The following is a 125,178-nucleotide window of genomic DNA, read 5'->3' on the forward strand; positions in this document are numbered from 1 at the left end:
AAGAAGAAACCAAAGCAACTGAAGCAACCAAGACAAGCAAAGAAACCAAAGCAATTGAAGTAACAAGCAAAGAAGAAACCAAAGCAACTGAAGTAACCAAGACAAGCAAAGAAACCAAAGCAATTGAAGTAACAAGCAAAGAAGAAACCAAAGCAACTGAAGTAACCAAGACAAGCAAAAAACCAAAGCAATTGAAGTAACAAGCAAAGAAGAAACCAAAGCAACTGAAGTAACCAAGACAAGCAAAGAAACCAAAGCAATTGAAGTAACAAGCACAGAAGAAACCAAAGCAACTGAAGCAACCAAGACAAGCAAAGAAACCAAAGCAATTGAAGTAACAAGCAAAGAAGAAACCAAAGCAACTGAAGCAACCAAGACAAGCAAAGAAACCAAAGCAATTGAAGTAACAAGCAAAGAAGAAACCAAAGCAACTGAAGTAACCAAGACAAGCAAAGAAACCAAAACAATTGAAGTAACAAGCAAAGAAGAAACCAAAGCAACTGAAGCAACCAAGACAAGCAAAGAAACCAAAGCAATTGAAGTAACAAGCAAAGAAGAAACCAAAGCAACTGAAGCAACCAAGACAAGCAAAAGAACCAAAGCAATTGAAGTAACAAGCAAAGAAGAAACCAAAGCAACTGAAGTAACCAAGACAAGCAAAGAAACCAAAACAATTGAAGTAACAAGCAAAGAAGAAACCAAAGCAACTGAAGTAACCAAAACAATCAATGAGGAAACTGAAGTAACTGAAGTAACCAAGACAAACCAAACTGAAACCAAAGCAACCAAGAAAAGTGAAGACTCCGGTGTTATGAGCCGTACTTGACTCAAGGCCAAAATCACCTTTTTCCCGAACTCACACGAATGCACAACACAAATACACTGTTTGTTTAAGCTAACAAAATCTAAGTCTTTAATTGAAAACAGAGTATGATTGGTACATATAATAACACTATCGCATATACAATAAAATCACACAATGACAGTTTTACTATATCAGTACTTAACCAGCTGTCTTCTTGTTGGTGATCCTAGAGTTCTTGCAATGTTCTGGACGACTGATGTAATATATCCTTATTCTCTTGTTCTGCGAAAAATCAGCGAAGTCCATCGTACACTTGCATTTATAAATCCTTGCACATAAAATCCTCATACGAAAATGATGATGCTTCCTCCAATCTCCTTTGCGCTGCTATCTCCACAAATATATCTCCTTGCACTGCTTTCTCCACAATATCTCTTTGCGCTGCCTTCTCCAAAAATGGCGTTTCTTTCACCAATCACTCTTTTTCCAGGGAACAGGTTTCTTTAACACAGCTCCGCTGTTTTTGACAGATGCGTGGCCTTCACAAACTCAGCAAACTCCAGCAATTCGACAGAAGAACTTTTAATCCTTTGATGAGGAAGAGCACTTTTGTGTGCTCGCTGTCTTCTTCGTTGCTGTATTAAAATTAGCTCAATTATTGGCTATATAAACTGGTTAAAATGTACTTCTTTTTTGAAGCACGAAGACCATCACACACATGTGGAGTTTTCAATCTCACATGACATTCTGTAAAGTCCCAACAAAAGCCTTCAACTTTTTATATCAGTACTCATGCAAAAAACCCATCATCTATTAATAAACCATTACTTCAATCACATTTTCACAACATTGCTGCAATCTTGGGATTTCCCAAGATTAATTATACACATTCACATTACATCACTTCCTGGGGGTTTTCCTGATGGTGCAATAATGAACTGGGGCTTTCCAAGTTCCAAACATAGATCTGACTTTGTTTACAATAATTTGGGGGAATTCCAAAACGACTTTCCACATCATTATCTTGCACGTACAAGGGGTTTCCCATCTCATGAAATACTTTCAGCTTGTAAACAAAGTTAAATAATTAAATTAAATCAAATTACTCAGGGCACATCACACCTCCCCTTAAAGAAGAAAGTTCGAATGTAATGAAAACTTTCTTAAATGTTTTCTTCTTTTACATCAACTTCAACATATTATCAACTTTGAGTATTTAACTCATCATACACAGTGACTACTTGTCACACAGAACTTCCCTTTTAAAGGAAATTTTTGTTTGTCAGGTTTTATGCAATTCTGGACAGGGCATCAGCCATTACATTGTCTTTTCCCTTAATATGTTTGATGTCCAGATTGTACTCTTGCAAGGTCAAACTCCACCTCACCAGTCTTTGGTTTTTGTTCTTCATCCTGTTGATGAAGGTGAGGGGATTGTGATCTGTGAAAACAAGCACAGGGTATACTGTGGTACCCAAATACACATCAAAATGTAGCAATGCTAATAGCAATGCTAGGCACTCCTTCTCAATTGTGGAGTAATTTCTCTGGTGCTTGTTGAATTTCCTTGAAAAGTAACATATAGGGTGGTCAATTTGATCTTCACCCTCTTGCATCACAACACCTCCACAGCCTATGTCACTGGCATCAACAGTCAACTTGAACTGCTTCTGAAAATCAGGTGCAGTAAGTACTGGTGAACTCATGAGTATTGATTTGACTTTGTGAAAAGCATTTTCACACTGTTCTGACCAAATGAATTTTGCATCTTTCTTCAACAAATCAGTCAAAGGACTGCTATCTCTGAAAAGTTTGGACAGAACTTTCTATAATAGCCAACCATTCCTAGAAATCTCATGAGTGCCTTCTTGTTTACAGGTGTGGGGTATTGCTCAATTGCTTCAACTTTGGCTTTGATAGGTTTCACCTGACCTTGACCTACAACATATCCTAAGTATGTGACTGTGGCATGGCAAAACTCACTTTTACCAGATTGACTGTCAACTGTACTTCAGACAGCTTCTCAAACAATTGATGGAGTTGTTCCATGTGTTGTTCCCAAGTTTGACTGTAAACAATCAAATCATCTACATACGCTTCACATCCCTCTATGTCTGCCACAATTTGGTTCACCATTCTCTGAAATGTTGCTGGGGCGTTTTTCAACCCGAATGGCATAACTTTGTATTGGTAAAGACCAAATGGTGTACAAAAAGCAGAAATCTCTTTGGCACGGTCTGTGAGTGGAACCTGCCAGTACCCTTTCAAAAGATCAAATTTGCTAACAAATTTTGCATTCCCAATTTGTCTATGCAATCATCAATTCTTGGAATTGGGTACGAGTCTGTCTTTGAATGAACATTTGCAGCTCTCATGTCTGCGACCAATCGGTATGAACCATCAGGCTTGGGAACAAGAATACATGGTGAACTCCACTCACTACTACTTGGTTCTATGATATCATTGTCTAGCATATAATTAATCTCATTTTTGAGATGTTCCATTTTCAATGGATTGACTCTGTAAGGATGCTGCTTGATTGGTTTTGTATCACCAACATCTACATCATGAAATGCAGCATTTGTTCTACTTGGCGTATCAGGAAATATATTGTCAAATTTGTGAATCAAATTTGCAATTTGACTTTGTTGATCTTGAGAAAGATGACCTAACTTTGAGTCCAAATTAGTGAGCACATCAGAATTGTTCAATTTTACATTATACTCTTTGTGCTCTAGCTCTTTATCCTGGTCATATGTGACATCAGAATTATCATCTTTACTCTTGTCTACATTGGCGATTTTGTCTACATCGGCATGTTTGTCTACATTAGCATGTTTTACTGTACACACAGGTTTAGGAATGCCACTGTCACTTCTTTCAACATACTCTTTGAGCATATTTATGTGGCATAACTGCCTGCTCTTGCGTCTACCAGGAGTCTTGATAATATAATCTACTTCACCCACTTTTGACTCTACTTCACATGGACCATGATATCTGGCTTGTAATGGGTGTCCTGGAATTGGAAACAGTACTAGAACTTTGTCACCTGGTTTGAACACTCTCTCTTTGGCATGTTTATCATACCATTGTTTCATTTTGGCCTGACCCTGTTTCAAGTTTTCTTTGGCGATATCAGTTACTCTGTTAAGCCTATGCTTAAAATTGGAGACATAATCCAACAAATTGATATCTGATTTCTCATTGAGCCACTTTTCTTTCAACAACTTTAAGGGTCCGCGTACTGTGTGTCCAAACACTAACTCAAAAGGACTAAATCCTAAAGTTTCCTGAACAGCTTCCCTAGCAGCAAACAACAACAAGTGTACTCCCTCATCCCAGTCCTCTGAAATTCCAAACAGTATGTTCTGATCATGTTTTTCAAAGTTTGGTGGAACCTTTCTAGTGCACCTTGTGATTCTGGATGGTAAGCACTTGAGGTATACTGTTCTATACCTAATTGATACATGACCTGCTGAAATACTCCAGAAGTAAAGTTTGATCCTTGGTCTGACTGTATGGACTTGGGGAGCCCCACAAATGTGAAGAACTTGGTTAAAGCTTTCACTATTGTCACTGCTTTAATATTTCTCAAGGGTATGGCTTCAGGAAAGCGTGTTGACGCGCACATAATTGTCAGAAGGTATTGATTACCTGACTTAGTCTTTGGTAGGGGCCTACACAATCAATAATAACCCTACTAAATGGTTCATCAAAGGCTGGAATTGGCTTTAATGGAGCAGGAGGTATTTTCTGATTTGGCTTCCCTACTACTTGGCATATGTGACATGTTTTGCAATATTCAGAAACATCTTTTCTGAGAGTGGGCCACCAGAAATGTCTCAGAATTCTTTCATGAGTTTTCTTAACACCCAAATGCCCTGCCATGGGACTATCATGTGCTATGTTAATTACTTCAGTGTGGTAGACTTTTGGTACCACAATTTGGTGCACTACCTTCCACTCTTCATCGGCATGAACATCAAGAGGGCGCCATTTTCTCATTAGCACACCATCTTGTTTGTAAAAACAGACAGAATTTTGTTCTGCTTCTTCTAGGGTCAATGCCCTTTGATTGATCTCTTTGAGTTCTGGGTCATTTTGTTGCTCCAGAATTAGCTTGTCATGACTTAATGGGTCTTTCATGGTTTCCCCAATTTGTTCATGCTCAGAGGCTGTGTCATCTTTAGGGGTATTTTTATCCCCAGGAGAAGGAAGTTTATCTTCTTTCTCATTCAACTGTGACACAAATGTGCCTTCCAAATTGTAGCCTAAGTCATCAATTTGGTTGTCCTCAATTGTTTCTAATGAGGCCTTCTTACTCATTGCCCGTGTCACTGCACATGCAGGAAATATCTCCTCTTCCTCACTATTATCATCCTGTATACAGGGCTTATCTGTGACTATTGGGTCAGGAAAAACCTTCCCCCTGCCAGATCATTTCCTAGCAACATGGACACTCCCTTGACTGGCAATTCATGTCTAACTCCTATGGTTACAGGACCAGAAACCAAGTCAGATGTCAAGTTAATTTTGTGGAGAGGTACACTAATTATTTCCATCCCAATACCCTGGATCAAAGCATTACCTGCTGAACTAGCCTCATTAAAGGGCAAAGTTCCTTCCAGAATCATAGACCGTGCACAACACGTATCTCGCACAATCTTGATGGGCTTTGGACTACCATTCTCACCAAGTGATACTACTCCCTCTAACACAAATGGTGTAAATTCTTCACACACCTTGTCTGTCTCACCTCCCTTTTGTGGGAATTCTTGTTTCTTGATTTGACTGACTTTTTTCTTTGACTCAAGTGACACTGCACATCCCACAGTATTACTAGCAGTTTGCTGCTGTTTTTGTGCGTCTTGTCTGCCTTTTAAGAAATAACACTGGGTCATCGTATGCCCTGGTCTCTTACAATGAGTACAAGTTACTTTGGCTTTAAATTCAGTCCCAAATTTTGCTCTGTTACCTGAACTCCCTGGGGTCCCTCTACCACCAGCACTATGCTGTGAAATAGACTGAGGTTTCACTTCTTGTGTACCACCCTGATTTGTTCTAGGTTGATTATGGCTGAACCTGTTTGAATAACTTCTGTTATGACCAAGTCTACTCCCATTCAATTTGTGAGTTAAGCCATAGTCGTCCGCCATTGTCGCCGCCTCATTTAGCGTCTTAATTTTGCTAGCGCTTTCATCCAAATGGGTTTTAATGTCAACGTGGACACATTTCTTGAACTCTTCTATAAGAACCAATTGCTTAAGTTGGCCGAAATCATCTTTGACTTCTTTTGAACCAAGCCACCTGTCAAACATTTGTTCTTTCACTCTAGCAAATTCTACATGGGTTTGATCTGCTTGCTTTCTTGAATCTCTGAACTTTTGTCTGTATGCTTCAGGCACCAGTTCATAGGCCTTAAGGACTGCCTGTTTGACTTCTTCATAATCATTACACTTCTCTATTGGTAGAGCTGAGTAAGTTTCCTGGCCTTCCCCACAAAACTACTTTGTAACAGTAGGGTCCAATGCTCTGGAGGCCATTTCAAATTTGTAGCTACCTTTTCAAAATGTTGAAAGTACTCGTCAACTTCTTTCTCTTTGAATTTAGGCACAAGCTTTACATACTTTGTAACATCAAAGCCTGACTTTGACTTTGAGGAGAAACTTGATGAGTATTTGTCACCTAGCTTAGCCAACTTCTCTTGTTCAAACTCAATTTCTTTTTCTTTCAAATGTGCTTCCAACGCCATCTTTTCATGGCGCGCTTTGTCTTCCATTGCCATTTTCTGTTTCTCAAGTTCCAATTTTGCCACCTTTTCCTTTTCTTCAATAAACATTTTCTGTTTTTCCATATCTAGCCTTTCTTGTTTTTCTTTATTTTCATTCTCTAACTTGATCATTTCCAGTTTTTCTTTTTGGTCCATTTCTATTTTCCTCAGTTCTAATTGAATTTCCAACTCTTTCAATTTAACTGCAGAGTCCCCACCGATTTCAGTTTCGACCTCTTTTCTCTTGCCCAAAATGGATTCATCAAAATACTCTTCATCAACTAAAACCTCAATCAAGACATTTTTGATTATTTGTCTTCTTGTAGTTTGCTTTACTTTCAAGTCATAATGTTTGGCAAGTGCTAATAAATCAGGCTTCTTCAACTTATCAAATTTCTCCCAATCTATAGTTTCAAGAAACTCTTCAGCTTTGAACTCTGCCATACTGTACTTTCACTTTTAAGACTCAGTAAATTAATGTCAACTTTTTTTTTTCAGTGTATTTCCCGGACGAGCCCCCAATTTTGTTATGAGCCGTACTTGACTCAAGGCCAAAATCACCTTTTTCCCGAACTCACACGAATGCACAACACAAATACACTGTTTGTTTAAGCTAACAAAATCTAAGTCTTTAATTGAAAACAGAGTATGATTGGTACATATAATAACACTATCGCATATACAATAAAATCACACAATGACAGTTTTACTATATCAGTACTTAACCAGCTGTCTTCTTGTTGGTGATCCTAGAGTTCTTGCAATGTTCTGGACGACTGATGTAATATATCCTTATTCTCTTGTTCTGCGAAAATCAGCGAAGTCCATCGTACACTTGCATTTATAAACCCTTGCACATAAAATCCTCATACGAAAATGATGATGCTTCCTCCAATCTCCTTTGCGCTGCTATCTCCACAAATATATCTCCTTGCACTGCTTTCTCCACAATATCTCTTTGCGCTGCCTTCTCCAAAAATGGCGTTTCTTTCACCAATCACTCTTTTCCAGGGAACAGGTTTCTTTAACACAGCTCCGCTGTTTTTGACAGATGCGTGGCCTTCACAAACTCAGCAAACTCCAGCAATTCGACAGAAGAACTTTTAATCCTTTGATGAGGAAGAGCACTTTTGTGTGCTCGCTGTCTTCTTCGTTGCTGTATTAAAATTAGCTCAATTATTGGCTATATAAACTGGTTAAAATGTACTTCTTTTTTGAAGCACGAAGACCATCACACACATGTGGAGTTTTCAATCTCACATGACATTCTGTAAAGTCCCAACAAAAGCCTTCAACTTTTTATATCAGTACTCATGCAAAAAACCCATCATCTATTAATAAACCATTACTTCAATCACATTTTCACAACATTGCTGCAATCTTGGGATTTCCCAAGATTAATTATACACATTCACATTACATCACTTCCTGGGGGGTTTTCCTTATGGTGCAATAATGAACTGGGGCTTTCCAAGTTCCAAACATAGATCTGACTTTGTTTACAATAATTTGGGGGAATTCCAAAACGACTTTCCACATCATTATCTTGCACGTACAAGGGGGTTTCCCATCTCATGAAATACTTTCAGCTTGTAAACAAAGTTAAATAATTAAATTAAATCAAATTACTCAGGGCACATCACACCGGACACAGAACAAACATCTAGCATGTAAGAATCGTGTTTCTCTGACCATGCTGACAATGCAATTCCTCTAAAACCTTTGAAAAGTTGGCGAATATACAGCATCTAGTCTGAGTATGCCGACTCTGCGACTCAACCAAAGAAGAAGAAGAATGTTGTCAAAATTGAGCAAAAACCAAAATTTTATTTAATTTTCGGAAAATCCAAAATAATTTACTATTTTGGTCATTTTGGCTAAATGTTAAAAAAAACGTCATAATTAAAAAAAAAAAGGAAATAAGATTTTTGATTAATTCGTTTTGATATGACAAGTAGTTGCCAAGCTCTTAAGACTGGCCCACCAAATTAAGATTATAAATATGGTACTAAGGGGTTTCTTGAAATATGTAACAAATAATGCAAATACATTAGATCCAATTTTTGAAGATGATCCTAAGAAAGTGCACAACTTGTAAAGGAGCAATCGTACACGAATGTAGTTTTGATAAGACTATTGACTATTACATTTTATTTGTTCCGACAAATTTGTTTCGAGGTAGGCCCCCTCTCATCAAGGAAAGATGAGAGGTAGTCCTCCCTGATGAGAGGTATAAAATATGTAATACAATATTTACGAGGGATATACCGTTTTCAGCCCCACCCTTTTCGCATCAGCCCCGGGCACTTCAATATGAAATGGATATAGGTTTAGGGCTGGCACTTCCGAAGTAAGGGGCATTCGGTGAGAGCAAAATGTAAAAAATATGGGGTCATTGGGTGAGAACATGACCTTTTTTAATGGAACCTTTGGGTGAGAGCCGAAACAGCGTCAAAAACCTCAAAAAGGCTTCAAATTTCTTTGTTTTTTCAAAATAGGTAACAAAATCAGTGATAAAAGAAAGTTGCTGTTCAAATTGAAAAATAAGGGTCTTTGGGCATGTTGGGTGACAGATCAAATGGAAAAATAGGGTGTCTTCGGGTGACAGAACATGTGTTCGTAAAAAACATATGGGGTCTTTGGATATGAGAGCGACGCTGAAAAGGGGGGTCTTAACAGCCCTACATACGCGTCACCTCCAAAGTTGGAGTGCCGCCCCCCCCCCCTTACAAGTGTTTGTGAACAGTCCCTACTTGCAATTGCAAGGACCTGTGAATTTAATATTTTGTAAATTGAGTTTGGGCCCTTTTTTCTGTTTAAAGCATGATTTAAATAGTGTAAAAATCATGCACCAAATGACTTCAATTGGATCTTCATTTTGCAAAATTTTCCACACTTCTGAGGGGGGAATATACCCCCTGAGACGAAAAAAGGCGGTTTGTTTAGTGACGGAGGAACACAAACCGGCTGGGACCGAGACAATTTGTCAAGTTGCGACTATTATGATTGATATAGGCCTGATGATTTTTGTATCCCAGATAGCATGGCGATATTGGTCTAATATTATTTGTATAATTCTTAAGTTAAAATCATTTTTTGTAAATTAAGTTTGGTAGTTTTAAATCTGTAAAGCGCATTGAGGAATCTGAGATTCACAATGCGCTATATAAATGCTGTTTTATTATTATTATTATTATTATTATGGTGGCCCAATGTATGTTCCATAATGGCCCAACATTGGTTGCTGATATCACACCAATATAATTTGCTCATGGGCCCAAGATTGGTCCAGAATTGGGCTTGGGCCAATGTTGGCCCCAGCTTGGCCCAAACCTTGTCACAGACATTGAACCAACATTGGGCCTGTACCTATTTCTTATTGGCAAACAAGTGGCTGCCAATGTTTTAACAATAATGTAATTTTAGTCAGTACCGTAACCAGTGGGGTGGCCGGGGGGGGGCAAGCTGCCCCCCGGACACAAAAAAAAAACTGGGAAGAAGAGCAAAAAAATTGGGAAGGGGGAAGGAGAGAAAAGAGGAAGAAAAAAGGAAGGAGAAGAGAAAAGAGGAAGAAGAGAAAGGAAAAGAAAAAAAAAGAGGGGAAAAAGGGAAGGAGAAGAGAAAAGGGAAGGAGAAGAGAAAAGGGAAAGAAAGAGGGAATTTGAAATTTGTACTCTGAAACACTGATTTTTAGCTTCTAATATGCCAAAAAACCCGGAGCTTCAGGAAACCAAAGCAATTGAAGTAACAAGCAAAGAAGAAACCAAAGCAACTGAAGTAACCAAGACAAGCAAAGAAACCAAAGCAATTGAAGTAACAAGCAAAGAAGAAACCAAAACCAAAGCAACTGAAGCAACCAAGACAAGCAAAGAAACCAAAGCAATTGAAGTAACAAGCAAAGAAGAAACCAAAGCAACTGAAGTAACCAAGACAAGCAAAGAAACCAAAGCAATTGAAGTAACAAGCAAAGAAGAAACCAAAGCAACTGAAGTAACCAAGACAAGCAAAGAAACCAAAGCAATTGAAGTAACAAGCAAAGAAGAAACCAAAGCAACTGAAGCAACCAAGACAAGCAAAGAAACCAAAGCAATTGAAGTAACAAGCAAAGAAGAAACCAAAGCAACTGAAGTAACCAAGACAAGCAAAGAAACCAAAGCAATTGAAGTAACAAGCAAAGAAGAAACCAAAGCAACTGAAGTAACCAAGACAAGCAAAGAAACCAAAGCAATTGAAGTAACAAGCAAAGAAGAAACCAAAGCAACTGAAGCAACCAAGACAAGCAAAGAAACCAAAGCAATTGAAGTAACAAGCAAAGAAGAAACCAAAGCAACTGAAGTAACCAAGACAAGCAAAGAAACCAAAGCAATTGAAGTAACAAGCAAAGAAGAAACCAAAGCAACTGAAGTAACCAAGACAAGCAAAGAAACCAAAGCAATTGAAGTAACAAGCAAAGAAGAAACCAAAGCAACTGAAGTAACCAAGACAAGCAAAGAAACCAAAGCAATTGAAGTAACAAGCACAGAAGAAACCAAAGCAACTGAAGCAACCAAGACAAGCAAAGAAACCAAAGCAATTGAAGTAACAAGCAAAGAAGAAACCAAAGCAACTGAAGTAACCAAGACAAGCAAAGAAACCAAAACAATTGAAGTAACAAGCAAAGAAGAAACCAAAGCAACTGAAGTAACCAAAACAATCAATGAGGAAACTGAAGTAACTGAAGTAACCAAGACAAACCAAACTGAAACCAAAGCAACCAAGAAAAGTGAAGACTCCGGACACAGAACAAACATCTAGCATGTAAGAATCGTGTTTCTCTGACCATGCTGACAATGCAATTCCTCTAAAACCTTTGAAAAGTTGGCGAATATACAGCATCTAGTCTGAGTATGCCGACTCTGCGACTCAACCAAAGAAGAAGAAGAAGAAGAATGTTGTCAAAATTAAGCAAAAACCAAAATTTTATTTAATTTTCGGAAAATCCAAAATAATTTACTATTTTGGTCATTTTGGCTAAATGTTAAAAAAAACTTCATAATTAAAAAAAAAAAAGAAATAAGATTTTTGATTAATTCGTTTTGATATGACAAGTAGTTGCCAAGCTCTTAAGACTGGCCCACCAAATTAAGATTATAAATATGGTACTAAGGGGTTTCTTGAAATATGTAACAAATAATGCAAATACATTAGATCCAATTTTTGAAGATGATCCTTAAGAAAGTGCACAACTTGTAAAGGAGCAATCGTACACGAATGTAGTTTTGATAAGACTATTGACTATTACATTTTATTTGTTCCGACAAATTTGTTTCGAGGTAGGCCCCCTCTCATCAAGGAAAGATGAGAGGTAGTCCTCCTGATGAGAGGTACAAAATATGTAATACAATATTTACGAGGGATATACCGTTTTCAGCCCCACCCTTTTCGCATCAGCCCCGGGCACTTCAATATGAAATGGATATAGGTTTAGGGCTGGCACTTCCGAAGTAAGGGGCATTCGGTGAGAGCAAAATGTAAAAAATATGGGGTCATTGGGTGAGAACATGACCTTTTTTAATGGAACCTTTGGGTGAGAGCCGAAACAGCGTCAAAAAACCTCAAAAAGGCTTCAAATTTCTTTGTTTTTTCAAAAATAGGTAACAAAATCAGTGATAAAAGAAAGTTGCTGTTCAAATTGAAAAATAAGGGTCTTTGGGCATGTTGGGTGACAGATCAAATGGAAAAATAGGGTGTCTTCGGGTGACAGAACATGTGTTCGTAAAAACATATGGGGTCTTTGGATATGAGAGCGACGCTGAAAAGGGGGGTCTTAACAGCCCTACATACGCGTCACCTCCAAAGAGTGCCGCCCCCCCCCCCTTACAAGTGTTTGTGAACAGTCCCTACTTGCAATTGCAAGGACCTGTGAATTTAATATTTTGTAAATTGAGTTTGGGCCCTTTTTTCTGTTTAAAGCATGATTTAAATAGTGTAAAAATCATGCACCAAATGACTTCAATTGGATCTTCATTTTGCAAAATTTTCCACACTTCTGAGGGGGGAATATACCCCCTGAGACGAAAATATACCCCCTCGAACACCCTCTGCGTGTTTAACACAAATTAGGCCTTCAATAATAGGGGAAACTTGTCCACGAAAAGCATCATTCATGGACCGCTCATTTCACAAATGTTCGGCCTTTTCAAACTTAAACTAAAATTTTGCACACTAATAATAGTGCCAAAATGGTCCTCCAAATCGCTTCTTATGTCTTCATTTTGCAAACTGAGTTATTACTTCTGAGGTGGGCACATTTTACAGCAGGGGCCTATACAGGTTTTAACCAGCAAAAACCGAGCCGGGGATGTTTGGTGTACCTGATGAACCCCTTTTTGACATCTGCTAAAGCTAGCCTACATTTTGCGTTTGCGGTACCGGTATCTACAAATAGTGACTGGAGGGCCTATGATCATGATGCCAGTTTTGTGTCAACCGTGACCAATCACGTCCTACAAAGGCCTACATTTGAAAACAGGTTTATTTGGAATCAGCGATCATCATTTCACGGGTTGTCGCGCGACAGGCGGTTTGTTTAGTGACGGAGGAACACAAACAGGCTGGGACCGAGACAATTTGTCAAGTTGCGACTATTATGATTGATATAGGCCTGATTTTTGTATCCCAGATAACATGGCGATATTGGTCTAATGGTGGCCCAATGTATGTTCCATAATGGCCCAACATTGGTTGCTGATATCACACCAATATAATTTGCTCATGGGCCCAAGATTGGTCCAGAATTGGGCTTGGGCCAATGTTGGCCCCAGCTTGGCCCAAACCTTGTCACAGACATTGAACCAACATTGGGCCTGTACCTATTTCTAGTGGCAAACAAGTGGCTGCCAATGTTTTAACAATAATGTAGGCTAATTTTAGTATTGGGCCAATATTGATGCAATGGATTACTGTAATTATTGGACGTTATTGGCCCGGGAAAATCATGTTTCTGTTTGCCTTTTTTTTTTCATAAAAACATAATTGTGTTTGGGAGTGGCCTTCTCTCTTTTCTCTTTTTCCTAGCTATTTTCTTCCATTTCTTGCTTTGTTTTTCAAAGCTATCTAGGCCAGCATTCATATTTATTAGCCTGCACTGGCTATCCAGGCTTGTGCATTTGTATGGGCTTGCCTGGAATGGTCCATGGTTTTCCATGGATTAGCATGTGTCCCTCATGGACCAACCTGTGTAAACAAACAAACAAATGACAACTCCCCCCCCATCCCCAAAAATAAACCGACACGGGGTTTATTTGCTCAATTTTTTTAGCAAAGCGAGGCGAGGGCACTAGAGTGGTGACGAGCTTCAAATAACGGCAGGGGACGGTCATATTGCATTGTTTACCTTCGAAGAATTCAGAAAATGGGTGCATAAATCAACTATTTCGGCGTCCATGAACTACATTTCAACGCTTCCTTTCGATGAACACTGAAAGGTAGGAATTGAGCACAATAGTAGGCCTAGATGATAACAGATAACTTGATATGCATCATGATGATTAGCCTCTCAGTGGCAGTTGAGATTGGATTCAGCACTTCCTTTCTCTTGACCCAAAGGCTGACATGACAGTAAAATTGTTAACTTGATTGTTGGGAGTGGCCTTCTTTTCCTTGTTCTTTGTCTTCAAATCTTTTTCTCACTTCTCTTTACATACAGGCCAGCATGCTTATAATAGCTTTTTAGCCTGGCTTGAGCATTTTGTTTGAGCCTGATCCCATCAGGACCCAAGCGTGTCTCCTCACGGAGCGACTGTTTAAACAAACAAACAAACAAACATATAATGCAACATGCATGTACAGCGGTTGACAGTACAAAAAGTACGATTATAATGCGCACGATTTGAGGTTGACACATATGAGACTCATATGTGTCAACCTCAAACCCAGCCATGACATTTATCGTGCTTGTTAACTTAAGGGCTGGGGTATGAACGTTTGGACAGTATTTATTTTGGGACATTAGAGCACATCAGATATATCGAATTGCATTCTGAATACGAAGAATGTCATTCTGATATCAAATAATTTTGAATTTTTGAAATTGCAATTTAATACACATTTTATGGCAAATCATTAAAATTGATATTTTTGATATTTAACAGTACTTGAAGTAAACTTTATAAATCTGATGATTTATACTTAAAGTGTATGTAGGTGGGTTGAAAAGCCGACGATCAATTGAAAATTTTGACCTTTCGTATTGAAGATATGGATTTTTTTTCCAAAAACACCAAAAAAATTAGGTCTTTTGGGAAAAAATCCATATCTTCAATATGAAAGGTCAAAATTTTCAATTGACCGTCGGCTTTTCCTCCTGCTACATACACTTTAAGAATATATCATTAGATTTATATAATTTACTTTCGAGGACTGTTATATATCAAAAATTCGAAAAATATCAAATTTTTATAATTTGTCATAAAATTTGTATTATATTGTGATTTTCAAAAATGAAAATTATTTGATATCAGAAAGACATGCTTCAGATTCAGAATACAATCGATAGGTCTGAGGTGCTCTCATGTGCCACAAAAAATATATACTATCGAAACGCAATAAACGCTCATTTTAGATCCCTTAATGTTATCCATGTATAATTTAGCTAGACTCGCTACGTACCAGTCCTACAAGGTGTCCCAGAATGATTTATACCGTGTTTGAAAAAATATTTAAAATAGATAGTCAACAGTGTATCCAATTTTAATAAGTGCAATAGGCCTACAATAACAGACATGTCTCCTACTTATTCTGTGACTTTCATATAAATAGCTTGATTCGTTTTGGCGTGACATTGATATTACTGAAAATATATGAAAACGGTGTGTGTAACTTACAGTGCAAAGGCATCATAACACATGGATCCTTTATCACCATTGTCCAGCCGTACTCTGCAATATACTGGAGAAATCCTACATTCTTTTATAGGAAATACATCAAATTTGAATTGACCCAGATACAACGCTGAATAATTCATGAGATTTACATGTATAAATGAAACATTTCAATATATGACTTCAGATATTTAGTTGAAAATCATAGTTTTTATGCGATTTTGACAACAAAATTTACCCAAAAACTTCATTATTACAGAGGATATAACTTCCTCAAGGATCCTTCGCATCAATTTTGAAGCTTCTCCGTTACGTAGCTGTGGGTTTCCTAATATTACTGTGTATATAAATACATGCTGTGACACTAAGGACGAATCTTCTCTATACTTTTATAACAAATCTATCTCTTTCAAATGATGAAACTCACACATCGCAATAATTGTCTTCAAAACCACTGCCAAATAAAGCATAGTATAAGGTCACTCAAGCATAACAAATCCTTTATTCCATACAAGGATTGCTTCGTAACATCATAAATAATCGTTAGATATCAAATTTTTAGTAGAAGTAAGAACAGGATGCAACTAATATACCTGCAAAACATTTTCCAAATAACTTTGCGCTGAACGGTTAGTAATTTTACAGGTTTTCAAAATAGGTTGTTTTGTCAAAACTTGGAATTCACCATTTCTACGCAATATCCTGTAACTTCTATTAGAAACGTCCAATTTCTAAAATCTAAAGTTTCTAAGAAAGTTAAATATATGTAGATCTTAGAAATTAAAACAATACTACCAATAGTGATGCTCTTCATACCTAGAAAAATTCAACTTTCCCGGTATATATCATTCTGGGACATCCTGTATTATAATATATACATGTATGCTACGCCGTACATAATTATACTAGCCTAAATGCATATTATTATTAGGACTGGCTCACAACCCGGGGGGAGAGGGGGGCACATCTAAAAATTTTGGTGGGTATGTTCCCCGAATTTTGAGGTGGTGATGGGTCTTTGGGAGCTAACGGCGTACCGGTAAAAGGGGGGACTTTTGGAGCTGCAAACAGTCAAAATCAAGGGTCTTTCTTGGCATTTTGTTTGAAAATCGCCTAAGAACCAGAAATACAAGGAATGAGCAATTTTGTGGTCTTTTAGAGCTGAGATTATCAAAATCAATGGTCTTTTGGAGCTCTATTTTGGTCAATGTAGGGAGTCTTTCGAAGCTACAAAATCCTAAAAAGGGGGTGGGTCTTTCCGGGAATATAACCGTATGGTCATTTGTGTTAAGTGCCCCCGAGCTCGCAACATTTTCATTTTGTATGTCAATGGGAAATATACAGTCTTAACAATTTGTGCAGGTCAGAGATTTGAACAATTTCTTTAGAATGTTATCAATCATGCAATGTAATATTATAATATAAAATTTGGTACCCACCTCATTTTGCTTGCTAATTAAAGACTCAGTTGAAACAAACTCTTGATCAGAGCCCTCGCAGTACCTTAGAAGATCCATGATCCCTGAGTAAAATAAACCCAAGCAAGTGACTAGTAAACCGGGCTAGTAAAGTAAAGAAAATGTAAGGCCAATCCTTGCCTGGTTTAGACCATTCTGTAAAAAATTAATACCACTCCTAGTACAGAGCTTGCCGAAGGCCGAAGGCAAGCTGCACTACATTGTATAACTTGGCAAGCTACGTAAGTCACCAACCAGCACTTCCCTGTCACCAACAAGTAGGGCCACTATGCAGTATAACTGTCTACCCACACCACAGATACTGGTCTGGGTCTACCCCACCCATCAACCGCTCAAGTCCACTCACCGAGGCGCCAGCCGACCTACAGCTGGTCTTTACTATAGTGTCAGAGGGCATATGGCATGGTTTTTCATTTTTTCTTTCAATTGCATGGAAAATAGGTCGGCTTTGGAGCAAAGCTAACTTAAGGATCGAATGCATTTTAGTGTTCAAAAAGGCTTTATCGACTTTACTGCTACAGTCAAAATTCTGGACTGTCGAATTCTGCAAGGTTTGCAGAATTCGAATCAGGGATAAAAATATACGATCTTTGCGAAATTGCGATCAACTTTGGACGTATGGAAAAGACATTATTGCCAAACACTATACAATAGAATAGAACATTCGATGTCAACTTGTCAAAATTATGAAAATATTGAAGAAAAATAATTCAAACTTTTTAGCTTGACAAATCCATTAAATGAGTACTCACGACTTAAACTTTCGCCATCAGGGCTGATGGCTTCACAAGTGAATTGGTCCACTGCTTTTCCCGTTAAACGGCTTGTTTCCCCAGGTTGCCCCTTCCCATTCTATGATATATTGATATGGTTTTCTTGTGCTATGTAGTCTGTAATGGCTGATTTGTGCTGTTCTGAGGTGGATTCTTTTCTGTTTGCTCTCGTGAATTTTCTTTCTGCAATAGTTTCAGAGTCCTTTTTATGCTCTTTTAGCCTTGTACCAAACTGTCGCCCAGTCTCCCCTACATAAGACTTGTCGCATCCTTTGCAAGGAATATTATACCACCTCACTTGTCTGCTCAATCTCCTTCCTTCGGGTGGACCAGCAGACTTTTCAGAGTGTTGGTGGGTCTCATGGCTGTGGAAATATTATGTTTCCTGAAGATACTTTGTAGTTTCTCCGCCAAGTCTTCAAGTCTTCTTCTTTTTCTGTCTACCTTTCGGTTGTTTGTCATTCATTTGCTGCTTCACTCTAACCAACGACCATTTGGAGTAACCACATTCTCTAAGCGCTGTCCTGATCTTATTCTCTACCTCTTTCTTATCTCTGTAACTATGTTCTCCATTCTATCCATCAATGTCCGGATGACCCCAAGTTTTTGAAGAAAATGTGCTCCCCAAACTTGTGGAAAGTATGCAAAACAATTGCCATTCAAACGTGTGGGAAACTGAAAGAGCATATTCACAGGCTAGTATTTTAGCTGGGGTTGTGCAATATAATTATTAGCCGGGTAAAATGGGGGGGGCAAGCCGACGAGTTAGTCAGACAAGATTTTGCACTAAAGTCAAAGTAACATTACAAAGCAAAAGGAATACAAATTATCTCTTGCTTTAAGGGCTGGGGTATGAACGTTTGGACAGTATTTATTTTGGGACATTAGAGCACATCAGACATATCGAATTGCATTCTGAATACGAAGAATGTCATTCTGATATCAAATAATTTTGATTTTTGAAATTCGCAATTTAATACACATTTTATGGCAAATCATTAAAATTGATATTTTTGATATTTAACAGTACTTGAAGTAAACTTTATAAATCTGATGATTTATAATTAAAGTGTATGTAGGTGGGATGAAAAGCCGACGATCAATTGAAAATTTTGACCTTTCGTATTGAAGATATGGATTTTTTCCCAAAACACCAAAAAAAAATTAGGTCTTTTGGGAAAAAATCCATATCTTCAATATGAAAGGTCAAAATTTTCAATTGATCGTCGGCTTTTCCTCCCTGCTACATACACTTTAAGAATATATCATTAGATTTATATAATTTACTTTAGGACTGTTATATATCAAAAATTTGAAAAATATCAAATTTTTATAATTTGTCATAAAATTTGTATTATATTGTGATTTTTAACAAATGAAAATTATTTGATATCAGAAAGACATGCTTCAGATTCAGAATGCAATTCGATAGGTCTGAGGTGCTCTCATGTCCCACAAAAATATTGTCGATACATACAAACGCCATTTTGGATCCCTTAAGGGATCTAAAATGAGCGTTTATTGCGTTTGTATTCTGAATTGTATTCTGAATACGAAGTATGTCTTTCTGATATCAAATAATTTTCATTTTTTGAAAATCACAATATAATACAAATTTTATGACAAATTATAAAAATTTGATATTTTTCGAATTTTTGATATATAACAGTCCTCGAAGTAAATTATATAAATCTAATGGTATATTCTTAAAGTGCATGTAGCTGGGAGCAAAAGCCGACGGTCAATTGAAAATTTTGACCTTTCATATTGAAGATATGGATTTTTTCCCAAAAGACCTTATTTTTTTTTTGGTGTTTTGGGAAAAAAAATCCATATCTTCAATACGAAAGGTCAAAATGTTCAATTGATCGTCGGCTTTTCAACCCACCTACATACACTTTAAGTATAACTCATCAGATTTATAAAGTTTACTTCAAGTACTGTTAAATATCAAAAATATCAATTTTTAATGATTTGCCATAAAATGTGTATTAAATTGCGAATTTCAAAAATTCAAAATTATTTGATATCAGAATGACATTCTTCGTATTCAGAATGCAATTCGATATATCTGATGTGCTCTAATGTCCCAAAATAAATACTGTCCAAACGTTCATACCCCAGCCCTTAAGGGATCTAGAATGAGCGTTTATGGCGTATTTTTTTGTGGGACATGAGAGCACCTCAGACGTATCGAATCGCATTCTGAATACGAAGCATGTCTTTCTGATTGTGACCAAAACCCGAATTGGAGATCACAATGACCGGATTACTGAAACAAAAGCAAGTTATTGGGATGCGGTAGACACTAGATCTATACAATGAGTACTCCAGACAAAGTATATACGTAATCTATCATAAATAAATGTATCAGATTTATTTTTTTCTTTAACCTGATTCCAACTCCAATACAATTAATTCGAGTACAAAAATATTATAATCTATTTCTATAACACCAGTGGTTATATTAAGTATATGACACAATAGTATTCTATTTGGATTTGAATTTGAAAATCATCCACTCAGATTTGAATTTAATAATAATAATAAGGATCAACAATAAATGTCAATAAAGTCCAAGTGAAAAAAAAAAAAAAAAGTGGTTTCCAAAACGTAACGGTCAATCAATGTTCGCTTCAACCAAGCGCCATGTTGAAAGTGAAATTCCAAAATTTAATATAAATTGATTTGACCGATTTATAATCCAAGTTTCTTGCAATTTAGCTGTGTTTTGAAATATCAAAATTAATATGTATAAACCTGTTAATAATACACAACCTCACAAAAGTATACACAAACCCACGGCCGTTCAATTGAAGCTGATCCGAAGAATTGGTACCGATAATGTATTCGCGATAAGTTCATGCGTAAATGACGATGTAAAAATGCCAAACGCTGATCGCGAAAGTTCATAAACCGGTAGAAAATGATGTTCTATCCAATTGCAGATCGGGTCGTTGTTGTTGACGGAAGTTGTGTGCGAGGTGAAGTTCAAGTGGTGAAAGTGATTCCAGTCGTTGGTAACCAGTAGCAAACGAAAATATGGTGAAAACCCCTTAACCCATCCAGTTCCTCAAATGAAAATATGGACTGGAATATAAACAAACAAACAACCCAAAATTTGAAAATACGTGCGCAAGTTGAATAGATTTTTAATACAAAATATCAAAACAATAAAATACGCACTTTCATTTTAAATTGATGCACACGACCACTTTTAAACCCCATTTAATTAACAAGGGCGTGGCACTGACGTCATCTAATTTGCATACAGGTGCATCTCTTTTGTTTCCTTATTTGCACAACAATACATTTTCTTTCCAAAACAGTTGCTTTCGCAATCCACCGAAATTATATAAATATTTCTCAATGTCGTAAATTCTCATTTCACGATTGTAAATTAGGGCCTACATATATACAAATAATACAAACAATAATATAAACACAGCAACGATATTATAGACTCCCAACATTTTACGGGAAGAACTATTCTCACAAAACCGTTTTTTTCTAATTCATTCAATTACAATTTCTTTAGCTGAATTTTTCTTCCAACCCACATTTTGGACATTCCCAGCCATTCATTTCTTTAAACGTGGGAAATTCTTTCAAGTTCAAGAATTGGTAAATTGATGAATCAAATAATTACCTTTCCAAAAATTGGTTAAAATTTTCCAACACAAACGTTTGAGATCAAACATGCTAAAAGAAACTTTCCAAATTTCCAAATTAAATATTTCGCCATAATTAGGCCCAAATTAATTACATATACAAAACAATATATTTTACTTACGTTGACTTCAGATATAGTTTATGCGGCGTTACATGCATCGCTCTGGTAGTCTCTTGAGAACACCCACGTCCAGGACTGCCATCACAGTCTCAAGTGTCTCTAAATACCCGCGCCGGTCTAACCTCAAAACCAGGAAATTTTACTCATCGTCAAATACATAATTGACCTCAATTGCTCATACTACGCATGCAATTGCCAACTGAGTAATTAATTTCACAGAGGTACTGTGACCGCGCCCATTAATAAAGGTGAACCACCAAGGCGGTGGCGATGAACCCACGACTTTACACCGCAGAAATTATATCGAAAGTAAATGAAAACGCTCTTCCAATGCGCACGTTAAAATCGGGTCACAATACTTCCATTGTGATTTAAAAATCCCGGTATAAATCCAGGTGGTCCGATTAACTTACAAAAGAAATACGAAAATATTGGCCGCGTGTGGCGCTATGCCTGAAAACTTAATGATCAAGTGAATCAGACGGCGCTGGACATTTACAGAAATAATATATTTTTAAAAAAATGCGAGTTCTGACGTGACACTGATATCAAATAATTTTCATTTTTTGAAATTCACGATATAATACAAATTATATGACAAATTATGAAAATTTGATATTTTTCAAATTTTTGATATATAACGGTCCTCGAAATAAATTTTATAAATCTAATGATATATTCTTAAAGTGTATGTATTTCCCAAAAAGACCTATTTTTTTTTTTTTTTTTTTTTTTTTTTTTTTTTTGGAAAAAAAATCCATATCTTCAATACGAAAGTTAAAATTTTCATTTGATCGTCGGCTTTTCATCCCACCTACATACACTTTAAGTATAAATCATCATACCCCTTCCCTTAACACTTTGAGATTTATTAGAAGTAATTCTTAAAACTGCGTGTTTTACAAAAACAAAATACAAAAGATTAATTTGTTGTGTGTATTTTTTTTAATTACTAGTATCGCATATATCTTAAACACAACATGCCACAAAGTTCAAACTGGTCTCATTTCTGATATAGGAGTACGAGTTAATATTAAATAATAATATTTTTTCTTGTTTTTTTTTTTTCAATTTGCTCAATTATTCTTTTGCAGACATACAATGGAGTCATCTATCAAGGACAGCCCGCTGTTGTTTTGCAGAACATGTGGTTTGCAACGAGTCTGTGATGTCGAAAAAGAACTCCAAAAACTCTTTGCAGAAAAATACTTGCAATTGCCAAACATGTGTGGTATTTGTCAGAAGCAAGTGGAACCTAATAATGACACTAAAACTAACATAAAGAAGTGTGAACAATCTGGTAAGAAAGAACAAAGTGATAACAGTGATGGTGAGGATTGTGGTGTATGTGAAGATATCTACGGTGAGAATGACGATTTGAGGCTAGAATCAAATAGACGTGTTGTAAAAAAGAAGAAAATAGAAACAATAAAAGTCACCAAACGTCGTAGAAAAACAACTTCCACAACTGCAAAAAAAACCAGGCAAGAAAAACCTGTAAATATTGTAAACGACAAACGTTCCAGGGTAACAAGGTTAAGAACAGGTGCAATAACAAATAGAAAATATACCAATCCTCAGGATGATGAATTCTCAACCGAAGATGAATCTGATTCGGAGTCAAATTCTGAGGACACTGACAATGAGGTACAAGATGCCATGGAGAGTGAGCTAGATGAGGACATTGACGATGAAGTCAAACAATTGATGCAAATGAAAGAAGATCCTGAATTGATGGCATCATCAACAGTACTGGAAGAAACAGATCAAAGTCTCATCAAGTTTCTTGATCCAGAACTTGTGGAAATGACATTGCCTTCAGATGATCCAAAAAGACCTCTGAAATGCAAGGTTTGCAATGCAACTTTCGTTACTATTGGATCATTTGCTAACCATGTGTCAGACCACACGAATAAAGGGCCAATGGCGAAGCCACTGAAGTGCTCAGATTGTGGGAAGAATTGCGCTACGAAGGGTTTCAAGCAGCATAGAAGTGGCCATATCAAATTTAAGGCTCCTCAGCAGTGTACCTACAAAGGGTGTAATTTCACATTCAAGGAGAGGAACATTTTTCAAAGCCATTTGGATGTACACAAAGGTGTCAAACGTAATTGTTGCAAGGTATGTGGTGCAGGTTATATGAGAAAGACAGATCTGACCGTACATCATCAACGAGACCATGCTAAAGGAGCAAAGCAACTTCTTTGCAGGTATTGTAAGAAGCCCTTCCTAGCAGATTTAAAGCGAGACGACATGAGAGAAGAGTTCATGAGAATCGGGAGCATCTTGAATGTGAGGAGTGTGGCTTTACATGTCTGTCGCAATATAAACTAAAGAGACACAAAGAATCCCACAATACAGAATTGAAAACCGATTTCGTTTGCAGCAAATGTAGAGAATGTTTTACAGATCAAATTACGCTTGACCGGCATGCTGACTTAAACACATGTAGCGCCCCTGTTGACATTGACTGGGAAGATGCAACAAAATTCGTGGATCCACGACTCGTGGCGCTCATGGATAAGCCAAGAACAATGAGCAAACCTTTCAGGTGTAAACAATGTGCAATGAGCGAATTCAACATTGCGTCTGTATTTTTGAAACATGTGAAATATAAGCACCCAGAAATTGAGTGCCATGTGACACATGCATACACTTGTGGTCAGTGTGATGTGAAATTTAAAAAGTATAACACAATGGTAAACCATAACAATACAACACACTTGCTTCTCATGCCATATATGTGCGATTATGATGGCTGTAACAGAGGTTTCAAATGGTCATGTACATTGAAAAAGCACAAAGATACTCACAGATGTGATGGTGACAGACGGACATACATATGCCATATCTGTGGAGCAGGCTTGTTGTCAAGTCCGCAACTTAAATATCACATCGAGGCTGTACATTGTAAAAGTAAACCCCGACCATACAAATGCACGTACTGTGATAAAGGTTTTCTTTTTAAAGGGAAAAGGAACGACCATGAAAGAATAAGACATCTCAATGAAAGACCTCATGTGTGTGAAGTCTGTGGAAAGTCATTTAAAGAAAAGAGTGATCTGGTTACTCATAATTACTCACACACGGGTGAACGCCCTTTCGCTTGTCATCTGTGCGAGTATCGTTGTACTCGTCGCGACTATCTGAAGAAGCATATCCGGATACACACAGGAGAACATCCTTACAGATGTGAACTGTGTAAGAGAACATTTATGCAAAAAAACACCCTTAATAATCACGTGAAGAAAGTTCATTCTACATACTCAACATATAAAGAAAAACCCAAAAAATCATTGGCACCATCGGATGAAACTGTCATGGCTACTTTAAATATTCCCCCGGACACGTCTGATGGAACAGCCGATGGTCCTTCTAAAACTCCTCATCCTCATATTGTGAAAAAACAAGAGGTAGCTTATGAAACAATTATGTTTCCCCTGCAAGTTATGGAATGTATGAATTTACAGACACTGTAATACCGTAAAACCTCGTCTACAAGCATATAGAGTGCTTCTGATGAAAACTAAATTAATCCAGGTGCCAATCTGGAATTTGAGCAAATAAATGGCAGATCCAAGCATATGCGAACAAGTATTATTGAAAGACCGATCTTTTGTATTGGCATATGCACGCTAGTTTTGTATGAACTTAGCTTTCATCAAAAACACTATAATTATATGCTTGTAGACGAGGTTTTACGGTATACGGGTAATATAATAATCATTTATAAAATGTATATTGTTACTATGCAAATTGCAACGTGATCATCATATGAATGATTTACTATCTGACCACTGCTGGTGATCACAGCTCAATTTTATCATTTTTATCAATAAATAAGTTCCCGGTTACAATCGTAATTGTTCATACTGGGTCCTATATACCATGTATACATAGAGGACTTATAGTACCGGTACATAAACATGTATATAGACTGTTAATAATATACCGATTATAATTATATTGTACATTCTTAGACACTTCCTTGAATAGTGTTTGGCTATGATGCCTAAAATTAGTTTTGCTTATCGCAACATGCGTTTGGATTGATGATAATACGTTTTACAGTAGGTGTCGGTTATAGAGCAGTAAATAAATAAGGTTTATGTTTCATTTTTCATTTAAAGAAATAGCGCGCTGGTTGCTCATAATTACACTCACGCGGGTGAGCGAGTAAGATAGGCGTTAAATAACGTATTATGTGAGGGATTTCAATACATTTAGGTTATGGATGATATCGAAAAGTGATTTTAAGGGGTATTCTACATGGTGACTAAAACATCAGAAGCATTGTAAAACATGTTCAACATACGTTCATACGAAATCGTTTCTTGTTTTACTTTGTTTTCTTTATTCATTCTTTTATTCAAGTTCATTCATTCATCAACATTGAATAAAATGATATTAACACCATACAAACGACAATTTACTAAAAGCTACTAAATTCCAGTATACTTCCCCTCCCCTCTACATTATAAAACTGTAGGCGGCAGTTGTAGGCCTATATATACCCGTACGGCACTAGGGGACACGTCCAGATTGCTGGGAAGGCCGCCCCTCTCCCACCCCACCATCCTGTAACCCTCAGTGCGCCTCTACTAATGCAACTAAATCGGGGTTTTCCCTGATTTTCCTCCTTCAGAATATCGCTTTAAAGCCATTTTATAACATTTGCTGAGGAGGACGCCCTCACTGAATTTTCAAATTCTTTTTTTACAAGATTAAATTGTACTTTATTAAACCAATATGCCCTGCAAAAATCAAGACTCTAAAATCTCTTTATTATTACGATGGAATTATTAGTCGAACGCATACACGATGTTCATAACACACAGTACGTACACGGTGTGCGGGACGGTGATATACACAACAAAGGGTCGTACCATAACATGACCGAAGGGGTGGTACGTACTGGCGACATGTGCGCTGGTAGTAAATTCCAATTTTCTTTGCTTTGCCGTAGTTCGGCTCAAAAATAAAATGGGATATATCTGACAGTAAAAGCTAACATTTTATGGCAAAGAAATGCTAATCTTCAATATGAAAGGTCAAAATTTTCAATTGATCGTCGGCTTTTCCTCCCAGCTACATACACTTTAAGAATATGTCATTCGATTTATAAAATTTACTTCGAGGACTGTTATTTATCAAAAATGTGAAAAATATCAAATTTGAATAATCGTGAATTTCAAAAAATGAAAAATATTTGATATCAGAAAGACATTCTTCGTATTCAGAATGCAATTCGATATGTCTGATGAGCTCTCATGTCCCACAAAAAATACTGCCGCATGCCGAAACGCTCATTCCAGATCCCTTAAACGTTGATTAAGAAAATAACCCGACGTTACAAAATAATTCGAACTTGTTGATATGCCCCCAGCTGTCGAAATTGAATTCTGAAACCCGTCAGAATTCTAGAATCCCGGCAATTACAAAGATCTGTTGCACCACTATCCAATCATTCGCTAGACTATGCCATAGCGATTTTTGGTAAAATATATCATGAACACATTCAGTTGAACTCGAAATTAGTATTGATATTTATTACATCAAAATGCTAAATGGTTTGCACTTCCCTGGTGACAGTAACAGTAAAGGCGTATAATAATATTATTGAATGCAATATAATACAATGACACTTCACTATGATACCGTATAGCCTATAGTAGCAGCTAGTAGCACTCACGGAATTGGAAAGAGGCTTTCACCGAAGGAACTTACCAGCAGTCCCAGATCCTCGGAGCTAGCCGGGCAACCTTGGTAAATAATATTTACCCTTTTTATTATTATTATTATTATGTGCAATATGGCGATGTATTTTAAACCATTGATGAAGTCTAAAATTAAATAATGTTCGCAATTAATCAGGCTGCAAATGACATCAGCTATGAACTGACCCCGCTGGCTTGTGCAAAGCGAGGGCACTAGAATGGTGACGAGCTTGAAATAGCCGATGTTGATGTCAATTTGGACAGAATCTCTGAAAATTGGTCCATAAGATCATCGCTTTTGTCATCTCAGTGATACTTTTAACACTCAAAGAGCATAAAATCCTTTTAAAGAATATTTGAAGGTAAGAAATGAGTACAAGAATATGTGAAATGTGTGGAAAGAAAGTAATGTCATGAATGTAAACAAACATTATTATTTGTGTGATTTACTAACAATTACCATGATTGTTTAGTACTTAACTTAGCACTACACAAATATACCATACTATGCATATTCTCTTGGTCGGGGTTGTTCCCCGAGGGGGTCACTCCCATTGTGGCCTGTACACCATCCGCGATAATAAAACGTGTAAAAGGGTAGTTTTTCGTGGGTAGACACGATACGCGCGTATCGTGTTTGGGTGTCAAAATGATGAAAAATTGGAAAAAAAAGGGTAGCAAAATTTCAATTGCTAATACGTTGAAATGAAATTTGATGCCAGGAATAAAAGCCCTGTTTAGGGTGTGAAAACAGGCACGTGTTACCTGTTTAGGGTATCGCCAACTTTTAGCCAAGGGTTAAATCCTCGTTTAGGGTGGTTTTCAAAAGTTGATTATCGCAGATATATGGTGTACAGCACAGGTCACAATGAAGTGAGGCCCTGGGGGTTGTTCCATCAAGTGCACTTACCCATTTCTCACGTCTGTCAAAGGGGACACCCTCGCTAAATTGCTAGTATTGGTTTATACTTTTAGTTCCAGTCAATTTTCTCTGCATAGAAAAACGCCAATTTGTTTTGTATTTCTTTCACCAGACATACCAGAGGTATACCGTATTTATTTTATTATGACATGTTTTGTGATTCCCACATTGAGTACGGTAAGTTTCCCCTTTATATCCGAGGGGCCACTGTAAAAATTCATGTAAAAAGGGTATTTTTTTTCAGACTAGAGCACGTAACATGCGCAATTTGAATGAATAGTATCAAAGTCAGGTAATATTGGTGTAAAAGAAAAAAGGGAGTGGTTTTTGAGCTCTTACGTACTTAGGTAAGTTTTCATCGTGACATATTTTTTATGTTATTTGACACAAAAGAGTGGTTTGCGAGTGACTAAACCCAAGCCCTAAACTCCGTAAACGAGGACTGAATTCAAGTCTAGCAAGTTCCACCCTATTCGGTAATTGTACCGATATATTTTTTAATTTGGGTTTCTAAAAGGTAAACTGGGCAAAAGAAGCACAAACATTTCACAGCTTTTTAATCCCCTATCATGCAACGTGAATCATTCGATTGTGGACTATCCTTCTGATACTTGAGTGTTTGGTAACTGCAACAGTTTTGATACTTCTACTTCTACTTCAGTAATTGGCAGAGTCCATAAGTCTGGATTTCATGCCAATAGATGCGCATGTGCAGTGCCAGACGTGTTGGTGCATAATACAGAGTGCAAGTAAAAACATGGACCACCAATTAAGGGCGAGATGTAACAACAGCTCCCTTGAAAGCCTCAAAGGTACATGTAGGTGAGGCTATCACATCCACTGCACTGGGAGGGCGTTCCACCAGATTACTGTCCGGGAAAAGTACCGAGTTTTTGTAGAGAAGGATCTTGTGCTGCTAGGTGGCATTGGGGTCAGGTAGTGCTGTGCGTTGATGGCAATCTGCTGGTTTTGAATCTTGTACAGCAGAAGTAGACTGGAGATGTGTCTTCTTCTCTCAAGGGAGTCCCATTTCAGTTTGCTGATCATTGATGTTACACTGTCCCTTTGCTGGTAGTTGCTCAAAACAAACCTCGCTGCACGGCGCTGGATGTTTTCAATTGAGGTGGTTTCTTTCTTGATGTAAGGATTCCAATACTCCAAGTGAGGGCGTACTAGGGAGATGTAAGCTTGTTGTTTTAGCTTCTGGGAGCTGCCTCTTAGGTTCCGCTGGATAAGACCTAGCATCCTGTGGGCCCGAGCGGTAATGCAGTTGATGTGCGACTTTCAGGACAGATTGGTGGACAGGGTTACACCTAAGTACGGGTACTCCGTGACTGCAGATAGTGTACTTCCTTCATAGATGGTAATCAGCGCTGATGATATTGCGACGGAGGGTGAATCTTAGGATGTGACACTTATCGGTGTTGAACTTCATTAGCCAACGTGTAGACCATTGATGGAGCAGGGGCAAGTCCTCTTGTAGGGCAGCAGTGTCATCTGTATTAGAGATGTTCTATACACCAGACATTTGTCTGCGAAAAGACTTAGCTTAGATGTTATCCCTTCTGGCAGGTCATTGATGAAGGAAATGAAGAGCAGTGGGCCCAGGACGGTGCCTTGTGGGACTCTAGAGGTGACAGGGACCCATTCAGATGACTTTCCATCCACTACAACTGGCTGGGACCGGCATGTAAGAAAATTAGGTCTGTTATGTACCATACTTCTCCGTTTGTAAACAGACAAGGAGGAACCCACTAGTTCTTTTTCATGTTTTCACCCGATGCAGTAGGCCAGCATGTGAGAATGGCCAGTGCGATAGGTCTTTGCCAAACTTCACTTGGCAGTTTGCACTGTACCCATGACCCATGATGTACCACTGTACCCATGACCTTGCAATGATGCATGCTACTGCTAGTAGTGCTGTAATCGATTGTCGTAAGTATCGATAGTCGGAAAATACATAGACTTCCGACATGTCGAAACACTCAATGTCAGTATCGATACACAAACGACATGGCACACATGCTTAGATTATCTCAAATCAGGTCTCAAATTACCGTCAAATACTCAAATTACCGCTCCCAATTTAGTTTTAGCTGTTAGGCTTCAATACACTTGTTGTTAACTTGTTTCTGGAACTTACTGATAATAAAATTGGTAAACTCAAATCCGTGTTTCAAACTGCGTGAGTATCGATAATAGTATCGACATGTCGGATGTTTGCCTCCCGACATATCGATACCCAGAAAGCTTATCGATTACAGCACTAACTGCTAGTACTATACATTGGCAAAAATGACTGGTTCGCCTCAAGTTCGGTGTTGACGTAGCTGCGTATTTCGCTGGCTGCTGTGCACAGCATACATGAACAAGGGCAGTTTGTCAGCGAAAAAGCATTGACGTCACTGCCGAACTTGAGGTGAACCAACAATAGGTACAGAAATCATCAAATATTCTGTCTGAAAAATGCCAGGTGTATTTCACAAGCTGAGCCTATTCTAAAGGGCCAGAGCCAAAATTCCCGTTTGTGGCGGGACGGAATTTTGATAGACCATTTAAATTGTAGCTCTGTGACTGTTTATTTTATGCGTTCTTCATGTTCTTAATATAAACAAGTAAGTTCTAGACTACATTCACACGCAAGAAAAATAGTCCAAAGAATCAACATGTTGCCACAGTAACATAAATTCATCGATGTGGCAGGACGGAATGATAAACTTCATGTATTTTATTAAAAGTACTGGGATAAAACATTTGTTTCTAACATTGGTATTAACTTCAACTATCCTTCTTTTGTTATGGAAGGAATTATAAAATTCACCCCCTCTTTATAGTACGCTCATTAATTTTTAAAAATCATGTCATTGTGGCGGGACGGAATTTTGTCCACCATGTCAAAATCAAGAAAAAAAGCAATTGATTCACTTTAAAACTGACAAAATTGTCTTTCTTTCACTTCCAATGAAAAATTACTGCAAAATATAAACTGAGAAAGAAAATTTTCATCCCTTCCTGAACTTAAAAAAATCATCTCAAAATGTGGCAGGGCGATGTTTTACACCGCAGACACTGAAATTAGCCTTATTGCTGGCATCCTACCACAAAAGGCCTGAAAAAGAAGAAGTTAAAATGCCTCCGAGTCTAGCAAAGTTGATGAATTCAATTTTTGTGTACTCAGGAATGTTTATTACCATAATAGTTGATTTTTTTTTTTCGTCCCTTCCGAACGTAAAAAATCACCTCAAAATGTGGCGGGACGGAATTTTACACATATTTTAATTTATTTCTTTATTTTTGCAAAGTCCACTGACATTTTTTTAGTGCTGAAATTGTCTATACAGAAGACCTTTATAATACCGGTACCATAAACAAAAAAAATCCTATCTTTTTAAATATGTAGTAACATCAAATTTAACAATTCCGTCCCGCCACACCGAGAGGGCGCTACATGTGTATTTAATTGCTTGCAGTCCGAAATTGACGGGCAAATTTTACTTTTTTTTTGCCAATTCATAATCTTTGGTTAGTAGTCTATTAAACCAGAGGAGAAATTCACTCCTGTGACAATTTCTAAATTTTAGGTTGAGTGATGACCATTTTTGGCTCTGGCCCTAAAGACAGTCTGACCGAGTTATGCACTTTTGCCCCGCCCCCCTCGAATTTTTGTCCAGTACGCCATTGCTCAAATTGTATATACATGTATATCAGTGTTGTAGTCGAGGACCTCATGTCCGAGGCCAAGGCCAAGGACTTAGTGTCCGAGACCAAGGCCAAGGACTTGGTGTCCGAGGCCAAGGACAACCCACCGAGGCCAAGGACTTTTGTCTCCGAGGCCAAGGCCAAGGACCAAGGACTTATAATAATTTCAAACCATACTAAACCACGCCCGATCGGGCAATTTTATGTGCACATTTTAAAAATAACTCTGCACGGCAATGCTGGTTTCATACTTTCCTGCCGTTTGCCGCTTTGCTGCTCTGAAGATGATTTTGCTTCACTGCGCAGTGGCACCTGACAGAAACGCTAGCGGTGACCAGCGGCAAGCCGATATATCGACACTCCAGCTACCGCTTTGCCCAAGCGGCAGCATCGCTGGAAGTTGAATTCAAGTCAACCTGGTGCGGTGCCGCTCTGACGTATGAGAACCAAATACGATTTTGGAGCAGTGCAGAGCGGCAACATTGGCTTTCAGAGTCATGCCGCTGCATCTCGGCCGTGTACTGCTCCACTTGTAGAAAAATTCAAGCGTCACGATGAAGCGCAGCAAGCGGCAGAAAGTATGAAACCAGCATAAGCCTATTTATAGAACATAAACATGCCTAAAATAGGCTCTTTATCCTAGTTTCAACCAACAAAACATAAGTATGTTGTATTTTCAAACTTGTTCATTATATCGGTTTGTTTCTTATGCTTATCTAGACCAGATGCATCCATATAAGTAGTGAAGATTACAATATAACACGCTTATGTGTTTGATCCGCATATCTACCATTTTGATGTCAAAAAGCTAGACAGTTATACGGACAATGCGGTATATATGTGCGACAATGCAGCCTAAAATGGGCATCTATCTTATTTAAAGATCAAATGCAGCAAAATGTAGCTGATGAGATTAACCAAAATATATCAAATTAATTTGATCACAGTTAATACATAGAAACGGGTCCAACATTAGCTTCCAATGAGTTTCTTAAAATATCTAAAATATTTATTTGTGTCTATTCGATATTCCTATTCTAGGAATAATATTGGCCGAGTGGAGAAATAATAAACCACATATTTGGCATCCATGTGCATGTTTAGCAAAAAGCAAAGATGATAGTTAAGAGTGCACCAAAATATTGATATACTTTTTTGTATTTCAATCAGGTACAATAAAAAGCTATCCTTGTCATCTTTCTCTAAAAAGTTATAATTGATAAACAGCAGATTATGTAAAACTCTATCACTCTTTAAACATTTGCCTGCATTTTTGATGATTTTGCCTGTCCTTGTTGTGTCCTTGTTGTCGAGGACCAAGGACTTTAAGGTCCAAGGCCCAGGACTACACATCCGAGGCCAAGGACTACATGTCCGAGGACCAAGGACTTCAAAACCTGTCCTCGAGGAGTCCTCGAGGCCAAAGACAGTACTCGAGGACTACAACACTGATATATATGTCTATAAATACCATACTATATTTTTGCATTTATGATATTTACAAATTGTGTCTATTTGATTTTCTGTTGCAGACAATTGAACAAAGAACCACAATGGATGATCTCACAGAAAAAGCAGAGACTGAAGAGTTGGTATTTTGTGAAACCTGTGGGTGCAGACGGGTACGAGATGTGAAAGGAGACCTCCAGCGGTTATTCACTGAAAAAAGTTTAAAGCCAGGCATATGTGGTATCTGCTGCAGGCCATTGGATTGGATTGAAGAACAAAAACTTACTGATTCCAGCCGGAGTCATAGGAGACCTCGGTCGAAAAGTTTAATGAAACAGAAAAATATTGTTGCTATGCCGTCAACTAAATCACAGAGGAAACAATCTGTGTCTGTTAGTATTAAGTCAAAAGCTGTTTTGAAAAACACTATAGATAGCGATAATACTAAGGTAGTTGAGATTAAGAAAGAACCGCAGCCAGATGACGATGATGTTTATGAAGATGTCGATTTCAGTACCTACGATGATGATGATGATGATAGTGATGATGATGATAGTGATGATAATAGTGAGGAGGATGAACGAATGAAAAAAGAGAAAGAAGTTCCAAAGCTAGTCATCAGATTTTCTCCTCGCAAATCAACTTCAAATGCAGTTGCACCAACAGTTGGACAAAAGGAACAAGGAGAGTCGAGTATTTCCGCTTCCGTAATTTCTGAAAGTAACAGAGACTCAGATGAAGACATTGATGATGAAGTCAAGGAGCTGATGCAAATGGAAGAAGATCCTCAAGCTGTAGAATCAGAAATCATAGAAGAAGTTGATGAAAAAGAAGATGAAAAAGACACAAGTGACCATCTTAAATTTGTTGACCCAAGACTTCTGGAATTTTTGAACACCACAGATAATCAGAAGCAATCCTATAAGTGCAATCTTTGCAAGGTACGAAATGCAGAATTCCAACATCTTGCAACTTTTGCTGCTCATGTATCAAAACACACAGGTATGCCCGCTATTGATAAACCGTACAGATGTTTTGAATGTGCCGAGAACTTCACAGCAAAAGGTTACTATGTACATCAAATTAGTCACAAAAATGCGAGTAAGAAATACAAGTGTCTGTACATGAAGTGCAAATATGTTTTTCAGAAAAGAAGCACTCTGAGGAGTCATTTAGAACTGCATAGGGGGTTAAGGCGTCAACTTTGTAAGACTTGCGGAGGCGGGTTTCAAAATAAAAAAGAACTCAAGGTCCATTCATTGATTCACTCTGATGAAAAAACATTCTTTTGCAAATACTGTGATAGGGGCTTCAGTCTCGAAACCAGTAGACGTACACATGAGATGCACAGTCATGAAAAGAAAGACCGGTATAAATGTGATGAATGCCACGATTTTACATGCCCGACACCGAGCCGTTTACTAGCTCATAAGAAAATCCACCGGCTGAATTTTGATTGTGAAAGATGTGGACAAGTTTTCCGCGAAAAAGCAAAACTAGACCACCATGTGCAGTTAGACATGTGTGAAGATTCGGAAGAGCCGGATATCAAAGACTTTACGCAGGGAGTGGATGAACGACTTGTAGCACTCATGGATAAACCAAGAAGAAAGGACAAGCCATTTAAATGTAAATATTGTGTATTAAATGAATTCAGATCCCCTAATAAATTCTTAGAACATATGAAGGAGAAACATCCAGATGTTGAATGTCCAGTCACACTTCCATACAAGTGTAACCTGTGTGATGCAGCATTTGCTAAAAGACAATACATAGACACTCATAGCTACTCTCATGTACACCTCAGACCACATACCTGCGACTATGAAGGCTGTGACAAAACCTTCAAGAGCAAACATGGCCTTCATGTGCATAAATTAATACATGAGGGTAGAATCAAACCCAAGCCGAAAGATAAACAACTTATGTGCACCATATGTGGTTCTCGAATGTCGACAATGTCACAACTGAAAGAACATGAACAATGCGTCCATTTTGATATAAAGCCATTTAAATGTCCGCATTGTGGTCTGCGTTCTGGAACTTTATCCAAACAAAATAAGCACATCAACACTGTTCATCTGAACATGAGACCATGGGTGTGTGACACTTGTGGTAAGTCGTTCAAAAATAAATACGAGCTGACCGCTCATACGTACACGCACACAGGAGAAAAGCCATACGGATGTGATCGTTGTGAATATCGCTGTGTCCGACGCGATTATCTGAGAAAGCATAAAAGAATTCACTCGGGAGAAAAACCTTATCGATGTAAAGATTGCGGCAAAATGTTCACACAACGTCAAACAATGGTTGGTCATATGAGGAAAGAACATGGCTATTACGAGGCTCTTCCAAGTGGAGGCCGGCCCAGGGAAGCACGGACGTTGCCTCTTGAGGCAAACGAGAGCACTCTTTCAAGCCACACCTCATTTTCAATGGAGAGCAACTTTCTTACTGAGAGCAATGTTTCTCATTCCAGTAGTTTGCTTTGAGACAAGTCAGTTGATATACCTGTTTTTAAAACATTTTTAGATATTTTGCACTTGTGTGTACAAAAATGCATGTACAAGTTCATGTACAATATATACATAATAATGTACAATATATATGTACATAGGTAACATGTACATTTGTAAGTCATATAAGCCAAATCCAAGAAACAAGAAAATGCATTAATTTACACCAAGGAATTTTAAGATTCCACCCTTGAATATTTCATCTGCAAGAGTATTGACCTGTATCTTTTCTAACCTGATCAGAGACTTGTAGACCCCTGTAAGTGTGGACCAGCCCCAGTGTCCCTGTTTAGTGGCATGCACAGGTTTCCAAAAGTGGGGGGAATTGGACTCGATTCCCCACCTGTTCACACGCCCCCACCCCCACCCCCCTCCTCCTTACGCACGCCACTGTCGCTGTTCTCAACAAGGATGGGAGAAAGATTCAAAGTTTCACTTGTAGAAATAAGCAAACTTATTCATGCAATGTAGGCTCTGGAAGATTTTAAATATGGGTGAGGGGCGCAATGGGGCCTGACCCAAGTTTAATTGAGGGGTCCCCTATGGGGTACTTTTTAGGGAACATATATATATTAAAACTGCCCATTAGAAGGTACAAAAAAGGACCAAATTTTGATGTTAAATCATTCAATTTATTTTGGAAAAAGGTGCACAAATACCGCAATTGTTATATGTCATTTTGTAGTCAGTCAACTAAAAGAAACTACTATAACTGCACAATTCAACTTTGTCACAGGAATTTATTTCAATCAAAATAGGTAGCTTATACTTATAAAGCACTTTCACAGATTTTCTTGATGCACCCACCAACATTGCATACAAAATATTTCTTGTTTATAATTATGCTCTTTTAATATAATCTTTATTTTCTATAACTATGTACAAAAATATTGCATTGAGTAGACGATAGTACATTTAATAAAGCAAGGATTAATAAATTATAGCAATAATAGTGCAATGTTATTCTTCGTGTACTGCCAAAGCCAACCCATTTTAAAATAGTATAAAAAATACCTAGTTCAGTTCAGACAAATTATGTCATTTTCAAGCTTATTTTCTAATATAGTCAATCAAAATTTCAACTAAAAATTTGCCACATTCCTGGTTTTGTGATAATGGAATGGGCAGTATACACATACTACATGGTTACAGGGGGAAAGGGGCAAACTATTTTCACAAGGTACATGATGTATTGGCTACCAAACCATCACCCCAGACCCATAAGGTTAAGGGGGGTAGGCACATAGCCATTACGTACTTCCAGAAAAATAATTGACATATTCCCCCTCCCCCACATGTAGTAATTTGTTTTATTACACCAAACTTCATCTACATGTATGGGGATGATCCAGGGTCAGAAATTCACAACCAAGTGCAAGAATCCTTTTGGATTCTCCTAGTGGAGTTTTGCAAGAATCCATGGATTCTCGCTATTATAACTTTGTATGATAAATTGAAATATTTATGAGAATCCATTTAGATTCTTGCAAAGAGAATCTTTGCGAGAATGGATTCTCGCCGAATTTCTGACCCTGGGATCGCACGGTGAAATAGGTTGTGTTGTTTGCAACTGACCAATAAATTGGCATATTTATGAAGTGTATAGTAATATTTATGAAGTGTAATAACATACCATACATGTATATGGCCTAGCCAGTCACAGATAAGGCTGTTTCAAAATTATTGTTACTATTAGATGTGACAAAAAGCCTGCTGCTTTTAAATGAAACATTGGATCCAGGTGCATAGCAAGGTGACAAAAAATATGCCCACCAAAAATTACAATCCCGGAAAGCAGAGTGAATTGTATTCCCATGCCTGTAAGCAAAGGATTGTTTCACTTGGCAAAACAGGATAATTTTTTTTTTAATCCAAAAAATTAGTGCTGTATTTTTCTGGAATAAGGGAGTAATTTCGCTGGTTGCCATATCAAATTGCCAACTTAACCAGCCCAGTATTATTAGTGAATCAGTATACATGCATACATGTCACGGTTGTTTGATGTGATCATTTATTAGTTTTTCAAACAAGACATAATGTACAACACAATTTTTAGGCTAAACGGCTTAAAGCCGTATGTACATGTATACAGATGCTTTTGAGTCATTTTCAACTTAACTTTGCCCTTATTTAAAACATTATTCACTTTCACAGCATTTTTAAAGCTTTTTCGGATATAAAATGTATCTATTTATGACAAAATTGCTGGCGCTATTTAGATACTGGAAATTACTCTTTCAGGCTTTTAATAAAAATAATTACTTTTATTTTTTTGATGAAATATGTTTATAAAATTTCTTTGTTGCTTGTTTCACCTATTCCATCTGTTTAAATGGCAGTATTGATTACCTATTGCTTGCAAATTAAGAAATATGATTTATGATAAATAGCGCCATCTATAGTTTCCATTTTCTTAATAATGAAGCCAATTCTATATACATCGAACAACCGTGATGTACAAGACGAGGATAGCACACTTCAGGTGCATTCACATACAAGTACTATTTTCACTTCCAAACAGGTGAAATTCATGGCTCCTACAATGTAGGCATAACATGTGCCTGAGGTACATGTAAAAAAAAAAAATCGCAGTGATTTATAGTGCGCTACGCTGGCACAACGCCTAGACGTTGATCCACAAGCCTCAGCACACTTTACAATGTAGAAGGGGATTCTTAGTAGAAATCTCTTGATAACACAGGAAATGTGATAAGAATAGCTTTGATCATTCTCCACCAGTGAGGATGAGGTTTGTTTACAATATTAATTTAAATTATAATGCTCTCAATAAAAAAGAAATACAAAATAATGTCCCTGAAAATTTCAACTACAAAATGTACATAGTAATTCACAAGCCTCTTTACAAATCACTCTATGAAAGAAAACTGCGCATATAGATATGTACATGTATATGAATCTGTTTCATGTTGGATTGTCATTCATTAAGAACAAAATACTGAACTGAACTTCATCTTGAACGTTAGCCCACATGTCGCCTAGCAAACATATTAGGACAACACATTACTTCATTACTTGCAGGATGCCTGCAAAGACTCACTTTACAATGAAGTTTGCCAGGCACGTGGGGAAATAAAACTGAATGCTCTTTTGCTACTCATCCCCAAAATGCTGCCCCCATGACATTTTACATGTCATGTACCATATTCGTTCCATTAACCGCCCGTGCCCCTATAAGCGCCCACCCAGCGACTTTTGGTTATCCCCAAAATATACATATGTCATGTTTTTGAGTGCAAAGAATCCAAATAGTGGTTGTCCAGGGGATAAGTACATAGCTCGAGATGGTTGTCCCCAGTGATTTTTGGACAAGAGGATAAATAGTGCTTATTTCAAACACTGCACAGAATCCATACATGCAACTACTCGTGTATCAAACACAGGGCCTCCACACACAAAGTCCATATTCTGGGCCATTTTTACATGTCTGTAATTGTGTAAACAATATAAAAAATAAGTGCCCACCTAAAATGACTTAATTAAATGCCCTGGGTGGTAAATGGAATGAATACGGTATATATTGACGTAAAAAAAAAGTAACTACACAATTGCGCAAACCTAGAATGCATATTTGCATACATTGAGCAATAATGTACAATCTTTTTTTATGATTGAATTTGGTAACAAATTTCCAAAAATTTTTGGCATATTAGTAATACTGTTATCCTAACTTGTCCAAATTTGTTGGGAAGTAAACACAAGTGGTAAACAATCACGCTGATTGGCTGATCAACAGTCTTGACAACAAGACGGTTAACCAATTGGTCATCGGTGCGTAGAAGGGGAGGAGACCTTGCCACTTCTACACTAAAACCAATCAATAGCGCGTACTCAGACCATGTAAGTAATAAAAAATTTACTGTAGTACAACAGCAAAACTTACAGAGGACTGCAAAGGAGACAACAAGTTATTCCACATAGCAGCACCTGTGCAAGAATGGATTTTTGCCAAATATCTGATCCTACTCAACAAATTTCACACATTGATTGCTTACAACAAAGCCTAATCGCCATTAGCTACCCTGGGTAATATTATTCAAAAGTGTGAACTGCATTTATACACAATATTAATATTTCCCACCGGAGGTAATGAAGATGAGACTTAGTTGGACTGAACCTCAACATGATTTATACAGACACAATTAAGCAAACCAATCATATTTTTATACCATCTAACTTTAACTTTTTTCAACACTTATAGTGGTGGGGTGCACCGCTCATTTCGACATGGCGCTAGTCCGACATGCCTCTAGTCTGACTACACAAATTCCCGTAATAGGGGTGTGTCAGTCTGAAAATGAAAAACACTGCGCTAATCCGAAAAAAAGCATGCGCAAGTCCGAAAATGAAAACCACTGCAACAGTCCGACACGCCACTAGTCCGAATCCAAAATACACTGTGTTAGTCCCAATCCGGAAAACACTTCTGCAGTCCAGGGGCTATTTTAACTTGCCTCCCTGTCACGTACGTGCCGAGATAAAATATTCGTACAGTGACAATTAACAATCCGTGTAGATATGCTTTAATAGTAGACAATGGTAGAGCCTTTCTTACGGTCACATTCAGGTAAAAATGTCAATTTTTTTAATTTTTGAAATGCATTCTACTTCATCAACACTTTTATCTCATTGCACGAACGTGACAGTGAGGCACGTTAAAATAGCCCCTGAGTCCGACACTGCACTAGTCCGAAACTGAAAACCAAAGCGCTAGTCTGAAACTGAAAACCACAACACTAGTGCGAATCTGAAAAACACTGCACTAGTCCGAAATGGAAAACACTGCACTAGTCCGAATAGCGCAGTGTTTGAGTTTCCCAAATTCAGATTCGGACTAGCGCAGTGGTTTTCATTTTCGAACTAGCGCAGTGTTTTTCATTTTCGGAATAGCGGAGTGTCGGACTGGCAGAGTGTATTTTTGATTCGGACTAGCGGCGTGTCGGACTGTTACAGTGCATTTCAGATTCGAATTAGCGGCGTGTCAGACTAGTGGAGTGTCGGACTAATGCCCTGTACCAGGGGTAAGGGTGGTCAATTGAACGAAACCGGTACATACGCAACAGATTGGTTAAGTGTTAGAATAGCCTCATCACAGCTCGTATGGTTCGCATAATCAGCGCACGCATCTTCGTAGTACCCTTCAAATAAGTATGCAATATTGACCAATGGGAACATGATGACAGCACCGACCAGTGATCCAAGCTGAGTGACGCCCCCAAACCATATAAGTAGAACACGGTTGTCAGGTTGGTTCCTCAAAATCCATCCAATGGTAGCTTTGGTATAAGAGAATATTCCGGATACACAGATCCAGGCTAGTACCTGTGAAAGAAAGAAACAAACCGTTTTAAATCCAGATGTTTATGAGATCAAGATCAAGGTTTGCAGGTTTTTGCCGTAGGTGGAAAAAACCCATGGTTTTAACAGATTTTTTTCCCCTGGCAAAATCTAAAGTGATAAACATTTCACTTTTTTCATCTCAAATCTAATTATAAGTAACTAAAGTCATTTCCTGAGTATTATAAGGCCAGTTTTTGTTATTACAAGTAACATATTTTAAAAGAAATTAAAGGCATGGGCTTTCATTGCGAACTATTGTGCACTTAACTGAAACGTGTCATATCAGATTCAAACGTGGCCTTTTTAAGGACTTCATGAGACCAAAAATATATTGAATGATTCATGAAAAGTTGTGTGTTACTGTTATGAGCTTTCTGTGTTACTTTTTAATATCTGACTGCACTACAGTGTATGTGAGTTTTTGCAAGTTCTGCCATTATTGAAGCAGACAAAAACTGACAAAAACAGATTTTTGCCACTTTGCCGGCAGAAACCAGACAGGGTCTAATTCTGCATAAAACCGGGCAACGTTATTTCTATAGATCTGCTGCGCATTCAAATTGCATTGTATTGCATCGTAATTTCATTTGTGTCTATGCTAATTATGTTTACACAACATGAACTCACGTGTTTTCAAGCAAATTCGCCGATAATAGGTGATCAAAAGCGATCGGAATGTTACAAAAGTACAGATCGCATTCAGCTTACTTCATATGAGATGATCTTTGGAAAAATACGGCATAATTTGTCTTGGTGTTTGCGGAATGCCATGCAGTAAAATATTAATACGCTTGCAATTCATGATTGACAACTAACAATCGGCGTGGCCGTCGTATCCTCCACTGTCAATTTCTTATCCACTCACTAATCCTCACAAAAGCTTTGTGTTGATTACGTAATGTGTGGAGACAAATTGCAATAAGTACAATGAAATAATGAGTAGGGCGGGCTTTCTTCATCTTACGTAACAGTATTGTTCTCCAAAAAAACCCGGAAGCTTGTCGTTTGGAGCTCTAGCTGAAATACAGCAAGATAATGTAAGATAGTAAATGTAAACCTGTATTTTAGCTAGAGTATCTCGAGCTAGCAGAAACCAAACCCTGATCAAGATGTCTGCATCTGTCATCACTTCATCATTTCTTTGAGTCTAATTGGCATACAGAATGTATGTAATTTAAATATTTCCCCAGAAAACCTACACATCTGGTTCTATTTCAAGACTGGCTATTCCAGATGAAATCCAAATACCCCCCAACACATATCACCTTAATCTCCTACACAGGGTGTACAATGTAGATTTCAAATTCAGGTAACCCCATTTGAAATTCACACTCCCTGTGTGGGAGATTAAGGTCATATCTTCCATAGGGGGTGTATGGATTTTAACTAGAACAGCCCATTTGCCTAAAGATTATTTCTAGCAAAAAAACATTTGCTTGTCCTTGCCTGACTGGCCCCAATCTTCAAAATTTAATGTTGCTAAATATTGTCAGACCCAACAAGTTTTCAACTTCTACTTGTCAAACCTGATGACTAAAACTCAATTCTTTACGAATTTGGTTGTTTCTCACAATATTTTTCAAAAAAGCTATCGAACATCGGGTACCATAAACTTTTCTGAATCAATCCATTTAGTTCAATGGGAATGGATGATCGAGTTATAATAATAGAAATACAAACCTGATGATTAAAACTCAATTCTTTACAAATTTGGTTGTTCCCCCAATATTTTTCCCTAAACATCGGGTACCAGAATTTTTTCTGAATCAATCCATTTATTTCAATGGTAATGGATGATCGAGCTATAATTATTAAAATACAAACCTGATGATTAAAACTCAATTCTTTACAAATTTGGTTGTTTCCCACAGTATTTTTCTAAAAAGCTGTAGAACGTCGGGTACCACAAACATTTCTAAATCAATCCATAATTAGTTCAATGAGAATGGATGATCGAGTTATAAAATGAAATACAAACCTGATGATTAAAATTCAATTCTTTACAAATTTGGTTGTTTCCCACAGTATTTTTCTAAAAAGCTGTAGAACGTCAGGTACCATAAACTTTTTTGAATCAATCCATTTAATTCAATGGGGATGGATGATCGAGTTAAAATAATTGAAATGCAATTATTCAGCCATCCCTATCAAGAAGTGTTGCCAGCAAAATAGTAATATTTGCCAGAAATTTGTGATGCAAGATTACTTTCATGATTGCGAAAATGAACTATACCGTAAAACCCCGTCTACAAGCATATAGTGTGCTTCTGATGAAAGCTACATTAATCCAGTCGCTATTATGGAGTTTGAGCAAATAAATTACAGATCCAAGCATATGGTCATTTTCACAGTAAAGGGTGTAACTTTTGATTTTTAGGGTCAAAATTTCAAACCACTTAAATATGTTTCTGTTTACTGTAATCATGCATAGAAGCAACTTAAATTCCAGTAAAATAGTGTTTCAAGGCTTAAACCTTTTGATTTCTGATAAAAATTTGACATTTCCATAACATTTTGGTTAAAATCTAAGAAAATGTATTTTACATAAGCTCAGAAAATTATGACATGAAAGCTGGAATACATGTGAAATCCCATTCCAAAGTAAGTCAATAGATATAAGTTAAATTTTATACCATGTTTTGCTATGTTTGTAATTGCAATTTTGAACATTTTTAACATCAAGGGTCATTTGCAATGGAAATTTCCCAACCTTAAACATATTTTTAAAGTTTTAATTGGGTTCCTAAAATAATTTAAATGTCTAACTTCATGTACAAATACTACTTGATGAAAGGAACCTCTCAGCCAAGTTTCACAGAAATTGGAGTTATTTTTAGAATTGGCAATTCAAGCGATTTGTGTTTCGGAGGCTTCAGTTAACAACACAGGTGATCATAAAAGTAAAATATTTGGCTAACTACTACAAGTTGACATGAAAAAATAGGTAAAAAATATCACAATTACCAATTTTCATGCTTTGCTTCTAAGTATTGAATTTCAGTTGTGACAAAAATTAAATTATCACAGCAAGTCATTTTTTTTGTTTCGGAGGCTTCATGTTTACAATGGTTAAACATGGCAGAAGTAGTTTTTTTTAAACAACACTGTTGGGATCATCTAAGCTGTTATTTTCTTGTGTGTATTGAATCAATGATTCTATGCGGCAGATATTGCAGATTTATAACATGATAATTTTTTCACCCATTTGTTAAGTATGGTGTTATTTGCATGTGAAGCCTCCGAAACGGGCTTTCTTGGATATCAGTATATTTTTCAAGCATTAACCATAATATCAATTTTTTTTAATATTTATGACATTCTGCACATATCATGCAACAATTACAATGCAGATATCAATATGGAACATACCAATTTAGATATGCATAGATGATAATTAAGTTTACTGTTGTTTCGGAGGCTTCATTTGTTTCGGAGGCTTCAATTGTTAACGGAAAGTTTGTATTGGGTCCCATTTTCAAACGGTGATATATATCTCCATGATTTAAAAACAAGTGACTTGAGGATCTACTTTGCTACATTTTGATCAATAGATTGGATGAGCTCTTTTATTTATATTTGCCCAAGCTTGCTGAACAGTTTGTTTCGGAGGCTTCAAAAAGTTAACGGAAAATCGGTTCTTTGAAGTCAAGATTTTATAAAAATTTTAAAAGCTTGCAAATCAACTAATTTTTGTTACCCATTTCAAGTTAAGATATCAACTGTTATGAATCAAGAAGAAGTGAAGAAATAACCAAGAATTATGAACCAAAGCTATACCCACAAAGTTTGTTAACAATTGTTAACGGAAAATGAAGCCTCGAAACGACAAATATCGAAGTCCGGTTCTCAAAAATACAGGGCTGTTCACAATTAAATCTAATGTGGCAGTGTTTACTGAACATATGACCGTACTTTCAGGATAAGAAAAATTATCCATGAACTAACTGAAGAAAACACAGGGTTTTACAAAAATGTTACTGTTTTTTACAGTTTTTTCAAAATGGCAATATTAGGTACATTTAAGCCTGCTAAAACTGAACGCAGTAACTCCCGAAGATGATTATGCTACCCAAGGTAGCTGCTAACTAGATGACTTATGTGGCCAAAAATCATGGAATTCTGTGGCTTTATTAGAAAACTACGGATCAAAATGTTAAAAATCCAAAGTTACACCCTTTACCGTGAAAATGACCATATACAAACAAGTATTATTTTAAGACCGATTAATTGTATTGGTAAATTAACGCTTGCTTCGAATTAATTAAGCTTTTATAAAAAAAAACACTATATATGCATGCTTGTATACTAAAATGCAGCAAACCTTTGACGAGCGCGACTACCGTGATGTTGCAAATTCGGCGCTAACAACGCGTACAGCGCACAGTTCATTCATAAATTTCCACTCGCCAACAACAGATCGCCTCAGCAGCCAATCGGAGACCAGTGCGTGCAACGCAGTCAATACGCGATGTATCCTCACAATACGCGCTAGTCAAAGGTTTTCTGCATTTTAGTATAGACAGGGTTTTACGGTAGGTCCTCACTTATGCATTTTTTTGTATATATTTTTTTATTTATTCATTTTTATATTTTCATATTTTTTTTATTATTCAAATTTTATTTTCCATCTTTTTTCACACATCGGTCAAATTGCCCATATAATAATACAAATACATATACATCAGAATGAATATCTTGCATCATACAACATGATAATAATAAATTGTGAATTGGTTGCTTTTTTGGGGGGGGGGTTGGGAGAGGAGGTGTGGAACTATGAGGTACATATTTTGTATATGCAAGCAGTGTCCGAAATAAGGAAAATCTGGAGGTTATCCCGAGGATAACTAAAGCATAAATTCTGCTTGTCCTCAATACATTTTGGTTGTCCCCATAATGTGTCATACTTTTGGAGGTATAATATAGTGATTGTCCAGGGGATAAGTACATAGCTCAATATGGTTGTCCCCAGTGATTTTTGGACAAGAGGACAAGAGGATAAGTACTTATTTCGAACACTGTATGCAAGATTTATATTGAGCTACAACAAATAATAATTAGATACAAAGTTACTTTGTTCGTTTCCCGCAGGTGTCCTGAAATCCAATATTCAGATTTGTTTCATTTTTTAGGTCATGATTTATCCTAAGTATGGCGTAAATTGTACAATATCAATGGTCTAGCCTATTATTAAATAAGGCATAAGTCTATTATAATACCGTTGCATTGCTTTCCATAAAAAAAATGGGTGCACTTTGGATGTAATCAGAACAGATTGGGTCAGTCAGGGTTTTGTAATTGACTGTGATAGGTCTCACTCTCTATGTAATCACGGGACCAACAGCTTAACATCCCCTCTGAATGACGGGGTACTAGGCATAGCTGGGGGTTGTGGCGTCCAGGGCTATGGATACATAATGGCGCCACCTTCCATTCTTTAAACAATTTGCGTGCAGAGCATATGAAAATAAGCCTTCCACTAATTAATTTTGGTTATAATGAAGTTGAATATCGATCTTTCAAATGACTATTTTCAGAAATGCGCGCTAAGATTTTGACTTTCATCGCTCGGAGGGGACGCTGAATCGATGCTAAATTCAGTGGCGTATCGTGGCCGCTTCTCCCCTGGAGGGCTACAGAAAATGTAAACTATGCCGCCCCCTGCAGCAACAGGGGAGAAGGTTGACCCAATTTTTTAAATACTAAATAATTACAGGTAAGGTATAGTTACATTAGTTTTCCATAATTTTCAGGCTTTTTTCATTAATAATTCTTCTTGCCGTCCCTTCATCTTCTGCTGCCCCTTCTTTTTGGCTGCCCTGCTTTTACCCCGGGCGGCTCGTGCCCTCAAAGCCACCCAAAAAATATGTGCATGGAATTGGCCAATTTGGCACCCTAAGGTGGTGCCCAGGGCACATGCCCCCCTTGCCCCCCCAGTCACTATGTCACTGGGAATACTCTTTTTTGGTCAATTTGATTGATGTTTGCTTTTCATGCCAGTCTAGTGCCCTCCCTTATTTACCTTTTATTTGTTACATTTGATTACTTGTTTGCATAAATCTTAATAAAACTTACTATTAAAACAGAGCCAATCATCTCAAATTGAAGAGGTGGAGTTGGACTCATGGCAGCTATTGCCAAGCAGTAGCTCCCAGCAAAGGTCCCAAAAACGTCATCACACCAACTAAGAAGACTCATACTAGGGGCAGCCATAACAATGAAACACGCCACAGGGTTTGCCACATTGGCTAGTGTTGCTGCTAGAAGATATGTGTTCAATCCGTATGCTCCGGCTGAGTAACTCTGTATGGATGCCAGTATCCCGTTGCTAAGTGCATTCACAAATGCAAGGACACCAAACAAGTAAGCATATTGTAATTTTGAAAGTCCACTTGGACTAGGGATCAACTCTATTTCTTGACTGTTTAGTACTTTGCTTTGTGCTGCATCACCGCTGTTATCTATCGTACCATGATTCCCTGTCAAATCTTTGCTCCTTTCTAGCATGCCGTGACTCTCGGCACTTTCGATCCAGAACTACTGCTCTTGATGCTTTGTACAGATTCCGCTCGAATGTACTCTCTTTTTGCTATGGGAAGAACATTGAGAAGCACAAAGCGCTATGGCGCTGCACGACATCATGCAAAATAAAACCAGAAGAAATCCTCTGGTGGAAAATTGGCTGGTTTGGGCTGCTGCATCCAAGCAGTGCAATTTACTACATAAGTTTTATTGTCAATTTCACGTACTTCATTGTAGGTGTAATTGGCTACACATATATCACCGCCAACACCTTGCCCAAGTGCCACCAAACTTGGTAAAAGCGCACTGAATCCTTCGCCGACAAAATACCATGTGAGGTACATGTGTTTGAAACGCGACATAAAAGGTGTGAAGGCTACCGATGATGTGCAGTCCACGATGGATAAGAAGAATGTAAGGCATAACAAAGCGGTGCTGTGAATACTATTGTCAATATCCCATACAGTAGTTTCATCCCAAAAAAACACCATCAGCAAAGTGGATGCGATGCCAACTACCATAACTACGCAGATAGTCTGTGTTTCTATCTTTAAACCCTTAGGTGCCCACCAATTAGCTAGTGTAAAAGTCAGCGGTCCTATGTTTGCAAGTTGGATAATTATAACGAGATAGGAAGCCAAGTTGTATCCTTCGGGTATGCCTAATGCTACCAATAGAGGGAGCTCTACCCACATTCCGTTAATTGCGACCCATGATCCAGTGCCAAATATGACCACCAAAATCATTACAGGGAGTCGTTGGAAGAAATCTTTCACAGCTTCAGAAGCCATGGTGGTTTTGGTGTTGGTAAAATGGAGTACTGAAGAACTAGTGGCAGGAATTACTTGCTAGTAGTACAACATAGCTCTCTGCAAAGAAAAATAAAGGAAAGATGATAAGAATAGATCATATTTTAACTAGGACACATCTAACTGGTAACATTTGTCAATGCCATAATTACATAATTCATTATCAGTTTATTACAGGGTGTCCCAAAATGTTGGCGCTGGCTCCATACAGATGCTGTGATTTCTTTCAAAACACTGTAAAACCCATGCCAATCATTTACCATCACATGGTGTACTTAAATACCATGTGAAAGACTTAATCCTGAAGTCGTTTAATTCCAATCAAGGAAGAGTTTTGATTTAAACTGTGGATCCCCATTTTATTTGCACTTCCACCATAGCTCCACAGTTTATGCAGCTTTTTCTTTAATTTTACCTCATTATTCCAGCTTAAAATGATCTCCTTGACAGTTGTTACTAATATTATGTAATAATAATAATATTTGCAGAAGAATAACCAAATCATTTGACTGAAGTCATAAATTATGGCTTAAAACAACAAAATAGCCCTGGGTCCTTTAAAATAAGCGCTTTCAAGAGTGCTTTTCCAAGTTTCCAGTTTCCTGAATACACTGGCTGCATGTAAAAGAACCCTGGGCTGTGTGTGTGTGTGTGTTGGGAGGGGCCTAGGGGAGTGACCTCACCTCTACAAAACGTTGCATCAACTAGGTGAGCTTAAAATTGCTATTAGTTCTCTATTAATGAGTTACATTTAAATAACTATTAAAATACATTTCGTACATTAGACATGAAATGTAATTGACACCAAATATGGGTGTCTCTTTATTGGAACACCCTGTACATGTATACATGCTTATCATACTGAAAGTTATGCTTTACATCACATCACATTGTGTAATTTAAATTAGGTAAGGGGCTCTGCAATAATTATGAGCCCTGGGGGAGGGTAAAATTGGGGGCCAAGAAATTTTGGTGAGCCAAAAGGGGCAGGCAAGCAATTTTTGGCAAGCCAAGAGGGGGGCAAGCGATTTTTGGCACACATTCATGGAGTGCCTTTTAAATAAAACGCTCTTAAAAGGCTTAGGAAAACAGTACAGAAACGCTTAATACAATTTCCCTGCTTGCTGCGCTCGCAACACGTATCTAGACCATTTAAGGTTTGTAAATTGGGATACCAAAACTTTTTGGCATGCGCAAGGGGGGGGGCGAAGAGGTTTTGACAGGCCGAGGGGTGGGGGGGGCAAGCGATGTTTGGCAAGCCATTTGGAAATCCCCCAGCTCATAATTATTGCACAGCCCCTAAGTAGTATTGCATAAAAACCATGCAACACACATGATGTAAGAGTGATGTTCTATATGTTTGCAATTCTGGCAACTAACATAATAATTTCACCTAGACACTTCCTTACAGGAAGTATTACACCTAATGTCTCCAATATATATGCATATTATTTCCATCAACGAAGTAATTCTAGATCTGATATAAGAGAATAAAATGGGCTACAACTATTACTAGTATTCCAGTCAAAATCCATGCACCTTTATGTCAGATATAACCTTAAATCCATACATTGTAACATTTCCACAAAAAATAAAAATATTTAGTATTTATTTTCCACAAAATGTAAGTTTTCACTGTTAGATATGCCCCCCTTTTGATGTTACAACTGCAAATGTTACAATATGGGGTGTAGATTTGGAGTCACACATTCAAGGTAATCCCATTTGAAATTCATACTCCCTGTGTGGGAGATTAAAGATTAAGGTTAGTAATTATTTTAATTTAATTTGGTAGTTCACAGCATCTTGCGAATGGTAGTGAGATTCGGCAAAATTGCATTGATCATTTCATAGCGAGCGTGTAGAAGAATTCAAATATCACAGATACATATCACCTCTCCCATTTACAATTAGTGCATCTTTTCCAACTTGTAAATATTTAAGTGCCTCTTTTAATTTACTCTAAAGGTTAACATACTAGCTTTAAATCACATCAAAATCATCTCGGCATAGAGTTGAAATAGTTAAGATATTTAATACATGTACACATGTAGTTTATGTATTATTTCCACTTTTCTTGAACTGCAACATATTGTTTTGTGAAAAAGTCCACTTTGACTTTGGGTAGAAGTTAATTTTTCAAGAAATATTGTTTGGCAGTAGGCACACACACCCTTACCACTTGGGTAACTTAATTTCCATATGCATACAAATCAGTTCCACTTGATGAGTATAAGTCAATATAGAGCGTGAGAGATCAAGACAGACAAAACATGTACTGCCATTTCCTCTGCATTTTTACTGAACCATGACATGGTATCAGTCTATAATAATAGTGTATGTTACTTGCTTACTTACTAACTTACTGACTAACCTTTCAGTCTGAAATGGACATTGAATCTCAAAATGCCACAAAGGTATGACCCCCCCAAGTGGTGTCAAATGAAAGAGAAAAAAGTAAATTAATAATATAATAATAATATATCCCCACCAGGGTGTGACACCCATCATAAGACCCGGGTCAATATTCATATCTAGGTCCTTTTCATATCTCAAAATGCCAATGTATGCACCCCCCCTCGAGTGGTGTCAAATATATATATCGAAATCTACAAAGAAAGTATCTGACAGTATACCACAATAAACTGCTGAAGCCCCATGGTTCAGATGTGGTGCGGTAACCACTCCAGTTAATTTATTTGTTCATAAAACTGTTCAATGCACATTGCACACCTGGTATGTCATTTAATTACTGGATTTTACAATTTTCAATGCATCCTATATACTGGGCTATTCCAGAAAATGAGTAATAAAACATCAAGAACGCTGGAAATGGAATGGTATTAACAAATTAATATGGCAGCCATGTTGGTGGATAGTTCTCAAATGACAATAGGGACAGGTCTCTAGATTGATCGATTCCACCATCATATGAAGAGCTTATTTCCAAACCGTGTTAAGTCCACAAGGTTCACTTTGAAGAAAATCAGGAATTTTCTTTATGGCAATGAAAAAAAGTTCGATTTCTATAAAATTACATTGAAGTGAAGGTGACATATATAGGAGCATAAAAATATGTAAAGTTAAAATCTAGAGACTTTTTATTTTTTTTAATGAATTAATTTGTTTTAAAAATAGCATGGACTTAACACGTTTTGACACAAAACACCATTTCTGGCATGGACTTAAAACACATTTTGACACATAACATAGTATCTGTAACACAGAACTAACCATATATTTCTCAAACTAGTCTTAAAAGATAACAAATTTATTAAAAACATACAAAATGTTATTCTCTCTACTATAAAACACAATTTTGCCACAAAACACCTTGCATCTCGAACCCCCTCCTGCCCATTTTTACCAAAAGTTGACGTTTAAAATATTTCAAAATTCAAAACTTAGTTGTATTGCATTTCTCAGAATTAAATTAACGTCATTTTCACTGACAATAAGTGATGACCTGAAATATCCACTTGTTTTACCACATTATCGAAATTTCCCCCTCCCCCATGCTGCCACCCTAATCTCATATTGACAGTCGTAAGTTTTTAAGTCTTTAAGTCCTAAGTTTTTTTATACCTTTAACTTTTAAATAATACCTTGAATTTTGATAATCATACAAAATAATAATATGAAAAACTAACTCTACCACCATCCTCTAACATTAATTTTACCATCACAACCTCTCCCTCTCCCCATTCCCAACCTGTTCATGTTTTTCTGGAGGTATCTATCAAATATTTAAGAATTCCCATACAAACTAGGCCTACTAATATAAAACAAACAAAAAAAAACAAAAAAAAAAAAAAAAACAACAACAACAACAACAACAACAACTTTTTATTCAGACCAAATTCAGGTATACTAGTCTCAGGACCAAACAAGAATGAAGACGCAAAGCAAGGCTTTGTTGTCAATCATGCAGAACTTGGGTGATTAACTATTGGAAGCCCTATGCCATGCTACCTGCCTACAAGGGCAGTGTTCGTGGACTTAACACAGTTTGCTAACAAACTGGATTGGACTTTTTTGGAAACGTTTTGGAAAAAAATCGATACTTTGTGTGTCAATATTTCGGAACTTGACTAATTTTGTAAAAAAACACAAACATTGCTGGATAGCCCTAGTTACTCACTACCCATTTTCATCAAAATCTCAATTTTGAAGGTGGGTGGACTTAACACGGTTTGGAAATAAGCTCTTCATATACCTACAACATGTTTCATTGTATTATCATGTGCAGTTCTTTATGATCAGTATTCAGTATGAAGGCTCAAATTTAAATGATGATGAATCTGTCTCAGTCATCATTTGTGATGTTGTATTATACATATCCCTACAGTACTGAGTAGTAACTTTTCCATAAAAGAAATGTCTGCATTACCAAGTTTGCTTTCTGGAATCAACTGGAATTCCAGTTGCCAAGGTTTGTACTGGGGAAAAGCTTGGAAATGCAATGAGCTCTCAAATTGAGGATTTCCAATACCGTATTGAACTTTTTTTTTTTTTGCTGGATTTCCAACAATGCCTTGACAAAATAAATCTGAACTCCTCTCACTATGGACCACATTAATGGCCTCATCCCAATGGCATAGATCAATTAAACAATAGACCTCAATTAAACAATCATGTAGTACAACATCACACCACTCCACACCATACATAAATTCTGCCAGTCACATTTCCCCAATATGAAATTTTTTTAAAGTAAAATTTTAATTTTAATTTTACTTCATTAAAGTTTGGCGGAGGCGGGGTTCGAACTCACGGCGCACTACTTTGGACACACTATGAACCCAGCGCCTTAGACCACTCGGCCACTTGTCTTGTTGCAATCCATTTGAAACTTATTTGAAGATAATACTCGCAACTTCAACGTAGGCCTACCACGTGACAAGCAAAGGCAGAAAACGTACCATATTTTGGAATTTTATTTACCTAAAAACATTAATGTGTATTATTAGCAATCAATTGTTGTTAACTGATGCGTGTTCTATAGGCCTATACAAAAAAATCCAACAATAAACATGATATATGGACAATACATTACATGTATATGGGCCATTCTTCGGTCACGTGTGTGACATAACTGTAGGTATGTTCATAAAATTTTGAAGTTCAATATTTTTAGCTGAAAGTTCTTTCATTTGAAAGAGAATCAAATTACCTAAACAATAAGGGGTCAATCATGTTTCTAGTGCATATACTTTTGAAGTTAAAGACAAAAATAGTGACACCAAATTGTCCAAAATTGTGTGTGTGAAATTGTGACAGCAGGCACATGTACAATGTACACTACTGTATGTGACCCCAGATGACCTCCTATTCTTTACTGTAAGAAAGCTATTTTGGATGGTCTTGATTTGCACACAAATTGCTTTTGCGCTTTAACGAGCGTCCACTTGGTGGAACATAGATTGCACTATGTGATAGCTTATAAATCCATTATTATGCCAGTACCAACATAAGTCAACATCACTTAGGTTTTGGTTGTCAAAATTAATTTTTAGTAATTTTTTCCATTGAACCCCACAGTAAAGCCATTTTTGGACCGTACAGGCACATTCCACTTCCCTATGGACGAATAGCGCCACCTATAGTGTGTGATGTGAGCCTGACTACCCTAGACTAGGTAGGGGTATTTCACACTAATGCTCCTGTGCCTGCTTTATAAATAAAACAGATAACACCATATCTTTTGCATGATAGTTACACTAATGTCTATACTTTTCAGAAATATTTTAATATTTTTTTTACGTTGTGTTATTTTCGTGTCAGGGGTCAACAAAGGGTCGGTCACGTGTGTGACATCAGACGGATGCAAGTTTTTGGATTTTAAAATTCATTTCTAAATTTCTGTGAATGTTAAAGGACCTACAATTCATACCAAATGTAGTAAAGCATTGATATCTTGCAATTACAATGACACCAACATTGACAAGAAACATTCATGCCTAGCTGTGTTAATTGAGGGTTTGATACTAAACGTTTGGTAACGTGTGTGACATTTGGTTTTGTTCGTCTGAATGTCACACGTTATCAAACTTTTGGGTGAACAATTAAAGTATTTTATAAAAGCAAATTTGTTTCCAAATTTATTTATTATATGCCCTATAACCAACTAAATGTATTGTTTAGGGAAAAACAGTGGTGTGATGTCAACAATCACTTCATACAAACCTTCCATTAAAACTGAAATAACCGGATGGTGACACAGAAATCCATATTCTTAGGGGTAGGGGTAAAACATGGGTCAGTTTTTGCTCTTTTAAAAATATTTCAGGTGATGTTGAGCTAAAACTTTGTGTTTAGGTTCATTTTGTGATTTACTTTTATATGGCAACTACAAATCAGGTAAAAATTTCATGTTTGGATTTGTTTTCTTCCATAAAGTCCATTTTTAGCCTATTTGTGTGTACAATCAAGGTTTTATCACATTTGTGAGGACACAACCACAAAATGATACCATAGCAGCAAGGTATCAAGAATGTTGGTACTTATTTTGGTGTCAGTGGATAGAGGAGACCCATAGCTATACATTAATACCAAAATTCAACATCATAAGGTGCTCTTAATGGAATTCCATGGCGGAGTTTGTACGTCACACACGTTACCAAACTTGTCACACACGTGACCCGGTCACGTGTGTGACTTGTTACTATCATGAATTACATAAAAACTAAGAATAATAATTTCCATTTAGGAAGCTGGAATGGAGGGTATAATCAGTCTACCTTTTGACATAAAATATGAAGTTCAGTTAATAAAATCTTTTCTGATGGTAAAAACAATTGCATGTTTTTGGTCACGTGTGTGACATACAAAACCAATTAATTTGTTTCGCTAATTACGGGATAGTTGTGGTTTGAAAATTTTTTCAACAGTTCTGATTTGTTTTAGTGGCGTCATAACAGTCTATTTTTCAGGAAATTAAAAAAACACAATTATAAAAAGTTAAAACTGCAGTAAGTGTTAAAATGGCCCAAAAACTATACGTTTAGACCCAAAACTAACAATTATGTTAATTTATGCAAATTAGGGTGTTCGGCGATTAATTTTTCATAAAAATTATAGTTCTTAAAACTTTGAACTGTACTTGTCACAAAAAAGTTAAAAATAAATGATACCTACAATTTGATTTTTTTCAAATTAGTTTCATTTTCTGAAGAATGGCCCATATCGATTTTGATACGTGCTCGTGTGTCAGTACATTTCCATGGTCAGTAAAATACTATAGAGGAACCTACCATTTTTCTTGTATAAACGTTTGATGTTTTGATCAAGTATGTGAATAATCGACATTAGACCCTTAATGTTTTTTCAGGAAATAAAAGATTAGATTACCATAAAAACGAAACAGTAATCTTTGGTTGGGTCTAATGTAATATTCACATAGAATTTTCAATGTTTTTTCTATCCTTATTCTTGCTAAATTAAAAAAATATTTTGGCGTATATAAAATTGAAATAAAATTCTCTGCCTCTTAATCGACATAAAATGTGCTACAATTGGGTATCACGAATCGTTATATATGATGTGCAGTTAATATTCATATTTTCATTTATACAGAGGATGCTTCAGTTTTGACAGGAAAAATATTTTCTTGAAAACCCTCTCACTCGTTTATTTTAAAAAGGTTACCACGCTTCCCTAGAATGTGCAATAAATTAGCATTAAAATTTTTCTTATTCTAACAGCAAGGGTTTCTAGAATGCAGTATGGCGAAATGTGGTGTAGTGCAACATTTTGACCTCAAATTGCAGAGTATGAGTTTTTGTACCCAAATTTCAAAGGTCATTCAAAGAATAAGTAAATATATTGGGGATACAGAACTTTGCCCTGATAGATGAGAGATATTTTGTGGGTGTCGGAGAAACCGTAAGTTCCCATTCCAATTCGCATTAATAAAGTTTTTTTGTTCATTTCAAGGCATGGATTAAAAGAAAAAAAAACTATGCTATTAAAAAATGTTACAAAATGTTGTTTTTAAAATGAAGGAAATGTTATCCAAACAGTTACAATGTACATTTCAAGCTATTTCAGCCATTTTCAGGACATCACATCAAAGCTTCCATTGGGCACCCCATTCCTTTTTTATTATCAATATTATAATTTCAGATATTATTGTATGTGCTAAATAATAATCATAGTGCCAAATTTGGGTATTTACAATCTATTTTGTGATAAAAAATAAAAAGTCCCTCCTCCTCATATTTGTTTGGAAACCCATGAGAAACATGTTTTAATTTTAACTTGGCCTTAGGCCAAAAAAAAAAAACATGTTTGTTTCCTGTAGCAGGTCCAAAAAGTCAAATCGAAATGTGTTTTTTATTTTTATTTTTTTTATAATCCATGTCTTCAAATGAAAAAAACACCTTTTTTGCTGCAAATTGGAATGGAAATTTACCGACACAAACAAAAATCATATTTCTTCATTCAAGAATATTTATGATCCCCTTTCAACCTGCAGATTAAAAAAGTATTACAAAAATGTGTGATGTTTTCTCCAGTAGTTTTTCACTAAGTTCGTTTGTTGTGTGATGTGTAAATGTTTACTCCAGTAGCTACAATGTATAGTGTTTTGTATTATTTTTTGTGATTTTTTTTTTTTTCTTTTTTTGTTTTGTTTTTCCAAAAGTGAAAAAAAAATCTAAATGCGCAAAAAAGCAGTCAAAAATGAAATGCATGCACGCTACAGGAAACAAACTTGTTTTTTTTTTGGCCTTATCAGTCATATACAAGTATTATCAGTCAAGATGTTTTCCAGACAAATTGTAAATTTAAATCAATATTGAACATCACATTACTTGAAAGATAATATTCCATGACATCAATAATGGCAATGGTTCCAAGTCCAACTCTATTTGAACACACACCATATTGGTCTGTCTGATTGTACAAAGTGCCGCCAAGAGCCATGATCATGATTATGGGCCCGGTGGTAAAATGAACATCAGGGACCCCTTTTTACGGGGCCCCTGAGGCCTCTTTTCTTTGCTTTTATGGGCACATTAAGGTGTGTTTTCTTTATTTTTTTACGGGCCCCCTGGGACCCCCGGCCCAGGGGTAACGCACCCCCTTAACCCCCTTGTCGGCGGCACTGATTGTACATCATAAACCAGAGATGTACAAAAGTGTGTAAAAGATAAGCAGATTTCCTGCAATTGCAGGAAATCAGTTTTCAGTTTACTTCCTTGTTTAAAAAGTGATATATAATGTCATCATTTAGAGTATTACCGGTATTAAATGTTGACAGTTTTAGGTCAGCAAATTTGCTAGCTTCAGTTATGCCATTTACATACTGTACGGTTGACTTACGGGCATTGATAACACTTTTATATTTGAGTGACACACCAGGATTAAGTGTACAATGTCTTGTACGGATTTAAACTGGAATGCACTTGTAGCCTGTGGCGTAGCTAAGGGTTGTGGCGCTTGGGGCAAGGATACAGAATGGCGCCCCTACCCCCTTTCCAATTCCTAAAACAATTGTGTGTGCGAAAATTTGCACAGATACTACTAATTTGGTTATAATCAAGCACCGGAAAAAAGCGTGATTTTTGAGAGCAAATTTTATGCACTAGTTTTAGAAAATTAAATGATTTGCGATTTATTCATAATATTCCCAAAATGCAGGCAACTTTGTGAAAACTTACGTTTTTTAGAAAATTAATCAAATGGATACCTTGGAAAAATCGGAAAATTTGTGGCCGAACCGAAAATTCGCAATTATACACAAAATTCACGAATTTTAGCGTTTTTTGCACTTCGCAAATTCTCCCGGTGCTTAGTTACAGCTGTATAATCAAGTTGAATTTTGACAGTCTTTCAAATGACTATTGAGTAATGAGTATTTACGTTGAAATGTGCACAAACATTTTGACTTTCACGGTTTGGAAGGGCACAGAATCAATCTAGGGGGTCGATTTGGCTACCCTAAGACAGCGGCTCACAGCGCCCAGGGCACGTGCCCTTCCTTGCCCCACTGCTTGTACATAATTAGCCTCTTTACAATTGGATCTTATCAGTCAAGTAGACAAAAGTGTTCTTTAAAGTTTAAATAAATACATTCAATACAATTTGTCAATTGAATGCTGATACCAAAAGTGTCTTAACCTTCCAAACAAATACAATCAATGATATCATTTGTCTTGTTTGTATAAGGTCATTTTCACAGTAAAGGGTGTAACTTTTGATTTTTAGGGTCAAAATTTCAAACCACTTAAATATGTTTCTGTTTACTGTAATCATGCATAGAAGCAACTTAAATTCCAGTAAAATAGTGTTTCAAGGCTTAAACCTTTTGATTTCTGATAAAAATTTGACATTTCCATAACATTTTGGAAAAAAAAAAAAAAAAAATGTATTTTACATAAGCTCAGAAAATTATGACATGAAAGCTGGAATACATGTGAAATCCCATTCCAAAGTAAGTCAACAGATATAAGTTAAATTTTATACCATGTTTTGCTATGTTTGTAATTGCAATTTTGAAAATTTTTAACATCAAGGGTCATTTGCAATGGAAATTTCCCAACCTTAAACATATTTTTTAAGTTTTAATTGGGTTCCTAAAATAATTTAAATGTCTAACTTCATGTACAAATACTACTTGATGAAAGGAACCTCCCAGCCAAGTTTCACAGAAATTGGAGTTATTTTTTAGAATTGGCAATTCAAGCGATTTGTGTTTCGGAGGCTTCAGTTAACAACACAGGTGATCATAAAAGTAAAATATTTGGCTAACTACTAGAAGTTGACATGAAAAAATAGGTAAAAAATATCACAATTACCAATTTTCATGCTTTGCTTCTAAGTATTGAATTTCAGTTGTGATAAAAATTAAATTATCACAGCAAGTCATTTTTTTTGTTTCGGAGGCTTCATGTTAACAATGGTTAAACATTGCAGAAGTGGTTTTTTTTTAAACAACACTGTTGGGATCATCTAAGCTGTTATTTTCTTGTGTGTATTGAATCAATGATTCTATGCGGCAGATATTGTAGATTTATAACATGGTAATTTTTTCACCCATTTGTTAAGTATGGTGTTATTTGCATGTGAAGCCTCCGAAACGGGCTTTCTTGGATATCAGTATATTTTTCAAGCATTAACCATAATATCAATTTTTTTTTAATTTATGACATTCTGCACATATCATGCAACAATTACAATGCAGATATCAATATGGAACATATCAATTTAGATATGCATAGATGATAATTAAGCTTACTGTTGTTTCGGAGGCTTCATTTGTTTCGGAGGCTTCAATTGTTAACGGAAAGTTTGTATTGGGTCCCATTTTCAAACGGTGATATATATCTCCATGATTTAAAAACAAGTGACTTGAGGATCTACTTTGCTACATTTTGATAAATAGATTGGATGAGCTCTCTTATTTATATTTGCCCAAGCTTGCTGAACAGTTTGTTTCGGAGGCTACAAAAAAGTTAACGGAAAATCGGCTCTTTGAAGTCAAGATTTTATAAAAATTTTAAAAGCTTGCAAATCAACTAATTTTTGTTACCCATTTCAAGTTAAGATATCAACTGTTATGAATCAAGAAGAAGTGAAGAAATAACCAAGAATTATGAACCAAAGCTATACCCATTAAGTTTGTTAACAATTGTTAACGGAAAATGAAGCCTCGAAACGACAAATATCAAGTCCGGTTCTCAAAAATACAGGGCTGTTCACAATTAAATCTAATATGGCAGTGTTTACTGAACATATGACCGTACTTTCAGGATAAGAAAAATTATCCATGAACTAACTGAAGAAAACACAGGGTTTTACAAAAATGTTCCTATTTTTTACAGTTTTTCAAAATGGCAATATTAGGTACATTTAAGCCTGCTAAAACTGAACGCAGTAACTCCCGAAGATGATTATGCTACCCAAGGTAGCTGCTAACTAGATGACTTATGTGGCCAAAAATCATGGAATTCTGTGGCTTTATTAGAAAACTACGGATCAAAATGTTAAAAATCCAAAGTTACACCCTTTACCGTGAAAATGACCATAAGGTTACCAAACTGTTTTGTTTCACAACCACTCTAATGCTGTTACCTAAATTCTACAAATTAAAGGTGGGTAACCTGATTGACAGCCTCATAACCCCCCCCCCCACACACACACACACACACACCCCCCACACACACACACACATTGTCGCATGTAAATGCAGATAGTGGTATCAGGTGAAAGCTCATATTTTTTTCTCATTACAGGGTCAAAATTTGGTGAGAATCCATTCTAGAGAAGATTCTCGTCAACAATATTGCAAGAATCTAAATGGATTCTCGTAAATATTTCAGTTTATCATGTGAAGTTATATGGCGAGAATACGTGGATTCTTGCAAAATTCCACTGGGAGAATCCAAAAGGCCAGAGAGAAGACAGGTAAAAAATCACCCATACCCCACAAAAAAACCCACCTGCAACCCGCATTAAATGAGTTGAACCCCCCAAATTGTACTTGTTGTCATCGTTGTAGTCATGTATGTATGTTGTAACTAAGAATTCTTTTTTGCATTGAATACGTATACAACAATCATTTTTCATGAATAGATGAAGTTTTCATTCCCAGCACTACATGTAGCTATCTACTTGTATGTATTTCTGGTATTTATTCCTATCTATAGGCCTAATGACAAATGCATGTTGATGGTGCAGGTCTGAGCTGAATGGGCTAGATGCATGGCAGTGTTAATTATTCTCAAACAGTTATCACATTATTAACGTATGATTTAAAAACAAAAATGGTGAAAATGCAGTTAAATATGTGTTTAAAGAAAACAGCAAGATTACAGTTGAGTGTATTGAATTTCCAGTTATAGCCAAAATAATTAATTCTTGATCATGAGAGCCAACTTGGGTACGCACAGTTATTTGCGTCGAGCGTACTACGCAAATACCGGCACTTACGGTGCAAACACAGCTTCTGAGTATTGACCAAAGTCGTTGCTAGGCAAGGTCAAGGTTCGGTCATGCAGGTCGCGCGATCGTGTTATTCTATGAAAAGTACGCTTACGTAGAAGGTACATCCTCTCATGATCGAGAATTTGTTGTTTTGACTATAGTGTAAATTGAAAACAAAACCTGCATTTTACCTGACAACAAATCGATTTTTTTTTGTAATGACAATGCCATATTGGGTACTGAGCATGAGCAGATTGTATTTACGTGCAGCGGCGGCGCCATCGGGGGGCAGCAGGGGGCAATTCCCCTATGATCTGCAAAAAAAGAGGTAAAAGGAAGGAGAAAGAGAAAAAGGAGGGGGAGAGAGAAAGAGAAAAGGAGAAGATATTTAAATAAAGTTGTTCGTTTTTGTATTTTGGGCCAATTTTCAGCAAATTTTCCCCCATGAAAGTCACATGGCCTCTCACTTTATTTCACTCGCTTTGTGAACATTTGTACCATAAACTTATTCTGTTGCCAAAATGTGCTGGATTTACTCTACACTACACTTAAAGGGTTTTTTTTCCAATCCTATCCCCCCCATGTCAAAAAGACATTTATGCTACTGGTTGTGACTTAAACTTTGCATATTAATTAACCGGGTCCTTGAAAATACGCTCTAAATGATAGGCATGATCACAAAATTTTCAAGTAGGTTTTTTCGCATGGAAATTATTTTGTTTAAAAAGGTGATCATTTTTAAAAAATGAGGGGTCAACCATGCATGTCTGTAGCTCAAATATCAACAAAGTTATGGGCAAATGTCTGTTTTTAGAATTTTTCATTTTTCTGCAGCCATCATTGACAACAATGCCTTACTGTACAAAAGAGCCAGTAATGCATCATTTTTCACCACGATGATCCGTTTTACACAAAGGCGATTTTATTTTATGAAATCTAGTATCACTGCATGATGACTTCTGTATCAAGGATAAAGGATCAGCACTTTTTAGACTACGTCTCCAAGTTTCTGGTGTCCAAATTTCAAAATTTTGTATTTTCCTATGGGATTACACAGTTAAGCCATTTACTGTGGTCGCAACTTTTTGAGCTTTTTGAGTTGAACGTCACCCTCTATAATAAGCAAATTAATGTGGACATACTAATGATAATGTAATGCCCGATCATTTGTGTATAAGGATGACAATATGGAAGGAAATGATCAGGTAAACTTAACACCATGGTCAAAAGAAAGAAATTTTATTTCAAGAAAAGGTGAAATTGGACTGGGAAAGCATGGAAAAAAAGTAAGAAAGGTAAAATTGAACGTAATTGAATAGGTCCACGCCTAAAACCAGCGGGCCGAAAGTGGGTCCGGAATGAAATCCATGAAAATGTGCGGTTGGAAAATAAATAAATTTAAGGTGAAAATGGTGTGCATGGCCAAGCTTCATTTGTGCTTTCATTTTTTTCCAAATTCTGAGGGGGGGCATATCCCCCCACGGACATTGCGCAAGCGCGACCGCATAACAATCATTCAAAATTGTATTGCCACCCTATCAAAATACCCTGGCGCTGCCCCTGTAAACGTGTATGAATGGAAGCGCTGCGGTATCTCATATCGTTTACTGATATGCTTAGCCTGAGTCGCTTGGCCTGTCTCGAATAAAATCGCCATTCATAGCTTTTTTAAAGAACGAGTGGATTTGCCATACATTGTACTGACTATACTAAAATGCAGCAAACCTTTTACGAGCGCGACTACCGTGATGTTGCAAATTCGGCGCTAACAACGCGTCGGCACACAGTTCATTCATAAATTTCCACTCAGCAACAACATATCGCCTTAGCAGCCAATCAGAGACAAGTCGTAACGCAGTACATACTGCTGATGTATCCTTACAATACGCGGCTCACAAGGTTTTCTGCATTTTAGTATATCACAGCAATTTTTGACACAAAGATTATAGGGATGATGACGCTGTACATGATCAGTGCAATCATATCAATCAGTGGACAGTGGCGCAATCATATTCATATCATCAGGGGTTGCACTTCCCTGACATCATTTATATCAAAACACATACAAAATTTTTAAATAAATAGGAAAGCTTACCAATGCCCCGGTCGATGCAGTGCTGTAAATCATGTCATGCTCATCAACATGCCCAGAAAAATACTTAATAAATTAAAGGTATGCTACACCGTCAACCGGCACACAAATAAATTATTGGCCACGATGGCATCTACTTCATGAAGTTTCTAGCCGGCAGTGCTGGTATTAAATTTCGCTGCCACAAACAGCTTTAAGCTTACAGTAAACCCCGATGGTAAACCTGCAGTAAATCAATGCCACCAGCCCACCACCAAGGTCATGCATGGGTCACATGTACCGGCACATGCATGTATCGAACCGCGCTATCGAAATCGAATCAGGTTTGGGCGATACATTCATAATTTAAGGGCGCACACCACCAATACTGCGTCCCATTGAAACACACATAAAAAAAAGTCTGTTCTTTTGCGCGATTGGGCGATTTTAGACCTTTTGGCAACAATTTGAATATAAAAGACCACCAATCGATTGCAAAGTGATGAAAGCTTAATATATATTTCAATGTACGGGTTGTCTAGTCTCGGTACCAGCCGGTTTGTGCTCCTCCGTCACTTTAGTGGCGGAGGAGCACAAACTCGGCTGGTACTGAGACTACGGGTTGTCTTGTGATTGAATTTTGAGATATGGGCGTACAAACAGCGCCATCACCAAGTTTCGACCTGTTCGCTATCCTCAAGTTTCTGTCCATTTTTCAGTCCGAGGGCCTACTTTTTTCAAACTGTGTTATATATTTTTTGGGCCATCCACGTTCATGTACCTACAGTTTTACATATATTTATGTATCAAACAAAATAATGTGCTTTCCTTTTTGCGGTGCTTTATACAAGTCCACAGAAAAGGCCCAAATACCTCTAAAAAGATTTTGCTTTTGACGGAACTCATCCACATGCAGAATAGGACGCCTCAAATCAAACTTGAAATCCTCGAGCAGAAAAACGCCGAAAAGGGAAAGCTTTTCAGCCCGTGGCCCGGCCGCGCGGGCCGCGATAAGGAAATCAATTTTAAGCTTTTGCAAAAAAAGGGTAACCTTTTTAGCCACAAGTCGGCGTTAAGGGTAGCCTTCTGATTTTCATGCTTTGTCGGAAGCCGTTTTCAAACTGGTATTTAAAAAAAATAATATTACCCCCAGGTCTGTCCCGCATTTTGCTAGAGAGTCCAGTTTCCGTATGTGGATGCACCATCCGAAAGCTTTATGATGACTTGACTGAATAAGCATCATTGAGAATTTTAAAGTCATTTTTAGTATTGTGCCAATTTCGGCGGCCATTTTAGGTGCCATCACAGAAGTACACTGATAGCTGGGATGTGTTTTACCTTTACCTTATCTTGAGAAGTATATTAGGCGGCAGGCCCTAAATTAAGTCAAAAAGTTATAGTTTGGTTCAGAAAAGTCCCGATATAGATAACTTATAGTCTTTTTTCAGTATTTGGTGGTCATTTTGGACGCCATTTTGAAAATACATGACATGGGACTGGTTTTTTTTTCTTTATATCAACTTGACTTTATGCTGGGCTCTTTAATTAAGCTAAAAATGTTATTTTGGTTCAGAAATAGTATTCATATATAGTGATTACCTGCATTTGGCGGCTATTTTGGAAAGTCCCCCTTTGGGCCAGTTCATATTTTTGGGAAAATCCTGATTATGTTTTGGGTCGTCTTTGCTTTAGTTCTGGGGGTGCAAAGGAGGTGCTTCTTTTGCATATTCCTCCACTTAACTGGCTCTAATTAATGACACTTTACAGCGCTATTAAAATGATTAAAATTAACACATTGCCATTTCCCTTATCACCGTTTTATTGAATGTATAAAAATAAAAAATAAAACAAATGATCTTTAATACATAGTACTGTTGAAGTAATTACTAAAAAATAGAGTACTGATAATGATCAGCTTTCAAGAAAAGTACATCACATAAAGAGGGGTCTTTAAAGTGTAATAATTACCTGATTATTATATGCTTTAATTAATTAATTGAGCTAAAGAACCTTTGGGTCAATTGAATGTGAAACATATATAACACCTTGTACTAACTTTAGAACATTATTACATGTTACTAAACTTCTAACTTTTTATTGTATCTGTTCTACTGCTTTGCATTGCTTGGATATGCCCTTTGGCACAAACAGCTTCTTTGTACAGGTATATAAGGTACAAAAAAATCCTTTACCCTCCCCCCTTTGAACAGTGTAGTAGTTGTATGCAGTTTGCTCAAGCATATCAATATACCTGTCCCTTGCCTTTGATGATAAACATTGAGGTCAACTCATCTATAGTACAAGAAAGAGGTTACAGTGTTGGCTACTCAAACAAAATGTCAATTGTGACCTACCCCTTTCCCAAAATCATGCAATTAGTATGCAGTCTAGTGTGCTTTTACTAGATGCTAATGATTAAAGTGAACAAGTAATTCATATCTAGTTAAATGTGTAAATTTCTGGAAACATTAATTTTTTTGGATATTACTAGAATGATCATGAGTGCCCCAGATGCTTAGAACATTACGCGGTGGCGCTATTACAGTAACCATCTACACACACTCAGATGATGGTGGATGCGATATCGGCAATTTTGACGTCGCCATTGGATTAACACATAATCATGAAATCTTCACGAACAATTATAAATTTGTTATGTGGTGTCAAAGCAAAATTATCTTACTTCAAAACCGTCGGGGTACGACAAAGTACCCCCACTATAAGTATGTTAATTTTCCATTTGTACTTGCTAACCGTGTATTTTGAAATTTTATAGGGCTGTCAGCCCTGAATCTTCGCCAGCCTCGTACGTCACGTGTTGCGTGTCCTATGCCGCCTGCACACACTAATGAAATCTGATTGGTTTGTGTTGAGGTAATGTGCTATATTTAGAAATGATGTATACAGGTTGAGTCTGATTGGCTTGTGGTGATGCAATGAGATATTTTTAGAAATACTGTAATATCCCATTAATAGTTAAGATTATTGTTGGTACAAAAGTTACCATTATTGTGTGAAGTCTTCAAACTTCGGTTCGCGGTTCTTGTGTGTGTTTGTTTGAGATAACAAAATAAGGCGGTAGTGTGCTTCATTGTTTGTCGACTCAAAGAAGGGCAGACTGAAATATCTCAATCAACGAACTGTGGTATTTTGCTGGACTAACATAGTGTGTTATCTGTCTGTCAAGTGGAGCTTGCACAAGAGATCTCCGAGAGAGGAGCTTACGGTCAACATAGAAGACCATTTGGAAAGCACTAGCTTAGCAGCTAGGATAGTGAAAACATAGTCATCAGGACTTTGGACTGAGATTGTGGTAAACAGAGGTTTACCTTGGATAGACATAGTCCCGGGGGTGGCACTTAACACAAATGACCATACGGGTATGTTCCCCCGGAAATTCCCCCCCCCTTTTTGGATTTCGCAGCTCCGAAAGACTCCCTATGTTTGACCTAAATAGAGCTCCGAAAGACCCTTAATTTTGATAATTTCAGCTCTAAAAGACCTCAAATTGCTCATTCCTCATATTTCTGTTTTTTTCAGGCGATTTTCAACCAAAAGAGCAAGAAAGACCCTTGATTGCAGCTTCAAAAGTCCCCATTTTAATTGTTTTACCGGTACGCCGTCAGCTCCCAAAGACCCACTACCTCAAAATCGCGGGGGAACATACCCACCTACATTTTTTGATGTGCGAATTTCTTCCACTTAAGCTTCAATGTATTATATTTACACGTTTCATGATCCTTTCTTAGCTCACCAAGAAATCCCCCCTCGGTTTCTCAGTGAAGTTCTGCATACACGCCTGCCCTTAAAATACATAGGCCTACTGCAGTGGCGTACCGTGGCCGCCCCAACCCCAGGGGGCTGAAGAAAATTCAATTTTGCCGCCCCTTCCTCAACAGCCCGAAAAGGTTGACCCAATTTTTTTCTCGGTCGTTTGAAAAAGTGAAGAGCAAAAAAATAAAATAAAATAAAAAATAAAGGGTTTCAGGCGCTAGCGCCCTAAAAGCAGCAAAATTTTTTGAGCTTTATCAAATTTTTCCGCCCTTTTGTATTTACTAATTCTTTTTGCCGCCCCCCATCGTTTTTGCCGCCCTTCTTCTTCCGCCGCCCCCTGCTTTTACCCCCTGGGGCTGGCGCCCCAAAGCCCCCCAAAAAAAAAATACGAGCATGTACTGTATTCGATCCAATAACTGCCCAGGGTGCTTAACAAAGTCATTTTGGGTGGGCGCCTATTTTTTAATATTGTTTACATAATTACATACGTAAAATGGCCCAAAGTGTGGATTTATGTGTTTGATACATGGATCCTGCAGATAATGATAAAGGATAATGTGTGGTAAATTTTACCGGTATACTATTAAATTATTATATTGTACTGCACATTCACTGTATAGACGAATCCAACGAGCCAAGTCGTGGTCAGGATTTGGTCGGCCATTAGTGGGTCCCCGGCGCACCCCGGCTTAAAAAATCGATGTTATATTGTATTGTGTTGTAAACGTTCATCATTCTTTTGTCTGCATGTAACACGGGTGATGGAATGCAGTTTAAAATTCCCGCCAAGGACGCATCATTTCATATTTTTGGTGAGATATACTCAGCGGGGACCCAGTCATGGCTGCCACTGAGGTGTAGGAATGCGTGAAATTGGATTCGTCTATAGTTTAGGCCGTAACTGTAGTTGGCATAACCCCATCACAGCTCACATACATATTGTCGGCATAATCAGCGCACGCATCCTCATAGTACCCTTCAAATAAGTATAAAGTATTGACCAATGGGAACATGATTACAGCACCGACCAGTGATCCAAGCTGAGTGACGCCCCCAAACCATATAAGGAGAACCCGGTTGTCAGGTTGGTTCCGTAAAATCCATCCAATGGTGGCTTTTGTATAAGAGAATATTCCGGATACACAGATCCAGGCTAGTACCTGTGACAGAAAGAAAGGATTATAGAAACAGTTTTTATCCAGAAGTTTAAATATGATCATGATGTTATACCTTTCACATCTGTCATCACCTTAACCTTTCTTTGGCACAAGCCTACATGTACTTGCCGTACTGAATAACATTTCATTTCGACATAATGTGAAAGACTTCAAGATTCTAAGTATTTTCTTCTAGTTCAATTTCTAGATTGGGCTATTCCAGATTAAATCCATACGATTACACCCCCCACACACACACACACACACACACACGCCCCCCCCCCACACACACACACCCCCACGCGAAAGACATATGACCTTAAAGACATAATGTACGATCTTATAATATGAAATTGGGGTTGTTGTTTTTTCAAACCTGATTTTTTTTGGATATTTGTAATGTTTACACATGTCCCAATTTGGAACTAAATGGAACCGGCAAAAAAAATAATATAACACAAACAACAATGAATATTCAATGGTATAACAATTTATTCCTAAAGGCATATAAATAGGACAGGGAACGAAATGTATTAACATAAAATATATAAAGGGTTATACAAGGATTACGTGACAATGTTTACCCAGCCTTCCCAAAGTTTATTGAATAATTGTGTTTTTAACATCTGACAACATCTTGATATACTAGTAATCCTTCTTGGCCTCTTGCTCGCTTTCCGTGTTTGGGCTGCCACATAAGAACAATTGATGCTGCTTCATCCTCGCTCCTTGCACAGCGCCCTGCAAACTTCAAACTTCTAGATTGGCAACAGTTTTCCATACAGTACTTTATTGGCGGTGTTTGTTTGGCATGAGACATCCAGTACCTTTCGCAAAAGACGGGTATATCAGCCATCCAAAGCTCTTGTCATTTTGGATGTTATTGTCCACGTTTCAGCACCGTATGTTAGTACAGATTCTACAGTAGTGGTAACTAACTTGATCTTTAGGTCTCTTGGCAGATTACTCTTCCAGATCTTGTCCATGCTATTGCATGCTTTCCAAGCAAGTGCCTTTCTGGTAGGGATAGGTGACCGTGAATTGCCTTGTGGAAAATGGTGAGACGCTTTGATTGTCTTCTTGATGCTAACGATTCCCATTTCAATTTCTCCAGCATTGCTGTGACACTGCCTTTTGACCTGCTTTTGTAGTCCTTTAGGCAAACCTGAGCACCTCTCCTCAGAAGCAACCACTCATGTGAATCACAACTATTATTAACAACCCTTGACCTGGCCCTTTCACTAAATAACAGACAGCAAATTGATCTTGTAAGTATGGATTTTTAATAGCAAGGCATTTGATACAGTACCACGCAATCGCCTTCTCCTTAAATTACAACACTATGGCATTCGCAACGACATCCACACATAGATAGCAAACTTCCTTAACCACCGTAAACAGAGGGTCGTTGTCGGGGGTGAACACTCGGCTTGGACAGATGTGTCAGTTCCTCAGGGCACGGTGCTAGGACCTTTGCTATTCCTCATATACATCAATGACTTACCACAAAACATACAGTCTGAAGTCCGGCTCTTTGCCGATGATTGTGTTATCTATAGGTAAATAGTTCACAATCATGACCATGATCAACTCCAGGATGACCTGAACACACTTGTCAAATGGCAGAATGATTGGCAACTACATTTCAACATCCAAAAATGTTTCGTCATGAGGATCACCCATGCACGTTCCACTAAAACGTTTGATTACAAACTGGGAGAAAGCATTTTATAAGAGACAAAATGCCATCCCTACCTAGATATTGATATTACCATCAATCTTTCATGGTCTAATCACATCAACCCCATACTTCATCTGCAAACAGACAATTCGGATTTATTAGAAGGAACTTATACTCTTGCACCAAACAAATCAAACAAAATTCCTACATGTCACTTGTGCGTCCCTACATTGAATATGCCAGCTCAGTGTGGGACCCCCACCAAAAAGATCTATGTAACAAAATTGAGATGGTGCAGCGCCGCGCAGCGCGCTTTGTTATGAATGACCACAAAAGAACTAGTAGTGTCACTAACATGCTGAAGGAGCTGGATTGGTGTTCTCTAAAAGATCGTAGAACAGCCAATAGGTTAGGCACCGGAGTTTCGCGCGGTTCGCGCAAAAGCGCACATTTTCGCGCATTTGGGTGTCCAAAGCGCATTTTGGGTTCCATTGAGAATGTTCACGATTTTGACCCATCGATAAGCTTAAAGTTAAAACTTACGATTTTATGCCCCAAATCGGCAGCATTTACAAGAAAATTCACGCAATATTGGTTCTAACTTCACTTATGTACATCAAAATACAAATAACGATCATTAAACCAAGCATAATGTGGGGAAATTTGCCCTTGCTTTCGACATTTCGATCGACGATTTGTGATGGTCGCCATCTTTATTTTTTATTTTTTCCAGAAACTGGAAATGAACCGGAAGTCGTTCGTAATTGATTGACATGCCACATTGTTTTACCGATGTTTTTTTCGTGTTTTGCATTGAAAACAGGGGATCGCGCATTTTAGCGCATTTTGACCTATTTTTTGGCGCATTTTCGCGCATTTTGAAAAGTGGCCAGCGCATTTTGCCGTTTTAAATCGCGCGAAACTCCGGTGCCTACAATAGGTTAACCACCACAGGGCTAGAGAGGGTCTCCTGCCCCTGCCGGTCGACGACCTCCTTCTGCCGGTCCTACGTCCTTCTAGGCACTCTCATCAGAACTCATATCGAATCATAACAGCAAATAAGGACTGCTACAAGTACTCGTTCTGGCCAAGGACAGTACAAGACTGGAACAAACTACCCTACCACATCATACAAGACTCCAAAGAATTTAAGAATCAAGCAACCAACCACCTAAAGCAACTACAATAAATAGCATTCCGCATGTGCACAACCATTCCTGTTCGTTTGGCTTCACCTGAAGCGTTGGGCAGTATTGCTACAGATACAGATACAGATGTACACCCTCCAACTTATTGACAAAAACTTGGGTGTATGGATCCCACACACTTGATGAATAATCGGTGAGTGGTCGAACCAGGGTTTAAATGCTGTCTCTTTATTAATATGTTGTGGGCATTGGTATAAACATCTTGAAATGAAGCCAAGGGTCCTACTTGCTGTTGCTGTGACGTTGATGTTGTCAAGATGTTTGTTCCAAGTGAGGTTGCTGGTTATGAAAACTCCCAGATATGGGTGACTGTCAGTCTGCTGCAAGATTGACTCCCAAGCATTTTGGGGGGATTGAAGTGCATTTGCCAGTCTTTTTCCCAGGAGACCAGTGTGTTTAAGTCCTCTTGGAGGCACTTGAAATCAAACTCGTTTTGAGCTTCTCTGTATACAACGCAGTCGTATGCAAGGAACAGTAGCTTGCAAAATGTCTTACTTTTGCGTTGATTTGCAAAATAAAACAAAGAAAGGTGATTATTTAGCAGTAATCAACCATTAAACAATCCATTCTAGCATTAATTGTAGGCCTCCGATACAAAATTCTGGCCATACTATGGAACTACAGTAGAAGGTAAGACAGAATACACTTTTAAAACATATTTGTTTTAATTTTTCAGTGCTTCAATGTGGGAAAACGGAAAATCACGGAAATCGTCCAATTTGTAACACGGAATTTAAATTTTGTAACACGGAGAAATCATAGCTTTACCCTAACCCTAACCCTCACCCTCACCCTAAATCTAATCCCAAGACCTAACCCTAACCACAAGACCCTACCCGTAACAATAATGAACCTTGCCTCGGACTATGCGGTTAGAGATATATTGCGGCCCATTATAGTTGCAGTAAGAAGTTAAGCATTCGGCAAGCTGCTCACCTGGATCAGGAGCTACCTCACAGATCGTTCGATCAAAGTTGTCTTATCTGGCCAGTCATCATGCATCAGGTACTTCCTCCATCAATGCATCAGTTCCCCAGGGGTCAATATTGGGCCCACTTTTGTTCTCTGTCTCGGCGATGAGTGTGAAAACCAACTCTACTTCTACGCAGACGATTCCACCCTGTTTAGATAACTCTGACGCCATTACTGCTAGCCTGAACAGAGACCCGGAGAAAATGAAGATCTGGGCAGACAGATGGAAGGCAATGACAATATCAAGAAAGAGGAATCCAACCAAGCTAGATCTTCTGTTTGAACCAAGCTAGATCTTCTGCTTGGTACCACCAAACTGGCTGAGAAGGAGGAGCTTGAGATCCTGGGAGTCATAATCGAGAGCAAGCTGACATAGACAAACCACAATTCTAACGTCTCCTCCAGAGCAGAACAAAAGCTGTGCGCTCTGAGGAGAGTTGCAGATAACCTTGATGGCAGAGACAGAGCAACTGTTTACAAGGCTCAAGTTCACAGCGTGATGGAATACGCCTCACTGTCTTCGCTGAGCGCCAGCGCCACCACTCTAGGACTACTAAACCTCCTTCCAGAGGAAGGCCCTTCGAATCATAGGCGTGAGCGAAGAGGAAGCAAGTACAGAGCTAAACATCACATCTCTCCATCAAAGACGTCAAGTGGCTGCAGCAACAGTCCTCTACCAAATATTTGCACACTAGCCTGTGCAAACCAGATCTGAAGGCACTGCTACCAAAGCCTTTTGTAGTCAGAAGAGCTACCCGCTCCAGCTTGTCTATTCCTTACCATGCTCATTCTAGAACCAAATCTACTGGCAGCATCCACAATGCAGTTCTCGTTTGGAATAGCCTACCGGATGGAGTAGTTAGAGACATATCTGAGCGGCGCACCATCCTTCAAGAGCAGAGTGCATAAGCATCTTATTTCACACGCCTGATGCTTTACTGTACCCCTTCAGTCTTGCTGTTCCTGAGCTGGTGTGAACCACTGATTGGCCCATGTGATTTGTCTTTCATAGTCCCTAGGTGCCTTGTTCTTGACCTGTGGCACTCCTCGTGGGCTATTGTTCACTCTAGCATTTTAAAAAAAAAAATGGAAAAATATTTTAAAACAAAATTTTCTCACAAGTTAGGTAAGACCCTAGGTTACATTCATGGAAAAGAGCTACTAAATTACTAGTAACTGAGATTATGATGGTGGTGGTGCATAGCCTTTTGAATGACTCTCGTATATATCGATATCCTTCCATGTGCCAGCGTTAACAGGCAAAAAGGTTAGAGTCACATCACAGATTTGAGCAACATGTACAACCCTAAAACAAGCAATGTATACAAAATTGTCTATTACTAACCCTAATTTATTTTTATCCACAAGTCATGTACCGACGGCCTAAGATGACGGCAATAATGAGCGCCCCCGGCTACGCCACTGGCTATTACTAACACTAACAGTGTGATACAACCATTACTTCCACTGATTTTGCTTGCTTACATGCATATACACCACATTTGAATCTTTAAAACACTTACTATTAAAACAGAGCCAGTCATCTCTTGCTGAAGAGGTGGAGTTGGACTCATGGCAGCAGTTGCCAAGCAGTAGCTCCCAGCGAAGGTTCCAAGAAATGTCATCACACCGACTAACAGGCGACTCATACTAGGGGCAGCCATAACAATGAAACACGCCACAGGGTTTGCCACATTGGCTAGTGTCGCTGCTAGAAGATATGTGTTCAAACCGTATGCTCCGGCTGAGAAACTCTGTATGGATGGTAGTATCCCATTGCTAAGGGCATTCACAAATCCAAGAATAATGAACAAGTAAGCGTATTGTAACTTTGAAAGTCCACTTGGAGTAGGGATCAACTCTTCTTCCTGACTGCTTACAACTTCGTTCTGCGGTGTATCACTGATGTTATCTATCGTACCATGATTCCCTGTCATACCTTTGCTCCGTTCTTGCATGCCGTGATTCTCGACGCCCGATCCAGAATTACTGCTCTTGATGCCTTGCACCAATTCCGCTCGGATGTACTCTCTTTTTGCTATGGGAAGAACGTTGAGCAACACAAACGCTATGGCGCTGCACGACATCATGCAAAATAAAAACCAGAAGAAATCCTCTGGTGGAAAATTGGCTGGTTTAGCCTGCCTCATCCATGAAGTGCAATTCACTACATAAATTTCATTGCCAATTTCACGTACTTCTTTGTAGGTGTTATCGGCTACACATATATCACCGCCAACACCTTGCCCAAGCGCCACCAAACTTGGTAAAAGCGCGCTGAATCCTTCGCCGACAAAATACCATGTGAGGTACATGTGTTTGAAACGTGCCATAAAAGGTGTAAAGGCTACTGATGATGTGCAGTCCACGATGGATAAGAAGAATGCAAGGCATAACAAAGCGGTGCTGCGAATATTATTGCCAATATTCCATACAGAAGTCACATCCCAAAAAAAACACCATCATCAAAGTGGATGCGATGCCAATTACCATTACTAAGCAGATAGTCTGTACTTCTATCTTTAAACCCTTAGGTGCCCACCAATTAGCTAGTGTGAAAGTCAGAGGTCCTATGTTCGCGACTTGGATAATAATGACGAGCTGCGAAGCCAAGTTGAATCCTTCGGGTATGCCTAATGCTACCAATAGAGGGAGCTCTACCCACATTCCGTTAATTGCGACCCATGATCCAGTGCCAAATACGACCACCAAAAACATAACGGGGAGTCGTTTGAAGAAATCTTTCACTGCTTCAGAAGCCATGGTGGGTTTGGTGTTGGTCAAATGGAGTACTGAAGAACTAACAGCAGGATTCAATATTTAGAAGGACATACCATGTAGATCTGCAAAGTAAAATAAATGGATAGACAAGTAAATCCAGGCTTGTGCATTTTTTGTACATGTATGAGCTTGGAACGCTCCATGGATTTCCCATGGATTTCCCATGGATTAGCATATGTGTCCCTCACGGACCAACCAGGGTAAACAAACAAACAAATTTTCAAGACTGTCAGAATAGAACAAGGAAACATGAATATAACTGGTAACATTTGTCAATGCCATAATTACATCATTCATTATCAATTTATTATTACAGGCTTTCCAAAAATGTGACCATCCACCGCAAACCCAGTGTAAAGACACCAGTGCTTATTCAGAGATAGTGACCAATAAAGCCTTCATAAATCAACAAAAAGCAAAGGAATTTCAAGAGCAAAATTTATTTGACGAGCATGAGATGACAAGTGATATTTATCCAGATTTATTTATCGAGATTTCCACTGATTGACAATCTAAGAAACTCAACAATTGTGACTTTAAACTGGATTCGTCTTGGACGGTCACAAATGTGGGCTCCCAACAGATACCACGATTGCTTTTTATGTATTTTATATAACATTTTTTTCTTACTATATATTCCTTAAGAGTCATTTACGTCACATTTCCTTCAAACTTAACTTTCAAAATTCTACTCGCTTTTATTCGTTGAAACGGCAAAACATACTTTCTTTTCCTTATAAATCGCATAGTAGTACATTTTCACCATAAAAATTCCTCAAAATAATTCAAACCAATACTAGTACTCTATAAACTTTTATGTCCATAAAGCCACTCTCCGAGACAAATAGCCAGCCTTTAGCTGGCACAATCCTTGCACTGATGTGTGGGGGTAGTGTGGGGTGTATGTGTGCTTGTAATTAATTTGTATATACATCCAAATTAGGATACACAGGGGGAAAATACAAGAAATGTGAACATACAATAACTGAGGACGTCCTTGGTGAAATTACTATATTCAGAAGACCGCAAAAGGTCCCCTAGGTGAGGAGTATACAATGTATAGATGTAAGGTCACAATTGGATCAATTTTTTGATTCATGATGCAGTCATGTCTACAGTAGAACTCATCTCGACCTTTGCAGGATTAAACCCCATTAAAAGCTATTAAACCAAGATAACACTCATTGAAGCAGCTCAACTGATTAAATCAGATCTTCTCTGGTTGTGAACAAGTGTCTGTTTTCAATGTGCGACATCGCAATAAAGCTGGTATTTATAGCTTCAGTTGGGTAACCGATTATAAAGGAAACGAAAGGAAACAATGGTATGTGTACTTTTGTTCACGAAATGAGACAAAGACCTGCTTTTTGTTAACCAGCATTCTTCAAAATGAGCAACATAATGATTGTTGACTTAACACGGTTTGGAAATAATTTCTTCATATTTTTGGTGTTATCTGTCGTTTACATATCCTTCCTAAAACACAAAAGTGCGACCCTCTCCAAACATCTAAATTAGCTAAAAATTTAGGACATGTTACAAAACTTTATTTTCTAGAACCTATTTAGAATAATTTAAATGTAGCTTTTACCGTTTTTTTGTGGCATCCTTCAGAAGTGAGCGGTCCGATACCAATATTTTTGGTCAAATCTCCATTCAATTATCACGGGGAGTTGGCTAGCTATGCCTTGCCCTCACTCATATTTTACAAAAGTGCGACCATTTCTGAACATCTAACCTAGCTGTAATTTTAGGTCATGTTAGAGAAATATATTTGCTAGAAGTTTTGGAGAATAAATAAAATATTGACTGGTTATTTTTCACACAGTGATGTTAACTAGGCAAGTGTCCATTCTCCCAACATACATCATTTGTAGGGGTCACGCGTCAATGGTGAGAGCACTGTACTGTGTATTGTGTATAGGAAAACGGACAGTAACTGCAGTATGATTGCAGGACATGTGTATGTGTGTTAGAAGTTAGAAATGGATTTGTGTGTCCTTGACTCATCGGTTATATGTGGGGGGGGGGGGGTGTGACCTCATAGCTCTCCAAATCTTGGATTGACAAGGTGAACTTAAAATCACTTTCACTTCTCAGATAAATAATGATTAATGAGCTACGTACATAAATCTGTTTAGAACATTTCATACATTAAACATGCAATGACTTGAAATTTCATGTCTAATGTCTAAAAACTATTTTGAAGATATCAACACCATACGTATACGTGCCCTTTTATTGGAACACCCTGTATATGTTATGGTTTTCATATTATTTAATGTCATCCGGGCCTGTGTCTTCTTTGTGTCTTCTGTGACAGATGCTGTATATAATTATATGAATATAATGACCCATTAGCATTAAAGGGGCATTTCGTGATCCACAGCCTCATCCCCCCCACTTTTCTCAAAAAAAAGTTGAGATTTTTATATCACTGGAAACCTCTGGCTACATAATGTTTATGTACAAAATATTTCTTGCAGATTAATTCGTTTTGCAAAGATATCGTGAAATTTGAATTTCGTTCTGGTGCACCAGAACGAAATTACAACGCATTTGTCTAGGGAGCAGTGTAATACACATGATAATCATGCATAACTCGCAAACGCAAAATCGGAATCAACTGAAATTTTAGGAATAGGCTTTTTTCGTGGATATGTACTGAAAAATGTCATAAAAAGATGATGCTAGGATCACGAAACACTCCTTTAAAATGCGAAATTTCGGAATTTCTAGATCTATGCAAAGGGGCCTACACTGCCATGTTGTGGGTGTAATAAATCACTTTTTCGGAGAACAAATCTAGTATGCGCCTGTGTATTTGGTCTCATATTGGCCCATAAATGATTAAAACATCGCTCATTTTGGAGATCAAATATAACTTAATGAAAATTTTACCTGCTTCACCGCACACAAAAACTTGTAGAAATTTAATGATGTTCCTTTTTCCTGTTTGGTTGCCAATGCGTACCAAATTATATAACTATATAGAATACGTATACACGTACAGCAGAATGCGATTGATTGGATTTGTTCTCCAAAGAAGACCACATCACACCCACATGCAGCTCCAGAACAAAAGATTCAAGTGCAAAGTTGAAGGTGAAACTGGTGATCTGTAACTTTTCTTTACAGGGTTTGTTTTGCAGATATAACGCACTCATTCTCAAATCATTCTATTGTGCTTAACTTAAACAGATTTAGTCAAAATATGAATATGATACTAGGGTGTCCCAGAAAAAAATTACCGTGCGAATGAATTTTGACATAAGTCGAGAAATATACATCAGAATCCTATAGAATATCAGAATATTCTAAATATCAGCGTGTAGCCCATCTTATTCTGCATCTTATACGTCAATTTTACTGGAATCGGTTGACTGATTGCGGAGAAATGAGCAATTACATAACATAACGCATGTGTCAATTCACCTCCATTGCATGAATTTGGGATCCTCGCCATCATAACATTGGCATTGCCATCATTTTTAGGCTTTTATGTTACATGGTGAGATATATGCAAAAGTGTATTGAATATCGCGGCCATTTTCAAATTCAAGGTGGTGACGAGACCAAATTAGCCAGTCGTTTCATCCTTAAAACAAATCACCATAATATTCGATTATACCATAAGGCCTTCGTAAAATAAGCATGTTATGTCATGATCACTATCACTATCTTGATCTTCATGATCTTGATAAGATGCCTACTCATACACTGCAGCGTAACATGGACAACTATCATAGGCCTATACTTTCATAAATCAGGGGAAGATGAGATAATTAAATGTCCAAATTTGTCATTATATAGGGTTGCAGTTATTGACAGAAAATATAGGCAAACATTACTGGGTAGATATGCATTCAAATTCTATGAATCATGAAGGTTACTGCTTAAATCATGTTCAAGAATAGGAACTAAGTTTTATTTGGCCCGGCTCACAGTGGCCCCGGCCTTTGGCAGTAAATTGGCTGTAGTAAAATATCCAGTGTATTTTTCATATATGCTAGCCTTATCACTTAGTAAACAATTGCACACCAATCAGTAAAGCCTGTTATAATCTTGCGTAATCTCATTGCAAGATTAAATGGGCTAAATAGTCCTTGTCATGTGTTGGCAGGATTAGAAAAAGACATACAAACGAGGGTATGATATATTAGGAATTATTTCCTAGTCTCTTAACCACAGGGTTGTGGGCTACAATAGCTATTCAAGACACATGGTACATGGTACATGTATGTAAGGGATAAACTGTGCATAATAGATGCAAGTGGAAGTGGAATTAGAGGTTCACTCCGTGAACAAAAACACCTTTCACTCAATTCACGTACGGATACACAACATAGTACACTGTGTGTATAAGTCAACAAAAATGACATCTTTAAGGGCTGGGGTATGAACGTTTGGACAGTATTTATTTTGGGACATCAGAGCACATCAGACATATCGAATTGCATTCTGAATACGAAGAATGTCATTCTGATATCAAATAATTTTGATTTTTTGAAATTCGCAATTTAATACACATTTTATGGCAAATCATTAAAAATTGATATTTTTGATATTTAACAGTACTTGAAGTAAACTTTATAAATCTGATGATTTATACTTAAAGTGTATGTAGGTGGGATGAAAAGCCGACGATCAATTGAAAATTTTGACATTTCGTATTGAAGATTTTTTCACCTGTAAGAACTAAATCGCAGGTGAAACTAACAACTCACATTGGGTGTATTTACTTTTGGTGCAAATAAAGCCTATTGTGGCAACTTTGTGAAAAGTAATACAGGTATTCAGGTGCATTGTTGATGACAATGGTTGAAGTTGTGTTTGACATTCATCATTTTGACAGGGTTTGAGATCTGACCCCGGTTTGACTGTCAAAAGTAGAAGTTGCAATAATGTGTTTTCGAGACCAAAATTTTGTGTAGAATTCAAGTCAGAAATCATAATGTGACACTTTTTTTGTATGGAGATGACTTTGATGATGCGGGTCAACAGGCTTGATCGTGCCTGTGTGCATCTACCCCGTGGTATACGGTATTGGTTTTGATCACGTGGTTTCCTATTATCCTGCCTAAGCTCTTGACTGGCATCATTACCAATACCTTTGTCTATACCCTTTGTTAGAAACTTAAAACTTGTAGAAAGCCGTTTCGGTTTTCGTTTCAGTTTATGTTACATAATCGTATGACCGCAGGAAATCAGGTTTGAAGTTACCTTGATCAAAGTATATAAAAGAAGTTTGGAATATCCACGAGCAGAGAAGTCCAACAAGTCAATCTACCTTTGAAAACGTGATATAGTTTCAGAAATAATCCTAGGCTTATTTCCCTGTGAAAAATATAGATCATTGAAATATTTCCACCGAGATGACAAAAGAATAGACACTCGAGTGATTATACACTACTCTATTCATGTGCACATAGCATGCAAGAGGATAGATAGAAAGCTATATGATTTTCAATATAGGCAAGTTGACTTTTATTCAAGTTATTTATTACTCGAAAGAAATGAGAAGAGAGAGAGAAGGGAGAGGGGAAAGAGTGTCTGTGTGGGGGTAAGGGGAGGGAGAACGAGAAACAGCGTAGAGATTATTGGGACTGGGAAATGAAGGAGGGGGAGTGGAGAGCTCGCGATTGGAGCGGAATATTGTGTAGGGGAGAGGAATGTGAGGGGAAGCGGGGAGGAAAAGGAGGTTATATTGGTGGGGGAGAGGGGAGCCTAGGAAAGAGGTATAGATTGCGCTTTCCGGGGACAATAAACTAATTCATTAAGATCCTATTATATAGGCGCTTTATCTTTGCTACGATGGGGAGAATTTCTTCAATTTGGCGACATGGTCCTTATGAAATGTTCAAAATCTTGCGCTAACATATCATCTCCACGGCTTTGATTCTTTTCCCTCAAGGCTCAAGTCTCCCGCGCAGAGAAGCGAAGCGAGGCGAGGCGAAGCGAGGCGAGGCGAGGCGAGGCGAAGGAGGCGAGGAGGAGGGGAGGGAGAGAGGAGGAGAGGAGAGGGAGGGTAGGGGAGAGGAGGGAGAGGAGAGGAGAGGAGAGAAGAGGAGAGAGAGGAGAGAGAAGAGAGAGAAGAAAGATAGAAGAGGAGGAGAAGAAAGATGAAGAGAGAGAGAAGAGAAGAGAAGAGAGAGGAGAGGAGAGGAGAGGAGAGGAGAGGAGAGGAGAGGAGAGGAGAGGAGAGGAGAGGAGAGGAGAGGAGAGGAGAGGAGAGAGAAGAGAAGAGAAGAGAAGAGAAGAGAAGAGAAGAGAAGAGAAGAGAAGAGAAGAGAAGAGAAGAGAAGAGAGAAGAGAAGAAGAGAAGAGAAGAGAAGAGAAGAGAAGAGAAGAGAAGAGAAGAGAAGAGAAGAGAAGAGAAGAGAAGAGAGAGAAGAGAGAGAAGAGAAGAGAAGAGAAGAGAGAGAAGAGAGAGAAGAGAAGAGAAGAGAGAGAGAGAGGAGAAGAGAAGAGAAGAGAATGCATTGCATACAGGAAGATGCACATGATTGACGAGGGAGCATAAAAAGCTGCCTGAGTTTGGATTCAGGAGACATGTTCTTATCGTCCCAAATTGGCTTCAACTTTGTGCAGTTGTTGCTTGTACTATTCTGGATACACTCTCTGGTTTCGAACCTTCAATGAAGGTTCTTCATCTGAGATGATTGAACCAAGATATTTGAAACTTGGCACTGCTCCTAGCCTCTGTCCATTTTCTCAATCACCTCTTGGATGCCATTGTGATTCTTAGTCATCAGCTTGGTCTTTTCAGCACTGATCTCCATGGCATACATTTGAGATGCTTGGTCTAGTTCTTACTCATCTCTCGCAAATACATCAATGTAATCAGAGAAACGAAGGCAATTTCCATCCCATAGGCCTACTGACGTTACCAACATATCATATGATCTTTCAAAAAATAGGCAGGATAATATATAATAAAAAGCGGTGACGGACAACCTACTTTGTTGCAAACTCTCTGCAGTTGCATCAGCAGATAGGCGAGGTCTGCTTATTTTCTGTTGACAAGGGGCAATCTTGAGTGAACGGCTCTTTTTAGAGATGGTAGTAATTCAATTTTCATAATTTCCTATTTTGGATCAGATTATTATAGTGGATCAGATCATGTCACATATTATGCCAGGAAGCATGCAGGTTATATAAATTATGTCAATGTTCTCCTTTTTCTGTTAATCTTTTAGGGATTTTATCATATGAATATCTCCTATCATCGGCCTCCTTCACTAATTCAGTGGCACTTTTTAAGAAGAACACACTCTTGCAAAGATATATGCCCATGTTTGTTTTGATCCATGGAAAGTAACTTCCTAATTACAGGAGCTAGTGACAAAATTGATCGACGTACGACCATATAAGAAGCCATATTCCTTTTTATTTCACTTCATAAGACAGTTTGAGAATGCACACCTTGATCTTAAAAGCTTCATGTTTTCTTTATCGTGTAGAAATGGTTAATTTGGAGGTATTAAATTTGCATTAGGCCTATGTTCCGTTTGCATTTAGTATATCATTTCAAATAAAAAGAGAAACTTGTTATAGCCTATATAAAAGTTTGAGACCTATGAACTTGGATCACCAAAAAGGTGGCATAACACAAATTTGGAAAAAAAGTAGGCCCCGGATTGAAAAATGGTCAGAACGGGTTTTCAGGTTCAGGAATGGCTCGAAAACGATGATGGCGCTGTTTAAACGCCCATACCTTGAAATTTAATCGGAAAACTACCCGTACATAGGCCTATATTAAAATTTTCATCGATTTACAATCGATTGGTGGTAGGCCTACTTGTATATTCAATTTGTTGCCGAAAAGGTCACAAATCGAGCAAAGAAAAGACGCGTCTTCCCCTAGGCGTCTTTACGTGTGTTTCAATGGGACGCTGAATTGGTGGTATGCGCCCTTAAATATCGCTTCGCATGGTAACGGAAATGAACGTATTACTGATTGTATATTGCCCAACACCAGATAACGTGATTGATTTGCGATCGTTCCTGACTCACGAGAACGTGAACATGGTGAAGAGCGGGAGCTTGGAAAATTCAAGTTTCTTTGGTCAAACCAGATGTAGCAGTATTCCTAGAACCTGCTGAGATTAAACCGAGGTAAGTTGCTTGCTCTTTAGTGCAAATAAATTTCAGTGACTGCCACTATAACTAGCATTTTTCGAAGTAAGCTTACCGGTAAGTATCATTAAATTTGTTTTAAATTTCAATCCAAATCAATCAATTGTATTTATCCATTCAAGCAATTAAAAGGGCATTTCGTTTTCACATGCTCCAATATCGTTGTTGTGCCTCCAGGACTAGTGACCCATGGCGTACATGAAACCTGGTGGGAATTCCAATTGAATGAACGCAGCTTTCAATAGCGTGACGTTTATTTGCATACACTGCGCGATGTACGCCAGCGTGTGCGACTGCCTGTGAGTAACGCGGAAGTGAATCCAACCATGCCAATGGCGCACTCGTGATTGGTTAGCATCGTATCCTTGTGTGCGTTTGTGTTGTAATTTGAAATACGCGATATACGATCGCGGTTGGATCGAGTGCAGCTGGTGAAAGCTGCGTTCATTCAATTGGAATACCTACTATAGTTGTGCGTTTAATGCATTCGATGCTAGAGACAGAGTGCTTTGCAATTTTTTGCACCAGAGGTTTATTATTATTTATTCTGTTGATGTTGAAATTTGGAAAAAGTTATTCTTCTGAGTCAACTGTAGTTCGCAACACAAACTTAAATAACGGGCAAAACAGACACATCATTTATCGGTATGACATTTTCGTATTGGTGCTGCCCTATCTAGAGCTACTACGGTATGGGTTCCTCGTACTAAGTCAACTGTATCTTTTGAGCAAAATTTGTCTATAATTTGGACAGTCTAAAATTTTGCTGAAGTGCAATTTTAGCAACATTTTTGATGCAATCGCCTGTCGTGATCGGCTGTGTTTACTTCTGACTGAACTTCCATTGCTTTACACAGTGTCATGCTTTGACAGTGAATCTGCCTAGATTTTGAATGCAGTGGTCTCTAGCGTACAATGTGGCTCAAAATATGCTAAGGTGTCATATTATAGCCATATATTTTGACATCTTTTTTTTAAATAATAATTATAGAAATGGAATATTTGCTAGTTTAGTGGCAAGTTTAGGTAGTAAAGACATAGCATACACAATTTAAGTAAAATCCTTTCACTCTAAATAATAAAAAAAAAAAAAAATAGCTGTAAAAATGCCTATTTTTACACTTTTATTTGTAACATGCCAAGAGGCGCCTTTTTTCAACAGCTTTTAATTTTTTTATGGATCCTTATAGAAATTCATGTGACCTGTTTCCCAAAATGGTGCAGTAAACCAATAAAAAAACCAGAAAGAGGCATTATGAATTATAAGTTAACAGATCAAAAAAAGGATTTAAAAGTTTGCCTTGCGTATGTTACTATTGTCTGTCAAACTTTTGATTGATTTTGAAGTCCCTCAGTTTTTTATAAACAAAGACTTGAAGCATAAACTAAAGGGTAAATCTATTGTAAATAACTTCATTTCTCCATATTATAATCAATTTGTAAGTGGCTGCCATCTTTTTGAACATATAACAATTTAAAATTTTTCTTGAAATGTCTGTCAAAATATAACATACGCAAGACGGTGCTGTAATTCCTGCTAAACTAGGGTGATACAGCTAATTATGCTACATGACATAGCATTTAGCTCCACCTAGCTTTGTGGCACTATCACTTTGTGAGGAGAAGCTTTTTGATGACACAATCCATTGTTAAGTGTTGTCTGTCAAACATTTGTACGCATAAGTAACATACGCAAGATTTGTATGTGTCTGTCAAAAGTAACATACGCAATTTGTTTTAAAAATTAAAAATCACTTGATGTTCACATTATGATGATAGTTTAGAGTTTATAAAAGTGTTTTAAAACATGTGATTTATAAACTGCATGTGATCTTTATTCAATTTCCCATCTTGAACTACTGTTTTTGCCAAATTATTATTCTGTATGTTACATTTGACAGACATCTTGCGTATGTTATGGCTTGACAGACACACATTTTTTATTTATAACAATTTATCCTCCTTATTGTAATATTTGGACACATTTTTTTCCACAATCAGTTGCTGTAGGTCCTACACCTAAATAACCACAAAATACCTTATGTAATACTTTATAAATTTTTATTTGATTGCAGAAAATCATCAAAATTGTGTCTGTCAAATATAACGTCACGCAAGGGCTAGAAAATTAAATTTGTGAAGTAAATGGTCTATAACTTATCTTTCTTTTAGTGTATTATGAACGATATATGTGCATACTATAATTTAAACCTGGTTGGAGACCAAAAGAAAAGAGCTGGAAAAATAATTGTGTGTTACACTTTTATGACACCTTAGCTTATTTTGAGCCATGTAGAATGTGAAGCTATCGGTGAGCAAATAATTCTTGGTTAGACTTCTCGAGCAATTTCAAGAATCATCTTGTGACATCTCGTCATCATACAAGCATCACAAATTACTCACTATATTAATTAAAGTCCCATACTTTCGTCTGTACAAAGTACTTCTTTAACACACAGAATGTAGACCGGACAGGCCAACTATACATCACTGGATCTCTAGATCTGGGTACTCCGATTATTCAGCAGGTTACTGCATCACATCGGGGGTTGACGTCCTAATTGGCCTACATGTAGTTGTTTGAGTGACTGGGTTTGTTGAGGGCTATGATCAGTGTTCGAAATAAGCACTTAAATCCTCTTGTCTTCTTGTCCAAAATCACTGGGGACAACCATATTGAGCTATGTACTTATCCCCTGGACAACCACTATATTTTACCTCTAAAATATGACACATTTTGGGGATAACCAAAATGTTTTGAGGACAAGCAGAATTTTTGCTTTTAGTTGTCCTCGGGACAATCTCCATATTTTCCTTATTTCGGACACTGGCTATGATTGGTTGTCCTAAGAGTTTGACAAGTCTTAAAGCTGGTTAGTTTAGAATTTTGCCATTCCTGCCGATTATGAACCAATCAAACTGTGTATGTATTTCTTATAATTTATTAAATATTTTACTAATCTGTACTTTTGTTATTTTGTTTTTCAAAGTTGGAAAAAGTAGACTTGCATGAATACACACACTACACCAGTGGTTAATTCACCATAAATACCTTCTACAAGGTCGCTGACACAATGTCACCACCAGCAAGAACAAGTCGTAGCCATGACAACCACCACTCATCAAAGACACCATCAACGTCAAGCAAAGTGCAGCAGAAGACAGACAAGACACCAACAGACAAACCATTAACAGATGGATTGGATGTCAACAACTACACCAAGTGGACTGTACAGGATGTTGCTGCTTATTTGAAGTCAAAATATCTCAAAGAAGAAGCACAGCTTTTCAGCAGTAAGTGTGAGGAAGATAAGAATTTTAAAAGCAATAAAGAAAATAACATTTAAGAAAATATTATAAGTTTTTATGCCATTTTAATTAATTCAGTTGTTTATCTCAAAGCCCCTGATGAGTGCATTCAATTAGTAAAATCACCCCACTGGATTTTTTGCATGTTATTCCCGCAGGATTGAGGAAATTTAATTTTTTTTGTCCAGTTTTTTTTTCTTCCAAAATCCACCACAAAAATCTCACTTGATGACATTGTCCTATCTAAAAAAAGTCGTAAATATCATTAAAATTATTGAGCACAGTGAAACTATGTGTGTGTGTTCTTGTCAAAAACCTTGTCCCACAGATTGATACATTTTTTTTAAACGCCCTAAAACAAAACATGTTGTGCAATTTTGACCTAAAACAGTGGTTTTGAGGCTAAAAAGGAAGATGTACAGGGCTATTATTATTGCTTTTTTTTCTATTGGGATTTTTAGAGCATTCCCACATGGAAAAATATTTATAATTGAAGACCAAATTTAAAAGACCAGTTTGCGTGATTGGTTGCTGATCTGCGCAGTACAGCATATTATTGGTCTGGTTGACAGGACGTCAGACGCAAACTAGTCTTTTTAATTCAGTCTTCAATTATAGTGTATGGTTTCGTCTATGGTTAAGTTGCCACATGTTGCACATGCATTACACATAATTTATTTTTATTTTCTCTTGTTTCTTGTTTGTACAGAGGAACAAATCAGCGGTGTCTTGTTGCCAGATTTGACAGAGGAGCTGTTAGGAAAAATGGGAATCAAGTAAGATGCTGATAACAAACTCGACCAAAGATGTGGTCATGATTACTGCATAGTGATGAATCCTTGATGACTATAAACTGCCCCTTAGTAGGATGCTGACTGTTGAGGGCGATATTATCATCATCTTGCAGTGCAAAGCTGTTTTGCCATTGTTGCATCCTGTACCTGACTGTTTGCAAGCCACTTCACATGTTATATGTGTACATCCATATCAAAAAGATACGCATGTACATGTACTTGTATTTCTTTTTTATGTAAAAGCTGGGATAAGTACCAGACTTATCTCAAGTGGAGGTCACTTCAAATCATTTCAAAGTTTCATGGTTATGGAATATTCTCTGCATTTCTATATTCATAAACCATGTGAATTGGGGATGCATTGAAGTAACCTCCACTTGAGAGGAGTCTGGTATTTATTCCTAGTTATTATGTAAGAAGAGACACATGTACATTGTAGCATCTGACAAGTGCATCATTTTGATATGGATGAACACATACAACCTGGCAGTTCATAGTAAGGCAATAGAAAGAAATTAGTTCGATCTTTTGATCGACCATTGATGCTTGGTCGATCCTTATTAATTATGTAATCAATTACTTGACCTTTATTAATTGTGATAATGTATAAATCTTTGCCTGTATTGATATTGAAAAGTATAAATTTAGCAATAATTGTGATTAATTAGTTGTTAGTTCATTAATAACAAGCATTGAAGCAGCATCGACGGTCGATCCAAAGATCGAACAAATTTGTTTCTGGTGCCTAATATCCTATTCAGTTGTATGCAGAAAATACAATGATATAATCCCTAGCTTAAAGCCATGATTTCAGTCAAATTTCATCATCATCATCATTTATCCTTAAGGGCAGAGTAGTGGGAGAGAACATGGACCTTTTCGAGCTTCATTATTTCTGAATTGTATGTCCAAAGTATATAAAACTATACATTTTTGGAAAGGAAATGAGTCAAGGAATCCCATGGTGACGTCAGATTTGTTCAAAAATCTCAAGTTTTTGAAAAAATCACACAAATTCACTTTTTACCCCAATTTTTTGTGACAACTTAGAAAAAAATCCGTTCGAGTAAAAAAAAATTCAGTTAGCTTTTCATGAAGAAGAGACATGAACTTAGGGAAGGTTTTTTATTTTTTGAAATTCGCTCTTTTTTGAAATATTGAAAAAAAACATGTGAAAATAGCCATTTTGTCACTCTATTAAGCTAAAAATTGCACATAATGGTGTATATTTTTTTTTAAAACAAATATTTTGAAAAAATGAAAAAACCTTCCCTAGACTTTGATGTACTCTAAAGGATAGTGCAAAAGGTTTACCCTTTGCTTGCATATTTTTTCGAGTTATCTTGTCACAAAAATCGCGCAATATTGTCAAAAGTGAACTCTGAGAAATCGACGTTTGAGTAAAAAAATGTCAAAATTATGCACAAAACGTCCTTAAATTTTAAAACGGTAAGACTTTCACACTTGTAAAAGCTGTATCTGGTGCATGGTCTAAATATGCATCTTTTTGCACCAATGACTCTATAATCTCTGCTTTCAGTGCGCCAAAATTCAAAAGAATTAAAAAATCTAAGTGGTATTTTGACTGCAAATTTTTGTTTTGTTTACGCCATATTTGCTGGCGTTAACAACATACCGAATCGCGCCTTGACTGCGTTGGACATACGCGCAGAGTTGCGCCAGCGTCACGCCGACGCGAATCGCGTGCGTAATCACAATATTTTGCATTCGCGCATTTCTGACTCATTATTTCCCGCCAATTTACTAAGCTGTCTTGAGCCATGTGACTTTTTAGAGTTGAAAAGAGTGAAATAAATCAAGCAAAAATACGAATAAATATTAGCAAGTTGTATTTTATCAGTTTCAAGTGAAAGAATACATCTTAGTGTTGATAAATATCAAAAAATCTCAAATTCGGTCGTGGACGAATGTGTCTTCCATTACTCTGGCCTTAAAGTGTCCACTTTTGTTGACATCTCTAGCTAAATCAAGCAAATTCTCTCAAATGATGCCCAGCACTCAATTTCTGCTAGCTTCAACCCTGGAACTAATATTAGTAACAACTGTTTGGAAGGTTTGTTTTTGGTCATTTTACACCTTAAAATGTAAAAAAACACAACGTCACAAGGACATGACAGAAGAAGATTCTGAAAATCTTGCCAAATTATTATTATTTTTTTTAATAATTTCTAACTTTAATTATTTCTGACTTTGGACAGACTTCAGTAGGGTCGCTGACTTAATTTCAATGTAATTACAATAACGTTGTTTTTTGATCAACATCCTGTGTTGTTTCTCATCAGCTGATCAATCAAAAAATTGCTCTAGGAAGTACTTAGTTAATATTATATGAATTGAGACGAAAAAATATTCTTATTGATAAAATCTGCAATAATATTAAAGACTGTAGTGGAAGAAATACTCGAGTGATATTTTAGTTGTTCAAAGGAAATCCTGAGCATTTGTCAACAAAAAAAAAGATATTAGATGCATTCTTTTCCCAAGCCCCTTTTTTAGAGTTTCAAGCACCCGGGCTCAAGTAATGGGTCAAAATGAATAATTGTAGTCGAGCAATTCCAAAAAGTTGACAGCCTGGTCGGGGTGTGTGTCAGGATAAATGGTAATATTTATTGTCAAATCAATTGCAACAAACTTGAAAACATATTATTGTTAATTATCTTGGGCATTTTTTGCATATAAATGAATTGTTTTAGATTTCTCAAGAAAAAAATGAAATGTGGTAAAATTGTTCCCCAAAATGAATGTGGACAGGCTGGGTACAGGAAATAAACATGTTTTTGTTGGCTTTACTAATCAACTGACAGTGAGGAAAAGTAAATACCTAATTGAATTCTTCATTTCCTGTTGTTATTAATTTCACAGAACAATGGGTAGAAGACTTCAGATCTTACAAGCAATAAAACCACTCAGGCAGAGGAGAGACTTGCAGAAAGGTTTGGATGTCTTTGACAGGATGAAGGTAGGTTTGGGTTTTCCTTTGAGTTGATCTCAACCATTGGGATATAATAGAACCTTTTATGTTAGTGTCATGACACCAGCATAGCATTATCAGCTTGCACTACTTGATTTTGGTTACATTTGCACACTTAGGTCTATGGCATAAAATTGTTACACATTTCCAAAATTGAGATCAAAATTGAGTAGCGTTTTGCTGCACGATACCAGCTATGCCCAATGCTGCATGACATCATGCATGGATTAAAGGTACATATGTTTATTTTTACTTTTTTATTATTTTCACTCAAAAAGTTTTGTTTTATGGTGACCATATTGCCCATTTTTAAGGGATGGGGTATGAACGTTTGGACAGTATTTATTTTGGGACATCAGAGCACATCAGACATATCGAATTGCATTCTGAATATGAAGAATGTCATTCTGATATCAAATAATTTTGATTTTTGAAATTCGCAATTTAATACACATTTTATGGCAAATCATTAAAATTGATATTTTTGATATTTAACAGTACTCGGTAAACTTTATAAATCTGATGATTTATACTTAAAGTGTGTATGTGGGATGAAAAGCCGACGATCATTTGAAAATTTGGACCTTTCGTATTGAAGATATGGATTTTTTTCCAAAAACACCAAAAAAAATTAGGTCTTTTTGGGAAAAAAATCCATATCTTCAATATGAAAGGTCAAAATTTTCAATTGACCGTCGGCTTTTCCTCCCTGCTACATACACTTTAAGAATATAATCATTAGATTTATATAATTTACTTCGAGGACTGTTATATATCAAAAATTTGAAAAATATCAAATTTTTATAATTTGTCATAAAATTTGTATTATATCGTGATTTTCAAAAATGAAAATTATTTGATATCAGAAAGACATGCTTCAGTATTCAGAATGCAATTCGATAGGTCTGGGTGCTCTCATGTCCCACAATTAATACTGTCGAAACGCAATAAACGCTCATTCTAGATCCCTTAATGTTTCAAAAAATATTTTGTGGCATATCATATGAACCATCAAGTCGTGAATTTCCTTTGGACCCATGCTAGGATCACTATCTCAATTAATCTTTTGATAATACATAGTGGTGTATGTGCAGGACAAATACAAAATATGTTGCAGAGAAAACTTTGAAGTGAATGCTAATGATAACAGAGTCCATATTCCTCCACTTATCTCTTGGTGGAGTCACTACATTTAAAATTAAACTTGAATACAGTGGAAATTCATTAATACAAGCTCTGATAATACAAAAAACCTGATAAGACAAGCTTGATTTTCAGGTCCCTGGCACTGAATTCCTATGTAATATGTGATGGATTTAGACAAAATCCTGATAAGACAAACTAAATTTTGTGGCCCCACAAATTTTGTATTCAAGAGTTTCCACTGTTAGTCAACGAAATACCGTAAACATTCGCCTAATGGCGCTATGGACTCCCTTGACCTAACTGGAATTTTAGACACAAACTAAAAGTGCCCTCCCATAAAAATCCCACCAGCAAATAAGGGTACATACCCTTAATTCTTGTTGGGATTTTTAGAGGAGGGGGCCCTCTATTTGTACATGAAATCTACTCCAAGGCAAAGGAGCCCAGGTGCGCCATTAGGTGAACGTTTACGGTATTGTAGGATATATCTACTGTAAAAATGTGTGAATAAATTTTCATGTTTTGCAAATTGTGAACTGTTTCCTTTGTATTTAAATTGGTGAAGATAAATTTCCTTATTGACCTATACACAAAAGGAATACATTCAAGCATTATTATTTTCACAGTAGCAGCTTGGAATGTGAAAAGTGCACAAATAAATGTACAGCGAAAATTTCCACTTTTACAGTTACTTAGACGTCGTACTTCACTATGAGTTACAACCAAGGATTTTATCAAGCATTGCTATATACCGTATTTACTCTATTAAAAGGGGCGTTTATTAGAGATCTTTTTTATAACAATAATTTCCCAAAAAATTGTTAGATAAGCTTAAAAATCATGCTGAAATGACAAACTATATGCTTAGGAACTATGATCGTGATTCGTGGTAAGCTTCCTTACACAAGATTGCATGGAAATTTCAGCATTTTTTAAACATTTGGTTTTAACAAATTATGGTAAATACGTTATGAGCTTTTCAACAACACAGTATTCACACAGAATAGTAGAAATCTCATACAGAGAATAAAGTTGAACTATGTGGGAAATATATTATAAGGTTTTAACGCAAGTATCCACATACATAAATGAGAGCCAGTGAAAAAATCACTGACCATGCAGGATTTGAACTTAGGACCTTCGGATCATGAGACCGATGCGCTACCAACTGAGCTAATGAGTCCGATGGAGAAAAGCAGTGATGATATTATCTATAGGCCTTCAACTGTATTGAACAGAAGGCCTGTGGATAATAACATCACTGCTCTTCTGCTCTTCAACTTAATCACGCAAAACATACACATATGCCTACAAGGGCTGTTTGTTGGCACACATGCATGCGGAAAGGCAACTGTAGAATACAGTTAAAACCTAATGTCTTCTATACTTGGATACTAGGGTCAATGCAAAAATGTTGCCATTGTATTTTTAACGTTATTATACAAATATTACATGCCTATGGAGTGTGATAGTACAAAATATATCATGAGGTCAAATTTTGACTTTTCTATTTCATGAGGCGTAGGCGAGTGAATAATATTGCCATGTAATATTTGTTTTATATCATGATATCACATGGTTTCTTTTCATGCCATGTGATAGTATACAAATATTAACTGTCTATGAGTGTGATGGTGAAATATAATCACGAGGTGAAAGATGGATTGTTCCATTCCGCGAGCCGGAACGGCGAGTGAAATGGAACAATACATCTTTCACCGAGTGATTATATTTCGACCATTACACGAATTTAGACAGTTAATATTTGTTTTATATCACTCATGCATAAATTCTATTACTAAAATACTATTTAAGGTAGGAAATACATTTTTTCATCAACATAACACCATGTTTTGCGGTGATATACTTCGCATTTTGGGACCCACCCCATAACTAAATCGGCGAGTCCAAGAGTCAGTGCACGGCTTGGCGCAGGCGCACTACGGCAGAGCACTATGATGGTAAAGACTATCACACGGAGAGGGTGATAGTAAAAATGGCAAATGGTAATCAACCAATGAACTGTCTAGAATTTATGTATGAGTGATATAATAAAAACTATCACACAGCAAAAACTATCACACGGCTTAAGTCACTGTAATCATGATATAATAATATCTTATTTCTTTTCTTTGGTTTAGGTATTTAATGATCCAATCCATGGTCACATAGAAGTCCACCCACTCCTTGTGAAGGTATTAGACACACCACAATTTCAAAGACTACGCTACATCAAGCAACTAGGATGCAGTTATTTTGTATTCCCTGGGGCAGCACATAATAGATTTGAACACTCTCTAGGGTAAGTGTGGTTTATAGTATTGTGTATTGGTGTTGAGGGCACCTCAGTTTCAGAGGATATGTTACATCAAGCAACTTGGAGGCAGCACACAATAGATTTGAACACTCTCTAGGGTACGTGTGGTTTATAGTATTGTATATGGGTGTTGAGGGTACCTCAGTTTCAGAGGCTGTGTTACATCAAGCAACTTGGATGCAGTTATTTTGTATTCCCTGGGGCAGCACACAATAGATTTGAACACTCTCTAGGGTACGTGTGGTTTATAGTATTGTATATGGGTGTTGAGGGCACCTCAGTTTCAGAGGCTGTGTTACATCAAGCAACTTGGATGCAGTTATTTTGTATTCCCTGGGGCAGCACACAATAGATTTGAACACTCTCTAGGGTACGTGTGGTTTATAGTATTGTATATGGGTGTTGAGGGCACCTCAGTTTCAGAGGCTACGCTACATCAAGCAACTTGGATGCAGTTATTTTGTCTTCCCTGGGGCAGCACACAATAGATTTGAACACTCTCTAGGTAGGGTAAGTGTGGTTTATAGTATTGTATATGGGTGTTTAGGGCACCTCAGTTTCAGAGGCTGTGTTACATCAAGCAACAAGGATGCAGTTATTTTGTATTCCCTGGGGCAGCACACAATAGATTTGAACACTCTCTAGGGTACGTGTGGTTTATAGTATTGTATATGGGTGTTGAGGGCACCTCAGTTTCAGAGGCTACGCTACATCAAGCAACTTGGATGCAGTTATTTTGTCTTCCCTGGGGCAGCACACAATAGATTTGAACACTCTCTAGGTAGGGTAAGTGTGGTTTATAGTATTGTATATGGGTGTTTAGGGCACCTCAGTTTCAGAGGCTGTGTTACATCAAGCAACTTGGATGCAGTTATTTTGTATTCCCTGGGGCAGCACACAATAGATTTGAACACTCCCTAGGGTAAGTGTGGTTTATAGTATTGTATATGGGTGTTGAGGGTACCTCAGTTTCAGAGGCTATGTTACATCAAGCAACAAGGATGCAGTTATTTTGTATTCCCTGGGGCAGCACACAATAGATTTGAACACTCTCTAGGGTAAGTGTGGTTTATAGTATTGTATATGGGTGTTGAGGGCACCTCAGTTTCAGAGGCTGTGTTACATCAAGCAACTTGGATGCAGTTATTTTGTATTCCCTAGGGCAGCACACAGATTTGAACACTCCCTATAGGGTAAGTGTGGTTTGTAGTATTGTTTATGAGTGTTGAGGGCACCTCGGTTTCAGAGGCTATTTTCCAACAAGCAGCTAGGATGCAGTTATTTTGTCTTCCCTGGGGCAGCACACAATAGATTTGAATACTCTCTGGGGTAAATGTGGTTTATAGTTATGTTGTGATTTCTGCCCTCCCATGGCAAAAAAGGGCATAACTAACACTTTTGTCAAAATTGAGTTGTACGTGACCACATGTGGGACCAGGAACATCATATAAATTAAGGCTCTGCCGCTTTGCCTTTTCATTGAAAATCCAAGGCAATTATCAAGTTGTCCTAAAAAAATGTTGCTGTGCCCATTCAGATCCTTAAATTTGATGGATGTTCAAGAGGCTAGATAAGACACGGGTGGACATGCTGGCCCAACACTGATGGACATGCTGGTCCAACACTGATGGACATGCTGGTCTAACGCTGATGGAAATGCTGGTCCAACACTGATGGACATGCTGGTCTAACACTGATGGAAATGCTTTACGATTGCTGGCCCAACCTGCAATATATCACAGTTTTCACTGATCATGTTTGATTAATTTGCTTCATTGCAGTGTAAGTCATCTAGCAGGATTACTAGCTAAGACCTTGAAGCATAGACAACCAGAATTGGACATCACTGACAATGATGTGTTATGTGTGCAGATAGCTGGACTATGTCATGATCTCGGTGAGTTACTCTTCTGTCTTGGTTTAGGACTCGAATATCAGAAAAAATTTGAGACTCAACTGTCAGTAATATGTGACATGATTGAGTTATTACCATTACTAATTTGCTCAGTACCTAAGCAAGAGCCCAAAGTTCTCCACTGAATTCTAAGTAGAAAACGGAAAATGGACTTTGCAACAACAGGCAAAATTTAAGCTTATTTGGGTCTAATGTCCCATGTACATTCAACAGAATGCACAAATCGATTAAATATTTCTCTAAAAATTACTTCAAATTTATCAGTACTTTAGGCTTTAGGGGCCATATATTTGCAGTTTCATGACTTTTTATTGGCAAAATCACCCATTTTGCGAGGTGTACATGTGCATCGCCATGTTGGATACTGTGTGTTTCTAGATAGAAACATTGCTGGTGGTTATTTTTAGAAAACGGAAAACAACATGGAATTTAATGTTTACAAAACGGAGAATTTCGGTCTCTATTCTGAACTTACTTGTGTTGATATTTATAAGTCTCTGGTATACTTGGTTGCAAAGTTACAAACATTTCATGCGCCATTTTCGTGTGTATGTAATTGTTTTTGCTTCTTATTTTTGCCTACATCTCAATTTGTGATAATTTTGATTTTGAGATATTGGCAAAGAAAGTGTTAATATTGGTTTTTTTTTTATTGTTTTCAAAAATTGATAAATCTTAACAAACTTAACAAAGAAAAGTCATATCAACATGGCATTTTCGGTGTCTAAAAGCTCTAAATGTCCTGTTCAGAAACATGTAAAACTAATTTTTGACCAGGGTCGTCATGTGACTCATTCCCCTTGATAATGTCACATTTTATTATGCACTGACATTGGTCTGATTGGATTAGATCAGATTGTGTCATGAAATTTAGTAGTTTTCTACACCATGGGTTATCGGACTTGATCATATCTTCAAGTTAATTTGATGTAAACATCAATGACACAACTAACACTGATTGTCTGGGTAAGAGCATAAATTGTTAACTTGGTATAATATTTCTTGAATTGATGAGCTTGTGCTTGCAGTTCTGTGGTCTTTGGAACCTAGATATAATGGTAACAATATATAAAATTAATTTTGTCATTTTACAGGGCATGGACCATTTTCACATTTGTTTGATGATTTATTCATACCAGTAGTAAGACCAAACTTGCGTTGGAAGGTATGTTTGGTGATAGAATTGATTGATACATTTGTTGATATGATTGATTGATTCATAAATTGATTTTTTTTTACCTATTTAACTACGCTTATAAAAATTAAAATGTGACAGCCTGACTGCCGCAGATTTTGTGTTTTGGGGATTTTTTAGCTGTATGCAAGTAAAAACAGCCATGTTTTATTATATTATGAATGAACCACTTATATAGAAAGTGGTCAAAAGTGAGTTATTAATAACCCAATTCTGCATTAATTTCAGAATATTTTGATAACAAACCCAATTAGAAACTGTTTTCCCATATAAAATCAGCAGCCATTATACAATGTACACACATCATTTAAAGGTCATCAACCTCTGTTGAGCTGCAGAGACCCATTTAAACAGAATCAGCAATAAATGTCTACACCCACACATATGCATATATTTGTTCTTTATTTTCTTTGATTCATAAATTAGGACTGAAAAATAGGTATGAAAATCATCTCTATGCATTATTTTTAAATTCACTAATTACGACATTTATTCCCACAAATCAGTATCAAAACTACATCTACCTCACACACCGTCTTCACTAGGCAAATAATTATTTTGTATAGGCAGGAAACGAACCGGTCTATAATGCTATGCCAGTTGCCGAGAGTCACAAAATAACTCAGCGCAGTAAGCGATTGGTATTGGTATCTCATTGGCTAAAAACCCCAGCTAAAAACTAATCGCTATAGCTTAGCGATCATGTTATTAATTTAGTAGACCCTCCCTCGGGTCCATGGGTAATGACTAGTACTATAGACTATATAACATTAAAAATCAACCCAATACACGGACCCTTCCAATCTGTAGGCAATACGCCTTCCAGTTCCCAGTACCGATCCTTGGTCACACAATCTTTCTATATACCACGTCCATGTTCTCACTACATTAACGTTTGTGTAAGCGACTAAAACAACGATATTGTATCTGACCAGTCAATGCAGCTTGGCAGCGCGAGGATATTTGAAGAGGCTTCCCTAGCTAAATAATGTGCAAACATTTGCAAACTGCACGCGATAATAGATGCAAAGTCCGAGTCGAGTGGTTGCCTTTTATTATTGCGCATACCATGGGTCTATCAGACGTGTGCCAGTTGAGCTCAATACCTCTCAGTTGTTGACAAGTGTCCCATCCGATCTTGCGTCACATCCCGCGGCATAGATCTGTGCTACCATATTTGAATTGAAACTGGGGCGGGGCTTTCGTAATTGACATCGGAATCACCGGGCTTCGTTGAACGATTATTTAGAAGGGAGATCTCAAACAGATTGGTCCAGTCGAGGAATCAGCGCTCAATGGACTTTCACGTTCACTAGTACGAGTATGTTTCTATATTGCTGCATGGTTGACTGTGTGTGTATTCAGTGGCGTCGATTTGTGGATGAAGAGGAATGGGTTTTGGCATTGAGAAAACTAGGGGGGGGGGGTTACAGGACTTTGGCATTTTTTTCATAGGGCATTATGTAATTATTTATTGTTACATTATCCAGAGATGGAACCGAACCGAGACTGTGGGCCAGTCTATTAATTTAGCTGTTTGAGTTGTCCTTCAAAATATTCATGGAAGATTGATTATTCTTTTGTAGAATGTCGGACAATAAAGCTTCTCTATATAGAATTGATATCTCAATGAATAGTCTGAATCGACTCGCATTTCTGAAGCACCTATAATTGGATTGATATGAATTGTGTGACCAAACCATGCTCCTGTGCTACAGGCCTATGCTAGCTGGTGTGTTTACTATTGATATGATAAAATCTCAAATCCTTGAATATATTTCATTATTTTTTTCATTTGAACAAGACTATTTAAAGGCTTGCACATGAAAACATAAACTGGCAAAAAAATTAAATTTGCTTGTGTTAGAAACATAAAAAGGGTAATGAGCATATGCAGATCACAGCAGAGCATGCATATATGCGTAGTGGAAAAGAAAAATTATGTATCTATCGTACCGGTGGTGTTCGTACAGGTACAGGTGGTGTGTTATACTTTGCCTGGAGTGCTTGTCCTTTTATCTCAAAACTATTCAACCACAGCGGAGCAAAATCGCCATACCGTGCTGTACACGAAGGTATTGGGATGGTGACGCTGTGCCTCATTTACTTGTGTGAGGTCATAAATATGTTATATTTACTCCTGTGTAATAATGGCATCTTGTTTTCCTCCACACAGCATGAGCAGGCCTCAGTGAAGATGTTTGAATACATGATAGAAGCTAATGACCTGAAGGAGGTGTTTGAAAGCTTTGGACTCAATGAAACTGATCTCATCTTCATCAAGGAACAGATTGCTGGGCCACTAGAAAGTAATAAAAAGGTGAGTTTAAAAAAAAAAAGCGCAGTGATTTATAGTGCGCTACGCACAGGCACAATGCCTAGACGTTAATCCACAAGCCTAAGCACACTTTACAGGTTGTCGCTAACCACTATGGCCTCGCATCAATCCATAAATCATTTAACAACAAAACAGGGACTTTGCTGCTTCAAGAGCGCACACCCTAGACATTCCACAAATAACCTTCGCAACCAGGATCAGCTCCCCTAGTTTCGTACGGGTTACAATGAGACAATTAGCAGTAAGTTCCTTGTCCAAGAGAATTTCAAGCGAACTAAATTTTTCCACGAGAGCGTACTAGGCACCATCAGGGTTCAAACCTGCAACCTCTCGCACCATAGTCGAATGCCTTATCAATTGAGCTTAACTTGACTGCTGAGTAATGGGCGATGTCACTTATATTTTTTTGACATGAGGATTTTTGATCAGAAGTAACTCTTTAAAGGTGGGTCTTCTAACACCTAATTGACAGCCTCATCCCCCACTTCACGCCATCAAATTGAGATTTTGGTGTCTGAAAAAAGGTTTATACTTTTCGTATAGTTTTAGTAAAATTTAAGGACTGAGATATATTTCTTATAAACCATTCTCCACCCTGATGTGGCAGTGACGTCATTGCGTATTTCATTGAGTGCCGCTCCAAATTGCTAGTGTTGGCTCGACTAGTGTACACATGCATTATGCACTCGATTTAAAACACTGCATTCTTTTAGAAGAGTTACATAAACACCCTTATCATTATTCCATATTTGCGTAATTAAAAGTGATCAAAACACTAAAAGCAATTGTTATTTTTATTTCTTTAAATGTTGATGTCAACTTGCAGGTGTACAAAGGTCGTAGCAAGGATAAAAGTTTCTTATATGAGATAGTCGCCAACAAACGCAACGGCATCGATGTTGACAAGTGGGATTACTTTGCACGTGATTGTCATAACCTGGGCATCTCTAACAACTTTGACTGTCATAGATTCATGAAGTTTGCTAGGATTATCGAGGTAGAAGGAAAGAAACAGATCTGCTCCAGAGATAAGGTTGGTATTTATTATTTTGGGGCATAAACTAATTTGAGTGACTATTTATAAATACACAGTTTTATCAACAGGACTGGATAACATGTTTCATACTACCTTCAGGTTTTTGCCTGAATTCAGGTTTGTGAGTCCTAATTTCCATGTTTTTAAATATTTTCAGCCATTTTGCCTGAATGCACAAACTTTTTTTCAGGTTTTCTAGTGAAACGCTGTGGCAGCTCTGAATGTTTATTTCCGTGGAAGAGCAGCCAAATTTCTCACAATTATTTATATCTTCCATTATCTAAGTTAGCAGTATTTCCCATGGGATGTTAATGGTCTATAAAAATACCAACATAAATCATCAAAGTTCAATTATTTCAGTAGGATAATAGAAGGCGTACAGGACTCATAACATCGCGGATTGATAGAGAATGGTGCATACGCACCTGGGGGCGGCACTTGCGTGAACCGCGCTTGGCATATTGTGTGCACTGGCAAGCGCTTTTGCGTATTTACGTGGGCATAAATTGGGACTTTATTGACTCCCTCAGTAAAAAAACTGAATAATGCCCACCTATTACGAGCTGATCAAAGTATAATTGAATTATTTGTGATAAAAATTTAAAGTTATGGTAAGTATAAAACAATTTGCTTAGAACTTTTGTCAAACAAACTTTATTGTAGTCATACAAGATAACACGGATAGATAACCTTTTACAATATCTAGGGCAATGAAACATAAGCAAGCATATTATGTTTAAGCTCTGAACACAAGAAAACACAATCAATCATTTCATGTTTAGGCTTTGCGACAATGGAACGTAAGCAAGAATATCATGTTTAAGCTTTACGACAACCTAGCATAAGCAAGCATATCATGTTTAAGTTTTTACGACAAGAAAACCCAATCAATCATATCATGTTTAGGTTTTGCAACAATGAAACATAAACAAGCATATTATGTTTAAGTTTTGCAACATGAAACGTAAGCAAGCATATCATGTTTAATTTTTTACGACAAGAAAATGCAATTGATCAAATCAGGTTTAGGCTTTGCGACAATGATAAGCAAGCATATCATGTTTAAGCTTCGCAACAACGAAACGTAAACGACCTATTATGTTTATGTTTTTACAACAAGAAAATATAATTAATCTTATTATGTTTAAGCTTTTACAACAATGAAACGTAAACAAGCATATTAAGTTTAATAAGAACATTAGACCATGGAAATAGTAGATATCCATGATTAGACTGAGGGAGTAGCTTGATGTGACAACTAGCACTTTGGGAAATTGAATCACCATGGTATTATTTCACTGTAAGTTGAGCAAAACAATCTGCAGATTGAAATACATTGATTTTGTATGCATTTCTTACCTTTAATAGATTATGAAGTGAATACAAATTATAACTTTGCTAAATTGTAATTTGTTTTAAATCAACCAAGAATGATCCTAGCAAGTGGCTTTAGGTCTAGAGACTCTCCAAATCTGCAACTAAAAAATTAAAATTTGTTTAAAAAAATTATATTCAAAATATTTTTCTGATGACGCATGTATCGGGTGCATTATCGGTTCAGCCTAACACGCAAATAACCAATTAACTTCTAACTTGGTAGGGTGATAGAGTATGGTGACTTTGTGTGCTGTATTTTTTGTGTTTATATGTTATTTGCATATGAATATTAATGCGATTATTTGCATATTTTGCCTGCAATTCCATTAACAACTGCATGCAGCCTACACGCAATAACCGATTCTTATAACTTAACTTGGTAGGATGACAGAGTATTATCAACTCTTTTGCTATATACTTCCAGGTTATTTGCATATACATATGCAAAAAAAAGCAGTAGCTCTGGTCCCAAAATGCTTATTTCCAAGTGTGTAAAAAAGGTATATTACGACATGACCTTAATCTTTCACCTTAATCTTTGACACAGGAGTGTGCATTTCAAAAAGGCTTACCTGAATGGGTGATCCATTTGAAGTCTACACTCCCTGTGTGGGAGATATATGGTCATGTCTTCCATAGAGTGTGTATGGATTTCAACTGGAACAGTGCATTGTACCATTACATGCATCTTTGCTGATTACCAATTGGGAGTAGAGAATAAATTATTATCAAATTATTTTTCATGACAGGGCTATCAAAGTATTATCTTGTTAATATCATTGTACCTTCTGCCTCTGTCACATCACCGTATACAAAAAATATTTTATCCTGTGGCGAAACAACCAGTCCGGCAGAAGATTTGGGGTAGGGGCCTCACAGGAACATATTTGCAATGAACATGGCTGTTTCGTCCAATTTCCGGTTGTGTCTCTATGTGTTGTTGCCAGTAAAAATGCTCCAGGCGTCCTGTATGTCCGATATGTATTTGTGCAATGTCCGGCAAATGACTGGCGAATCTGTCCCATGTTCGCCAGTAATGCATCCATCGCCAGCACCAACTAACCCTCCCGAAGACCTGCGCAACATATAAATGAAAGAATAAGGAACAAACTCACGAAATATACAGGACAATATGTACACACATCAGACAACTACTGAACATGTGTATTCGGAACACTCCGTTTCAAGTTTTGTGCATGCACAAAACTTGCAGACAGACTTACGAACATCACCTAACATGAAATGGATTTGGCAGATGATTACAGGACAAAAAACGTGCAATGATGAACAACAACAGATTTACTAAAATACCATGCGTTTCTTGTAAGTAGGGCCAATCATGCAATGTGTGACAGGGGCATTACATGCAACTTTGCTGCTAACTACCAATTAAAAATTGGCAGTTGGCAATAAATTATTACCAAATTGCTTCCCTTGACAGGACTTGTATACAATTTCAACTTTTTTGTTGATGATGGGTGTAACTTTATGCCATGAAAGTAATTGATTGTGTTGCAAAAACAAGGGATCAATGTCATGCACATATTCACTCAAACTAATCCAATTTAAACTTTATGTTGTTGCTTCTTTACACCATGTAAGATGATATTATCTTAAGGGGGTACTACACCCCTGCCCAATTTTGTGCCTATTTTTGCATTTTTCTCAAAAAAGTAAGATATGTATATTATATAGGGGCAAGGACTACAACTACTGCACTGGAAATTTTATTTCATCACAGACAACATTTGTGGAGTTACAGTCAAAAATGAGGGAAAACCAATATTTGATCAATAAATCAATAACTACTTGCTTTGAGTTGCTGAATTTCCAGTACAGTAGTTGTAGTCATTGCCCCTATAATATACATATCTTACCTGTCACCAATGTGCTATAATTTATGAGAAAGATGCAAAAATAGGCACAAAATTGACCAGGGGTGTAGTACCCCCTTAATATTATGATATTGCTATACACCACCTGGTCTGCTGTGTGTAGTCAAATCAACTCATAATGAAAATGGTTGCTGTTCTTCCACATAAATTTTAGTGTAAATTACAATTTTACAAGGATTGTCAGGGATTTATCGACCAGAACACCCTAAAATTTATCAAGATTCATATTAATTGTGCAATTTTAGAACTTTGTTATTCTGTTATGGCCTCAGATGATTGAGCAGTACAGTCAGTCTACTCTGAAGTACAAAGTACCGACGCGGACGGACACATTGTGTCGACTTTGAAGGCACGCACACCTGCAGCAGAGACGCAGCACTGCGCACTGTTTCGCGCGCGTTGTCACTTTGTACTTCAGAGTGGGCAAGCTGTAGCAAGTTTTGGTCCCACAAGTTACAAGGCATATAATAAATGGATAGTGTTACTATTAATTTGTTCAATTCTCTCACAAAATATTACCTTGTATATCATTGTACCTTGCATGCAACTGTGCTGATAGCCACTGATTGAAAATTGGCAGTAGGCAATAAATTATTACCAACTTCTCATGACAGGACTTGTATACAATGTCAGCTTTTATATTGATGATAGTGTAACTCAATAATGTTATCATATTTTGGCATAAACAAAAGGATCACTTTCATGGCCATATCCCCTCCAGTTATTTATGAGATGTATCCCTTGTTTCTCTACATCCTGTTAACCGATATTTAATGGTAATATAATACCATTGCTATAAGCTTCCCTGTCTGATGTGTGACATAGAATAAACTGTTATTAAATGAGTGGCAGTTCTTAACAGATTGCCTTCTTCATATATTACATGTACGTAATATTGCACATGCTCAGTGATAGAAACATGTTACAGTGACATGGTGAATACATTATGAAAGCTTGTGTGGAATTACTTCATACATCAACCATGGACAGAGTATACTATGCAAGCAGTGATTGCCACACCCGTGTGTTTCATATTCGGTCGTAATCGGGTGATGAGCAGTATTGCTACATGCAAGAAGCAAGTGAAGACGTAGTATTGTAAATGTCGTGATATCTAATTTGACCAATGTTCTGACCACCAAACCTATTGCATCCATTTTAGTGAGAGGAGCAGCGTCGTTGTGTGGAAGAATCGAAGTTGGCTTAATATTCTGGATTTGTGATTTACTTATGTGATTTTGTGATTAAATGCACACCGTTGTGTCAAATTCATATTATTGCGAGAGGATTGATGTCGATACACACAGGAGGCAGATGAAGAATTGAGTGTTGTGATATCTACTTTGACCAGTGTTTAGACGGCTACACAGTACACGCCTGCAGGGTTTTCTTTAAGCATTTTGCTGAAGGGGTATTTTCAAATTTTTTGGACCCTTTCAATTGTGAATTTTTCCGCTGAAGGTGTCCAAAACATTGGCCAAGGGGTATTTTTATTTTATAAAACGTTTTTAACAATATTGGGTATTTATATTCAAATCTTGTAACATTTGAACACGTATGTTTTCAAGATTTTGTACGCATTGGACTTTGAACTTTGGATTTGAAGGGGTCTGCAAAGTGTGTTTTGTGCGTTAATGTAAACCCTGCACCCCTGTATTGCATTCAACCACTTTTGTGAGAGAGACAGTGTCATAGTGTAGGAGAGGTGAAGTTGACTTAATATTCTGGATTTTGTGATTTCCTTAGACTAACAAACGCACACACCGCTGTGTCAAATTTAACATTATTGTGAGGGGATCAATTTTGATGCACACATTCAACCATTTTTGTGAGAGGAGCCGAGGAGAGGTGAAATTGACTTAGTATTCTGGATGTTGTGAGCTCTACTTTGACCAATAAATCCATGCTGTGTCAAATTCAAACATTATTTTGAATATCAGTGGTGATACACACTGAAGTGGATGAAGAATTGAGACTTTTGTGAGGTCTACTGTAATAGTGGTTACCATATTTTTTGTGTGTAATTTTCTGTGATTTGCCGATTTTGAACTACTTTTTAAATTAACGATTGTAAGTTTTCTTACATAGACTTCTACACAAAAGAACATTTTCGCTCATTTTAATTTTCACAATAGCTGCGTTGAGGGTGAAAAACACAAATTTAAGTTCCACAAAAATTTCACATTCAGCTGAAGGGAAGTGTGATAAGATTCAAGAGTTCAAATCAATTGTAATATTTATCACTCTACTTTGGCTGACTCTTAATCTCATCATGTCTTGGCATGGCTACTGTGAAATCTCTGCATGGATGGTGCTGCTGCTAATTGTTATGATGCATGGTAACAAAACCATAGCAGAGGAGGGTCAAGAATATAGAATCATCACATGTGAACAGGAAAATATCGCTGATTGGTGGTATGGTTATGAGTTCTTACAACTTAATATTATTGGCACAAAATGTAAGACCAAATGTCCCATAGACTGCACCTGTGTCCTGAGTAACACCACAGTAACCAGCAACTGTAGTAATGGACACATATCTGAGAGTACAATCCCATATCCATCCAATGTGAGCTATTTGAGCTGGGCTGACACCACTTTGCATGATGTCAAACCAAAAACATTCTCAATGTTTGGTGATATGTTAGTTGGGCTACATCTAAACAATATCAGCCTCCAGTACATTCAGCAAGGAGCTTTTGATGGGTTAACCATTCTGAAGTATCTACTGCTACAGGGTAATCATCTCACTGAGATGGCAGCAGATGTATTCAGTGGATTAATAAACTTGGAGGGTTAGACCTATCAAAGAATCATCTTGCTGAAATGGCACCTAGTGTATTCAGTGAATTGACAAGCTTGAGGGGTTTAAACCTGTCAAATAATCATCTTACTAAGATGGCACCCAGTATATTCAGTGAATTGACAAGCTTAATAATGTTAAACATTAATAATAATCATCTTACTGAGGTGGCATCCAGTGTATTCAGTGAATTGACAAGCTTGGAATGGTTACACCTTAATAATAACAACCTTACTGAGATGGCACCCAGTGCATTCAGCGGATTGACAAGCTTGGAGGGGATAATACTATCAAATAATGATCTTACTGTTCTGACACCTGGTATATTCAGTGAGTTGACAAGCTTAAGAGCTTTATTCCTTTCAGAAAACCATCTTACTAAGATAACACCTGGCACCTTCAGTGGATTATTCAGTAGATTGAATAATTACTCTTCCTCTTCATTTGAAATTGTAACACTTCTGTCTTTGTCATACAACAACATTTCCATATTACATTCTGGTACATTTAAAAATCAAACTGCACTCACACATCTTTATATTAGTCACAATCAGTTGCAGTTCCTTCCACAAGATATTTTTCACAACCTGAACCAGTTGCAAAATCTAGTGTTGTCAGAAAATAACTTGGCTCACATTCCTGCTGAACTGTTCCTGGATTGCTTCCATTTGGAAACACTTGACTTACAAGACAATCCACTTTTGTGGATTGAACCAAATGCATTTGCAGGGTTGAATGAAACAGTAGATTTATTTGTTAGTGACCCGTCTACCTGTTGTTTTACATTGACAAATTGCAAATGTGACAAAGCGCCATCTCCATTCCTTACATGCAAGCGTTTGTTGCCATATAATGGCCTACGCATAGCTATATGGTTTGTAGGTGCTCTTGCTATACTTGGAAATATCTTGGCATGTTATGTTAAATACAAGCAAAAGCAGAAAGGTAACATAGTACAGCATTTATTAATCACAAACTTGTCAATATCTGATTTCTGTATGGGTATATATCTCACCATTTTAGTTTCAGCAGACATGTATTATACATACTATTTTCCATCCTTTTCTGAATCATGGAGATCTAGTATCTTCTGTAGAATAGCTGGTTCCTTTTCTGTATTATCCAGTGAGGCATCAGCTTTCTTCATAACATTTTTAACTATTGACAGGTTTCTGGGGGTGAAGTACACATTCAGTAGGCGACGAATTGGTACTAAAATTGCCCGTGCTTTGGTTGCCCTGCTGTGGCTTTTAGCATTAGGCATAAGCATTGCATCTTTTGCATTATCACAAGGCAATCCTGATATCTATGCAATATCAGAAATTTGTGTAGGGTTGCCCATTTCAAGACAAATTGGTTACACTTCTAACGAAACTGTGCTATATGACGGTAGAGATACCGACATTAAAATTTATACGACAGATTTAAATATTAAACGTACAGGAAGCAAGGCAGCTATGTACTTTTCAATTGCCATATTTACAGTCCTTAATCTGGCATGCTTTATTGTTGTAGGTTATTGTTATCTGGCCATTTTGATCAACACCAGGCAAACAGCTAGGAATGCTGGCCGTTCTGTGAGTTCAAAAGAGGAAACCAGAATGGCTGTGAAAGTCTTTCTCCTAGTCTTTACAGATCTTTGTTGCTGGATGCCAGTATGCATTCTGTCAATCCTGGTCCAGGCTGGGGCGGTAGAGGTCGACCCAGTTGCCTATGCCTGGATAGCAACAATTGTCTTACCAATCAATTCCTCCATTAATCCATTCCTGTATACTTTGGCATCATTCATTTCAAGCAGTAAGTTATGTAGCAAACGGAAGAGTAGGCAAGAAGATATTCCACTCAGGGCAATCAGGGGATCATAGCTAATTAATATATAGTGGAAACTCATTAACACAAAGTTGTGCGGAATACAAATTTTATTTCTTGTTATCAGGAGTTTGTGTTATCCAGTTCTAATAACATGTGAAATGTATGCTTGGGAATGTAAAACATACATCTTGTTATCAGGAACTTCATGTTAAGAGGGTTCGTGTTAATGAGTTGCCACTGTAGTACCATTTAAATAAGAATTGAATTAATAGTACTGACAGATCAAATTGAAGGTCAAATTGGGGTGGACAAGTTTTGTCAAAACTGTTTTGTAGAAATATTTATCTGTGGAGGCATAATTAACAAATCAATAGCAGATTTTCAGCCATGTTTGACATGTACAATAAAATGGAGGAAACTGCCATAATTAGCAATGGGCTATTCCTTTTGAAATCCATACACCCCCTGTTGAAGACATGACCTTAATCTCCTGGAGTGTAAATTTCAAATGGGGTTACCTGAATGGGTGACCCCATTTCAAATTCCCTGTGTGGGAGAGTGAGCTCATGTCTTCCATATAGGGAGTGTAGGGATTTCAACTGTAATAGACCAATTTTGCGCCTTTGATATCAACCTAATTTAGCAGTCAAATGGTGGAAAGATGATTTCGAAACCCTGTCATGTATGCATCATATAAATTCACTGATTCACAGGATGTTTACTTTGTGATAAATACAGAAAATATACAACCAAACACAAACAGCATTGTTGTGAGCAATATCATATAATAAAGATTTGTCAGCAGTGGCATAGCCAAGTTTTGAGACAATGGGTGCTCTTTTTGGGCTATTATATTATGTAACTAAAATTGTCTGTGATACTGTTAATAAAATGAGAGAATGAATCGTAATGTATTTGTTGTAATTACTTTTTGCCCCTTACCTGAACTAAGTTCAGCTAGTAGTAGTCACTATGGTGTGTTTGTGTCCGTCTGTCGGGGTATATGTTTGTATGTGTTAAACGCTTTTGACCAAGTTGTCTTGAGAACCGTAAGGGCTATGATGATATTATTGGCTTCAACCGTTGTCACTTCCCAATGTGAGTGTGAAATACATCACCAAACAAAAAAACACTACACTTATACTTTGTTCAGCTTATAGTTGGCGAAGCCTCATAACATCGTGGGTTTATATACATGTAGAATCATTAGAATGGCGTGCACGCAGTTGAGTGCAGCATCTACACTAGGTGCACTTTGCGTAACATGTTGCACACGCTAAATGTGAATTCATGCTAGGGTAAGTTGGGACTTTATTGATGCGTGCAGTAACAAAAATCAAATAATTTTTGCCAATTATAAGCTGAACCAAGGTTAGTGTAATACCCAGGGGTGTAATACATCTATTAGTGGAGGCAAAATATTGCACACATGGAGGGGGATCCTAATCCTCCAGATAAAATCCCATTTCTTAAGATTTCATTACTTGCAATGGTGGCACCAGAAAAAATGTGGATGGAGCATTGGAGGGAAAAAGTGAATTTCAGGGGGCAAAAATCAACAAATTTTGCTCAAAATTGCTACAATTTTTTTTTTTTTTTTAATTTTGGGATTTTACTGGGGTAAATATGGATGAAAGGGTTCTGATATTCACAAGCTCCTAACTGGATATCTGACAGTGACCAAATTTGTTTTGTTTTGTTTTTCTTTGCAGGAAGTTGGTAACCTGTATGATATGTTCCACACACGAAATAGCTTACACAGGAGAGCGTATCAACACAAGGTCACCAAGATTATAGACAGCATGTAAGTATACTGTTGGGTTATTACACTTGGATGTGTCACCATAACTCGTGCATCAATTTGTTTGACAAAATCTCTGACAAAACTGAACTTGAACATATTTGAATTCCATTAGTATAACTTAAGTGCATATACCATGCACGCTACCACCTTTCACAGGATATTAGCCAGGATCCAGAAACTGCCCGTCCAAAAATTTTGGGGGGCGATTATCGATTATGTGCCACATTTGTTTCAAAGTACACATATACTGAGTTTAGCAGGTCTGCATAACTCTAATAATTTTATCTCCTAATAAGTATGATGATAAACCACATATTGCTTTAAAAAGAATAAGCATTTTAATTCATCTTACAAGCATCTAAAATCCCTCGCAAGTTTCAGCACATAGAGTATTAATCCTGGTGAAAAATTAACCTTTCTCCTGCATGTGCCACCTTGACCATGTTGACGTAATAATTCCAGAATTTTTATCTGGGTTAGCAAACCACAGACACTAAAAGGTATTGTGAATTTCATATTATTTTCATAGACCTGTAATATTCATTATGATGTGAATATAGGAAATCACATCACATATGAGCCATTTTGTTATCTCCTCACTTGCTTTCTTGTTTATTGAATTGTATGTGCTCTTAGTTTTAAAATTTCTACCGTGTGCCAGCTCCTGAGCAGTGTTTACTCAGAGGTCATATTTTGCGATTTTGGCCAAGTGTAAATTAAATTTGGCACACACAAAGTTGCAAGTCTGTATTACGGTTAGTCAAATTGGAGGACTGTTTGAGCCAACATTGGCCCAATTTAGGAAAAGTGCTTCGGCCCACCCAATTCCCAAAGAGAGTAAACAATGCTCCTGAGCATATATTGTAATTAATTGAATTGTTTTCAATTGAATGATGGACCCTACTTATTCTCTTAAATTAGTTTTGCTGTAATTAATGTAGTAATATCATCTCCTTTTTTCTGTGTAGGATTGTAGAAGCACTAGTGAAAGCAAATGACCACTTCAAGATATCCGGTACCAAAGGGTAAGTAAAAACACAAACTATAGAAAGCCATGGAGCGAAAACTAGCGAGATTCCGGAACCACCTTCACTTCACGATGCATTGTAAACATCATGGATTGTATCCACACAGTTTGAGTCTTAAAACCGCGGTTAAGATGGTTCCAACGGGGGGTGAAAGAATCCATATACATTGCTGCTCACAACCCGGATCTCAATAAGGACAGGGGCCGCCACCACCTACCAGCCGTCTACCAACCTGTCATCCTGTCATGTGACTCTGACGTCATATCTAAGTCACATGACCAAAATCCCGCTCCAGTCAACCACTCTTGAAAAAGTCTCGTCGGATGACGGACGAAAATTTGATTAAGTCAAATTTTTTCTTTAAAGTTGTGTGAACAGTTTAAACTTACCTCAACATATAGAAAGCCAAGGCTCAAATTTGGCACTTGTCCTGTTGGCAAATAAGCACCCCACCCCCAGTTTTTACCACCCCCAGTTGTTCAAAAACTGGGGACTACAATGTGGCCATTCAAGAGGAAAGCTATACCTATCTACGAGAGTGTGATGAATCAGCACAACCAATGTGACTGTCTTTTTAGTCTTTTTACATAACAAAATTGACACGCTATGTTGTTTTTATGTATTTCAATTCAGCGTTTTGCTGCAATGTATGTGATTTTAAACCATTAATAAATAATGATCCAACTGCTATTGTAACAAAACGGCTAATGGAGAGATTAGATGCTTGACTACCACCTAAGTATAAAGGATCCTCATCAGATCTCTTGACTCCCTCTAACTCCACTCCAATCACCCTTTCTGTGGTTATTATCCAGCATTAAGTGGCATATTATTCAAGTCATTAAATAAAATTTTTGTGTCGCCTGAAGAATCAACTCACTCAGGTACCATCCTCATAATGGGGGGGGGGTAGGTTCAACTGGTTGCAGCCTTTCTTGTGATGAGCCTCCATTTGTGTCATTCTGTCTTGTGCGGATTAGGTTGTGGTCATTCTCGTCCAAGATTTGATGTTTAATTCCCAAGATGTGCATGGACGTCCTCTGCCTCGGTTACCTTGTGTTTTGCCTTGCAACAGGGTTCTAGCAAGATTTCCTGCACTGCCTCTTGCTATGTGACCAAAGTACTGTAGCATGTGTTTTCTCACTGTTGTCAGGAGTCTTTCTATTGGATCAATCTGGGCATGGAACCATTCATTGGTGTTTTTGTCTTGCCAAATGACACAAAGGATACGACAGTAGCACCACAGTTCAAAGGCCGAGATCTGTTTGGTGTCTGCCTCACATGAAAAGTTTAAATCCAATTGCATCCAAACTAAAGTCATAACTGCACTATGGGAACTTATGATGGTGGTTTTTAAGGTCACATTGTGAAGTCAAAGGTAATTTGAGGTCAACTTGTTAGGTTATCGCAAAAGCAGGTGACACTTGTGGTTGGAGAACCGCCTTGATTGTGGATATAATGAACCTAATATTACTACTGGGCTTATATCCAGGTGCACCATTGTTTCTAGAATATTTTGGGGATGAGCTTTACCCCATCATGTACATCTCGACCTCTACCACAAACATGGTTTTTGCTGACATCCGCTTCAATAACACACTTTTTATGTTGGCTTGCATTTAATCAAATGATTTGTAATCTCATTATACAGAAAGCTTGTCAAGATGTCCGAGGCTGTCGATGACATGGTTGCCTACACCAAGCTTACTGATAATGTGATTCTTGAAATCATGCAATCAGACGACCCCAACCTAGCGGCATCTCGACATATTCTAGAGAATATCCACAAGAGGCATTTGTATAAGTGTGTAGGACAGACACAGCCACCTGAAAACACCATCATCAATAAGGTAAGAGGCAAACTATGACAATTTAGCTTTAGTTTTTAGCGGGTTTGGCGTCTGACAAGTTTAGAGCTGTCAAGCTTTCATCAGGAGTAGCTCTGACTTCTTCAGGATGAAGTACCTAAGTATGAGACATGTAGGCCATCTCTTGTCTACTGGCTCTGTAAAAAGGATTGTAGACTGTCCCTTGTGAACAATGAACAAGCAGACCTCACCTATCTGCTAATATAACAGTTTTGGTGGCTCTGAAAAGAGCTGTTTACTGAGGACCGCCCCTTGACAACAGCGAAAAGTAAATAAGTGGTGGCTCTGAAAAGAGTCGTTCACTGAAAATTGCCATGTGTCTCGCCTATCTGTTAATGTCAAAAGGTTTGGTGGGTTTAGGGAAACTGATTTATTACTTGAAGAATGCATTATGTTTCATCCTAAAAGTGTATTGGGCTATTCCATTTTAAATCTGCCCCCCCCTTGTGGAAGATTTCACTGCCATCTCAATTCCAGTTGCAGCTTATGGCCAATCCAGCTGGAAATCTTTGCTACCTTTATGTGAAATTCCAGGTGAACATTTTTGAAATAATATAAAATCCACTTTTTGCACAATTTTGTCTAAAATTACACAATTTTGCCTAAAATTACACAATTTTGTTTAGAATTCCAAAATCTTCCACACCTATTCCACTTTTTATGGATGAAAATGGTAGGTTCTGGAATAATTTAAATTGTTGAATTGATTGGAATTCCAAAATGTTCCACAATGGGGGTGTGGTTTTTAAACGGAAAAGCCCATTACACTTGCTTACGACCCTCCACTGAGTGACAACCCATTGATTGAAAACAATTGATCTTGTGGCTCTTTATTTCCTCTTAACCCTCTCCACACAGGTGTCGACTGCAGATGATGAGTTTTAAAAAATTTCAGAATTGTACATTTTCATGACCATATTTGGAATCAGCGTAAAAAATGCATAAAAATGAGCACAAACAAGCCTAGTATTGGTTCAATGGTTCTTGAGATAGCTCTTGATATTTTGAGAAAATATCTCACAACTTGGATTTTTTTATGTTTAGGTGTATGACCAGCATGCTGACATTAATATTCTTGTTGTGATTACAGAGGGAGATCCCAGTGATGTTACAAGAGATAGCTGTTGCTTTAAGTGAAGAGGACTTGGGTGGACCACAACTCACTCCGGATAACCTTGTCATACATGTAAGATATACATATTCTTTTTTTTCTTTTATGACAAAGTTAATCAAGGCATTGACCTTGATGTTGCAGTGATGTCAACGCATTGAGGCAGCTGTTTCACAGGCACGTCTATGCGGCGTCATTAAGCACATGCGTGCACTGCCTTGCATACGCCAGCACTTTGAGTGAATGCTAGCTATACAATGTATGAAGCTGCACCCAGTGAAATATGCACTGACATCACTGCCACAATAGGGTGAAATATGGTATAGATAGTGCTGATGGGTTGTCGCCAATATAGCAGCTTACTTCCCGCTTGAAGCTCCGCATATCCTGGTTAGACACATCCTATGGAAAAACTAACTGCTCTGCGATAACCCAGAGGTTGAATATAGTGGATGCTGAGGTAATCCTCAGCAATATCTATCAGAAGTTTTATAGAATCTGAATCTGATTTCACACAGCTAAAAATTGTTTTATGTAGTTGGGAATCTCTAATGCATGTCCCAAACACTTGAAAGGCAACGGCATGTCAACTTGGCTTGCTTGCTGCTTATTGATGACCTTTAAAATGGTTATTATGTCAATATCTTGTGAATTTCAGGTTGTTGATCTCAACTATGGCATGGGTGCTGAAGACCCTATCAAGCATGTAAGGTTCTACTCTAAGGGAAATCTAAACCAGGCTGTTATGGTCAGGAAAAATCAGGTAAATTATACATATTAAAAGATCACCAAATACAGGAGTGGGCACCCTATGGCCCAAGGGTCCATGTGATGATTTGTGTGTAACCTGTGGCACCATTGATATCGATTAGCAGAGCTGCCAACCCTTCTTGATCCTGCAGAAGACTTCCTCATTTGCTGACAATCTTCTGTCTTCTGCAAAACATATTAAATCGTCTGCATTTGCAGCCATCTGGCTAAATCAAAACAAAATCAATTATACGCCCACTGTCCTGTCCTTTTGCAAAAAAAGGTTGAGTAGCCTTGGAAAGGCGTTTTAAGGGCCTCAAAAAGCTAACATCCAGGAGCTTTTGGGGGTGCTGATCATCATCCCACACAAGGGCTGCCTAGCGCCAAATCCTAAGCTTTTTTTTACACTTCGCAGAAATCTTCTGCATTTGCATATTCTAATACTAGGCATAAGATGTGACTCTATTGATGCAAACACATTTTAGTTGAGCAGTATTTGCGGGTCATTTATAATGGCATGTTTAGTCTAGTGCAGCAGAAGTCAATCAAATAATATGGAATGTGAAAAAATTGTCTTTGTTATGATTTCAGGTTTCACAGATGTTACCAGAGAAGTTTGCCGAGCAGCACATCCGACTGTACTCCAAACTTAGGGATAGAGATAGCATATATAAGGCTAGCTTGTGCTTCAAGAAATGGTGTGAAGTGAGACGTACAAAAGCAAAGGTATGGAAATGATTGGGTGTTATTAAAAGCATTTAGAAAGGGACGAATAGGACTCCTATGGGCTATTCCAGTTGTATGGAAGACATGACCTTAATCTCCCACATAGGGAGTGTGAATTTCGAATGGGGTTACCTGAATGGCTGACTCCAAACAAGAAGTTGGTTTATGTTTTCATCGGACAGAAGTTCAGAGAATTCAGTATCAAAGTTACGTAATGTTATTTTGTTGACGGGATCACATGCTTAAGTAATGAACCACTATCGAAACAATCACCACACAAAGTATATCGCACTCTAAGGCATACCAAAATAGCGTGATCCAGTAACCAAGATAATTACATAACCATTTTGATGCAAGTATGAAATGAACAGTACAAATGGAAATTTACATGCATTCTAAATTTATGATAAAAATCATCATAATCCCAAGGTTTAGGAAGTAATTTTAATCCATAATTTTAATGGAATTTAGTTGTACTGGTAGGTTGAAATGGCAGAGGAGGCTTAAATAAATGTTGGTATTTATACAGCGCCTTTCACATGTGAACATGTACCAAAGCGCTTTACATTTATTCCGCCGTCGTTAGAATATGTCAGCTGCCATACAATGCCCAAGGCATGCTCATACCTTTGGGCGGCGCTCAATGGACAGTATTCATAACAGCTCCCCATTTCTCACCTGGGTGGAGAGGAGTAATCGAGGTTAAGTGCCTTACTCAAGGGCACAACACGATGGCGTCGCCGGGGCTCGAACCCGCAACCTTCTGATTATGAGTCGTAGCTCGTTCCGCTCGGCCACCGTGCTCTCTAGTTGTACTGGTAGGTTGAAAAGGCAGAGGAGGCTTAGACAGTAAGTGTAGTCACTCGACAAATTCTGTAGGGGTGCTTATTAAGGGAGGGGCACTAATTAGGTCAAATATATATGTGTACCTCCATATCAAAACGATGCACTTGTCGGCTGCTACATGTGTCTCATTTCAAATAATAGCTAGGAATAAATACCAGACTCAATTAAAGTGGAGGTCACTTCAAATCATCCTAAGTCACATGGTTTACGAATACAGAGAACATTCCTCAACCATGTGACCTGGGGATGATTTGAAGTGACCTCTACTTTAGATGAGTCTGATATTTAGCCCTAGCTATTATTTGAAATGAGTGAGACACATGTAGCAGCCGACACATGCATCGTTTTGATATGGAGGTACACATATGGTACTAATCAACTAACGGAATAAAACAAATACTGCGAAATTACAGATTATAACATGCTTTAGCAAACCACCTCTAGAATTAATCATGTAAATAGTCCATTGTATTCTGCAAATTAAAAATGTGAAGGTAAGCTACACACAAGTTGCGTTTTATTCCATGAGTATGCACAGTTCTCAAATAATCAGAGGGTGTACGACAGGCGTGGCATACTAGATTCTAACTTGGTGCCTGCATCTTGAATTTATACTTGAGTTGCTGCATGTTGTAACAAAGGTTTGACCAATGAAACAGATTGTTTATTATTGCTTTGGAAGTGACAAGATACTTCATTGGTCAAAACCCAATCGCTCATGGTTAGCATTGTAAATAAGTGTGACTAAAGTTGCTTCTGACAAATTATGCCTTAAAGGCAATTCCAAATATCTGGAAAACACATTATTAAGTTGGGAGCTGTGTAAAGTTTGATTGTATAGAGGTGAACATTGACTTGATTATATTTTAAGCCTACTTAATTGGGTTGCCCTTGTAAGTTTACCTGGTCAACTGGATGGGTCTTTAACATGATCATTTTCTGTTTCCTTTTATGTCAGGCTGGTTATGTTGATCCTGAGTTAACACCTGCCAAATCACCAAGTGCCCCTCATGAGGATGAACCAGCTGCAAAGAAATCCAGAACCAGGCTGTCAATGTGAACCCTAAAGAAATCCAGGACCAGACCAAAGAAATCCAGAATTGGACTGTCAGTGTGAACCATCTACTCAAAGGAATCTGTTGTTTAATTATTACGATGGAAAAAGTCATGTTGACTCCACCATGTTTGTGTGTCTCTCATGGAGGCAACTTAATGTATCTCCCAATGAGGTAAAACCAAAGGGTACCGACTCCACCATGTTTGTGTGTCGCTCATGGAGGCAACTTACTGTACCTCCGGATTAATTTACTATGCGCCCAGCCAACTTTGATTCAAAGTGCTTGGTTGTGTGTGTTCTGCATGTAAGAACTGTCAAAAATGTGCATTAATCACTGTATGCGCAAATCTTTCAATACTGTAAAGGTTCGCCTAATGGCACTATGGGCACCCGTGACATAAGTGGAATTTTAAGCACAACCTAAAAGTGCCCTCCCGTAAAATTCCCACCAGCAAATAAGGGCACGGAACCTTAATTCTTGTTGGGATTTCAGAGGAGGGAGCTCTCTATATGCATATGAAATTTACCCCAAGGCAAAGGAACCCAAGTGCACCATTAGGCAAATCTTTACAGTATAGATGTAAATTACCATTTGGGTTTGGACTCTTGCCAATTAATACTATTATAGTCTATATATCTACCTCGAGTCACCGCACCAGCTTTGAAATTTAGTGTGTTCTGTGTTAGCTTAGCGTTACTTGATGCGTGTACATACTTCAACGTGCACAATCAAAGTGGCGCTTATGTACACGCAAGAAACAACGCTAAGCCAACGCAGCACACGCTGGACTTCAAAGCTTGTGCCGGTGACTTGAGGTAGATATATAGACTATAGAGGTACATTATCTGCCCTTAATGAGTGACACACCAAGAGGGGTGGATTTACCATAACATTATGTATGCTGCAATTTTGAGTCTGTTATCTTTAGGTATCCAGACATCTTTGGTGACATTCACTTTTAATTAATTCCAACATTTTTGTTTTGTTTTTATTTACAACATGTTTTTATTTCGGACCAAAATGTGTAAATTAGAGATTTGGTATGAATTTGTTTCATGAAATTATTTTAAACATTTAGTCCTTGTCTATCTTAGGGAATAAACCTAAAGATAGAAGATGAAGCCCTGTAAACATTTCATTACATTACAAACCTGAATCTGTCCCTTCCCATCTCAGGAAGTGGGGCAAAAATGTTACAGTGTATGAGAAATGAAATCCACATCCAGTCACGTAGCGTAGGTCATCATATTGGGGGGGGGGGGCACAGGGACTGATGGGGGGGGGGGCCACAGGGACTGATGGGGGGGGTGGGGGGCACAAGCTGTTTTTCTGTAATTTTCCTAAGCCCCGATAATGCTATGCACACTGTCTCCATCCTCTATATCAAGCAAAATGTTTTGCTCCTAGGGCTTCATCAATCTTTTGGTTTGTTCCCTTCTATTAGGCTATTCCAGTTGAAATCCATACACCCTCTATGGAAGACATAACCTTAATCTCCCACATAGGGAGGGTGAATTTCAAATGGGGTTACCTGAATTTGAAATGTACTCCACCTGTGTCAGGCTGTGTGTGAGATTAAGGTTATGTCTTCCATAGGGTGTGTATGTATTTCAACTGGAAGGGTCCATTTCTTATGTTGTTATGTTACTGGTTAGAGGATAACTTTATTTGTTTTATCTATAGGGGACCACAGTTTGTATTTTAAAATGTATATCAGCATTTTAAAAAATTGGAGGACTATTTTCATCAGGCAAGAAAAAGTATCTTGTATAGATGAGTTGAGTCAGTTGACCTCAATGTTTATCACCAAAGGCAAGGGACTGGTATATCGATATGCTAGAACAAAAAGCATACAATCACTGCACTGTTCACTAGTCTTATTGTGATGTGGTAGGAATTTTAAAAGCGCAGGTCATGAACAAAATATGATGCGCTGGCATACTGCCAGGCAATTAACAATGGGAATTGTCGACAACAGCCTGGCAGTGACATCACAAGTCAACTCATCTATAGGGTAACCAAATATGTACATAATTATACAATCCAACCTTTTTTATCTGTTTAGCTGCCATGTGTAGATAAGTACAGTATACTGTATGTAAATTGCCAAATGTTCACAGGGCAGCTATTGCACTTACCCACTTGCTTTATTTGAGCAATTTCTTAGGGTCATTTGCAGAAGGAAAAAAAAGACCGGACGGCCCTACTTGAAAAATTTGTCCTCCCCTAGCTAGACCAGGATGTTGTTTTTTTTATTTCACCTTGGGGTGCTTTTGAAAGCTTATGTACACTGATGATATGCAAGTTGAAATCCCAGTGTTACCCAGGCTGGTAGCCAGGGGGTGTGGGTGCGTTACACCTGGCAAAAGATCTGCTTTGTGTCTGTAAAAAATAGCAAAATTTTGCCAAAAATGTCAACATTTTGGATAAATATACCCCAAATCATGAACTTTCTGTGAATTTTTTCTGAAATATAGCCTGCAAAAATCAATTGTAAGGGGATAAAGATCTGCTTTTGGCCAGAATGAAGATGGTCTTGAAAAGGTAGGCATTAGAGACCTTGCGAAATGAAGTAACTTTAACTTTAACATCTAGAGGATTATAGAGGATTATGTATTCAAAACCAAGGTACATAATCCTCTATAATCCTCTAGACGTTAAAGTAACTTCATTTCGCAAGGTCTCTATTAAGAAAATCTGCACCCCCATGAAAAAATCCTGGCTACGGGCCTGGTTTTACCATGTCAGATATTTTAAGAAGTTAACCCGTTTTAATAATATGCTCATATTTGTTTGAGCATATTGTAAGTGAAGTATCAAGTACTGTGTAGTTCTTAATCTTTGCCATACTCAATCAAGGCCCTGCATGAAATTATCGATTGGCTCCAAACAAAGGATTTGAGCCGGTGTCCTTCACCGTAGTTATGGCGGAGTGCAGTCCATTCAATCAAATGTTGTCATCAACCCATTTGATCGTAGTGCAGGGTTATGTGTGTGAGACGAAGTGTCACGGTAGATTGCAATCATGCTTTTGTTGAATGCATTGTGAGTAGTCCGCCATATTTACGGGATGATACGTCACATGCAAGGCCTCTATACGAGGGGACAAGCTTTTTCCAGCAGAATCCTAAAGCAACCTTTACTGCATGGCTGCATAAATTTAACATTGAGAAACTTTTATATATCAAAATAAATAATTGTGCCTTCCCGATTTAAAGGCCTATTCAGTGATTTGCTCATCCAGAGGGTCATAAATATCATCAAATTTCAGATTTTGGCATGTTTGTGTTATAGATGTGCTAACATAGTCTGTTAGACAAAATACTTTAGCAAGATATACATGAATCTGTAATTTCTCTACTTCAGTAGAGAAATTATCTATCTACTATCTATACTCAACTTTGTCAATATTACTGTTTTACTTGTTTTTTGGTTTTTTGTTGTTGTTTTTTTTTTTTTGCCATTTTTTCCATTTAAGAATTACTACACCTGCCCAATTTTATGCCTATTTTTTGCATTTTCTCAAAAATTATAGCGCATTGGTGACAAGTAAGACATGTATATTATAGGGGCAAGGACTACAACTACTGGACTGGAAATTTTATTTCAACACAGACAACAGTTGTGGAGTTACAGTCAAAAATGAGGGAAAACCAATATTTGATCAATAAATCAATAACTACTTGCCTTGAGTTGCTGAATTTTCAGTGCAGCAGTTGTAGTCCTTGCCCTATAATATACATATCTTACTTGTCACCAATGCGCTATAATTTTTGAGAAAATGCAAAAATAGGCACAAAATTGGCCAGGGTGTAGTACCTTAAAAATACTTAACAACAATGTTAATGACTTATCCTTCTCTTTCAGGCAATTTATACACAATTTTAGTTTTGTTACACAATGCTGGGATCACTGAATGGACCTTTAAAAAACTCTTATTAATTATGTGCTTTCCCGATTAGAAGAACTTTTGAAAACATTAATTGGGCCTAAAAAAATTGTTTGATTGGCGTAACATTAAAAAAAAATTGGGTAGGTAGGTCAGATTGACAATTTTTTTTTTTTTTTTTTTTTTTTTTTTTTTATTTACACACACATTTTAAGCTGTAAATTGCATATATGATAAAGGCTTTGGAACTTTTTTTGAATTTTTTTTTTTTTTTTTTTTTTTAAATTGTGTTTTATTATTTTGTAAAAAAAATAAACAAAATCTAGGGTGTATTTTTAGGGTCGGTCTGGTTACGCCAATCAAACAATTTGTTAGCCTTATAATTAGATTATATTCAGTGTCAGAAATGGGTAAGTTCAATAGCTGCCTTGTGAACATTTGGCAATTTACATATAGCATATTGTATTTATCTACACATGGCAGCCATTGCACTTACCCACTTCTGGCACTGAGCAGTCGATATAAAGAGGCTGTGTTTGCAAATAAAATTACTTGCCAAAAGTGTTTTATTTTGGGATATTTTTAATACTTGGGGGCCAGATTTGAGGGTGAATATTTATTAGTATTAGGCTATTCCATTTAAAATCCACATGGCCCCTGTGGAAGATTTTGGAAATATCTGCCACAGGGAGAGTATGAATAACACATTAGCAGCTCCATTTAAGCCTCACTCTCCCTCAGGGGAAGATTCCGGTTAAATCTTTCTCAGAGGGTGTATGAAATTCAAATGGAGCTGCTTAATGTGCTTATTCCATTTGAAATTCATACTCCCCCAGTTGCAGATATTTCCAAAATCTTCCACATGGGTAGTTTGGATTTTAAATGGAATAGCCCAATGGCCGTATTGTTTTATAAAAAAAACCTGGAAATACAAATTTCCAATGTATCGGGTGGTTAGTTGGTCATTATTCATGTATTTTCAGTTATGTACGTTTTGGCATTTCTATTCAAAATTGTAATTATAACATATTTATCCATGTTATCCACCAGTGTCATGCGTTGCTTTCTTTTCAGTGTTTTATTTCTTTCACCCTATAATGAGTTGTTTTTCCCTGGCAATTCAAGATTTTCAAGATCAAACTTGATACAGGGTTCAAAATTCACAACTGCTCAAAGTTTTTTAACCCATACCAAAATGTTCCTCTGATCATAAGGATTCAGAGAATGTCTAGTTTGACCCACCTCCGACTTATCATCGGCAGTGTACTATTTTGCTATGTTACATATGCAACAAGTCATTCTAGGTGGTTCAAACCATTCTTTCTTAGAGTTGTCACAGAAAGAACCATTTGAGACCAGTTTCAAATTTGGAGCATTTTTCTATTTTTAACCCCTGTGGAGTTCTCTATTTAACTTTTTTGCTTGTAACTCCACAACGATAAGTATAGTTTGTCTCGTCTCCGGTGCATTTTCAAGGTTGCGTTACTATCGTATGGCCATATTTCCAAATTTTTGAACACCCCTGTACTGTCCTTCCACACTTGCCCCCATCACTGAGTGAAATTGCACTCCTAACTCGGTGCCTTATTCAGCAAATAGTACGCCAGAGGGGTATGGAATTTAGCCGAAACAGCCAACCCAGAGGGGTATTTTTAATAACTGGAACAGCCAAGGGTATGTAATTTAACCAGAACAGCCAACCCAGAGGGAGTATGTGATTTAACCGGAACAGCCAACCCAGGGGGTATATAATTTAACTGGAACAGCCAACCCAGAGCTTAATTTAAAACTCGAACAGCCAACCGAGGTTGTATGTAATTTAATTGGAACGGACAAGCCAGGGTATGTGGTTTAACTGGAACAGCCAACCCATATGGTTTGTGCAATTTACCTGGAACAGCCATCCCGAGTGTTCCAGATAAATTACATACCCCTCTGGACTGGCTGTTCCAGTTAACATATGGTTTGGCTGTTCCAGTAATGTTACATACAACCTCTGAATTGCCTGTTCCAGTAAAATTATATACACCCTCCCAGCTAGCCGTTCCAGTTAAATTACACTACTAGGGCATATGTGAACCACCCATTGAACAAAACCAACCTACCTTGAAATATTTTGGTCATTCAAACAGTTCGTCGGCAGAGTGCAACACTATCGTAAGTGCAGTAGAATGCAATAGCTGCCATTTGCAAAATTTCAATAAACGTACTTACTTTTAACCAATAACACTAGAAAAACACCCAACTACATGTAAAGGTGATATATTAGGGTTAGCTTAGTGGCCATCAGGAAAGTAAACAGACCATCACCACTTTACAATGAGCATGATGAGGGGATTGTGCTGCAAATAGGTGTTTTACAAAAGGCAGCTATTACATTCTACTGCACTTACGATCTGGACTATTTGGTACAGCTAGAGACATGTATTTGTGTTGCGATTTACAACAGAGAACAAACTTGTCAACACCCATCAATTATTGCTTTATAATTGTTTTATTTGCACTCAATACAATTTCCAAGAGAAAATGCACAATTCTGGATCTGGAATGAACATTTGGACAGTATTTATTGTGGGACATTAGAGCACATCAGACCTATCAAATTGCATTCTGAATACGAAGAATGGCCTTCTGATATCAAATAATTTTGATTTTTTTAAATTCACAATGTAATACACATTTTATGGCAAATCATTAAAAATTGATATTAGAGTCACGCGGTAGCTTGACCAGCAAGTTTTTAAAAAAACGACTGATAAAGAAGAATAAACAGATGCACCCGAGACTATATTTACACGGAACAAAACGCTATTGTTCTATGATATTTTTCGCTGGGTACAAAATATATCTAAAACCATGCTAAATCGTATTTACTGTCTAAAGTGTCATATTTTAATAACTCTTTATTTCAAAAAGTTACACGAATCTTACAGTCAATCCGATTGTTTGATAATAAACAAACATTCTTGCTTTATTTCACGCGGTAATTCATAGCCAAAATTAGTGGCAAATCATAGCTAATCATACTGATATCCACAATCTTTCGACACTGCTACAGCCATACATGGCTGTCACTGTCGCACTAATTTTTCAGATTCACTTTCAAATATACCCAGGCATTTTCCTGGATACCCTACATACAAATTCTGGACCCCATTACGCCAAAAAATCAAGTTTTTCACAATTCTTTTATTCTTTCCGGACCACAGCATATATTCATATTAATAAATACTCCACTTTCACACATCGTAATAACGGGACGTCCCCATGGCGAAGTGGTTAAGGCCATGGACTTCTAATCCATTTATGAATTTTTGCTCAAGTTCAAACTTCCCACCACTTTTTTTAAATGTTTTATTAATCAATTTATTGTCGTAAATCAAGAATAACACCATTTCGAACATCCATTGCTATTGTGATATTATTATTTTTTCATCAAACAAACATGTTTGATTTTTTATTCACATTTAGGCCTAGGCCTTGGGCCTACTTTCACCATCCAGATGCTATCACCATGCCTGACTATCATGGCATCTTCGTCATTTAAAACACCGAAATTTATTTATTATTTATTATTTATTTATCAGTGGCTCTGTTCACAGCTCAGACTGAAATTATATTTGATATAGATATTATAAATGAAAATCACAAACCGCGAAAGATCGCCAACAACTGCCGCTGAATATTGATATCCAACTAGATTTCCCCACAGGGCTAAAGGGCAGGACAAACCGCGAAAGATCGCCGACAACCGCCGCTTAATAGGGGTATCAACTAAATTGCCCATGAGGGCTTACAAAAAAGAACTACAAACCGCGAACATATAGGGCCAGCAGTTTGGCTCGTTTTTAGCAGGTTTACATGGTCCAGTAACCATAGATGACTGACATGTGCTAACAAAGGAAACAGTCACTGCAATCAAAATATAATCTGTGTACAGACAGATAACTATGTGGGTATCATTATAATAGAGGCGTGTCC

At 37.4% G+C, this 125,178-nt stretch overlaps 5 protein-coding genes across 5 annotated transcripts; 3 read left to right on the forward strand and 2 right to left on the reverse strand.

Annotated features, from left to right (window-relative positions):
* The first annotated feature begins 13,934 nt into the window (after positions 1-13,934).
* On the forward strand, positions 13,935-24,321 carry LOC140136225 (uncharacterized). Its single transcript, XM_072157946.1, has 2 exons — positions 13,935-14,044; positions 22,578-24,321. Exons 1-2 carry the CDS (start codon positions 14,031-14,033, stop codon positions 23,815-23,817), a joined length of 1,254 nt encoding a protein of 417 aa, XP_072014047.1. The 5' UTR covers positions 13,935-14,030; the 3' UTR covers positions 23,818-24,321.
* Positions 24,322-27,444: 3,123 nt separating this feature from the next.
* On the forward strand, positions 27,445-36,152 carry LOC140136226 (uncharacterized). The gene is made up of 2 exons (XM_072157947.1): positions 27,445-27,562; positions 33,354-36,152. Exon 2 carries the CDS (start codon positions 33,375-33,377, stop codon positions 35,763-35,765), a length of 2,391 nt encoding a protein of 796 aa, XP_072014048.1. The 5' UTR covers positions 27,445-27,562; positions 33,354-33,374; the 3' UTR covers positions 35,766-36,152.
* A 357-nt stretch (positions 36,153-36,509) lies between these two features.
* LOC140136227 (solute carrier family 52, riboflavin transporter, member 3-B-like) lies at positions 36,510-63,691 on the reverse strand. Its single transcript, XM_072157949.1, is given in 4 exon segments — positions 36,510-41,129; positions 47,223-47,674; positions 47,677-48,538; positions 63,501-63,691. Coding segments are annotated over 3 exon segments (1,527 nt in total). The 5' UTR covers positions 48,461-48,538; positions 63,501-63,691; the 3' UTR covers positions 36,510-40,838.
* A 3,938-nt stretch (positions 63,692-67,629) lies between these two features.
* Positions 67,630-78,089, reverse strand: LOC140136228 (solute carrier family 52, riboflavin transporter, member 3-A-like). The gene is given in 4 exon segments (XM_072157950.1): positions 67,630-68,410; positions 73,792-74,724; positions 74,726-75,111; positions 77,951-78,089. Coding segments are annotated over 3 exon segments (1,509 nt in total). The 5' UTR covers positions 75,032-75,111; positions 77,951-78,089; the 3' UTR covers positions 67,630-68,140.
* Positions 78,090-83,045: 4,956 nt separating this feature from the next.
* On the forward strand, positions 83,046-118,558 carry LOC140136229 (deoxynucleoside triphosphate triphosphohydrolase SAMHD1-like). Its single transcript, XM_072157951.1, has 16 exons — positions 83,046-83,167; positions 86,179-86,482; positions 87,207-87,273; positions 90,175-90,271; positions 93,571-93,731; positions 95,528-95,643; positions 96,756-96,826; positions 99,033-99,176; positions 100,021-100,227; positions 109,830-109,921; positions 110,890-110,946; positions 112,601-112,799; positions 113,908-114,003; positions 114,587-114,691; positions 115,270-115,404; positions 117,209-118,558. Exons 2-16 carry the CDS (start codon positions 86,263-86,265, stop codon positions 117,308-117,310), a joined length of 1,869 nt encoding a protein of 622 aa, XP_072014052.1. The 5' UTR covers positions 83,046-83,167; positions 86,179-86,262; the 3' UTR covers positions 117,311-118,558.
* The last annotated feature ends 6,620 nt before the right edge of the window (positions 118,559-125,178 follow it).

The sequence above is a fragment of the Amphiura filiformis genome, chromosome 16 (assembly GCF_039555335.1).
Source record: "Amphiura filiformis chromosome 16, Afil_fr2py, whole genome shotgun sequence".
NCBI lineage: Eukaryota > Metazoa > Echinodermata > Ophiuroidea > Amphilepidida > Amphiuridae > Amphiura > Amphiura filiformis.

What these genes read in the sequence shown, in the direction of transcription:
- LOC140136229 (XM_072157951.1), top strand. Translation starts at nt 86,263, where the DNA reads ATGTCACCACCAGCAAGAACAAGTCGTAGCCATGACAACCACCACTCA. An exon ending in AGATTTGAACACTCTCTAGG is followed by an intron (nt 93,732 to 95,527) that starts GTAAGTGTGGTT and finishes GCTTCATTGCAG; the next exon opens with TGTAAGTCATCTAGCAGGAT. An exon ending in TTATGGTCAGGAAAAATCAG is followed by an intron (nt 114,692 to 115,269) that starts GTAAATTATACA and finishes TTATGATTTCAG; the next exon opens with GTTTCACAGATGTTACCAGA.
- LOC140136226 (XM_072157947.1), top strand. Translation starts at nt 33,375, where the DNA reads ATGGATGATCTCACAGAAAAAGCAGAGACTGAAGAGTTGGTATTTTGT.